This window comes from Staurois parvus, unplaced genomic scaffold (genome assembly GCF_062004578.1).
Source record: "Staurois parvus isolate SC_StPar_1 unplaced genomic scaffold, SC_StPar_1.0 ptg000635l, whole genome shotgun sequence".
In the NCBI taxonomy this organism is placed as follows: Eukaryota; Metazoa; Chordata; class Amphibia; order Anura; family Ranidae; genus Staurois; species Staurois parvus.
Genome location: NW_028318431.1, coordinates 1,148,140 through 1,260,964, shown reverse-complemented (window position 1 = coordinate 1,260,964; position 112,825 = coordinate 1,148,140). Strand labels below are relative to the sequence as shown.

Genomic DNA, 112,825 nt, shown 5'->3' with positions numbered 1-112,825 from the left:
ATGGAAACAAATCAGAATGTACCTGGTACTTAACCATAAACTCTTCTATGAGAAGGGCAACACACTCTGTTGTTAGCTCGATCCTTGAAAGCCAAATAGTCACTTATGACAGTAGAATCTATGCATATGAATGTAAGGTGATGCACTTGGGGCTTAACAATATGCATGCATCATACATACTAGGGGGGGTACAACTGGGGGAATCAATGGTGGAGAAGGATCTGGAAGTTCTGGTAGATCACAAGCTTAATAATAGTAGCAATGCCAAGCTGCGGTTTCTAAAGCGAGCAAAATCCTCTCTTGTATTAAAAGAGGTATAGACTCCAGAGAAAGAGATATCATTCTACCCCTGTACAAATCATTAGTAACACCTCATCTGAAATATGCAGTTCAGTTTTGGGCACCAATTCCCAAAAAGAACATTTGGGAACTTGAGAAAGTACAGAGAAGGGCAATCAAACTGATAAGAGGCATGGAGGAGCTCAGCTATGAGGAAAGATTAGAGGAACTGAATTTATTCTCTTTTGAGAAGAGATTAAGGGGGATATGATCAACATGTATAAATACATCAGTGGTTTATATAGTGAACTCGGTGTAGAGCTATTCACCCTGAGGTCATCACAGAGGACAAGGGGGCACTCTTTACATCTGGAGGAAAATAAATGTAATCTCCAAACACCGAAAGGTTTCTTCACAGTGAGAGCTGTGAAAATGTAGAATAGACTCCCTCAAGAGTTGGTTCTGGCCAGCTCAGTGGATTGCTTCAATAAAGGCCTGGATTCTTTCTTAGTTACACAGAATCAGGGGTGGACTGACAACTCATGGGGCCCCCGGGCAATAGGGGATCATGGGGCCCCTGTGTCCTTGCCCAAACTCAAAAAGCATATGAAAAAGGTACCAGGGGCATCTCATGGGGCCCCCTACTGACCCCGGGCCATCGGGCAGTGCCCGAGTTTCCAAATGGTCAGTCCGCCCCTGCACAGAATATAACTGGATACTAACATATATAGGTAAAGTTTATCCAGGGAATATCCGATTGCCTCTCAGGGGATCAGGAACAAATTTTTTTCCCTATAGGAGCAAATTGGATCGTGCGTTGGTGGGGTTTTTTTTGCCTTCCTCTGGATCAACTGTGGGTGTAGGATTATAACTTTTTTTTTCTATGGTTGAACTGGATGGTCTTTTTTCAGCCAGACTAACTATGTGGCAGATGGCACAATATACAGCATAAATTATGAGATAGCCCTGAAATTCTGGGCATATTATCAGAAATGTTACAACTTTCACATGTATCCTCTGCTTGAACAAGCCCTATACAACAGAACACCATAGACAATTTCCTAAAACACAGCCTCCAGCACTAAATGACCCCTTTAAACACACACACACCCTCTCTCTCCAGCCCCTTGACCAGAAAGGGATGTTCAAGTGTAATAAATAAGTCAACAGGATTAAGGCTGTGGGGGGTTCTGTCTTCTGGAGCTCTTGTGATGGCAGAGGGAGGCATTAACATCTGGAGCTCTAGAAGCCAGCCTGAAAAACTCCCATAGCTGGCATTTCCACATCTGGTTACTAGGACGTTGCTTTCGCACTCCAGCTATTGATGCTTGCCTTCACCATCACAAGAACATGCTAGGATTCATGCCACACATGCACTATCTACCCAGTTGCCACTGCACTGAGCTCAGCACCATGAAAACAGGGGAGAGAATGTACAGTGTTTGATTCAGAGAGAGCGCTCTCTTGCGATGGCAGAGGAGGGCATCAACGGCTGGAGCGCCATAGCAACATCCTAGCAACAGGATGGGGGAATGCCGGCTGTGGGAGATTTTCAGGCAGGTCCCTTGAACTGCAACTACCTGGCAGGTCAGGGAAGTCAGCTATGGAAGTTTTTGGGACAGGCTTCTGGAGGGGTACATAATTCAATATTATTCATAGTAACACAGTTAGTTTTTATCTACAGGTCAGATTTGTGGTAAAATGGACCGACCCTTGAAGTAAAGAACACACTCTGCACCCCACCAGTCCTGGGGTCTGCAGGGTAAGATGTGGCCTGAAAGAACGCTGACAATCAGTGTACCATGTATACACATAAGGAATACAAATCATTTCAGTGTATTTAGCTGTTTGCCTGGAGCTTGACTTTAAGGACTTAACCAAAATGAAATACCACAGCATAGTAAATGTTCCTTCCCCTCCCCCTGACCCATCCGACTCCCCACCGACAGGTGCAGCGCTCTCCTGCTCGCTACTTCCACATACCAGGGACCAGTGACAGGCCATCCAAGATGTCACCTCGTAGTGTTGTGCAGTATCTTTGGAGAAAGAAAGAGCTTCCTGAGTAGGAGAAAGTGTCCTCGATGGGAACAGCCAGTGTTAACAGTAATGATGCAGTGTGGGCGTTGTTAGAAGGGCAGAGGGAGTAAAGCAGCATACTGTTGTGCCCACCCTCTCCTCTGCAGTCTATTCCCTGTGGGATCTGGGCTTGTGCTGCACGTGGCTGGGCACCCTCTTAATGTGGCACCCGGGGCACATGCCCCTGTCCTGGATTTGGCCCTTTATCAAACGACTGAAATCATGAAAAAGCTAAGGTCCTGATGGCCTCTCTTTCAGCATTATAAATGTTTCAGTTAGATACTTGCACCCAACTATTTTATAGCCTTTTTCTCTTTGCAAAACAGAGATTTACCTCTGCCACATTCACCACAATTTTACATAGGGGTGATACTAAAAGGGAAGGACATCACAAAATGCAATTACGGGCCCATCTTATTGCTTAATCTGTATGTCAAATTATAAGTGAAGATATCGATAAACTGTCTTTTCCTCCACTGCTACCTCTCTGGATCAGTCTAGCCCAAGCTGGATTTTCCCATGGCCAAGAGCATTAAAGCATTAAACTGGAGCTACTGGGCAGTAAAATCTAATGTTGATAAATGGTAAGGTATTCAATAGGTACCTGGGATAATATGGATGTGATTTTTTTATGCCTCTGTCTTATGCCCATGGCGTGCAACAGAATATTAGCCCTTTATACTAAGCCACAGGCCAGAATTAAGGTCAATGACCACCTACTGGAAGCCATCCATATTCAAAACAATCAGTCAGGGATGTCTTTTCTTGTCCATCATCTTTGTATTGAAGCTGGAACTATTTTTATGAAAATTAATGGATGACTCCGATAGTCCAGGCTTCCGACTCCGTGCATTCGCTGAAGAGTTACTATTCTTCCCGATGTCCCCAAATACCATACTGCCCAAATTAAAGTCTGCAGACTTTTGTATGCATTATCTAAAACTTGCATAACTCAATTTTGCAAGTGTATGGACCTTCTGTAGTGCATAGGGAACTGTTAACCAAAATTTGTTTAAAAACAAATAAACAAAATCTGTATTGATAGAAAACACAATAAAATCAGATTGCTGAATAAAAAGCCATCCTATATAACTTTACCATGACATAGTTGTCCAATTTCCTCAAATAAACAAATTCACCTTAGACTTGAAGCTACAAAAACATAAATCATCAAATGACACCTTTAGTACCTCTAGTACAGCTTTTCTCATCCGGGGTGCCTTTAGGTTTCTTCAGGGGTGCCTTGGCAAAATGTCTAAAAATTGGCCAAAACTTGTATACAAGCCAGCGGGTGGAACAAGCCTGCCTTTTAGTTACACAAAGCTACAGGTTTTCATTGTGCACCTTTACGACTTTCTAGCCACAGGTATCCTGACAACCCGTGGCATCATCAATTAATAAGGAGGAAGTCAGCTGCCTGCATGAGGGCATGTTCAAGGGGTAAAACCAGATAGACACTTGAAGGCAGCAAAAAAAATAACAAACGCAAACATGGTAAAAACAAAAAAGTCTAGGCCCAATCTGGGACTCAGCCGGGTAGGCTCAAGAGGGGGGTAAAAACAAGGGCTATCAACAGTGCCAGACAGTTGGCCATGTAAGCATCCATAATGATGGGTAGAAGCTATCAACTTTCTCTTCCCAATCCCCACTGTAGGCAAAATGAGAGATCATGTTCGAGCAAATATATTCATACCAAAGGAAGGACTATTCAAGTCGATGCTGGATGGAGACTCTGCTCATTGCAGTTCAGCCAGTTAGTTGCCGCATTAGGCGAGTCAAAAAATTGGACTGATCCATCCGCCACATGTAATTTTGCATGGAGTATGACACTTGGATGGAGCGCAGGCATCGCTTGACTTCTGTGAACTTAGCACACTTTCTTTGAACCTCAGCTGAGAAATCAGGAAATATTGACACTTTATAGCCCTGAATCTCCATATTGGTTTTCTGTCTAGCCAGGCGTAGGATAATATCTCTGTCTTTGTAATAAAGAAGCTTCAACAGAAAGGGTCTATCATGGCCCCCTGGTGGTGGAGCTGGGGGAGGAACCCTGTGAGGTCTTTCCACAGAGAATAACGGTGTTATCTTTTCCAAAGGTGTTAGAGAGCCAAGATTCAATAAAATCAACAGGATTCGTACCCTCAGCTTTTTCAGGCATACCCATGATCCGTAGATTACTACGTCTGAGCCTATTTTCCATATCCTCAACTCTGGTTGCATTTTCAGATGTTTTAGCTGAAATGGTGCAAACGTCCTGTTCTAAGGGAAGCAACTCATCCTCTATGGTGTTCATCCTACCCTCCAGCACAGAAGCTCTTTTTCTGATCTTCTGCATATCATGCCTGATGTGAAGTATATCCTCTTTCATGCCCTTAAATTCCAGTTTTAGTTGTGTGAGTGAAGAGCCATAGTAATGATTTCTTTCAGTGTGGATTATGGAGGGTCCATCTGTGTGTTCTCAGTGAGCGCGGGTTATGATGGCGGTAGTATACTCACTGCAGCCCAGGAAGAAGGCATTGAGGTTGTCAGAGATGGCTGATCTGCACTGGAGGGACGTGATGGAGAGGATGAGGGCTCCAGTGGTAAGTGTCCCTTATTCGGTGTGAGCGTATTTCCCCAACTTAGCAACAGCATCCGCTTGGCAGTCTTTCGCAGTATGCTGTTGGAGCAGGGTTCCGCCATGTTGGGTAGGCTGCACAGAAGGTGAAGTTGACAGGATGGTATACTGTGCAACTGTAACAGCGTCTCTTAGCAGTACGGTCAGTCTCGGACTCTCAGTGCAGAAGCACAGGATTCTGTCGGAGCTATGGAGTAGTGTGTCCACTCACATGAACAGCAAAACCCATGCCTTTTTCAATAAGGAATCTACCCCCTTTTATCCATGGCATCTTTCAAGATGCCCATGTCCTCAAATGCCAGATCTGTATGCCTTGAAACCTGAGAAAAAGCCACATCTAAACTAGGCTTTTTTGCTCCAAACCTGAGCTTCATCCTCCTCAAAAGAGAATCTTCTTTTAAGTGGTTTAGAGAAAAAAAAAAAAAGGAACCCTCTAGGTCTTTCCATTCTTTCATTACATCCTCAAAACGTACCTTGCGTACCAGAAAAACCCACTGTTTTACTTGACCAAGGCCCTGGTACATCCTATCCTGTGAAGAGAACTGGACTTTATCCTTCTGAATGTCCAAGGTATCAAATTGATTTTAATAAACCATCCACATCTTAAAAGGGACAACTTGTATCTAGAAGACCTTCTATCCTCATCCTCTTTCCTCCTGATCTGAGCCTTTCAGTGAGTTAGATATATCATCTCTCTCTCCCTCCTAGTCGCTAACCTCCCTGGAAGCTGAGGTGGATGGTAGATGACTGGATGGCCTAGTATGATGATTAGCAGATTGCGGTACAGGATACTTGTCCATAAAAGAATGGAAGGGCTGACTTGTTCTCTTCATCTCTTTTAATGAAAAGAGAAGCTCACTGCACTGCGAAGAGGATTCTTGCTTAACCAAGTTAGCCACACAAGCTTTGCACAATGGCTTGGACCAGGAGTCCTGCAGGGTGGTTTTATAGGCGGGACATTTCCACTTGGGTGGAGGAGGAGAGCATCTGCTTATTTCTATGGCTTTAGTCTGGCAAGATATAAATGACAGACAAAAAAAAAGCCATAAATAGCACCCCACAAAAAAACCACCCTCCAAGCAGCCAAGCCTATATACCAGCCACCCTATTAAACCCCCCAAAGAGGTAACCTTGGGAATGTAGTGCAGGCTCCTCATCCCCAAGCAAACATCATAGGGAAAGGAAGGAGGGAAAATAAAGTCTAAAGGTTTTATTTATATATATATATATATATATATATAAATAAAACAGAAGCCCTTTCCCCTACCTGGTGCTTGTCGGCACAGCGGTAATCCACAGGCTGTCTTTTAAATTTTTCCAGTCTGCGAGGACCGGAAATACATACCAGCCGGGGCCTGCCCCCTCCTCCTGCACTCCAGCAGCCAGAACCTGCTTTGAATCTCACCCCTTCTGGACATAATGTCACCTGCCACTGGGACCCACCCTGAATGAAATTTCCTGGACAGTGCTACGCCTGTAGCGGTTCCTCTGCACATTACCGAGTCTTAGAGGCTGGAATCCAGTCAGCCAAAGGCCACACCTGGCTGGGAAGAAAAGGACTACAGACTACCCCCCTTCCCAGTGGTGGAAGTGCCCTGCTATTAAAGGTAGAGACTGCAGCATTTCCTAGGAAAATGTGTGGAGCTATGCTCTCTCTCCAGGTGCTGTCCTGAAAGATGATTTGGGAAAGAGGACTTCTAAAGTCTACAAACATCTCTTATCAACAGAAACAGTAGATTGATTATTCAGTGCAACAATAGCTGGGTCCACAGCAGAAACAGACCACCTCCCGTTAAACTTTCCTTCAACAAATTACAAAATGGGCAGGGGGGGGGGGGGGGGGGAACCTCTGCGTTGACCAATTCTGCCTGATTTATAAATCAGGAAATGCTTACTAGTATTTTTTTTTTCCCAGAAGAGCGTGCAGGGGATGAGTAGCACTAGATGTTGCTATTCAGAGACTAGAGTTCACATGTTGGCTGCTGTCGACTCAACAAAAGAGTACACAGCAGCCAGCATATTATTAGAAGTTAACAGAGTCACATCATGAAATTTTAGCAGCAAAAAATTATTTGCAGCCGCAACATTCAAAACGGAAAGGCAGTATGGTGTGAAGCATGAAAGGTCTAATTACTAGGGTAAAGAAAAGCAGAAAACCATTGTTACACGCATTAGCATGCAGTGATTTCAGGAGCAGTAATTGTCTTTAGAAAAGATCATATATAGTTCAGAGAATTCTGTTTTAGACAGACAGGTTATATGTTGCATGTCTAAAAGAGCCAGAATTAGGAGGTTGAAGCAGTGTCAGTGTGAGATCTTGCGTCACAACAAAGCGCTGTCAATCTTGGAAGTTTCCTCAGGGCCTGCACTGGAATTCCCACTATTTGTTCCATATGCTCCCGTGAGCCTGCGATCCACCAGTGCGTGGGAGAATCATGCCCTTTGGGTACTTACAGACTGGATGTAGACTGGGGGGGGGGGGGTTAGTGTGACCAGTATGAAGGTATTGAAATAACCTTGGCACCATCCGATTTCCCATGGCTTTGTGTCTGATATATATCAGGCAACAGGTGAGACAGAAAATGAACCACTTGTATGGTCAGCAGAAAATGTTGACTGGAAGTGAGCAGTAAAGAGTTTTGAGCACCATGTCACTAGCCAGAGAGTATCTTCTGGTAGTGAGGTGGGAGAAAAGGCTGATTTTAAACAGATAAACACTATAGAAACCATTATAAGACAGAATAAAGCAAGATGATAAAAACCAGTGTATAAAAATAAATAAATAAACACTAAGTGTAGGATATCCATAACCTGCACCTTCAACACTGCTTGTGTGCACAAAACTGAGTGTGTCTTTTAGAGAGGGAAAAAAAAAAAGGGATACAATGTAGCATTACCCAACAAAACATTTATAGCCACAAATGTATGCAAGGGTACAGCGAAACCTGTCTTACCTTGTTTATGTTACTGGTCCCACTTAGGGTCCAGGCTTCACCTCTCATTGTGGGCATACTCTTGAAGGGGTCTTCAGGGTCCAGGTGCCATGGGAATGGACCATGGCACCTGGACCTGTATAGAACCCGGCAGCTAACTCACTCACTCGTTCCACGGAGAGCACCAAAATGCAGAATCCGATGCCCTATGCAAACATTACAGGCAAGCACTGCTAGTGTGAGGCCCAAGTACAGTTCCCAAGATGTACATACAGGGTGATCAATCCATTAATGGCTAATGAGCTGTAGGGAAATAAGCAGCAAATTCTTGATAGAAGAGTCAGTCGATGTAAGTAGGTGATAAATTGTCTCCAAACCAGAGAAGTGGTCCAGAACTTAACAACACTAGCAAAAAAAAACCCAGATCCTCACAGAGTGGGTGGAGTTAAATGGGTACACTGGGAGATGGTTCCCAGCAAAGCCTTGGTCATTGTTCAATCACCTGAAGGTAGTATTATTTAACCCAATGGTCTAAGAATGAATTTCTGTGTCCTACATTGTATGATTAAGATGTTGTATTTTACATCTTATTCGTTAACACTACCTCCCCCCAACCTCACCATGAAAAGCTGAATAATTATCCTAATCTTCTACATAAGAACTCTATTTGCCTCCCTTCTCTTTCTGCTCACTAGGCAAGTGCTGATGTAGGCTGTGCACTGCAAGTGTAGTTACTTTAGATCAGAGTGGAAGCTATGAATGAGGTGAAGCTCTGCTGATTTCTTTCATCAAATCTTGTGCAAGAAAAAATGCTATTTTTCTTGCATGTTCCCCTCAGATCTACAGCAACTGCAGCTTCACTTGGAGTGCACTTGCAATGCACAGCCTATCTGCCTTTAGTAAATGGACTCCAGTGTCTTTCAGGAAGGCTGCAACACCAGAACCTGAAAGCAGATACATGGAAATTTGCCTTCGGTTACACATCTAATAATGCACATAATGATGTGTGCACCACAGACACAGAACAAACTTAATAACAATAACGTGAAGAGGAGACTACAAGTGGCTTGGACTACATGAGTGCTGAGCTGGGGGACACGGATAAAAACAAAGGCTGGTAAATTTATTTATTTATTTTTTAGTATAGATATAGACTTCATGCACACAGGTATAATAATTTACTCCTATCTATGCTGGACCTTTCTGACAGCAGCTGGCAGAAAAATCACAGTAAAAAAACTGCTTGTTTTTGCATGTAATTAGCCCACCCCTCCCCCCTTCACCGTGAAGAGGACATGCCTCAGACCCACAGGACTTGGGGACAATTTTTACAGAATGGGATGTTGCCTTTTCTTTAAGAGTCCAAGGCTTGCTGCTTATGAAAGTAACTCTTCTTTGATACAGACGGCGTCTCCGATTTCTGATCTGTCACCTTCTTTACGGGTAGGAGCATGCTTTTACTCGTAATCACTTTCTAGATGAAGACTTTCAAGTATGGTCCAAATAAGTGTTGGCCCTGGAGACTGGCAAAACAGCATCCACTTGATGATGTCATCGCACAAGAACACTACGCTGGCCCTCCCCTTTTGAGCACTGCTACAGATTTGTAGCTCTCCACACAGAAATATCGGCCTACAAAGCACAAGTTACCACTGTAGGCAGGGACTACCACCTGCTCCACTACTACAGACAATAACCAGTCCAGATGCAGGGCCCAATATTAACTTCTCATGATAGGCATGTCCTGCAGGGCATTCTGGGACTTGACTACCCCTCTATGAGTATCACTGTCCTGGACCTGTAAACATCCCTTCCAGGTTACACAGTGCCCTGGAGATCGCTGCTTGCTGCATCCATCTAGCTCCAACCAGTAACATTACAGGCCATCTCTGTTCTTAAGATCTTTAGAGAGACATCTGTAGGAACATCCATCACCTAAGGATACTAGCTAAAACTTGGGGCTTTACCAAACTGGGAGGGGGTTTACCTGGGCAAGCAATTCTTGGCTTTTTTCTGGCCGAAGTTCATTGACCTGACAGTGGCAGCATAATCAAAGTAGCCATGAATATGAAGTGCCTTGTGATGTACAATTACAAAATCCGAGTCAGATTAGCCACTAGACGTGTAAAACTACAAATCTCTAACAAGAAGATTTAAGCCAGCGCAGGAAAAAAAAAAAAAGAAACATTTTTTCAATCAGGCATCTAACAAACAAAACTATAAATCATTTTGCCCAGACTATTTTATTTGCCTGCTGCCAAAACAAAACAAATAAAAATTATTAAAATAAAGATAATTTTAGGTGCCATCGGAAATCTAAGACACCTGTACACGGCAATGATAATGTTTTAAAAAACAAAAAGAAACTCATGTCGCACATATGCACCAAGCCTGTGTAGGGACACTGTTGCAAACTTACACTTAGCTGCACGTTGCAGTGAAGCATGAAAATAGAGCAAGGATGAAAAATAAATACCCAAATGCATAAAACATTGTAGCATGTTCCTCTATTTTTCTTTTTAGAGGATATTAGGAACAGAAACTATATTGTCTGCCCTCAGTTGCTTAATGCTCCCCATCAGCCTTTAGTTCCATGTATCTTTATAAAATGGCTCCAGCCAGTCAACATTATCATATTTATTACAGAAATGAGATCTTCGCTTCAGACCTCTCTTGTTTTATTTTGCATTCTTTGGCAGAATATGCAATTAAAAAAGAACAGTGAACCCCATTCTATGTTTAAAACATAGCCCATAAAAACTTAACTGTTTTTTTTTACTGAGGTCATCTTAGCACTTTTACCTCTCTTCTTGGAAGTAAACCAATACTTTAATATGAACACAATCTGACATTGATGCTTGGTGCTAAAGTATCATTTCAAGCACTTAAGTAAATTGAGCGTTGCACTGGAAGGGTCCAATCTTCCTAAGGTGATCAGTGGATATATCAGACCACTGAAACAACCATCCTCCACTAAGAGTTTGGGAATCTTTTTGTACAACTGTCAAAAATGGGGAGAGTAATGTTCTCATGTGTCCTTCGAGTTGGTTTCCCATCTCTTGCACTCATCGGTCCATTTCATCCAGCAGTGGTGTGGCATCCCCTGCGACAGACATAGGTGTACTCTCAATCATAGGACTTGGAGATGGACGAGGGGTTAACCGCTGTTTCTGTTTTCGCCTCTCTGCCTCTTTTTCATGCAGCCACTGTTCAGCCATTTTGCCCCAGTCAATAGGGGTCTGACTACTGGTTCTGGTAACAGACAAACGATCAGGATGTTAATGTAGAAGGATATATCACAATAATTATTTAGAAATAAAAAAAATAAAAAACACGGCTTGCAGCTATACTGAGCATGTTATGGGCGTTTAAGAGCCAGCAGGTGGATGGAGCTGCCCATGCTGGTTTATCAGCATCAAACAAGTACATTTTTACATAAAGGTAAATTAAGAAAATAGTTGTACCCAGGTGAAGAACTGAAAATTAGCATGCACTTGTCCTCTACTGTACATATCCCAGCCATTAATGGTGGAACCGGCAAAGACACAGTATGCTGCTTACTGCAAATCTTTGGTCAAGCAACCAACCCTGGTATCTGTACAATATCAGTTTATATATAAATAGCTTGGCTCATCTTAACCTCTTCTCATGCAGCGCTGGAGTCCCTTTAATAGGGCTTGTATGCCCAGTTGACAGGAATGAACAGCAATCATGTGCCCACTGTGATTGTTATAGGGGTCACACAATCAGGAGCCGGTTCCGCCAACAACCAATTGAGTGAACCAGCTTTAGTAAATCTACCCCTATGATTCATTAGACTGTAAACAGAATAAAAAAATGGGACTTAAAGTATGAAAAACCTGAGGCATTAAGTATATTTGTTTTTCAGCATGCAGAAAAGTTGCTCTCATTGATGAACCACAGGAATGACACTTTCACCGCACAAGAGTTTAAACAAAGGAAAAAAACAACTGAAATGTGTTTGCCTCATATTTAATGAAACATTGCACCCTCTCCACTGATGCTGTCTGTGGGTTTAGAAAGCAGCAAAATACTGGAACTTTTGTCATACTGGATTAAAGGATTTTCCTTCCTTAATTCAATGTAGTTTTTGAGAATAAAAGGCATTGGTATAAAAGAAACAATAAAAATCTAAATTTGATTAAGAATAAATAGATGCTATACTTACTTGGATTGCTGTCTGTGTCGGGAACTTGATGTTGAAGAACTTTGTGAATGAGAGGACTGTGGTGTGGGTGCGGGGGTTGGTGTAGCACTTGGCGGTAGCTGATGGTACTGTGGTGTTGTGATAGGTTGGCTGGGAGTAGCATACGAGTAGCTGGGGGTCATCAGAGGCGTAGCCATAGGCTGCTGTGCTGGAGTTGCAAAAACCTTCATAAGGAAAAAAAAAAAAAAAGATTGTTAATGTAGCATATGCAGAAAATAAATGATTACACAAAAGTAAATGTTTCCAACAGCATACTATGCTAGAACTGGAAAACAGTCAAAATGATATTAAAGTGGAACTAAAGGCAGAGATACTTACCTCTCCAATGATCCCCCTCTTGTACTGGCATCTTCTCCAGTGTGCTGGTTTTCTGACCTCTTCATTGGCTGGCGTTGGATGATGTCACTCCTGTGCATGCAGGAGCTTGCCATCCAGGCACACAGGATTGGGCCGGGCGCTGTAAGCTGAGCTGCGTATGCGCAGCTCAGCTTACATTCCGGGGATCGCGGTGATCAGTCTGATGCACACGACACCCTCATCTGTATCCTCTAACAAGCTTCTTCTGGGCACATTTTCGGCCACCTTGACCATCGATCCCGCACATGTGCAAGAGTCATTCATCTTGGCACACTTGATTGGCCGATGTGAGATGACGTTACTCCTGTGCATGTTGCATTTACATTCTAGAGGACTATGAACAGCCAGGTCATTCTTTAATCGCAAAAGAGATATTGCATGTCTCTTACAGTATGCAATAAAGAGCCTGCCTATTGACGAAAAAAAAATAGTGTTTAGTTCTGCCTTAGCAGCCCAAGCTGTTCAGCAAAAGGTGGCAGTTAGAGGGTTGGGACACACCATTTACCACTAACAGGGGTGCTTACAATGGTCAGCTAATATTTATGTATATCCTTTACACCCCCCCAAAAAAATAAAAACCTATTTCTGTTACTGTTTAAAAAGTGTTAGCTGGAATTCATGATTACATTTTAAGTCACTTGTAAAGTCCATCTAAAACTACCATCTCCACTGTTTGACAAGGCTGCTGTCCAAGAGTAGCTACGTTGCTCCTCTATAGATGCAGTGGAGATATGAACATAGCTACTCTAAGACAGAAAATGTGTTGTTGGTCAAATAGCAGGTGAAAAAGGAATACAAGCCTGAAAAAAATGAAAAACTAACACAGCCACCACATTCAATGATTGCTAAGCTACAATATATAGTTTTTAACACACACACACACAATACTTTTGTAAAAATCACTAATTTTAGAGCAATAACTGTTCAATAAATCAATAACACAATAAAAACTGGCATGAAATCATCCATTACTGCCAATGTCTTTATAAAAAAAAAAAAAAAGAAAGAAGATACTTACATGATAAGCACTGCTCCCACCTCCACTGCCTCCACCATAACCATACTGACTGGATGCCCATTGAGCTGGCGTTGCATTGGGATTTTGCCCATGCCCAGTAACTGCAGCAATAGCGTTAAACATTTGGGAAGTCATGTTTTGCGGGAGAGCATTCACAGCACGGGTCAGATCTGCAAGCATAAAATAATTTAAAAAAATTAGTTCAAACAGCTAAGAAAATATGTTTAAATTAAGAAACTGAAGAAGGCCACTTACCGGCAAGATTAATATTGGCAGGGGTGGCACTCATGGAGGCCGGAGTCCTAGTTCTACTGCTGCTACTAGGGGTAATACCTGTAAGACACAGAATTTATAAGTCTATAATAAGTATACTGAAGGTATGCAATCATGGCTCAAAGTTGTGGGCAGCACATAAAAAAAACAGCCATTTTAAGTAACTGTTCACATATTTTCCATCCTTGCTATGTACACTTCACAAAATTAACAACCCACTCACCTGGTACAGGGTCTTGGTAGTGGTCTTTGAACCATCGGAAAAGGCCATTGACTGTAGGGAATATCTGTCCCCTATATCTGAAACCTTCAGGTGTCACTGTTATGTACTCAATTCTAGAACAAAATATATTAAATAAAACGATTACGTTTATGAACTGTCAAATAAGGGCCTTTACAGACTGGCAAAAGCAGTCACAGCACTCACCTTGGCTTAGCTCGGGGCTGATATCCTAGCAAAAATTTGCCTGGGAGCTCCTTATTAGCTGAGATAAAGTATGGAATGAATGTAGGCTTTTCCTTCTTTGTTTTTATCAATAATTCTTCCAATTTCTGAATATGGACAATGAAAACAAGAACAGTTGTATGAGAAATTATAGACCGGACTGAAGACAAGACAGCCAATTGTAGCGAGCAATGTAAAAACTATGCTTGAAGAAAAACTACAATTTTGACTTACCTGTAAATACCTTTTCTTGGAGTACAGTACACGACATAGTACGTGTAGACACAGACCATGGGTTATATACAGCTACCTTCAGGTGAGTGAACGCTGGTAAAATGTTTGCTGGGAATTCCCCCCAGTGCACCCACATAACCCCACCCAGTCAACCCCAAAAGTAGGACTTCAATTTTGTAGTAAGCAATAAAGAGAAACAGAAAACAGAGGGGTGGTACCTTTGTCCTGTACTGTGCTCCAAGATATGGCATCTAAGAGCAAGTCAAAATTCCCATTATCTTAATTGTACAGTACAAGACACAGGATGTGTAGTCAATCTGTGGGACGTCCCCAAGCAAAAAGCAGAAGGGTGGACAACAATGGCAAAAGGTCCACAAGAAAACAAGGGTCAACAGACATAAAAACACTGAGATGACAGCTTAAAGAATCTTGTGCCTGAAGCTCGCATCAGCAAATGCCTGGAGATCCACCGAGTAAAATTTTGTGGAGGTATGAAAAAAATGACCAGGGCCCTGATAGGGAAGAGGGGAACCCTTTCCTTGTAGGCACAAGCCCTGGAAAGTAGCTGCCTAAGCCACCAAGTTATGGTGGAAGAGGAAGCAGGATGACCCTTCTTGGGACCCACAGGGAGGACAAAAAAGGAATCAGTTTTCCAGAATGAAGTGGTTGCTGTTCAGTAAATCCTAACACTACAAAGTGATGGAGAGTGCAAATAACTACTGTATAACAAAGAAACTACAGTATATGTGCAATGCAAAATACGCCATCATGAAATAAATCATGAAACACATAAAATGGTGCCAAACACAAGCATCACAAAAGTAATAAAAAAAAGTGTCCATTATAGGTTCATTGATGTGAATTCATCCACCGATGAAGCAATTTATGTGAATGATGCGCTGATGAATCTCTCATTCCATACACAGCTTACTCCACACCAGTCTGCTTCCAAAGGAGACACAGTATCACAAATATAAAGCAGGGCTGTACAACCAACAGGACAGGAAAAGAAGCTCTAAGTCTGCTTTCACACTGATCTATTTTTATTCCATTGTTGCATCAAAAAAAGCGGAAGAAAATCGCATGACCATTAAATCCTATGGAACGCTTTACACTGGTCAATTGCGAGTCCATTGCGTTTTTCAAAGTTCTGCTTGCTGCATTTTTAATGCTGTTATAAAAAAACGCATCAAAAACTCACCTCCCCATTGAAATGAATGGAAAACGCATCATAAACTTAGCAAAAATGCATCAAAATTGCACCCATGGTTGTAGTTTTGGTGTTATGTTTTTTTCCCAGAGGTGAAGACCAAGAACTGAGCAATCAAAGACTGTGAGCAGTCTTCAGTGAGCAAAGAGCCAGCGACCAGTCACAGTCTCTCTGCTCCTCCAGCGCTCATTGGAGCGACGGGCCGTGGAGGGGACGGGAGCAGCTGGCTTAGGCTCTCAAGGCCTCTCTGAGAGGCTGAGTCAGCTGCTGGTCCAGGCATCTGGGGGGATCCCAACTTTAAAGTCTCCGATCTCCAGACCCTGGAACGGGTCAGTTACATCAGCCAACAGTGGGCTTTAGCCCCCTGTCAGCTGAAAACGGGTTACACGAGTGCCGTGACGGTGCTGACCAATCAGAAGCCGTCTAGACCATACTGTCATCCTTGCTAGGAGAGGAGAGAAAGCCGTGCGGATTTCAAATCCCCAGATCTGTCAAGCGGCTATCTCTCCACTCCTTGCAGGGATGACCGTACCGGCTAAATGGCTTCTGATTGGTCAGCACCGTGATCAAAAGCCGTACTGTCATCCCTGCACTAAGAGGAGGGAAAGCCGCAGGAATTTAAAATCCCCGGCTTTTCCTTCTGTGACAAGCATGGGATCCACACAGGGAGGTTTCCCGCATCCCTCCTGTGTGAACTCAGGCTGTGATAAGCCTGGGTTCAAACATGAGCAATGGGGAAACCACATGTGATTTGGACAGGAATTGCATTCCTGTTGAAATCACATGCTAGTCTGTGCGGTGCAATTTGCATATATACATTTTGTATTGACACAAATTGCACCGCAAAAGTGACGGTACTCAGTATCGGCGAGTACTTGACCGAAGGTATCGATACTCGTACTCACAGATCAAAAATGAGCATCGGTGATTACCCAACCGAAAGCCTGAAGTATCTCAACAGTCTTGCGGACATTGGCAAATAGCTGAAAGGGAGAAGAGTCTTTAAGAAGAAGAACGTCTAGGTAACCCGTGACCTGAATACCCCAAATTCTTAAGAGGGCAAGTACCTTTGTAAATACTGCGAGTGCAGAGGATAAGCCAAATGGCAGTGCGATAAATTGGAATTGTTTGTTTCTTATTTCGAAGCACTGATGAGGTGGGTAAATGGCAATATGTGGATAGATATCTTGAATGTCTATGGATGCTAGGTTCTCTTCATCTCAAAGAAGCAATAACCAACCTTGCAGATATCATAGAAAACTTTGGAACTGGAAGGTACTTAAGGGATTTTACATGAAGGATAGGATGAATACTCCCGCATTGGGTTTTGGTACTGTGAACAGGTTTGAATATCCTTTCAATCGGTCCTCCAAAGGAATCAGGATGACCACTCCCTAAAACAAGAGATGGTTTAAGGCGGTTTGCAAATCTGAGTACCAGAGTCAGGTTGCACAACCTCTCTTACTGTTGTGCACCCTGTAAATTCCGTATTGTGTTACATAACCACAAATACTCATATTGTTTCTCTCTATTCTTTTTACCACTGTATAACTTTTTCTGATAAACCTGAATAAAGATTCAGGTAAAAAAAAGCATATCTGAAGCCCACACTTTTTATTTTTGGATGGAACCTGCAATATTTAAAACCATTCAAACACAACAGAAAGTGAGAGGAAATCTCTCCAAGGCAAGGTAAATCCACTCTTATCACCGCAACTAATGCTCTCTAATTCCTTCCATTCCTGTTCTGAAAACAACTCAAATTTTTTAAGTGCTTATTATTATACCACTTATAGCCCTGATGACAGTGGCCATCAGCAAAACAAAAGAGTGAAAGTCTAGAAAAGAGACACAGACAGCATAAAAACATGATAGAGGTTCTTGTCCCCTCACTAGTATCGAAATTGAAAAAATTAGGGCTTTAGATAAATTGAAAAAAAAAAAACCAAAAAAACAAAACAAAACACGCACACACTAAAGAACAGAGACCCTGTATACAGTGGCATGAGATAATTAATAAAAATGAATTTTCTAGTCATTTGTAAGACCTAGTAAGATAGATATAATTTGTGTTAGCTATACAATTACCCTTGCAATGCTGAGTCAGGAAATCAAAGATCAAATTACAAATCTACAGCCACACTAACCTTTTTATCGCCAGAATTGCAGTCCTGGTAATATTTGTGGTTTATAAGATCTCTTGCAAAAGATGCCATTGGCTGCACAAATCGAGCAATGATTTCATCTAAGTCCTCAAACTCCTAAAAACAGAAAAAAGATATCCAGCAAGGATAGAGAGTGAGAGAATAAATGAAATGGTTGAATTCTTCACTATGTATGCTTTGCCAAGATATTTATTCAAAAGCACAAAGAAACGATTCTGACAGCAGTAGATTTAACAGAGTCAACTGTTTTAGTACAAAACAAAGCTCTCCGTATGTGCTCCCGTGTCAGCAAAAATAAATAAATATCTCTATATATATATATATATATATATATATCTATATCTATATATCTATATATATACACATACATATACACACACACATATATATATATATATATATATATATATATATACACACACATATATATACAGTTGTGTTCAAAATAATAGCAGTGTGTTGAAAAAAGTGAATAAAGCTCAAAATTCTTCCAATAGCTTTTATTTCCATACACACAAATGCATTGGGAACACTACACATTCTATTCCAAATCAAAACATGAAGAATAATAGATCAAATTTGTGTTGTTCCTCTAAAAAAATTGAAGAAAAGTGAATATTAGACTGTTCAAAAAAATAGTGTTTGTATTCTTCTTTACAAACTCAAACATTCACTATATAAACTGAAAAATGTTTGAAGATTTTGCTTTCCTTTGAATCACTTAATGAATATTTCGTTGTATAAGCACTGTTTCTGAGAACTGCTGTACATCTGTGTTGCATGGAGTCAACCAACTTCTGGCACCTGTGAACAGGTATTCCAGCCCAGGATGATTGGACTACATTCCACAGTTCTTCTCTATTTCTTGGTTTTGCCTCAGAAACTGCATTTTTGATGTCACCCCACAAGTTTTCTATTGGATTAAGATCCGGGGATTGGGCTGGCCACTCCATAACGTCAATCTTGTTGGTCTGGAACCAAAATGTTGCACGTTTACTAGTGTGTTTGGGGTCGTTGTCTTGTTGGAACACCCATTTCAAGGGCATTTCCTCTTCAGCATAAGGCAGCATGACCTCTTCAAGTATTCTGATGTATTCAAACTGATCCATGATCCCTGGTATGCGATAAATAGGCCCAACATCGTAGTATGAGAAACATCCCTATATCATGATGCTTGCGCAACCATGCTTCACTGTCTTCACAGTGTACTGTGGCTTGAATTCAGTGTTTGGGGGGTCATCTGACAAACTGTCTCCGCCCACTAGACCCAAAAAGAACAATCTAACTTTCATCAGTCCACAAAATGTTGCACCATTTCTCTTTAGGCCAGTCAATGTGCTCTTTGGCAAATTGTAACCTCTTCAGCAAGTCTTTTTTTCAACAGTGGGACTTTGCGGGGGCTTCTTGCAGAGAGCTTGGCTTCACATAGGCGTCTTCTAATTGTAACAGTACTCACAGGTAACTTTAGACCTTCTTAGATCATCCTGGAGCTGATTGTTGGCTGAGTCCTTGCCATTTTGGCTATTCTTCTATCCATTCGAATGGTAGTTTTTCGCTTTCTTCCACATCTTTCAGGTTTTTGGTTGTCATTTTAAAGAATTTGCGATCATTTTAGCTGAGCAGCCTATCATTTTGTGCACTTCTTTCTATGTTTTCCCCTCTCCAATTAACTTTTTAATCAAGGTACGCTGTTCTTCTGAACAATGTCTGGAACGACCCATTTTCCTCAGAATTTCAGAGAGAAATACACTGTAACCAGCATGTACAACATTTGCTGCCTTCCTTTCTGTAGCCGTCCTCAGATCTATGCCTTGTAATAATCCTGTCTCTGAGCTCTGCAGGCAGTTCCTTTGACCTCACTATTTTTGCGCTAATATAGTATGCATTACCAGCTATGAGGCCTTTTATAGAGAAGTGTTTGCCTTTCCAAATCATGTCCAATCAATTTATTTTACCACAGGTGGACTCCAATTAAGGTGTAAAAGCATCTCAGCAGGCATAAAAAAAATAGGAGGCACCTGAGCTAAATTTTAAATGTTGTTGCAAAGAGTCTGAATACTTATGCCATAGTGATATTTCAGTTTTTCCTTTTGCATACATTTCTAAAATTCTGTTTTGACTTTGTCATTACGGAATCCTGAGTGTAGATTGAGGGAAAAAAATGACTTTAAAACTGTAGCATGAAGGTGATTGAAAAAAGTGAAGGGAGGCTGAATGCTTTATGAATGCACCATAAAAAAACACAAAATTAAAAAAAAAAAAAAACACAAAAATATTTATATATGTAAACTCACACGCAAAGTAAAGTCATATTAAATGTACATTTCTGGTTGCACACTGCTCACTTCTTCATACCTCATTGTTAATCCATAGCGTTGACCCCAGACTGAAGGCATTCTCCTTCCCTTCCTCTCGTATATCCACATGTTGGTAAATACCTTCGCTAACCTTCCATGTGACTGTCAGATGATTTTCCCCTTTACTGCTTGGTCGAATAACAACATCTCCTTGGTCCATTGTCTCCATCATCTTCTCAGCTTGCTTGAAGTTAATATTGTGGAAAGAGGGATGTGCAATGACACGTTTTATGTAAGCTGAAAATGCACAAATACACTGGATTAATCGGCATTCTAGGGTTGCCAATGACACTACTATCCTAGAAAAAAAAAAGCTGTACTAAACATAATAGTCATTAAAGCTACTGACCTAAAAAGGATGCTGTGCAGACAGTTAAGCCATCAAACACTACCAGAGATGAAAGTCAGCAAATATTGCAGCAAGTTGTACATTCATGTGAATGTGTCTGGAGATTATTATGAAAAAAAGAACCATTGCGATGGCTTAATATCTGCCTGTATATGACTGCTGTATATTCAAATACCCATAAAGGAACATCATTAGGTCTGCTCAAAATTGTTGACTGGATTTGTTTGGGTATCTGTTGATGAGCATAAAAAAACTAGCTCATCAACAGAGGACCAACCCATGTGCATCCCTTTTAAGATATAGAACACGGTTTTCTGGACTCTACGCAGTTTGGAATTCTCCATTAACAGTCAGCTGTTGATATTAAAATTGTCATCTATTCATCTGAAACATCTGTTATGACCATGTAATGAATAAGAAACTACAACCAATTTATACATGTAGTTTAATTATTCGTCATCTGTATCATCTTACATTGTTGCTTTTGGCAGTCCACCACATTAAACCTGAAACAAAAGAGGGCAACGAGGGGCAAAAAAGAATCACACAGTGCATATCTGCCCAATTTGACCCCTTTTGCTTCAGATTCTCCCTGGATGCCCAGAACAGCTTTAGGGATGGCAGAGTAGAATCCCGCAGTGGCAGTTTGCTTTACTCAGTACACAGCAACACCACCAGGAGGTTTATTGCTCAATGTTTATGTCTGCTGTATCTTTTTAAATTTACTTTTCTCTATATGGAGTCATTATGTTGTCTGTGCATAAAAAAGACCTTTCAAATTGTTTTTTGGCATAAGGGCAGATTTGACCCTTGCTAACTCTCTTTGGTACAGTAGGGCTGTTTACACTATAATATACTATATTAGCTATAATAATCATCATTGCTGTTGATAATATTACAAGGTCACTATAGCGCTTTTAAACCTGTTGATATTTTAACTGAAGTGGGCTTATAAACCTGGGTGATATGATCACTAGGCAGCATCCAACATTACCCCCCAGTCACATCAAGCCCGACTTTGAAATCGTGTGACTTACAGTGAAGTCGCACAATTTCAAAGTCAGGTGAGATGCCAATTCCAGGTGCGATTTGCAAGACATCTGACACAGAGGTCTATGCAAATCGCACCAAAAGTAGCACATGTACTACTTTAGAAATCGGTGCGGCTCCAACCAAGTCGTAACCGCACCGATTTGCTAATAGGGTGCAACTTGGCATACGATTTGCAAGTCGCATGGCATGCAAATTGCATGCCAAGTTGCACCCAATGTGACCGGGGTGTTATTCTAATTGGAAGTTATTACACTGTAACAATTTATGAATCCCTTTTCTATTATGTAGAAGCCAAGAGCTTACTCACTGGTACGCTGCTGTTTCTTTTTCAGCTCTTCATCCTGTTTTAGATGTGAAGTCTCTGTGTCAAAGTCATAGTAAGTGTCCTTGGGTAACTTCCACTCATTGTTTTTGTCCATTAAGTCTGAGGATCTGCATGTCATGTCCACACTAAACTTTTCAATGTTGATTTTCATTATTCGACAATGTACAGTCATGCCCACCTAAATTGGAAAGAAATAGTCATATCACGGTTACCGTTTATCTCAATCCATCATAGCTATAACAAAACAAGCCTCCCTACAATACTGTCACATACCTTTACTCTTTCTTCAGGCCGTTTAACTACTTTATCACTAATAAATTTTGTTGGGATGAAGCCAGTCACACCATTGTCTAGCCGTGTTTTAACACCAATAGCTTGACCAGGGCAAGAACCGCTGTCAAAATGATTCCATACCTACAACAAAAAATGATCACCTGATTATCACATAAAGGGAAAATAATACCTGCATACGTTACCTTTATTTTAAGACAGCATACCTCACTAAGCTCTGGGAAATTATCTTGTTGGCAAAATGGACACTGCCAAAGCCCCGTCTCATCATTCCTGATAGCTTGGTCGTAACTTTCTCCTTGAGGTCTTCTATGCGCTATACCAGTAACACTACAGGTTATCAATTTACCTGAAAAAAAAAATAAAAAGATCAATACAGCTCTCAAGCATGTCAAGTGGTCAGTGATTTTAAAAAAACAAGAAAATACATTTACTGAATGAAATCTTTCCAAATATGCCATGTAGGATGAAATATAAAGGGGGGGGGGAAGAGAAAATCACCTATATAGAATGTCTCTGGCGTTTCTCTGGTCAGCATGTTAAAGACCTCCTCAGGGTTAGCTGACCTGTAAGGTGTTCGAAGGTCTTTGTACCTGCAGCTAAGCTCAGCTCGAATATCATACAATGTGATATGTTTATCACCATAACCCTGCAAAGGAGAGGAGAAGTTTATTGTGCCAGTTTAAGTATGCTTTAAATAAAGAAAAGAAAAAAGTGATTGTTTTTTTTTTGTTTTAAAAAGGTACCTGTCTCTCAAGTTCTTCAGCAAAAGCATCCAAATCAAGATCCTTCAGTCTCTCAGGATTTTCTAGAATCTCCTCTAAAGCTCCTGCAGGGTTAGCATCTTCAGCAGACTCATCATACTCTAACGCATCAACTGCCATTTTGCGTGCCCACTCGTAGGTTTCAGGGTGCACTCTCGAGCCATCCAATACTTCAATATAGGAGTCCGTACTAGATTGAGAAAATGATACAATGTTATGATGCTGCAGGAAATGTATCAATCCTTAACTACATTATCTCAGACCGAGTTCACAATGATGCGGTGTGGGAAACGCTGCGAATACTGTGCGTTTTCCACACTGCATTGCAATCGGATGGCAACAGGTTGCAGATTAAAAATAATTAGACCAGTAAATAGAGTGTTTAGCTCTTACTTGCCAATTCAGTGGTAAAACCACATGATAAAATCTCTGTCACCGCAGGGACACACACGAAACAGTTGTTTCCTATGTGTCCCATTCACACTGCAATGCAGCCTAGCACTGCGTTGCAGCCTGCTGCGACACAATGCAATCATGATGCATTTTATCGCAACACACCAGCCCGAATCGCACTGCAATGTCTGGTAGCAGTGAATGAAATCTGTTTTGTACACTTCGTATAAAATCATACAAAAAAGAAAAAAAAAAGGGAGCAGTGCGATGCGTTGAATTGCTCGAGCTACTCTGTGATTTAGCGGGGTGAACAGTGTGAATTCGCTTCAAATGTAACAACTGATCCTCCTTTTGTCAACATTATTATATTGCAGCTTTCCCATGAGTGCTTACAATTGCAACAGTATTCTAAAATTAAATGTTAACTTTTCTACTAAATGGGAATTCAAGATAATTCCCTCTCTACAATTATAAATTAGGTTTACTGTTCTAAAAGAGGGGTGTGCAACCTTTTGATCTTCCTGACCCACATTGGAAAAAGAAAAATTGTCTTGGGCCACATATAAAATACACAGATAACAATAAGGATAGCTGATGGGTAGTTCCTCCTGTGGCTCTTAGTGGGAGGGTATCACTATGACGACAGGTCGCCGGCGGCTTCACCTTTTTGTGACCGTCTATGGAGCCAGAGATTACCTATAGGGATTGCTGCTGGAAACAGACAAATGCGTCCAGCAGTGATCACCACAAGTAATCGCTGGCTTTGGAGGGGAGTGAACAGGTGTGGCCGCCAGAGCACTGTCAATATAATGAATGGAGTCGACAGCTGCACCTACCTGCTGAGAGCCGCAGGTGGAACTTTTGCTGACAGCCCAACCCATCACACCCCTAGATCCGGCCAAGCAGCATTTACTTTTCAGGTGCTCCTGATGCCAATGCTACTGTAAAAATGGCAGCCACAGTAACCCTTCCAGCATGCATATGCCTGGCTTGTCAAGGTAGGCTGCTGGGCTGCTATGTTTGCACGGCATCCCCCTTTTCCCTACAGCCGAGCATGGGCCAGGGTTGTCTGTTGGCTGCCGTGGCTGCTGTGCTTGCAAAGCATCCCCGGCCACATGCTAAATTCTCTGAGCCTGCATATGGCCCGTGGGTTGGACAACCTTGTTCTAAAAGGAAACTTGATTTGTAGGTATGACAATAACCTGCTATAGCCAACTCTTCCGTAACCAGGCAATCAAAACTGAAAGTCAATTCTGGATTATCTGTGCAGCTTTGTATACACTGACCAAGAATGTCAGCCCCAGGCACTGTGACAGGTAATAGCCATTCTGACAAATTCCTTGACATTGTTTTACAGTGATTTAACAAAGGTGTCCTTTTATGAAACAGAGATCAGCAGCGATCCTATTAGGATCATTGCTGATCTCAGATCATTAGTGGTTTAGGGAACAGAGATGATTAGCGGAGAACATGTTCTACGCTGATCATCTCAGCACACAGACTGCCAGTGTATGAAGGAGCGATGTCAGCCCTTCACTGGCGATCTGTGTTCTCCCTCCAGATTCTTCAGCCCAGAGCTGGGGAATCGGAGGAACCGCAAATGAAGAAGCGATAATTTACCGCTGCTTAGTAAACTGTGTTTGACCGATCTTACTGTATTCTCGCAAGATTACAGTAACAGCAGCCATTTTCTAGCGTTCAAAGCGTTTGTAGATCGCTTCTCTCTTCTACAATCTACATTGATTCATAAAAAGGCATTCAGAGAACTGTCTCCTCTGAGAATGCCAGAGAACTGAGCAGCGGTCATTTACCGCTGCATGATAAAAGGACACCAAAATATAATTAAGTTACAATAAAAGGTAGAAATTCAGCAAGCGCTAGAAACTGAAACAATAAAAGCAGCTAATGCACTAAAAGGAAACAAAAAAACCCTCTAAATGATATAACAATAAAAGTGCAGCGTTAAATATATGAAAAAATATCACCACTTAAAATTTAAAATTATTATTTTAAAGGTGCACCTGATGAAATGTCCAAAATATATAAGTTCAATATAGGTGAAAAGATGTAATCAAAAAGGTGACTCTAGGTGATGGCTCTAGTAATCCCGATAGGCATATGATTCGGTGATGTGCAAAGAATAATAAAATTGCGCACTCACCAGATGCGCAATTTATGTGCACAATAATCTCATCAAATGTACCAGAGGTTCCCTCTTTATCCTGGGAAGGATGCCGCATGGAATGTGTAGATTCTTCCCTAGCGGTTGGATAATGGGATGGCGTCTTAGGAGTCTCCTCTTGTTGCACTTTTTATGACTGTGGCCTGACACATTTGATGAGATTATTGCACATGTAAATTGCACATCTGGTGAGTGCGCAATTTTATTATTATTCTTTGCACATCACTGAATCATATGCCTATCAGGATTACTAGAGCCATCACCTAGAGTCACCTTTTTGATTAAATCTTTTCACCTATATTGAACCTATATTATATATTTTGGACATTTCATCAGGTGCACCTATAAAATAATTTTATCTTTTAAGTGGTGATATTTATTCATATATTTAGCGCTGCATTTTTATTGTTATAGAAGTTACAGCTTATAATCTATTTTAACCGTTTAAACAACTCAAAAATTTAAATACAAACCTATCACCAAGGGAGTTTGTGTCAATCTTGATGAAACCAGCGCAGTTAATAAAAACTTTGGGACCCATATGACACATTGTAACCAGCTGAGTACGATTTTCTAGGCGTGTATTGTTTTGTTTGAGGATCTGAAAACAAAAAACAAAGATCTAGACAGTGTATATAAACAATGCATTTCTGCTACTTGCACCCTTTTTGTCTGTTAAACATGCAATTGAAAGCATTTTATTATATCTATTCAACAATTACAAAAAAAAATAATTGTTCATTCAAATAACTATTCTGTCAGAAATATTGTGAGCTGATGATTTCTTGTATTCTTTGCCTCTGAACTGTTATCAGTTGGAACTGCTCCCTTCTATCTCTGTGGACTACAAAACACTTCCTCCTGTTATGCAGAAGGAAGGGAAGTGCTCTGGAGACCTAACACACACTCTCACACATGCTGCTCAATAAGGTTGTCATCCTAGGACAAGAAGAGAGTTGAAGGCAGGATTACCAAGGTAAAATAAAAGAAAAAAGGACCGGTAAGCTACAATACTATCATTTTTTTCTCGGTTTTAGATATGCTTGAAAAAAACAAAAACAAAATGAATATAGGATTCTCAATGTAAAACTCATTACCTGGAAGTTCATTGAGGAACAAAGGATTTAAAACCAATTGGGAGATGCTGCCGCCTACAGAAGGATTTGGAAAAAAAAAAATCCCAACAGCGACCAGCACAATATAACCCTTCTCACTCCCAAAATGCCTCAGTATATTGCTAGTGGCCTAGGAGGATTGAGGTCTTCTCTACTGAGAAAAGTTCAACAGTTTGGAGTTTAACAGTTTACTTGGAGTACAGTACAAGAAACAGACAAAATATTCACAGACCCTGGGATTTTGGCTGGTACTTTCAAGTGATTGGAAGCTACTAGTGGTGCACCGAAATGAAAATTCTGGTGCAGACACTGAAAATTCAGGATGCACTTGGCCGAAAACCGAAATGGGCAGTTGTTTAAAAATAATATATTTTTCAAATGCAAATTGTTCTGGAAAAAAATACACTAATGATTAAAATTAAAAAAACACAATAGAAACCCAACTTTTTTTTGTAAAATGTGAAAGATGATGTTATGCTGAGTAAATATATACCCAACATGTCATGCTTTAACCACTCCAGAAGATTTACCCCATATTTCAACTGGTAATTGTGCGATCGTGCAATGCTGTACCCAAACAAAATGTATGTCCTTTTTTTCACACAAATAGAGATTTCTTTTGGAGGTATTTGCTCACCTCTGCAGTTTTTACTTTTTGCGCTATAAAAAAAAAAAAAAGACCAAAAATTTGGAAAAAAAAAACCCCAATATTTATAAATTTAGGCTAAAATGTATTCTGCTACATGTCTTTTGTAAAAAAAAATCTCAATACATGTATATTAATTGGTTTGTGTAAAAGTTACAGCGTCTACAAACTATGGTATATATATTGGAATTTACGTAGCTTTTACTTTCTGACTGCCTATCACATTTCTTGAGGTGCTAAAATGCCAGGGCAGTACAACACCCCCCCCCCCCCCCAATGACCCTTTCTAAAAAGCAGACACCCCAAGGATTTTGCAGAGGCCTGTTGAGTCCATGGAACATTTTATTTTTTGCCCCAATTTTTTTTGTTTTACACAAAGTTGTCACTGTGATGATATAATGCTCATGCATGCCATGGTATATGTGGAATAACACCCCAAAACACATTCTTCTACTTCTCCTGAGCATGGGTATACCACATGTGAGATGGGCAGCCTAGCTACACACAGGCCCTCAAAATCCAATGACTACCTCCAGGCTTTCAAAGGGCATATTTCCTCATATCACTTCCCCACTACCCATCACAGTTTCGGAGGCTCTAAACTGCCAGGATAGCACCAAACCCCAACAAATGACCCCCTTTTTGGAAAGTAGTCACCCAAGGAATTTGATAAGAGGCATGGTGAGTATTTTACAGATAATGTTTGTCACAGGGCTTTGAAAAAGAAAAAGAGAAAAGAAAAAATACATTTTTGTTTTCTTCCTACGTTTTCCAAAAACATGTGGTAACAAATGAGATCTGTAAAATACTCACCATGCCTCTTAGCAAATACCTTGGAGTGTCTACTTTCCAAAAAGAGGTCATTTAGAGGGGTTGCTTCTACTATCCTGGCATTTCAGGGCCAACATTAGAAGCTTATGCCACACATCACCCACTCTTGAAGACCAAGTCTTTTCTGACACTTATTGTTCACATGAAAAAAAAGTTTTTTTGCTAGAAAATTACTTTGAACTCCCAAACATATTTTTTTAAAGCAGAGGCCCACCAATTCATATTCACCAATTTATATTTACACAGGTCTAGTGCTAGAATTACTGCCCTCGATCTGACGTTCACGGTGATAACTCACATGCATGGTGCAACCGCTGTTTACATACTGTCACAGGGTCAACAGGGGGGCATGGGTGCTTTTTTTTGTTATTTTGATTTTTGTAATTATTTTAACACTGCCCCCTTTTTTTTAATCACTTTTATTGCTATCACAGAGAATGTAAATATCCCCTCTGGCTGCAATAGGCAGTGACAGGTATTCTTTTTTAAGAAATCTGGGGTCTATTAGACTCTAGATATCTCCTCTGCCTTTACATCATCTGATCTCACCAAGATCGGTGTGATCAGATGCTCTCCCAATTTACAAACGGCACTGTTTATATCCTGTGCAACTAAAGTGATGAAATGCTCGTAGCTTCCGAATTCTTAGACTATAGAGATGATTGGCACCATGCTGGTCTCTGACCAGCTCTACAGTCAGCCAGCGGATCTTCCGGCTGCATTCTCGGATTCCCCTATGGGACAGGAGAGCCCAAGAAAACTGTGAAAGGCAGCGAGGGGGAGGAACGTCGCTTCCCGCTGCTCATAAAACAATTCAGCAGCTAATTGGCCAATAGGATTGCTTTTATATGAAAGCCAACCACCAGCTGAAAAGAAAAATGATACTAGGATGATGCCTGTAGTTGCAGGCATCATCCTGGTATAACCCCTCAAAGTCCAGCGACGTACCAGTACATTGCTGATCCATGTTGGGCATATACGCAACAACAGATAACATGGCATATGATGAATCGGGTCTGTGGACCAATATGACCGCAGTTCATTCTTTTTTGTAATGCCCATGTTGAGGGTTAGACCCAAAAAAGTTTTATGTATATAGAAAATGCAGCACTATCTGTTATTATTATGCTATAGGCAATTATGATATCGGTACATAAGTGAAGAAAATATTAAATACAAATGAATATATGGAATAAAATAAATCACAGTCCAAAGAAAGTGCTCGCTGATTCCCAGTGCAGATGGTAGAAATGCACACTAACCAGAAGCGTATTGGTAATACGCATGTGTATAAAACATCCTGAAGATTCCCTTCTCTTTTCTGGTCTGGTCATGGGCAGGAAAATGTGAAGATGAAGCTCCCTCGTGTGGAGAAGATGAGGTCCAGCAGGTCAGAGAAATCTTTACAGAGATGTAGTTCCCCCTCTCAGGAGCTGGTACAGAGATCACTCTGGGGCTGCAAAAGTTGAAAAGGCTCCTCTCCTGCCAGTTCCAGCAATGTCTCCTCTATTTCCTCTCAACAATCCCCTCACCCACAATTTCCTGTCTCTTGGTTCATTTCCTGTCTGTAATGTGAAGATGCGCTTCATCTTCACATTTTCCAGCTCCTGCCCATGACCAGACCAGAAAAGAGAAGGGAATCTTCAGGATATTTTATACACATGCGTATTACCAATACTCTTCTGGTTAGTGTGCATTTCTACCATCTGCACTGGGAATCAGCAAGCACTTTCTTTGGACTGTGATTTATTTTATTCCATATATTCATTTGCATTTAATATTTTCTTGACTTATGTACCGATATCATCATAATTGCCTATAGCATAATAATACCAGATAGCGCTGCATTTTCTATATACATATTCCTTGGGACTTTTTATATGTTTTTCCTTGAATGTTCAGCTGCTAACTATTGAGAGCGCTCACTGCATTTGTATATTTACTCCTATCAAAAAAGTTTTACATTCAGAAACTGTGATAGCTTTCCATGCGAATTATCTGGCAAGAGCTGAATTTTGGTGGGCGGCAATGTATTGTTGTGCATATAAATTGCTCTGGTCCACAATCAATTGGTACAAATGGTTTAGGGAAATTTAAAAATATGACTGTGCTTGAACAATCTTTGGATGATTTGAGAGAAGAAAGCGGCAAAGGAGGAAGAGTTTTAAACTCTATGCTGTACCTCCTTTAAACCCCCAGGTCTGAGACACCTATGACCCAAAGAGACACAAACTGTAACAGATATCCCCACACTCTTAGCATTGAGAGCAGTCTTTCACTGGGAGGAGGGCTTTGGGAAAGGTTTGCTGGGCTTTGTGGCCCACGTAGAGGTTGAACTTCAGTTTGGTAGATGATGACCAGGTAGAGGAATTAGGTGCTCTGCGTCTTGCAGAAGGGGCTTCTGAGGTGCAGGTTTTGAGATCTTCTATAGTAAAAATAAATCCTTCCCTCCTGTGACATATTTCATGAATTGGTCAATTGCCTCTTCAAATGTATTCTCAGAAAAGGCATTAGGTGTGAGGCATTGTTTACAGCTGCTTAAGCTGTTCAGGCTTTTGGCCAAAAGATTCCATACACGTGAATAGAAATTAAGAGTAATTCTGGAAATTTGTGGCATAACTTGTTCTAGGACATCCGCACAAAAAGCATAGCAGAAGGTAAATGCTGTAATTGCTCTGTTAAAGTATGATCCTGAAAACAAGGTCCTGTTGGTTGATCATTGCCCTAGTCCAGTTAGCTGCAGTTTGACATACTGAAATTACAGGGCTGGGCCTGCAAAAGCAAAGCGAGCCTTTAGAAAAGTCTTAAACTTTTATTTGCAATCTTTGAAGGAAGTTACAACCTCAAAAGCCGCAATAGAGAAACGACATTCATTCTCCTAAAACAGTTGCAATTCACAGACATACTGGGAGTGGGAGGAGTTTTACAGTACTGGTCATTTTTTTTTGCTAGTGTCCAAATCCTCCTGCAGGCATCTGTATAATTCAAATATCTCTGAATTCAGTGTCCTTCAATGAAATGAATATTGAATGCGATGTCTCCACATGAACATATGGGAAGCATTACTAAATTCACCTTTCTAAATTGCCATGAATTATACTTGCCTTTAGTAAATGAGTGCCTTTACGTGGTCCAAGGCCACACACATACTGGATCAGGGACTGTGTGTACGGATGAGCAATAGCTCTGTTAACATCAACTCCAACCTCATTGACTCTGTTGATGAATTCACAATAAAGGGCATTCAATAGTTCCTCTTTCACTACGTGGTCCTGAGGAGGAAAAAAAAGTTAAGTTTTGACATTAAATTAAATGAAAAACAGCTAGACTGGAAGCAGTGGTATAAGTTACCTGCAATGGGTGAAGTTTCAGACAAAGAATGTCTTCATCAGTGCTGCAGACCTGGGAAAATTCAATCAGGGGATCCTGAACACGGCGAGCAATAGAAACTGCTTGGCGTAAAACTGGGGGATAGTCCCGGAAATCACTCTGTTGGATAAAGTGGATAACATCAAACCTGAGTGTTGAGTCTAACCTCTTTCCACTGGCTCCCGCTGCCCCTTCAAGTGGATCCCCACGCTGGAGTAGTTTCCTGGGCTTACTGATCATGTGATTGCTGCGATTGGCTATCACAGTAATCACGTAATCAGGAGCTCAACATCTGGCTTCCAATTGTCAACAGTAACCAGAAGCTGTCAGCAACACCATGGTCTCAGCGCTAGGGCCACAAGACTGATCGGGCTCCTAGCACAAAACATCAACACTGGTCATATGCATATATATAGCAGCACAAAATAATGACCTCTTCCATGCTGCCAGTGGGAAGCAGTTAAAACCCAATTGTATTTCTGTAATGAATACAGTGAGAATAGACAAGAGAAGCAATGGCGACTTTAGTTTCTCACAGTAAGGTTTCCCTTTATGAAACCTAAAAGCAACCAAAAGGTTTTTTTGCTGGTGTCCCAGGTTTCATACTTACCTCTGATTTTTTACTGTTCATATACAAAACAGCTAGCTCATTATCAACCATTTCCACCCCAATAGAAGACATCTGTTGTGCTTGCTCCAGCTCATTAACAATGCGTTTAACATCCTCAATCATCATCTGTGCATCTCTGGAGAAATAATTAACTCCAATTACAAGAGAATTCTTAATCACAGCTATAAATGTTCAAGCAATACCAAAAACAAGACATCAAATCGTTGTTCAACCATATCCATTTTCGTTATTCTGATACACATTAAGACAAAGTAGAGAAGCATCATTCAAAATGTTAAACAAATCTGCTCATGGCAGACCCTCGATATAACTAGCCCCACAAAAAGGCTCTCACAGAGTGAATCTCTGAACTAGGGTTTTCTGATTAACATTTTCAGATGTCCTGTCCCCTAAGACACCAAGCTACAACAAAGCTTTCACTTTCTATGCAGTGATATAGTCCAGTAGAAAAAGAATACCCTTTTGCTCTTCCTGCTACCAATCTCTTAGGGCCAGTGCACACCACAAAATTGCACTCCGGATGCATTCCGGATATGATTTTCTTACAGTTCACACCACATGCAATTCAGGTGCAGTTTTGATGCAGTTTGCTGTGTCCCAGTATGGTTCTGTGCAGAAAAATTGCAGCATGTTCTACTTTTTTTTCTACACCGGAAACTGACTGGAACTGACTGCACTGGTGTGAACTAGGGTCATTGGAATACATGGAAAACACTGTGCATGCATTTTTGATGCAGAAAAAAACCCACACTGGACTGTATCTAGTGTGAACTAGCCCTTAAGGCATGGCTAATACTCCAGTGGTCTGCTGCCCCACCTTTAAACAACTATTCTGAGAAATATGCAAACATTAAATTTAAAGAAGAGGCGATCTTACCGATTCTCACTAGCAATGGCAACAACATGAGGCTTCTTGCTAATCAAAAATTTTTTCAGGCTCTCCATATCATGAGCCTGCAAGATGTAAGAGATGCCAATATTAGTCCACTATTTCTGAAGGTTTCTAAATAAATAATTCCGAATAAGGTCCACACTACCTTACGCTCTCTCTCCTCCTCTCTCCAAGCATTCTTCCGCTTTGTAAAGTATGGCAAGCGCAGGAAGTCCGTGACTTCACCTTCCCCATTAATTAGAGAGCAAAAAACAGGGTGGTCTCTGAAAAACATACATAAAAAGAGTAAAGCAGTTGAGAATGAAAACAGAAAAACCCAAAAGGGAAAAAAGGGCACAAAAAGCTAGGGATGCACCGAAATTTTGGCCACCGAAACATATTGGCTGAAAATAGCCCTATCGGCATTCTGCCGATAGGAAAGATGTAACCGATACAGGGGACTCTGTGTACTGCAGATGAGAGATGGGTTGGGGGGGGGTTGGAGGTGGAGAAAAGAAGGACAGTAGGAGTGTATGCAGTGACTGGCTGTCACTAAGACAGTGCCGGTTTTTAAATGTGATTACCAGCTTTTTTTTCTCTTCACTATAGCTCAGAAAATCAGCTGTCACTTTTCCTCCAAGCTAAATAAAACAGTTTCCTTTAAGTTTATTTCCCTGAGTTCAAAGAAACAATGTTTCCTTTTAGTTTCTTTCCCAAGATAAAAGAAACAAAGTTTCCTTTAGCTGGGGGAAAGTGACAGCTAATTCTGTGAGCTATAGTAAAGAAAAAAAAAAAGCTGGAAATTGCATTTAAAATTCTCCACCGACATATAGTGACAACCAGTGAGGGAGCCTCTCTGTATACACTGCTACCTCACTGTATACACTGCGCCTCTCCTGCCCCCTCCACCCTACAAAGAGGACCTGTCAATCATATGCTATTACATAGGGGACTATTGGTTCTCTATGTGATGGCAATAAAATCATAAGTTAAAAAAAAAATATACATGAAAGTAGAAAAAAACAAAACAAAACAAAAAAAAAAAAAAAAAAAAAAAACAAATTGGAGCCTCCCCACCCCCATATATGCAGACATTTCAGTTACGGTTCTTGGCCACATGCATTCTGAATTTTCGGTATCGGCACCAGAATTTTCATTTCGGTGCACCACTACAAAAAACAGCTCCATATATAAAACATACAGTACCTTGCTGAGGCATAAGCTAAACCCAAAACACGGATTCCTTTCCCTTGGCTCTCCTCCATGAAATCATCATCTTCCTCTACTTGCTGATCTGGCCGATATGGGGCTACCTTCAACCAGTTGTACATTTTACGGCTACATGACTGACAAATCAAATATAAAATATATTATACACAGTGGACAATCATATGCCTGGGTTTGATTATATTTAGAAACAAACCATGACAAGGCCTTATTTCTAAAGTGACGTAAAACTAGAAAATATAACATATTTGGTCTCTCACCTTAACAACATATTCTTTGGACTCCAGGATAAGTTTACTTTTCAACTCTTTGCCCATTTGAGGGTACAGGAACTGCTTTAGGGCCCTTTCAATGGCCAGTGTGCGTTGCCTGTTCCACTCCTGAACCTGGTGACTGAACTCATCTCTGTAATAGAATTGCTTGATCTCCTCAAAATAGGTCTGCTCATTTCCATAGCTGAAGAATTAGGAAAAAATAACTATAATTTACTTGAAACAAATACAAATTAAGAATTATATACGATTAGCACACAATTTGTTCAGTTCACATGCTTTGATGATATTTTTCTTATTTTTTTACAGACAGATAAAGCTGTCCCGCAAAAGTTAAAAGTGTTGGGACAAACTACAACACTACCAGGGTTGCAAAAAAATTAAAAAATTTCAGAATCACAAAATGGTGCTGTAACTGCTCAAGCAAGTTCTTCTGTTACATTATTCATAACAGTGGTCCTGAAATCTTCATATGCTACATCACCATGGTCTATTAGGTCAACTATATACTATACTTTTCTTTGCAACTACATGCTTTCATATTAAAAATGAAACACTGGCAAACTGGTTTTGGAGGAGCCACTGACCACCAAAGTCACCAAACTATAAGAAATAAAGTAGAAACAAATTCTTAGGGTTAGGTCACACTGATGATCCTGTCGCTGAAAAGAACTCAGAATCCCATACATGCTAAAAACTGGTTAGCTACTGAATAATTAGATGAACAGTAAGTGATATGAAGAGTTATGTGTCAAAGAAACAGGAAAAACATTTGGCTTTAATAAAGCAATTTGGCCATTATGGCAACAAATATTTCACACTTACCCCTCAACATCCTTCAAATCAATACTGATCTCAATGGTAATTAAACCCTCATCTTCTGCAATGCACATCTTAAGAAACTGTTCATCCCGAAGCTCCTTCACAGGTTTATTTTTCAGATATTTGAAAGGATACGCAAAATGGGCTTCATCCACTTCCTGCACATGTGAAAACAGAATGAATACCAACTAAAGCCAGTTTTGTGTCCCCTAATAAAGAAAGCGAAAATATTCCTTGAATGAAATACAAACACTTGCCTTTCTGCCCTTTTTGGTTGGCACAATATTGATTTTGCCCCGTTCCTGGAAGGTCTGTCTCAGGACTTGTCTAACCAAAGGTTCTCTAGCAATCTGCAGTGCAACCATATACCGGGCCCCCTCCAGCACTGCCTCAGGCGTTGTGAATTGACTAGAACAAACAAAATGATATTATAAGACTAAGCTTTATGTAGGCATACTTTACTAATATTAGAGTTCTGTCAACTGTTTATGCTCAAATGGTTTTAAATGTGGCTTTACTTCCAAGCATCGTTTTTATATATGGTATTAATACAACAATGGTAGAAAAACCAAACTAGCAACTGTGAAGTTCTGCACTCTATTAACACTTTTTTTTTTGCGCGTAAAACAAAAGTTTGGACTAACCTGCACACATAATCTTTGGCAAGCTCTAGAGGTTCAGCTGGGAACTGCTCAGTCTCATGCCTCTGGTAACTGTCTCGCAGATTTTCTCCAAACTGCTCTGGTGTAAGACCAAACTTCTTTGCCAAGCCATCTGTGGGATTTCATAAAAGATACTGGACTCAGTAAATTATCACAATGTGGACTTGTGGTGAATGTCATCCTAAAACTAGGAATACGAGCAAGTGATATAATATCTCAAAAAGCAAGACTTAAAACAATAGTAGCATTTACACTGGGGGGAAAAAAAAAAAAAAAAAAAAAAAAAGGATTTCTTGGTAAATACCTGACAGCATGGTCACCTATTAATTAGTCCAGGTTTTAATTCTCACAAAGAAATGTGTGTGGAGTCTGCATGTTATTTGTGCATACATTTTGTCTGGGTGTTCAAGGTTTCTCTCACAACTTAAAAATACAGTGGCAGCTTAAATGGGTAATACCTATGGGCTTCATATACTAAAGGTTTTGAGAATCATTACAGAATAGGGAGAAATCACTTCAATGATCCTACAATGTGCAAAAGAAATAAGTAAACAGAAATTTGCTTTTCCAATGATTAGATGGACTACAAGTGCATTCAAGTTCAGAGCATTACTTATTGCGAACTGAGGCTTCTCTCCACCACTGCCACATTTAACATCAGTGGGGCTCCGCCCACACAGCCACATTATTAATTAACAGTGATACAATGGACTACAAGTTTCGTCTGCCACCATGGCAGACAGCTTGTAGTACTCAAAGGACTACGGGCACATTAATCAGAGCGCTCGTTGTCCATTCACATTTCCTTCAGTTTTCTAACTGTAAATTATGTAAGGGGGTACGAGCAGAAAGCTGGAGGGGGAGTATGCATGAGCCTTTGCAGGCTCCTGTGGGGAAAAAAAATGCACATTTGCCTGCAAAACTTTGTGCATTTATTTTTTTTCTTTAGCCTTTAACTCCTAAGTTTAGTTCATTTTTTTTTTTTTTAAATCAGCACTCTAAGGGACGGTACTTACATTCAATGCAAAGTATCCCTTGTGCAGTTTGCTGCTCTTTTGAAATCAGAAGTCCAGTTGATCGTATTACTCTCAAAGCAACAGAAAACTAGGGTTGCAGGGGTATGGGTGGGGTAAGGGGTATGACAGATGTATTCGAAGAACTTTGGATTTTAAATAAGAAAGCAGTCATCAGCACAAGGGACACTTCAGATTGAATGTAAGTAGTGCCCCTTGTTTTGATTAAAAAAAAACAAAAACCTAAAACCCCGCCATACATGGATCGAAATTCATCCGATTCAGTAGGGACTGACTGGATTTCAATCCTTCTATGGGCAGGTTTGGTTGTACAGACCAACTTCTGTACAACCACCCTGTTGGACTTTCTCTGTTCAATCACCGCCATTAGCTATAGCGGGCAACACTAATCAGTGTTTTCTGATGGTGGGGAAGTGTACCTGCTGTCAGAATACAATAGCTCAGCAGGAAGGATTCTTCCATTTTGAGTGTGATTAAGGGGGAATTGGGTCTTTTTTCTCCTTCAACCCACTAGTTGAAGGAGAACAAAAAAAAGACTCATCTATGGGCTGCTTTAGACTTTAAGAGAGAGAAGTGCCGTGATATGCTTGCATATCAAAGAGAGGACACTTACCAAGACCTGCTCCTTGGCAGATAGAATACATATCTCTACGGGAAGCCTGCTTTAACTCTGGTCCCTTCTGCTCCTCCTCTTGTTCTACAGGCTCAGCTCCTGAAAATTATTCACAGCAATTATAAATATTTGCAATGTTATAATGCAGTTATAAGGGCATTGACAATAAAAATGTCAGGAAGCATCCATTTTCAACAATGACATACATTTTCTTCTGATCCCAGATTTGAAACTTCATATGTTAGAGATTAAAGACTGTTAAACCACTTTTTTGATGCCTAAATGTGTATACCAGTCCCAAAGTCTTCATTTTTCTGTATTGTGTTAGATGTTATATAAAATAATGTAAATATTAATATGCTTCAGATTGTGGTAATGACATGAAATTTAGAAATCAGTTCTTAATACTTTTAAAGTACAGTGGCCCTTGGGATATTTATCATATACAAACCTTCCTCCTCTCCTTCTTCAGGGATGCGTTTCATCTTCTTCTGGTTGGACTTGGCTGCATTTTGCATCTTTGGAATGTCTCTCCCATAGTACAGTAAGAAATGGTTATACACGTCCTTTAATTCATCCATTGACCGGACATCTTTCAGCCTACACAAAGTTAAATTTATAACTAAACTTAAACACAACACATTTAAAAAAAATAAAAAATGAATACGATAAAGAGGAATTTGACTTGGCTGTAAATTCCATATCTTAAGTACAGTACAGGACACAGATTATTCACACACCATGGGTTATTGGTATGTACCTTAAGGTGATTGGACACTGGCAAAGCTTTAGAGGACATGCCTCCTGGGAACCTCCTCTACAACCCCTACCCACCTCTGTGAGCTTTGTAGCACTCATGGGAGAGTGAATCAAGGAATGGAAGGAAGGGTGGCCTGCATCTGTAATGAACTTCAAGCAATGGAACTTGCAGGTTAAGTCAAAATTCCCATTCTCTTAATTGTACAGGTCCCAAGGACAGGACAAACAAAGAATCTGACAGTCTGATTGCAGCAGTTGTCTTGAGGTATTCTCTAAATGGTACAGAAAAGTGGAAACAACCCCGAACCTATAACTAGCCTTTGCAGTAATGTGTAAGTGGAAGGTCAATGCACTTACCCTTGTGTGCTCTAATGGCTATGACTATGTCTAGGCAATGTAGAGAAATTTCCTTTGGATGCTTAAGAGTAGGGCATAAGGATGGTAGGACAATATTCTCACCGAGGTGGAATACTGAAACCACCTTTGAGAGAAAAGCATGGTCATGGCCGAAAGGCAATCTTGTCTTTGTCAAGTATGGTGTAAGGCTCACACAGGAAAGGGCCGTCAGTTCAGAAACATCTGTGACCTAGAGAGTGGCAAACCGTAGCAGACATTCCCCGACTGTAAGGAGTGAGGGTGCTGCTTTACTGTGAAGGGGGCTTTGGGGAAAGCTTGGGGGCCTATGTGGGCCAAGCCTTGTGTCAAAGGAAGAGCTAAACCTAGGTTTTGACCTTGAAGCCTGGTTACAGCGAAGAGGTTCTCTGCTTTAAAGGAGCCAGGAGGATCCTTGGAAAGGGAATTTTGGGATGTTTTATTTTGGAAGTAAAACCTTTCCACCTGCAACCTCTGATTAACTGGTAAAGTTCCTCATTGAACAGTTGTCTTCTTTGGAAAGGCATACGTGCGAGGTACCTCTTGTAGGCAGCTTCAGCTGTCAAAGCTTTTAGCTATAAAGTTCTGAGCATGTGAATAGAGATTAAAGCCATTCTAGAAATGTGTCTAATGACATGTTCTGAAGGCAACATATATGCAGAAAAGTTTGTCCCTAGAGCATAGGGTTTGGGTATGGCTCCCAAATTTAACAAGTGTTGTGCTAATCTGCATACTCTGCTTCTGTACTGGCATTAGAAGATAAAGAGGGATTGAGGAATCCGACAATAAAATAATAAAGAAAAAAATATTAAACTAGCAAATCTAAGGGTAGTTTTCTCTGTGAAGGAGAAAAGGTCCATCACCTTCAGGCACAAACACAAAACTGAAGACACATGGAGGGGGGGTTAAGGATATAGGAGAGGTGCCCAGAAGGGTGTCTACTAAAGCTTTGTCAGTGTCCACCTGAAGGTACACAACTGTAACTCATGCTGTGCTCAGTAATATACAATTAGGATATCTTTTTAGTAGGAGCTGAATACAGTGGTTCCAAACTAAACACGCTACATGCCATTCTCTGAACCCCTGCCTTTTTGCCAAGAAGCAGCAGCAGAAGTTCACAATCATTCATTTACCTTGCCGTAAATGCATAGGATAAGAGGAGAAGTTAAAACATATTCACAAGTCCAATATATGGGCAACTCAGAAATTGTAATAAAAAAGTAAGTCATTTAAATGTCAGCTCCAAGCTGCTCATACAGAGAAAACCTCTGTCTAAAATTGCCGATTATGTATCATGTTAAATATTACTCTCTGCAAGCAGGTTTCTAAATGTTATATGCCAAATCCTTTTAGGCTCCGTGTACACTGAAACGTTTTTCTGCTGGCAGAAGAAAAACACTATATGTAGCAAAAACAAGTGGATATGCAGTACCGCGTTTAGCACTTGGATGTTTATTCATTTCGTTGGTCAGAGCACAGACCATTGAAATGAAAGAAAAAAAAAAAAAAAAAAAACTTCCAGGTGCGGTATTGCCAGATTCGGCCTTTTTTATTTGGCCAAAACGTTCCTCTCTTTAACGTGATTCTTCTGTGTTCAGGAGAGGGACATGTAGCTGGACCTAAACTCTGTTGTTAAACTCTGATAAAAGTCTTTGTGTGCATGGACACATAGGCTTTCATTGAGTCTAGTTCAGGGGCTTTGGTTATTAAAAAAAAAAAAAAAAAGCCAAAAGCTCCTGAACTCAAATTTATGAGCAGCAGTGAAGCCTTAATATAAAAGTAAATGATCATTTTCTTTGTTCCGCAATTACAATAAACATCTATCAGTTACCTCTCCATGTCTGCAGTATCCAGAGGTCTTATCTCATCAGCAAGTGGCTTATCTGGATCCGCAGCGATCTGCTCATACTGATAAGCCTGCATTTTCTGGAACAGACGCATCAGATTCTGCTTTCTCAATCTAAGTTGGGTCCACTGAAGAAACAAAAATTATAGTTGCATAAGTGAACATTCCTAAAATTGTGCCGAAGTCATGGTGGTTAGAACGTAACAGATTTAAAGGGGTCCTGAAACTTACATCAGAAATAGTTTTGCTTTAGTGATATTGTATGTCACTATTGTATGTACAACACAGGTTACCCTTAGATAGAGAACAAAAACAGAAATGCCAAATTACATTAAGCAACAAAGTGGTGATCTTCTCACTGACGTAGGTTTCTCTAATTACCTGAGCTGTTAAAGATGAGGACCAACGAAGGTTTTAATTGCTTGTCTATGAATTACAGAAGAAATATTGGACTTGGACACCACACGGAATGTCCCCAACCAAAATGTAAATATAAGTACCTTATTGACAAGCCCCTCCATCACCAATAAATACAGACAATGTTGTCCATAACTGCGCACTATACCCTCCTGTACTATTCAGATACGAAGAAATGCTAACATGAAAACTGCATTGTAAATCATATAGCTGAGAGTGATTGTAAATGCTTTTTTTTTTGTTTTTTTAAAAAAGCAACAACAAAAAGATACCAACTAGGTTTATATTTACCTGCTCTGTGCAATGGAATTGCGCAAAGTGGCCCTAAAACTCCTCTTCTCGTTTTCCCCACCATCACCTGACACAGACAGCAGGACTTGGCCCAGTTCCTTTGTCGCTGGCTTTGATTGTCAGCAGCAGGGGCCAACGGCTCCCGCTGCTTCAGCAAAGCCAGTGAGATGAGGAAGGGAGGGAAGAAAAGAGCTGCAGACATGCATAGCGCTGGAGGGAATGTGGGCTCAGCAAGGTATAAGATGTTTAGGCATTATAACTACTTGAAATATATATATATATATATATATATACCAAAAATAGCAATAACGCAGTTCATTGTCCTGTGATCGTGCCTTACATGCTGTATATTGATGAACATGAATAACACTGACAAGTAATACACACCTAGTTTTCAGGTACCCACATGTACTACTGAATCCTTCTGTCCATCGCCCCTGCAACTTTCAGTGACACGCCACAGGAGGCTGCAGGAATGCACACGAATGTGCAGTGGGAAGATGACTGTAAAGCAGAGAGGAGTCACAGCCAGCTTCCCACACTAACCATGCTGGCCCAAGTGAGGACAGTGCTGGATCCTTGGGCAGATAAGTGTCCTTTTATTAAAAGTAAGCAGCTACACTATTTAAGCTTCTGACTTTCAATTTTTTTTAACCTGACTGAAGAACTACTTTAGACATCTGATTTAAAAGTACCAGCATCAGAGAGTGGTGCAAAAATTAAAAAAAGCCTCATACACTTTGACAGTCACAAGCTGCAAGGAAAGTCATCATATGGTATAGATACACCCCACGCTGTAACATCTGTCAGCCATAAGAAACACTGAAGCCAGCAAAACCTAGAGAGGCTGTAGGGGCTTCTTTTTTCTTAAAATAATAAACCTTGTATACTTACCTGTTCTGTGCAATTGTATTGCCTCTTTTTGGGTCCTCTGCCAGCGTTCTAGGCGCCTCCTCTACTGCGTGCGCCACTCACCATAGCAAGTCGCTTGCTGTGGGTCGCCTGGCTTGGCACCAAACCCCTATCTGCCCCTCCTAGGATTTGAATGCCTCTGTGTACTGTGAGGAGAGAAAGCAGCAATGCTGCTCTCGGCACAGTGCTGGAACAAAAGAGGAGCCAGGTAAGTATTGGGGTGGGGGGGGGGGGGGGGCTGATTACTGAATATTTTTTCCCTTTAATGCAGAGAATACATTAAGGTAAAAAACCTTATGCCTTTGCAACCACTATAAGCAGCAGCAATTAAGCTGCATTTGGCCCACTGTGTAGTTACAATCTTATCTTCAGCTAAGAAAAGCCATTTTAGTTGCAGGGATCCACAGAACCTTCGCTTACATTTGCCTAGACAGCTTTTTGGGTGGAGCTCCGCTTTAAGCCATACTGGTGCTTGCAGACAGGTGCTCTCTGTACTGTGAGCTGTCGGGGGTTCCCAGGTAAGGAGTATCCAGTGCATGTCTGATGCTTGCGCACTCATCTTTCAGCCGACATAAACCATATGGTGGCTGAAAGCAGAGCAATACAAAGCAATGTGCTTACACTATAAAACACACACACAGTTAACTCTTTGATTGCCCCAGATGTTATCCCCTTCCTGCCCAGTGTCATTAGTACAGTGTCAGTGCTTTTTATTAGCACTGATCACTGTACTAGTGTCACTGGGGAGGTCAGTGACAGTCAGTTCCCTCCTATTGTCAGAATGCCTGCCGCAGTCGCTGATCACCACCATTACTAGTATTAAAAAAAAAAAAAATTCCAGTATATATACCGCCATTTGTAAACGCTATCACTTTTATGTAAACCAATTAATTTACAGGTATTGGGATTTTTTTTTTTTTTTTTTTTTTTTTTTTAGAAAAGACATGTAGCAGAATACATTTTGGCCTAAATTTATGACGAAATTAGATTTTTTAAAATTTTTGTAATGGACATGTTTAACCACTTGCCCTCCTGAGGATTTACCCCCCTTCATGACCAGGCCATTTGTTGCGTTACTTTAACGGACAATTGTGCGGTCATGCAACACTGCACCCGAATGAAATTTAGGTCCTTTTTTCCCACTAATTGAGCTTTCTTTTGGCGGTATTTGATCGCCTGTGCGTTTATTTGCGCTATAAGCAAAAAAAGACCGACAATTTTGAGAAAAAAACTATATTTTGGACTTTTTGATATTAAACATGTCCAGTAAAAAATGTAAAAAAAAAAAAATCAAATTTCGTCATAAAATTTAGGCCAAAATGTATTCTGTGACATGTCTTTGCTAAAAAAGAAAAAAAACCCTCAATACATGTAAATTAATTGGTTTACGTGAAAGTTATAGCATTTACAAATGGCAGTATAGATAATGGGATTTAATTTTTTTTGTACTACTAGTAATATCGGCGATCAGCGACTTTTAGCAGGACTGCGGCGGACATTCTGACACTGGGGGGAGGTTTGGGAAACTAACCCCAGTGACACCAATACAGTGATCAGTGCTAAAAAAAACTAATGGCACTGGTCAGGAAGGGGTTAATGTGAGGGGCGATCAAAGGGTTAAACGGTGTGCTGGGAGTGTTTTACTAGGGGGTGGGGGTGTGTGCTTCACTGTAAGCACACTGATTACGATGGCTATACTGTACATCTGCTATAGGGCGGTCCTTAAGCGGTTAATAGTAAAAGGTCAAAAATATATTTTTTTTTTTCTCAAAATTGTCGGTCTTTTTTGGTTTATAGCGCAAAAAATAAAAGACCGCAGAGGCGATCAAATACCACTGAAAGAAAGCTCAATTTGTGGGGAAAAAAAAAGGACATACAGTATCTCACAGAAGTGAGTACACCCCTCACATTTTTGTAGTGCGTGTACAGCTTTTATAGCAGTGTAAATTTGCTGTCCCCTCAAAATAACTCAACACACAGCCATTAATGTCAAAAGTGAATACAGCCCTAAGTGAAAATATCCAAAGTGTCAATATTTTGTGTGGCCGCCATTATTTCCCAGCACTTCCTTAACCCTCTTGGGCATGGAGTTCACCAGAGCTTCACAGGTTGCCACTGGAGTCATCTTCCACTCCTCCATGACAACATCATGGAGCTGGTGGATGTTAGAGATCTTGCGCTCCTCCACCTTCCGTTTGAGGATGCCCCGCAGATGCTCAATAGGGTTTAGGTCTTGAGACATGCTTGGCCAGTCCATCACCTTTACCATCAGCTTCTTTAGCAAGGCAGTGGTAGTCCTGGAGGTGTGTTTGGGGTTCTTATGTTGGAACACTGCCCTGAGGCGCAGTCTCCGAAGGGAGGGGATCATGCTCTGCTTCAGTATGTCACAGTACATGTTGGCATTCATGGTTCCCTCATGGAACTGTAGCTCCCCAATGCCAGCAGCACTCATGCAGCCCCAGACCATGACAATCCCACCACCATGCTTGACTGTAGGCAAGACACACTTGTTTTTGTACTCACCTGATTGCTGCCACACAAGCTTGACACCATCAGAACCAAATAATTTTATCTTGGTCTCATCAGACCACAGGACATGGTTCCAGTAATCCATGTCCTTAGTCTGCTTATCTTCAGCAAACTGTTTGCAGGCTTTCTTGTGCATCGAAGAGGCTTCCTTCTGGGACGACAGCCATGCAGACCAATTTGATGCATTGTGCGGCGTATGGTCTGAGCACTGACAGGATGACCCCCACCCCTTCAACCTCTGCAGCAATGCTGGCAGCACTCATACATCTATTTCCCAAAGACAACCTCTGGATAGGACGCTGAGCATGTGCTCTCAACTTCTTTGGTTGACCATGGGGAGTCTTGTTCTGAGTAGAACCTGTCCTGTTAACCAGCTGTATGGTCTTGGCTACCGTGCTGCAGCTCAGTTTCAGGGTCTTGGCCGGGTGTCGGCAACCCGCGGCTCCGGAGCCGCATGCGGCTCTTTTTCGCCTTTCCTGCGGCTCCGGAGCACACTGCCCACCAGGTGACAGGCAATAGGGTCGGCAAGCCGCGGCTCTTTTAATGCAGCTCTTCTGTGTGCCGGGCGCCCGCTGGCAAACATTGGCTGTCAGGATGTAGGCGGGGCAGCGTGACGAACTCCTCTCCTCTCACCGTCCGCCCTGAAGACCAGAATGGCGCGGGAACACAGCAAGAGGAACGCGCGGAGCAAAGGTAAGTGAATTGACACAATATGGGGAATGAATTACTATACGGGGGATGAATTACTATATGGGGGATGAATTACTATAGGGGGGATGAATTACTATAGGGGGGATGAATTACTATATGGGGGATTAATTACTATGGGGGATGAATTACTATGGGGGATGAATTACTATATGGGGGATGAATTACTATATGGGGGATGAATTACTATAGGGGGGATGAATTACTATATGGGGGATGAATTACTATAGGGGGGATGAATTACTATGGGGGATGAATTACTATAGGGGGGATGAATTACTATAGGGGGGATGAATTACTATGGGGGATGAATTACTATGGGGGATTAATTACTATATGGGGGATGAATTACTATAGGGGGGATGAATTACTATATGGGGGATGAATTACTATGGGGGATGAATTACTATATGGGGGATGAATTACTATATGGGGGATGAATTACTATGGGGGATGAATTACTATATGGGGGATGTATTTTCAGTTTAAAAATGTGGCTCGCAAAATAAATTTCAATCGTGGTTTTGGCGAGATTTGGCTCAGTTGAAAAAAAAGGTTGCCCACCACTGACCTAAGGCTATGATTGTGATTATGACGATACACTGTGGCCCTGATTAACCCTTTGCTTACTGGGCCCTTAAACCCCCTTTATGACCAGAGCGCTTTTTGCAATATATGCAGTGTCGGATTTGTTTTAAATGTTGCAATGGTTTTGCGGCTCCCAGTCTTTTTTTCCCTCTCGGAAACGGGTCCAAGTGGCTCTTTATGTCTTAAAGGTTGCAGACCCCTGGCCTAGGCCATCTTTATGTAGAGCAACAATTCTTTTTTTCACATCCTCAGAGAGTTCTTTGCCATGAGGTGCCATGTTGAACTTTCAGTGACTAGTATGAGAGAGTGAAAGCGATAACACCAAATTTAACACACCAGCTCCCCATTCACACCTGAGACCTTGTAACACTAACGAGTCACATGACACCAAGGAGGGAAAATGGCTAATTGGGCCCAATTTGAACATTTTCACTTAGGGGTGTACTCACTTTTGTTGCCAGCGGTTTAGACATTAATGGCTGTGTGTTAAGTTATTTTGAGGGGAGAGCAAATTTACACGGTTTTACAAGCTACTTTACATTGTAGCAAAGTGTCATTTCTTCAGTGTTGTCACATGAAGAGATAAAATATTTACAAAAATGTGAGGGGTGTACTCACTTCACTTCTGTGAGATACTTCAAATTTCATTTAGGTGCAGTGTTGCATGACCACGCAATTGTCAGTTAAAGTAACACAGTGCTGTATCACAAAAAATGGCCTGGTCAGGAAAGGGGGTAAATCCTCTGGAGGGCAAGTGGTTAAGGCAGCTTGTAGGAGGAGTTTTCTTTCTGCTTTAGGAGGATGCAAAACCCCTGACCTCTGTCTGGACAGTGCTAATTGGCCCTGTGCTGATCATGTGTTTTATTCCAAGGAAAAAAAAAAAAAACCCTCTCTAGCAATATACACCAAACTGAGCTTGTGCAGTGTGTCGGAGGGCAGGATCAGAGAAGCCAGGATCAAACTGCCTTTTTACACAATGCAGAGGATTAACCCCTTAGGTTCCACAGTGAGTATAACAAGAATGCTTTACTGCATATACAGACTGATTTCATTGTTGCAAGTTTAGTAACACTTTAACTACATCTCTGATTATGATCAGCAAACCATAAGTGAAACATCCAATGATTAAGGCATACAATTTTACCTTTTCATCCCATTGCCAGACACGCCACAAATCATTAATATTGAGCTCTGGTTCCACATATTCTTTTCTGTAAAATGCAATAAAGGGTACCTGGAAAAAGGGCACATAATGTCACTTTTAAGATCAGAGAGTGCCTATCAACTCAACAAAACAACAAGGGCATCATTAAAATAATTAGACTTGTCACAAGTCTTGTGACCTGCAATATATGGCTAAGTTGTGCATAAAGAACCAGAGCAAAAGGCAATATATTCTAAATTAAACAAAATAGGATGTCAGTAACACCATATTTTAAACAAAGTATTAAGTGATGAAAGTAAAATGCTACATAAAGTGTTCCATGGAGATCCATGCAATGGCTATTATAAAAGATAGAAAGCCTACATAAGCATTCTGCACAATGTAAACATGTAAAATCTGTAGATCAGACGCACCAAGCTAGTTTAGCTATCTGCAGGTCACATACCTCAAAGTGCTGATTCCTCATGAAATTAAGCGCTTCTCTAATTTTCTGTACAGTACTAGGTCCTTTGCGGCTAAAACTAGCAGTAACTTGTCCACGTTCCAGGTAATCCCAGCTCTCCTGTTATAGGAAAGAAATTTCAACTTGATATTTTACAAAAACAAACACACAATAGATCTGGAGTTCTATGATGTTTTCTCTGTTTAAAAAAAAAGTCCCTGGTAATTTTCTTCCAAAACCTTCCGACCTCGAAAAGTAAGGGTACATTTGTTTGAAGTGCATCAGTGCACATGATGTAGTATGTTAATGTGCACTGCATTAATGTAACCCAATCAAAATGTAGGCAATGCCAATGCACCCTAACGTTCATTGCAGCACACACTTAGCACTTTAGGATGGCACTAAAAATGAATTACACCACAACAAAGCAATGCATGTTACATGTGTTACTATGTGTTAAGGCAATGTTGAAGTGTGAATTTGGTTTCAAAAAAAGTTTAGTCATACAATAAAAGTATGGGAAAAAAAAAATATATATTCTCACACTTTTACTGTATGAGCATTAACTATTTTCGCTGCCTAGTGCCCAGTATATGTCTGTTGATCTACCTTTTATCTAATGATTAATGATTGAAAGGTAGATCAATAGGCATACATAGTCGGCACTAGGCAGGCAACAAATCTGCCAAGCCAAATGCAATGTTAGGTGTGTGTCATTCAGTGTAGATGTCCTCCACTCACCCAAGATGCCACTGTCTCCCCTGGTCTCTGTGCCCCTGTCTCTAATTTATGCCATCACTCTGCTTACATAGGTGGGGAGGGAACACTGGTGCCTCCTGGCAGCCCAAAACTCAACTTTGGAGACACCTCAAGCACACACCCCCAGCACTGGGGTTCACAGGACAGAGGAGATAGGGATTTTGGCTCAGAGAGCATGTGCTGGACTGTGCAGTGTCAGGAAAGGTCCACTGTCACACAAAGAGAAGATGGCAAAGGGTACCCCTCTCACCCAGAAAAAAAAAAAAATAGATCTTTCACATATGCACATAGAGTGGTGGGGCTAGCGCAGGCTATAGAAATGACAAAGGACAACAGAAGACATGAAAAAGTTGTTGCAACATGATTAACCCTTTTACTGCCAATGAGAAGGGTGGTTTACGTACACTATTGGTACACAACATCATAAATGCAAGCAGGCCTACGGACGAAAACGTAATTTTGTGCTACACGTTTCATATCGTCACAAATGTCAGCGTGAGACCAAGAAATTCACGGTCAACTCTGGAGTGATGAACCAAAGGAGCTTTTAAAATGGAAAAATCAGTGTTCAGTGTACCAACCACTGCCCGGGATTGTGGGGAAGGCGACCATGTCCCCATCGACGTGGGGGGGACCATACCAGGCCCCCCTGCCACAAAGCACCCCCCCCCCCATGTTGAGGGCATGTGGCCTGGTATGGTTCAGAAAGGAGGGAGGGGGGTGAGACACTTTCCTGGGTAAAGGGTCTAGCACGGGTATTGGGGTTGACCCCACCCTTTTTTGTGTGGGGTTCCCCTTAAGGTGGTTGTAAACGTACCTGTAGGTAAAATGAATATCTCCTGAACGTGCACAGTTTAGGAGATATCGCATTTAATCTGGCACATGCACTCTGAAGGAACGGCATACCAGTTTCCTTTCATGCATTTTGTTTACACTCATCTTTCAGCCAGGAATCCCCACGGAAAGTAACACGGCGCCTGCCGGCTCCCTAAAAACCCGCTACTTAGCAGCAGTTAGGAGCCTGTAGGAGTGTTTAGCATTTTTTTCTGCTGGAAAATTACTCCCAAAAACATAGACCAGAGGTTTTTTCTGCTCCTAAACTCTGAGTACAAAGTGTGCATGGACACATAGAATAACATTATCTGCTTACAGAGGCAGAAAAAAAAAACCAAAAAAGCCTGACAACTCCATCCTGCTCACTGTAACAGTGTGGAGGCAGAGCAACTACCTATACCTTAGCCCTATGTGCAATGCTCAGTGATATTCTCAGTTGTAGACTAAATCACACAGGAAGCAGTGGCATGACATGAAGGAAGCTGCAGTGGGGTAGCTGAGAACTACTAGCACAGAAAGTTACAAGAGAAGCAGAGAAAGCAAACAAATGTGGTTACCTGTTGAGAGATTGTCGGTGTAGCAAATGCATTTCTGTAAATCCATTCAGCCTCTTCTTCCAACTCATCCTCTTCAGCAGATTTAACAGGAATGGCACGCAGCTAAAGAACACAAAGTATATTATACAGATATCCTAAGCTGGTGATTTAAAAAAAAAAAAAAAAAAAATCAGTCTGTCCAGAGATTAGATCGTTGCATGGAGAAGGTCTGGACTGAACTTGCCAAATGGGACTGCATCAAGAGAGGCTACCAGGCTTGTGACTCTCCTGCAAATGGGGAAAGTGTGGATAGCTCCTGGGCTGAAGAACTGAATCTGAAACTTTTAAAGTTCCTTCCAGAGCAAAAACATCCCCCCCCCCCCCGACTGGCTCTGCACTGAGAACTAGGTGATCAAACACACAGCTGATCGCTCAGTTCTCTCCCTCTGCTCTGAGCAGAGAGCCGTGACAGTCAGTCTCCAGCCATTTGCTCTGCCCCTCCTGCGTTCATTGGAGCGCTGGGCTGTGAAGGAGGAGGGAGCAGCTGGATCAGGCTTTCAGTGTGTAGCTGAGAAGCTGAGCCAGGTGCCGGTCCAGGCTTCGGGGTGCATTCTGACCATATGATCAGGATCTTTTCAGAGCCTGGACCAGCTCTGTGACGTCAGCCGACAGTGAGCTTAGCCCAATGTTGGCTGAAAACGGGTCACAGAAATGCAGAACGAACTGCACTCCTGTGATCCAAGGGAGGAGCATAGCTTTGGCTATACTTCTCCTTTCAGGACCCATCCTAAGCTTTGTAATATCAGGATGGTCAACTTAACATAGGTCAAAAAAGCCTTTTGCCGACCGTCCCTTCAACAGCAGGTCCTTCATGTATCAATCAATAACAATGGTATAAGTAAGCAGCAGGACTAGTACAGGGGCTAGAACCTTATTGAATAACTGAGGTGCAGGCATGAGGTTGACAGGAAGGGCTGCAAGTGAGTAGTATAGGGGCCCCATGACACAGTAGAAGCTACACTGGAAAAATGGGAGCCATGAAACATCGTCGCTGCCTAAAGTGAGAAAATCTCCTTGGTGAAGGGAGATGACAGATCACATGCAGAATTTCTGGACTCAAATTAAGACATTCAAAGATCTAGAATGGGACAAATTGCCCCTTAGGCCTTGGGAACAGGTTTGAAGTAAATCCAGCGAAACCAATATGCCACAGGAACTAAGACAATTTTTAAACAGATTAGGAGGAGGAAGACTTTGCAGTCTGTTTCTTAGGTTTTTCTCTACTGAGGATAATGGGTGCCCTTGCCACCAGTAGTACCCATAATTATGTGGTCAAGAGCTGGTCCAAACATACACCATTCCTCAAAAGCCATGCAGATCAAATGCTTTCTATAGAGGGTTTTTTTTTTTTTGTTTAAATCTGCAGTGGAAAACAAAAAAAAGAGTTCAAGCCTAAAACCATGTTTTTGTGAACTTTAAATATAGTTCATTTGGACCAAGCTGGTCCAATTGAACTATTTCCTTCACCAACACATGCAGCAGCTTTCAGCGCTGTATGAACTGCTTGGAGCCTCAGTTACATACAGTATTTAGCGCTGTGTTCCAGAAGTGGAAAGAAGACTTCCTGTCCTGCTCCAGGAACAAAACAAAGTTGTGCTGAAGACTGCTCAGCTATTCACAGGAAGCTTTGTATTTTCTGAATGAAGACCAAGCTTCCTCTAATTGAATGAGGGGGAGATCATAACATCATCTGCATACATCTCACACAAGCAAAAAGAGAAAGATAACAGGCTACTGAAAATATTTCATAAGCAAGCTCAAGTGCATTGATCATTTTGTGAACAGGATAACACACTACCCAAGCTTGTGGTTGTGAGCATGATGTCCTCTGAAAGACCCACTAACATTCTTGGAGATTTTAACATCCCCATTAATGTGAACAATAGAGATGAGCGAATCGAACTAGGCGAACCGGAATTCGAGTCGAATTTCAGGAAATATTCGATTCGTGTCGAAACCGAAATTTTGCCTACTTCGGGTGCGCGAATCGAACATTTCCCGATCAGCCGGCAAAAGTGTCCCTGCAGTGAGCTCCGCTATTTCTGACAGTTCTCTGACAGAAGGAACACATGTTTAGCGGTTGAAACATTGTATCTATTAGTTTACATTTAGGATACAGATGTTTCAACCACTGTACATGTGAAGAAGTTGTGAGAGAACTGTCAGAAATAGAGGAACTCTGCACATACACTTTTTGCCGGCTTGGAATTATTCTTCTTTTCATCCTACTTCTTCTTCTTCTTCATCCTCAGAAGAAGAGGATGAGGATGAGGATGAGGATGAAGAAGAAGAAGAAGAAGAAGAAGAAGAAGAAGAAGAAGAAGAAGAAGAAGAAGTAGGATGAAAAGAAGAATAATTCCAAGCCGGCAAAAAGTGTATGTGCAGAGTTCCTCTATTTCTGACAGTTCTCTCACAGCTTCTTCACATGTACAGCGGTTGAAACATCTGTATCCTAAATGGAAACTAATAGATACAATTTGTATCTATTAGTTTCCATTTAGGATACAGATATTTCAACCGCTGTACATGTGAAGAAGCTGTGAGAGAACTGTCAGAAATAGAGGAACTCTGCACATACACTTTTTGCCGGCTTGGAATTATTCTTCTTTTCATTCTTCTTCTTCTTCCTCATCCTCATCCTCTTCTTCTGAGGATGAGGATGAAGAAGAAGAAGAAGAAGAAGTAGGATGAAAAGAAGAATAATTCCAAGCCGGCAAAAAGTGTATGTGCAGAGTTCCTCTATTCTGCAGATACACTTAGAGGAGCTCTGCAGATACACTTAGAGGAGCTCTGCACATACACTTTTTGCCGGCTTGGAATTAATCTTATTTTCATCCTACTTCTTCTTCTTCTTCTTCTTCATCCTCAGAAGAAGAAGAGGATGAGGATGAGGATGAAGAAGTAGGATGAAAATAAGAATAATTCCAAACCGGAAAAAAGTGTATGTGCAGAGCTCCTCTAAGTGTATCTGCAGAGCTCCTCTAAGTGTATCTGCAGAATAGAGGAACTCTGCACATACACTTTTTGCCGGAAACCGCTGTATGGAGTGAATGTCCCAGAACTGTCAGAAATAGACTATTTATGACAGTTCTGGGACATTCACTGCATACAGCTGTTTTAACCGCTGTATGGAGGGAATGTCATGGAACTGTCAGAAATAGACTATTAATGACAGTTGTGGGACTGTCCTTCCATGCAGCGGTTGAAACATTGTATGTATTTGTTTCCATAAATGGATCCATTTATGGAAACAAATACATACAATGTTTCAACCGCTGTATGGAAGGACAGTCCCACAACTGTCATTAATAGTCTATTTCTGACAGTTCCATGACATTCCCTTCATACAGCGGTTAAAACAGCTGTATGGAGTGAATGTCCCAGATCTATCAGAAATAGACTATTTATGACAGTTCTGGGACATTCACTGCATACAGCTGTTTTAACCGCTGTATGGAGGGAATGTCATGGAACTGTCAGAAATAGACTATTAATGACAGTTCTGGGACTGTCCTTCAATGCAGCGGTTGAAACATTGTATGTATTTGTTTCCATAAATGGATCCATTTATGGAAACAAATACATACAATGTTTCAACCGCTGCATGGAAGGACAGTCCCAGAACTGTCATTAATAGTCTATTTCTGACAGTTCCATGACATTCCCTCCATACAGCGGTTAAAACAGCTGTATGGAGTGAATGTCCCAGATCTATCAGAAATAGACTATTTATGACAGTTCTGGGACATTCACTGCATACAGCTGTTTTAACCGCTGTATGGAGGGAATGTCATGGAACTGTCAGAAATAGACTATTAATGACAGTTCTGGGACTGTCCTTCCATACAGCGGTTGAAACATTGTATGTATTTGTTTCCATAAATGGATCCATTTATGGAAACAAATACATACAATGTTTCAACCGCTGCATGGAAGGACAGTCCCAGAACTGTCATTAATAGTCTATTTCTGACAGTTCTATGACATTCCCTCCATACAGCGGTTAAAACAGCTGTATGCAGTGAATGTCCCAGAACTGTCAGAAATAGACAGAAACTGTCACAGAACTGTCCTTCTTCTCATCCTTCTCCTTCTTCTCATCCTTCTTCTCATCCTTCTTCTCATCCTTCTCCTTCTTCTCATCCTTCTCCTTCTGCTCATCCTTCTCCTTCTGCTCATCCTTCTTCTCATCCTTCTCCTTCTTCTCATCCTTCTCCTTCTCCTTCTTCTCATCCTTCTCCTTCTCCTTCTTCTCATCCTTCTCCTTCTTCTCATCCTTCTCCTTCTCCTTCTTCTCATCCTTCTCCTTCTCCTTCTTCTCATCCTTCTCCTTCTCATCCTTCTCCTTCTCATCCTTCTCCTTCTTCTCATCCTTCTCCTTCTCCTTCTTCTCATCCTTCTCCTTCTCCTTCTTCTCATCCTTCTCCTTCTCCTTCTCATCCTTCTCCTTCTTCTCATCCTTTTTCTTCTCATCCTTCTCCTTCTCCTTCTTCTCATCCTTCTCCTTCTTCTCATCCTTCTCCTTCTTCTCATCCTTCTCCTTCTTCTCATCCTTCTCCTTCTTCTCATCCTTCTCCTTCTTCTCATCCTTCTCCTTCTTCTCATCCTTCTCCTTCTCCTTCTTCTCATCCTTCTCCTTCTTCTCATCCTTCTCCTTCTCATCCTTCTCCTTCTCATCCTTCTCCTTCTCATCCTTCTCCTTCTTCTCATCCTTCTCCTTCTTCTCATCCTTCTCCTTCTTCTCATCCTTCTTCTTCTCATCCTTCTCCTCCTTCTCATCCTTCTTCTCATCCTTCTTCTTCTCATCCTTCTCCTTCTTCTCATCCTTCTCCTTCTTCTCATCCTTCTCCTTCTTCTCATCCTTCTCCTTCTTCTCATCCTTCTTCTTCTCATCCTTCTCCTTCTTCTCATCCTTCTCCTTCTTCTCATCCTTCTTCTTCTCATCCTTTTCCTTCTTCTCATCCTTCTCCTTCTTCTCATCCTTCTCCTTCTTCTCATCCTCCTTCTTCTCATCCTTTTCCTTCTTCTCATCCTTTTCCTTCTTCTCATCCTTTTCCTTCTTCTCATCCTTTTCCTTCTTCTCATCCTTTTCCTTCTTCTCATCCTTCTTCTTCTCATCCTTCTTCTTCTCATCCTTCTTCTTCTCATCCTTCTCCTTCTCATCCTTCTCTTTCTCATCCTTCTCCTTCTTCTCATCCTTCTCCTTCTTCTCATCCTTCTCCTTCTTCTCATCCTTCTCCTTCTTCTCATCCTTCTCCTTCTTCTCATCCTTCTCCTTCTCATCCTTCTCCTTCTCATCCTTCTCCTTCTCATCCTTCTCCTTATTCTCAGCCTTCTCCTTCTCATCCTTCTCCTTCTCATCCTTCTCCTTCTCATCCTTCTCCTTCTTCTCATCCTTCTCCTTCTTCTCATCCTTCTCCTTCTTCTCATCCTTCTCCTTCTTCTCATCCTTCTCCTTCTTCTCATCCTTCTCCTTCTTCTCATCCTTCTCCTTCTTCTCATCCTTCTCCTTCTTCTCATCCTTCTCCTTCTTCTCATCCTTCTCCTTCTCCTTCTTCTCATCCTTCTCCTTCTTCTCATCCTTCTCCTTCTCCTTCTTCTCATCCTTCTCCTTCTTCTCATCCTTCTCCTTCTCATCCTTCTCCTTCTCCTTCTTCTCATCCTTCTCCTTCTCCTTCTCCTCATCCTTCTCCTTCTCCTTCTCCTTCCTCATCTCCAAGGGCATTTAAATTAAAGGTACAGTGTTCTGCACTAATTTAAAGGCTCTCTGAAGCCTAGAAACCCTTTAAATAAGTCATCTTCGTAGCGGAGAAATTCGCATCGAATCGAATTTCACACTGGAATTCGCCGAATCAGCCGAATCGAATTTTTCATTTCTTCGCTCATCTCTAGTGAACAACCCAGCTACATCCCAACTCTTCAACATAACCTCATCTTTTGCATTAACTCAATGAATACAGTCCTCCACTCACTCTGATGGGAATACTTTAAAGCTTGTTTTCTCCCATCTTTGCACTCCCTACAACCTCACAAACACCCCCTTTCCTCTCTCTGATCACAATCTCATCACCTTCACAGTCTCCTCGTCTTCAAACACTTCTCCCTCCAAGCAGCAAACAATTACCCGCAGAAACCTTCACAACTTTAACATCTTTTCCAATCTGCAACTGACAGCCTCTATAACAGAATCTCTCCCCTGACCTGGCCACTGCTGTCTACAACAGTTTGCTTTCATATACACTAGACTCACTTGCTCCTCTAACTACACAAAGTATCAGGCCCCGACCATTACAACCGTGGCAGACTGATGACACCAGAAATCTTAAGTGACAGTCGTGCACTGGAGTGATTATGGTGTAAAACCAAATCTCAGCAAGCATTCACCTGATATAAATCTGCTTTCTTAACATACAATTCCTCCCTCCATGCTGCCAAACCAACCTACTTTGTCACTCTTATTAATACCTTATCAACCAGTCCTTGTCGTCTCTTCTCTACTTTCTCAACCTCCACCCAGTAAATCACTCACTGCTTACAAGATTGCAAATTTCAAAAACAAGATTGATGCAATTCATAGGGGCATCTCTGCTACACAGACATCTATCCCACTTAGCATACCGTGTACTAAATCTCAACACTTTCCTCTTTTGACCTTGCTACTACTGAAGAGGTCACTAAAGTTTTCTCAGAAGCCCGCTCACCACCTGCCCCCTGGATCCTGTCCCCTCTCAACTACTACGGTCACCCTCTTCTTCCATCCTATGCTCCCTCACTTACATCCTCAATCTCTCCCTCTCTAATGGTGCCTTCCCCTCCCCTCTAAAACATGCACACATGACTTCCATACTTAAAAAGCCCTCACTGGACCCCACCAACCTGAACAACTTAAGACCCATCTCCCTGCTCCCGTTTACCTCTAAACTCTTAGAACGCTTAGTCTACAATCGCCTGAGCTCCTACCTCACTGAAAACAACCTTCTTGACCCTTTACAGTCTGGCTTTCGCACACTCCACTCCACAGAAAATTCCCTACTAAAACTCACTAATGATTTACTAACTGCTAACACGAATGGTCACTACTCCATACACTTACTGCTTGACCTCTCTGCGGCTTTTGATACTGTTGACCATCCCCTCCTCCTAAAAAAAACTCCACTCTCTTGGCCGCTGAGACTCTGCTCTCTCCTGGTTCCCCTCTTGGTTCTCCTCCTACCTATCACAGCGCTCCTTCAGCAGTACCTATAACTCTGTCTCCTCCTCTCCACTTCCTCTTTCTCTAGGGATCCCTCAAGGTTCTGTTTTTGGACCCCTTCTCTTCTCAATCTACACCTCCTCCCTTGGTCACTTGATAAACTCCCATGGCTTTAAGTACCATCTGTATGCTGATGACACACAAATCTATCTTTCTACTCCTCACCTCACCCCTTCAGTCTCCTCTCGCATTACTAACCTACTAAGTGACATATCAGCATGGGTGTCACTCCCGTTCCTCAAACTCAATCTTTCCAAAACTGAGCTCTTAGTATTCCTCCCAGCCCGTGCCCCCTCCCCTGACTGCTCTATCAAGATCAATAATACAATCATCAGTCCCTCCCCTCATGGCAGGGTACTAGGTGTAATCCTAGACTCCCATCTGTCCTTTCAGCCCCAAATCCAATCACCTCCGCAACATCTCCAAGATATGCCCGTTCTTAACCTCAAACTACTAAGCAACTTATTCACTCCCTTGTTATATCTCGCCTTGACTATTGTAACTCCCTCCTTACTGGCCTACCTAATCGCAGGCTATCCCCTCTTCAGTCTATCATGAATGCTGCTGCCAGACTCATCCACCTTACTAACCATTCAGTATCTGCCACCCCTCTCTGCCAATCCCTCCACTGGATTCCCATTGTCCAACGAATAAAATGCAAAACATTAACAACATATAAAGCCATTTGTAATTCTGCCAAAAATTATATTACCAATCTTGTGTCTAAATATCACCCAAACCTTCTCTCCTGCTCTCTACCTCCCTTGTCTCCTCCCATGCTCGTCTCCAGGACTTCTCCAGAGCCTCCCCCATTCTCTGGAATGCTCTACCCCAATCTATCTGACTATTGCCTACTCTGCCCACTTTTAGGCGATCTCTGAAAACCTCTCTCTTCAGGGAAGCCTATCCTGCCTTCAGCTAATAAAGGAATCTTCTGTTCAAATCAGTTCATCCCCCACAGTTATTATCTTTTGTACCACCAGCCCCTCCCTCTTAGATTGTAAGCTCCAAGGAGCAGGGCCCCCCTAACCCTCTTATAGTGAACTGTATCGTTGCTGTATTGTCTCCCTTTATATTGTAAAGCGCTGAGGAAACTGTTGGCGCTATAGAAATCCTGTATAATAATAATAATAATTATTATTATTAAGTTTATTATATTGACAACTTGAATTCAAGATGCACATCAAGCCAAGAAGAAAGCATTCAGAATGTACCTGGAATCTTTCTGGCAGATCTGTTGTTCGGATCTCATTGTCTTGATCGGTCAGGTGGCTACTCTCCAGTTCACTGGGTTCATAGATTTCAAAAATGCTTCGCCTGCTCACACGCTTCTTAGCAGTTTTCTTGGGACGAACACGCATTTCTCCATCTGCTTCCTCATCTTCATATTCATACTCCTCCATTTCTTCATCTTCCTCATTGTACTTTTCAATATCTTCAAAATCAAAGTCCACACCGAAAATCTCCTGGGCTTCCTGCAAAGCACTAGGTAAAAGCAATAAACACAAATGTCAAAGTGAAGTTATAAGTCCTAATTAAAGAAAATAATATTTTCTGCTACAAATTGAGCTGAAATCATAGGTTTACAATATCTGACTGGAAAGCAAAAATGTCTAGGAAAGTCTCATATAAATTAATAGACTTCTGTGACCTTCTTATAATAAAAAAAAAAAAAAGCACATAAAAAGGAGAAGAAAATGGAAGTTACCACCCCTACATGTTTCATTACATCCCAGACATCATCTGGAGGCACCTCTTATGATGACGTGGATGTGAGGAAATGCACAGGGGTTGGAACTTCCATTATTGAGTAACTTCTACTCTTTAGAACGTGCTCTAGCTCCAGTGTGGATCGGGGCAGCAGCATTCCTGAACACAATATTGCCAGATCATTCTGGGTGCTGTGGGCACCACAACTTGTAAGTGAATTTGTTTTATGTCATATGGGTATTTTAATAAAACAATGTTGTGCTATAAAGGTTTTTGGCTTCCTTTTTCCATGTATGCTGCCGATATGGAGAGCATCGGTTTCTGGATGGTGGCTGATTTAACAGCTGATCAGAGGCACTAAGCGCATATTCTCCTTCCTTAGCATACACTCAGGAGGTCAACTGCTATAGGTGAGTCTGGTCCCTGGTGGGGATGGTGAGATGAGCTAGAGGAATCCTTTAGAGTTACAGGAACAGAGCACAAGTCACCTTATTGTGAAGTTTTGTAGCACCTTTCCTGCACAACTGCACTCTGGAACCAGGGGGATGTAACATTTTTTTTCACTTTATTAAGACATGGTTATATATGTAATTTGATTTTGCACTTTTTAGCATGGACTTTTTTGTATACACATACAGTATACATGTTCCATATTGTGTGGGATATATGAACTTTGCAGCACAGACTTCTTTTGCACAGTGTAGAAGTATGAGACATATGATTTTATATTTATGAGTTTACAGCTTATGATATGAGCACATAGTGTAAGCGCAGATATCCATTTATGTACCTTGTGTATGGTGTGTAAGATTGAGGACCATTAACAGCAGCAGCTACCCAAATCATTATACACAAAGATTTTACACATTTATTCACAGGTAACCTTGCGCAGGTTATTTACATATAATTCACGGTGTCTACAATGAGACCTTAGTATTGTAAATGAAAGGAAGGTTGGACGGCAGACTTGCAAACCTTTGAAGGCCGATTACCCAAAAGAAAGTCTAAAATGTCTGAATGGAGAGTCCTTCAGGAGGTCATCTAGGTAACCTGTGACCAGAATGCCTCGAGTTCATAAGAGTGTAGGTGTCCAAGTACCTTTGTGAATATTGTGGGTGCAGAGAACAAGCCAAATGGCAGTGAGACAAATTGAAAAAAGGGTTTCTCTCCTACTGCACTGTAACATGTACACTCATTGGGCATGCTGTACATACTATACGCAGCCTCAGCTACATAGAGTATACAGCACTGTGTTTCAGGTGTGAAACGAGACCTTCCTGTGTCACACCTGGAACAAAATAGCTTCAGACTGAGTGAAGCTCAGCCATTTACAGAAAACTTTGTATTCTAAGAATGAATAACAAAGCTGCCTCTGATTGCCTGAATCCAGAGAGGTGGGCTGATGACAGCACAATCTCCAACTCAGCCAGTCAGAGGAAGATTTGTATTCATTGATAGATTACAAAGTTGCCTATGAATGCCTGATCATTGCTCAGCCCCAAGCTATTTTGTTCTGGGTGTGAGAGAGAAAGTCTTGTCTAATGCCTGGAACACAGTGGAAAGGGGTGTGGCAGGTTTAGCTTAGATTGATCTTGGACTTCTACTTTATATACATTGATGCTTACCTTTTTAAATGCTCTTTTTGATGACTCAAGCACAAAAAAAAATCCTACTTAGTTTTCTTTGTTTAAAAGGAAGCTAGGGAGCTGTCTTACTATAATTGACTCAGTCTACACTACAATGGCAGATCTAATCACCAGTTGTAATCTAGATTTGAGCACTGACTGGCCTCTATGATTAAGCCTTAAACAGGTGAAACATGTTAAACGTGAACAGCTAGTTGAAGTCATTTTGTGCTCATTTGTTTTAAAATTCACTTTACTAGTATTAGAACAGACCGACTCAAATATGGTTTTGAAATGCTTGCAGTCAAATATGAGTCGATCACCATTTTTCTCAGTAACTATATTTCTAAAAGGTGCTAATTTTAGCTGCTCTAAAGGTGCTAATTTTCACGTCGGTAACAACCCATGCAATCCAATAGAAAGGAACCAAAACAAATAAGTACAGAAATGAAAAAATAAGTTCACCTTTCGTAACATGTTACACCCATATTCAGGATGTAACATGTCACAATCAGACCGACCCCTGTCCCTGCTTTCACAGCTAGCGGGGATCTCTCCCCCCACCCACTGTAAATTTTTTTTTAAAAAAAGCCCGGCCATGTCGCTCATTCACAGTCCTCGGTGAATGAGAGACTACAAGTCCTGATAGCCTTAACGGCTGTCAGTTTATAGTCCTCAATGAACTACCACGGAGCTATGGAGCTATATGTCAGTATATCTGCCTGATTGTACATCCCGTACAGGCAAGCACATATACCGACAGATCTGCACGAGACCTGCATGGCACCAACGATCTGCTGATCGCTGGTGCAATACATTACAGGCTCCTGAAGGTAAAAAAAAGTGCATATATTTTTTTTGTACTAAAAGGTGAACTTAAGCTATGTGTAATAAAATGGAATGACACAGGGAAAAAGTTTTGAACATGCTAAATGAAATACTTCATACAAAATCCTTTGTTGGTATTGACAGCTTCAGGATGCCTCTTGCATGGAGAAACTAGTCGCATGCATTGCTCAGGTGTGGTTTTGGCCCATTCTTCCCCAGAGTCTTCAAATCTTGAAGGTTCCATAGGCCTCTTCTATGAACTCTGATCTTTAGTACTTTCCATAGATTTTCTATTGGATTCAAGTCAGGTGTTTGGCTGGGCCATTGTAGCAGCTTTATTTTCTTTCTTTGAACCAATTGAGAGTTTCCTTGGCTTTGTGATTGGGGTCACTGTCCTGCTGCAATGTCCACCCTCATTTCTTCTTCATCATCCTGGTAGATAGCAGATTTTTAATCAAGAATGTCTTGGTACATTTTTCCATTTATCTGACCATCAATGATATGAAGTTTGCAAGTACCGTATGCTGAAAAATAGCTCCTCACCATGATGTTCCCACCTCCACTCTTCACTGTTGGTATGGTGTTTTGGGTTGATGTGCAATGCCATTTGACCTTTAAACATGGTGTGTATTATGGCATCTAGAGAGTTCAATTTTGGTCTCATCTGACCAGACTATATTGTCCAAGTATTTCACAGGCGTGTCTAAATGTTCTGCAGCAAATTTTAAATGAGCTTCAGCATGCTTTTTCTTCAGCAATGGAGTCTTGAGTGGTGGATGTCCATACAGGCATGGCGGTTGAGTGCATTGCTTACGGTTTTCTTTGAAAAAAATTGTATCTGCCAATTCCAGGTCTTTCTGAAGCTCTCCACAAGTGCATGGTTCTTGGACAACTCTTCTGATAATACTTTTCACTCCTCTGTCAGAAATATTGCAAGGAGCATCTAGTCATGGCTGGTTTATGGTGAAATGAAGTTCTTTCCTCTTCCGGATTAAGGTCCCAACAGTATTCACTGGAGAATTCAGAAGTTTAAAAATCCTTCTGTGACCAATGCCATCAGTATCTTTTGCAACGATAAGGTTGCAAAGGTCTTGAGAGAGCCCTTTGCTTTTACCAATCATGAGAGGTTTCTTGTGAGACACCTTTTTATAGGCCATCAGTTGAGACTGAACAAGCTGACAAGGGGCAGGATTGCTTTCTAATTACGGATAGTAGTTTTCAGTTGGGGTCTTGACTTTCCATGCCTTTTTCTACCTCCCTTTCTAAATACTTTTTCCCTATGTCATTCCATGTTATTACACATAACATTAATCTGAACTCATTTGTTTTGGTTTCTTTTTGGTGAAAATTTCATGTCAATAGCACCTTTAAAAATATACTGACTGAGAAAAATGGTGACGTGTTCAATACTTATTTTACCCGCTATACACACACCATTATATTGGAGCTTACCAATTCTTAAATGTGATGGCTGCATTAGTTTTCATTTTTAGGCTCTCCATTAATTTTTACTTTGTGATCCTACCAGTAAGTCTGTTCTTCAAAATAACAAACTCTCTTGCAGATGTAGTAGTTACAGGGATGAGGAAAAACATTTACCAGACCTATTCACAGGGGTGTTTCAAGTGATAAGCTCTTATTTATTCATTTAACCCCCTTATCCAAAAAAAAAAACCCCAAAAAAAAAACTGTTGCTGTAACTGCAGTTTTAGCTGCAGTTTATCTTCAATTTGTTAGTGTATCTAAATCTGCTAGTACATCTAACACTACCATCCCCCCAAACCAATAATGCTGCTATCCAAAGGTGCCCTTGTGCTCTTTCATCCACAGTAATAGAGAAAGTGTGTTACTGGCCAGATCACTAGGTGAAAACAGAGGATAAAAGACTAAAAAAAAGTAAGAATACTAAAGCAGCCACCACATCTAAGGATTGATAAGCTGCAATATATTGCATGTTTGGTTGTGTGTTTAATAATGCTTTAATAACATCAGCTGAACCTTTCTAATTTGAGCTTTCTTCTGGGAAACAGCTAAACCAGTGGGTTAAGCTATGCTTTAACTGAGTACTATGGATAAGCAATCTTAAGTTATCTTTTCATAACATTATAGATTATAGTGTCATAACTTACGCATCCGTATATCCTGGAAGCTTCTTTCTCCATTTAGGTTTTTTTATTGGTTGCCCATCATCATCAACAATAAAGTCGTCAATGTCTGCAAAGCAGCAAAGGACATATTAAGTTTGCTCTTTGTTACACTTTTGCTTTAGGGCTCATTCGGATAGGCACTAAGACCAGTCCTCCGTACTGAGCTGCTTTTGCTGAATCTGCATAAACCTCAGGGTTGTAAGCAGACAGCCCTATAGAGGTGAAGGCAGACACAGCAGCTGCTCACACAGTCAAATATTAAAATTTGACATGCAGGCAAGAAGAGGTGCACAGATCTGAACACACACTGTGCTCAGATTTGTGTACTCGCTCCTGCCCGCATATCATATTTTGACATGCAACTGTGTCTGTGCAGCTGCTGTGTCTGCATCCACCTCTATGGGCTTCCTTTGCACAGCTTCGAGGTGGATGCAGGCGCTGCAAAATCAGCTCAGCAATGTGGACGGGTCTCAGTGCTCGTCTGAATGAGCCCTTAAATTCCTGCCCATCAATAATCTATGTTTTACCCTCCTACTACCTATGCTGCCTACCCTGTATGAAAAAAAATCTGTATACTTCACTACGTTTAGCCCATTCCAGTCAATATGATCCTCTGTGCCAGTGAGCGTTGGCTACAGTGGAGAGGAGGGAGTGCATGACAACAGCTGGGAATTTCGGGAGCCATGATTTCAAGTACAGGCTCCCATGTACCAGCTGTCGTTGGTGCTCCTTCCTCTCCCCGGCAATAGCTGCTGACGGACACAGGGAGCCGAAGCTGCAGATCATATCAGTGCACTAAAAATAGGTAAGTATACACAGCTTTTTCACACAGGTTAGGCCTATGTATAGCATAAGAAACATTTTTAAACATAGTATTAAGCACAAATTTTACTTTTTAACTCATTACCATTAGACAATTGATTTTTTTTAAAGCCCTACCAGACTCTTCATCGTCGTCCTCTTCCTCTCCTTCACCATCTACAATTGGCTGGTCAGCAGATTCATGCCTATCCTCGTCATCTCCATCTTGAAATATTTCCTCAGCAATGGCTTCTTTCTCATGCTCCTCCTTTCCTGCATCTTCCTCCTCATCCTCATCATCAGACATCTTTCGCACACGTCTGAACTTTTGCTGTGTTAGTAAAGAGCCATGTAAGTACAGTTCTTATATACAAACTGACTGCTTATATCTGATTAAAAAAAAAAAAAGAAAAAAAGATATCCAAGTATATAACATGCTTTATGTGTTACCTACCCGTTTGACTTTAACACCCAAGTTTTCTTCAATAAGATCAAAATCATCATCTTCCAGTCTGTCATCGAATGCTGCAAGTTCACAGGTAGAATGTGATATTAGCTACAATTTAACTATAAATGATGCCTTCAATGTTTCAGATTAACAACTTACAGCGTTTTTTTGCCTTGTGACCAACTTCATCCTCTGATCCTTCAGAACCACTTCTGTCCTCCTCCTCCTCTTCTTCCTCCTCTTCGTCATCATCATCATTAATAAAACCTTTCAAATTTCCTTGTTCATCTTGGTCCTCTGGGTTTTCCTCCTCCTCTTCTTCATCTAATAAAAGAAAATTTGTAGGGAAACAAATGTAACTGCAATAAAAATTACTATTTAGTTGACCTAAAGGCAATTGCTTATTTTGTACTTATGAGTATACCACACAGCAATAATTCATCTGCAAGTTTGTAACGTCTCTTCCAGTGACTCTGTGGCTGTATATCAATCAATCCAATGACAATCCTAAACAAATGCTGCATGAGAATCCATGAGAGTATAAACCACTTCAGGTTTTTAAAACATTTTGGACCTGCATTGATAGGCTACTGTTTGTTTAAAACAGGTTTTGCGTTCCTATACCAGTCAACAGAAATGCTAAACCTACTTGAAGCAGGTCAATTGCAGTTCATAAGCAGGTCAAATGCACTAAACAATTTCTAAATGATCTCAGAGGCATCTCAAACTGACCCCATGTTGATGCCATCGACAATAGCCTAAACATCATAATACATACTGATTTGCTTGCTTACATCAAGCTAACCATATTCATCCTATTAGGGTACAGTATAAAGTCAGATTGCACTTCTTGTTTGTAGTCCTGGAGAATTAAACCCTCCTGGATTGTAAACTCGAAAGAGCAGGGCCCTCGAAGCTCTCGTGTATTGTTTTGTTACTGTACTGTCTCGTGTACTGTCCCCCACTATAATGTACAGCGCTGAGCAAACCTTTTGGCGCTATATAAATACTGTATAATAATAATAATAATAGTACACAATTAAATCATTCCTCACCTCTTTGCTGTGTCCACACCCACTCTAATTGAGCTTTGACACAGTCTGGAGGTTCAGCACTCAACCCCTAACTACGCCTCAAAAAAAAAAAAAAGGGAAATATATTGCAGGCATCTTTTGCAAGAACTGGAAAGCAGCATTCATTTTTTTTTTCCAAGCTTTCTCCCATTATTTTCACCTGATGATAATCTGCATAACATACAAAGGGGTGTAGAAAAATTCCAGAGCCCTGTTTTCACCCTGTGAAACTGCATGTATATTCTGTATGAAAAGCGGTAAAAACACATTTTTAGGCTATTTTTTCTCCAGGCTGAACATTATTCTTCATAGAGTGAATCAGGAAAATACTGCATTATGGAGCTGACAATCATAGCAAATTAGTATTCACTCTGTTTGAATGAAGAACATTTGACCTGGAGAGAAAATAGCCAACATTTGTTTTTGCCCCATTTACACAGAACAAATGTATATATGGATTCATAACACAAAGAGCTAAGCAAACATTTTAAAAATACACCCTTAAGGATAGGCATAACAGGAAAAAAAAAATCTTAGATTTTTTTCATCCACATGAAACAGGATGAAGGGATCGCCCTTGTCAGCTATTGTATTCTGACATTCGAAAATTGAAACATAGGTGCATGTTTATTAGGAAGGGGAAGAGGAAACAAGGAAAGGTGTTCTATGCATACATTACACTGCAGGTTTATATAACCCAATTTCAAAGGTGCTCTTTCCTTTGTCGTTCGATTTCTAATGATATTCCATGTCACTGCTCAGAGATTCTGTGGTCCCCATCTCCTGGGACACAACATTTATCCCATAACACATCTACACAAAACTGAAAATTATCTAACAAGAAGCAATTGACCTGTCCAATATTAGAAATTTCAACAACCTGCATCCACTACCAACAGTACCTGGTTCATGAGTAAATTTTTGTCTTCGTACTTAAACTTACCATCATCATCTTCTACAAACTTCTTGGTAGTCCTCTGTACCACTTCACCATCCTCATTGTACTCTTCCTCAGACTCCTCTGCTTCACTCTCCACAAAATCAGACATGTTTGTTTATTTCAGTAGCTTTGATTTCTGAAACAAAAGTATGACTTACAGTATAATGGCCACCCTTCAGAAATGAGAGGTTACATGTTTATTTGTTGACACTATGTAAGGTAGTTGAACACAAACTATTAACAGATGATAGTACAATTGTATCTACAGAGAAGAGAAAGATGGGCTAATAGTGGTCACAATAGACTCGTGTCTTGTCTGTGTCTCTGCTCCATCTTGTGCATCCTCTTTCTGTCAAAGTGAGAGGATCATAGAAAAGAAGATCAAGGAAGGGGGACAGGATAAGGTAAAGAGATTGAAACTGCAGCAACAGGTCATTTCTGTTTCCTTCTGTAGATACGCCAATTACTACAGCTACCGTAATTTTAACCACTACAGCTGTGGAAAGTTTTAGCCCTTTCATGACAATTTTTTTTCTATACCACACTGTGCTACTTTAACTGGTAATGCAATGTTGTACCCAAACGGGTGCCCTGATTTGATCCCCGAGGAATCAATCATCCGATTTAGGCCAGTAATATCCGGCCTAAGTAGGATGATCGATTCCTGTTCTGTGTTGACAGTTACACAGGTATGCCCACATTCTAATGGTGGGCATACCAAACTTTTTCCGGCAGAGATTTCCCTGTAATAGCATCAAAAGTGATCAAAAAATAAAAAAATGAAAAAGGGACAGTGTAAAAATAATTTTAAAAAAATCAAAATTACTTATAAAAAAAAAAGTACCCTCACCCCCTGCGCACCTGCGTGTGCGAGCGTTGACCTCGTGCCAGTATGTAAACAGCAGTTGCACCTGCGTGTGCGAGCGTTGACCCCGTGCCAGTATGTAAACAGCAGTTGCAGGTATCACCACGAACGTCAGATCAAGAGCAGTAATTCTAACACTAGACCTCCTCTGTAAACCTAAAATGATAGCTTGTAAAGGCTTTTAAAGCATTGCCTATAGATATTAAAAATGTATGCAGTTTGTCACCATTGCATGGGGCATGCGCAGTTTTAAAGCATGTCATGTTTGGTATCTATTTACTCGGCATACCATTATCTTTTATAAGTTACCAAATAATTGGCCAATGTGTTGTGTTTTTCTGCATTAAAAGTAAAAAAAGTGTATTTTTTTAAAAAATTTGCGTTTGAAAAATCGCTGCTTGAGTGCTATGTGACAAATTGCAGCACCCACCATTTTATTCACTAGGGTGTCTGCTTTAAAAAATATATAATGTTTGGGGGTTCAAAGTAATTTCCTAGCAAAAATACAGATTTTGTTCATGTGAACAAAAAGTGTCCTCAGATGGTTAGAGGAGTGAGTGATGTGTGGCATAAACTAATGCTTTGCATAAAATGCCCCCACCCCCCAAAATTACCCCTTTTTGGAAAGTAGATACCCCAAACTATTTGCTGAGAGGCATGTTGAATAGAAGAATTTATTTTTTTACCACAAGTTTTTGAAAAATGAAATTTTTTTTTTAAATTTTACACAAAATTGTCACTTAAATAATTTATTGCTCACACATGTCATGGGTATATGTGGAATTACTCCCCAAAATACATTCTGCTACTTCTCCTGAGTATGGGGGTACCACATGTGAGAGATGTTTTGGCAGTCTAGCCAAGTACAGGACCCCAAAATCCAATAAGCACCTTCAGGCTTTTAAAGGCCTTTATTTCCTCATTACACTTCCAAACTACCTATCACAGTTTCGGAGGCCCTGAAATGCCACATAGCATAGAAAGTAGACACCCTAAGGAATTTGATAAGAAGCATTGTGAGTATTTTGCAGATCTTGTTTGTTGCCACAAGTTTTTGGAAAAAGAAAGAAAACAAAAACATATTTTTTCTTTTTTTGTATTTCAAAACCTTGTGAGAAAAAAATGATATCTGCAAAACACTCACCATGCCTCTTTTTAAATTCCGTGGGGTGTTACGCACCTTTAGGGCTTTTAAAGTTGTCACTGGATTTCAGGCTCCTGTATGTGGCTAGGCTCCCAAAAAGTCTCACACATGTGGTATCCCCATACTCGACAGAAGTAGCAGAATGTATTTTGGTGTGTAATTCCACATATTCTCATGGCTTTTGTGAGCAATATATAATTTAAGTGACAACTTTGTGTAAAAAAAAAAAAGTTTTTGTAATTTCCAAAAACGTGTTGGAAAAAATACATCTTCCATGGACTCAATATGCCTCTCAGCAGATAGCCTAGTGTGACTACTTTCCGAAAAGGGATCATTTGGGGGTGTTTGTACTGTCCTGGTATTTTAGCACTTCAAGAAATTTGATAGGCAGAAAGTAAAAGCTGTGTAAATTCCATTATCTATACCATAGTTTGTAGACGCTATAACTTTCACACAAAGCAATCAATATACACTTATTGGGACTTCTTTTTACCAAAAACATGTAGCAGAATACATTTTGGCCTAAATTTATGACTAACTTTGAGTTTACTATATATTTTTTATAGCAGAAAGTAAAAAGTTTTTTTTTTCCCAATTTTTTTTGGTCTTTGTTTATAGCGCAAAAAATTAAAAGCGCACAGGTGATCAAATACCACCAAAAGAAAGCTCTATTTGTGTGAAAAAAAGGACGTAAATTTTGGGTACAGCATTCCATGACCGTGCAATTACCAGTTGAAACAGTGCAGTGTCGAATAGCGAAAAAAGTCTTGGTCATTGAGGGGGGTAAACGGCAAGTGGTTAAAGCTCAGCAGCTACAGTAATCGTGTGAATCACTAAAAATCTTCTTTTACCTTTTGCAGATTTACCAACTGTGCAGTAGGAGAACCAGACACTAAATATCAACATCCCCTGCACCTTGTGGTTTAGTGCCTGCAAATAAAGCTTTGCCCAGAAGGCTCAGATCAATGAAAATCCACAGCATGATGGGTTTGCAGCACAAAGTGTAGATTTAGGGATCATTCAGAAAAGCAACGAGACCCATCCTGCACGTTGATCTGCTTTTTTTTTTTTTTTTGCTGTGGTTACATCCACCTCTGAGCTGCCCACAGACAGCCTATAGAATGTCATGGAAATTTTGTATTGTTGGTCGAACTTTAAATGTGTCATATATTCTTGTTATTCATATGTCTCTCGTGTGGCTTAATTAAAGCTCTGAAGGCTGCAATTGGGCCATGCGCATGTACAATGTATGTATTACAGTACTCAGCTCGGTAATGGATGAGATGGCGGATCTGCGCTTATAGACCGGCGTGTATACCACCGCGGCATTCGATGCGAATGCCGCTGGCAGTAGACCGCGGGCCTGTATCCACATATCAGCAGCATAGTACCACATGGACTTCATAACGCAAGGGGCCAAGCGGTACGAACTCCGCGTGTAGGCTTATGCATATCTTACAACCCATTACCGACCTGAACTGTATCTTGGATGGATGTGTTTTAATAAAGATCGTATCGGGCCCATCCAGGTACAGACTGATGTTCCTAGGGGATGCTTGTACAGAGAATGAACATACTGCTAGGAGCTGGGAAATATGCTCTCCATAGAGGGCTCATGGGGGGAAGGGGAGGAAGTCTGCTGACCTCAGAGGGCTCATGGGGGAGGACCAGTGATAGATAATAGGAAAGGCTATGCTCCAATCGGAATGTACATCCTGTGTATAGGCACTCCCCATTGCATTGTTCGGTGGGAGGGGATTGACTTTATTCATGTGGGGGGCGTGTCTGCTTGTAATAAAACCGGGGGCTGAGTCTGAAGCCAGCCCTTATGTGAATTCCAACAGCAGCCTTAGAGTGTCGTGTGATCATTCTAGGGTAACGGAGCTCCACCCCCCACATTTCAACAGAGCTAACCCATTTGGATGGGCAGGAATCGTGTAGTTTAGCTGCAGTCGTGGTAAGCGAGATTCGCACAGCTTTATGGGGGATTTCTGCGCATCCAACTGCGAGTACTCACGGTAAGGAGAAATTCGTTAAAGCGAATTTCCAAGACAAGAAGTAGATGAAGAAACAGGGGCTGCATGAACACAGTCACATGTGAAAATTTGATACGCAGGCAGGAGCAGGTGTACGGATCCAAATGTCTCAAGGAAGTGAGAAAATCATTGCTACTTCCAGGTTCATTGATCTCGATCGTCTCTGTAACCAACTACTCTGGCCACATACAGGGTCCAAGGATGTCCTGCAGGTGGGCCCTTCTCACTACCGTAAAAGTGATTGGATGGCTGTAGGTGGGCAAGATGGGCAAAGGAAATGGTCTCTGCAAACTGTGCAGCAGCTGCCTTGATTTTGAATTCTGTTTACGTTCTCTACAAGTATTCTGCTTGAGGCGATTGTAGCCGTATTAGTGCACTTGCAACAGAAACAATTCAGTACTGTCCATGATACTTTTTTATTTGCACTAACATACAATTTTGAGGACAAGCTTTCGGGGAGTGTCCCCTTCTTCAAGGTCCAAGCAGTACTGTTATAAAGTTTTAGCAGAATGTTAGAAGATATGTGGGGATAGAGAAACAAGTATTCCATAACCCTTTTTGCTTCAGAATTCCTCAAAGGTAACATATACCCACACTGGGAAAATGGAGGTTAGAGGATTTCTATTGTGGATGTGATGTTGCATTTACCTCCTAAGGGGGCAATGATGTTTTAGGGTGGCTATTGTTTCCAGTGCACAGGATTATTGGGTATTTTACTGTGTGAGTGTATTTCTATCAGGGTGGATTTGATTTAAATCAAACTGATTTAAATCACTAGTCAGTAAGGCTTGATTTAAATCCTAGTTTTCTACATAAAGACTCATTCTTGCTGGTATAACTTTAATATGCAAGTAGATGAAGATTTTTAGAATAACAACTTTTCATATTAGTTTTTTTATCCCCAGTTTAATAGGTTAATCATTCATATTTGGACAACTTTTCTGTTGTACTTAGGAAGGAGAAAAATAATCATTACCTTAATAATAACAATTTAAATAGATTTATTCAACTGAAACAATAACATTCCAGCATATGTTATTTGCTTAAACAAACATCCATGTTTGGTAACTAATTTGGCTAAACAAAATATATATATTTTAAGAAACTTAGACTGTCAGCCCCTTCCTCCTCACACTTAGTTTCACTTTCTTCTTGTGCAGATCTATTCCACTCCAAACAATCAGAAAAATATTGTTTCTATTCTATTCACTGAACTTCTTGAAACTTAGCACTGAAGGGGTTGATTCTGTATTCATAGGTTTGTAGAAGTTAGGATGAAGGTCTTTTTCTTAACTCTCTTCATGTTATAACATTTTTGCTGTGAAGAAGAGGCATGTGATCTCCGCTGAGTCAAATTCAGTTTTAAGAACTGCAAAAGTAAACCAAGCATCTGTGATAATATCTTGTAGTCAGAGAAACTGCCCAATAATCTTACAAAAACCTCTGGAAGAGCATGACATTGTGAATGGATTCATGGAATTTATTTACCAAAACAATTAAACATATACAGCCTTATTCTACATAATTAAAAAACTAATCTTTATTTCATGATGGAATAACCTTTGGATGGTAATATATTTTCCTCAAAAAGCATTTTATTTAAAAAAATCCGATTTAAATAAAAAAAATCCTATTTAAATAAAAAAAATCCGATTTTTTTGATTTTTTTTAAAAAAATCATTGATTTTTATCCACCCTGATTTCTATGGCTTATAAGATTTCTGGGGCCAATAAAGTTTTGGAAGGTTAAAAACACTGCACTATTAGGGCTCGTTCACATTTGGCTGTTTTGCCAACGCTTGCCAAACGCCCCTATAGCGTTTGGCAAGCGTTGGTCCGGCGTTTTTTGACGCTCCGCAAACGCCGCATGCGCGGTTTAGCGGCGGTTGCTAGCTGTTTGCCGAGCGTTAATAACGCCCCCCAAACACCTATAATGCAGTTTGAGTGGTGTTACCGCTCCGCAAATGCCCCGCAACCACGTCGCCCGGCCGGCGTTTGCGGAGCGGCACCATAGACTAGAATAGGAGGCTTCAACTCCTCCTGACTCGTCCAGAGGCGTCTGTTTTGCCGCGACGTGACGCAAACGCTCCCGTTAGAACAGCACCATGTGCTGTAATGTGCAGAATTGGCAGAGGCGTTTGGGAAGCGGTAAAAACGCTTCCCAAACGCCTCTCTGCCGCCTGCACACAGCGCTAGTGTGAACGTAGCTTTATGGTCTTTAAAATTCTGAGGGATATTGTCAAAGGATGAGTGGATAGGTGTGAGTGAAGTCCCATGGTTTGTCCAGGGATGAGGAAACAGCCTATACATCTGGGAGGAAGCTGAGAAGAGATATAGCCCAAATTAAAGGGCAAAGCGCTGTATGGCTAATTTCTACGACAGATCAATTTGTGGAGGTGAGTAGGTGGAGTGATTGGTGTGGGCATACACGGAGGTAATATTGCATAAAAACAAATATGCATACGCAGGATTGTACACACGTGAGCAGTTTATTTGGGATTATTTTGCATACTATAGAATTATGATTATACTCTGAGACTATATAAATATAAATGGACATATTTAAATAGCAAGCATACACATGTGATATATTAGAGGACATTAACATTTATGGGGGTTTTATTTTTAGCATGTGAAGTAGGAACACATGACAGTGCACAGCAGCAAATAAGCAGAATTGTTTTTCATTTAATTTGAGGGAAGTGTAGGAAATAATTTTGTTTTCTAAAAATACCAGGATAACATTTGTATCCCGGGACCACTCTTGTTCTAATAAAATTGCTTTCCATGTCTCTTCCCTGTTCACTGCTCTAATATGAGCAAGGGGGAACTTTTAAATATAAAAGTATATAAATAAGGAAAAATGTTGTACTTGTCAAAAGATTTGTACTTCTTGCCTGATCTTTCTCAGTTTATTAACACTAAGGCTCCAAGCACACTAGCGTTTTTTTAAGCTCCTAGAAGCTATTAGCATTTAGTTTTTGTTCCTAGAAGCTAATTAGTGTTATCCTATGAGTCCATGTACACTGTTTTAGGATAGTAGCTTTTTTAAGCTCTGGTGTTTAGGAGCAAAAAAAATGGTTTTGGAGAGTTTTTCCGGCAGAAAAAAAAACCCCACTGAATTCTCCTAAAACGCTACTAATAGCTTTTTTTTTTTTCGTTTTTCTGACATGTTCTATAAAAATGCTAATAAAACACCAACGCTCCTAAACGCTATTAAAAAATGCTATTACCAGCAGTTTTTATCCATCATTTTTTTAACTTAAAAAAACGCTAGAGGGCATGGAGCCTAACACATTTACATCAATGAACAGACAGTTAAAGTGGAACTAAAGTTGGTTTGTTGAAAAGTGCAGACAGACAGTTTTGTTTTTTGTTTTTTTTATTGACAGACGGGACTGTGTTTGTCGCTTCTACCTACTGTCAGTTTTGCAGTGCCTCATGGGAAATGTAGTTGCACAACAGCTGGAGAGCCGCAGATTGCCGACCCCTGTCCTAGGTGGATCCCTTTGAGAACATGCGTGCGCACAAAACGCATCAGGGAGGATCCTAAGTAGTGACGTCACGCCGCCGTGTCCACGTGATGGTCCGGAGGCCATCTTTGTAAGTGATTTTTATCCATTGATGATTTTATGCTCCACGTGGTTGCTATCTTTTTTTTATAAAACATACTACACTATATGATATTGTCTCCTGGCTCGGTCTATGAGCTTGCCCTCTAGGAGGAATCCCTTTCCTTGGTTCACCGTGGGCTGGAGATGGAGACTTGGCTACTCTACTTTGATTGTTCATTTGGTGTATCAATGGCTTCTGGAGAGATCCCACCAAGAACTGATTCACCGGCAGGAGGAACAAGCAAGAACACCCCTTAGTGTCATTCCGCTCTGGGCTTGCTTGCTTGCTACTTACTTCTGGTGAGTGCATTATGGTGGAGGTGCAAGTCACAGAAGTCACTACATTTTGTTGATTTGATCACATAACTATTTTTGGGACTATTATGATATTTAGAGGACTTAATTATCTTCGTTTGTTATACCGTCCATTGTTTCTTCATTGGAGTATTCACTATTCTCCATTTCTTATTTATGATGTTTCCTTTCTCTTTTACAATCACACTGGTCATCATTGATTATAACACACATTTTTATTAGTGCTGCACATTGATATTATAGTGTTTTGTTGGAGACAGAGGGTTTGCCACGTTGTGCTAGCTGCTTTACTTTTTCCTTTTTTGTCTTGCGCTCACCAATTATTCTTTGATGATACAGAAAGCATGCTACTGCCGCTCAATGTCTTAGGGATAGCAGGCGCAGGTAAATTGTATCAAGCTACCTGCCTAGGACAATATGACAAAGGAGTTTGCCCTGCATAATATTTATATTACAGTCCTGCCTTAAAATCTGCAAAACAGCATTTTCAATTTGCTTTCACTACAAATTTTGATACAAGTCTGATGATATGTTACAGATTCAACCTCTAATAGTATATACATATCTTCTGTCTAATTCTCAGAGTGGATTAGATATTTTGTTCCCTAACCATATATATGGTTATTTATATTTACAACTACATACAGATATTCAAGAATAATTCGATTTTTTGTTACTCACTGTAAAATCCTTTTCTCTGAGTTCATTGACGGACACAGCCTCTCTTCATTATTCTTGACCAAATAGGGTTTTATAGCCCCACCTACAGGAGTAGGACACTAGGCAGAAAAAAAAAGAAGACTTGACACCTCCTATGTTCAGTCCCATCTGGGCATAAAGCCCCTTTTCTGCTATAGGCCTGCAGTCAGTCACAAGCAGTGTTAAAGGAGAAAACACTAAGGGGTGGGTGCTGTGCCCGTGAATGAAATCAGAGAAAGGGATATTAGGGCGAGTAACAAAAAATCCTGTTTCCTTTTACGTTCATTGACGGATACAGCCTCTCCATTATTCATGGCCAATAGGGATGTCCCCAAGCAGTGCCACAACGAGGGGTGGGCAAACCAACTAAAGGAGAGAACCCAGGTCAACATGACTACACAGCAAACCCCCTCCTGAAGGGGTGCCCGAGAGTCCTAAATAGTAGACTGCAAAACAGTGCAGCCAAAATGAGCATCTGAGGATGCCAACACACCAATAAATTTAAAGTCAGTAAACAAGTGCACAGACAACCAGTTTGCTGCCTTGCAAAATTGAGAACCAGATGTCAGAACACCCAGGGAGCACCAGCCACTATGAGAAAGGGATGTTCCCTCCATAAAAAGGTGTACAGCTACACAACCGCCTGCTGATCAACAAGGGCAATAGTGGTAACAGAGGCCGCCATGCCTTCCTCTGGACCATCCATGAGCACAATGAGAGAAGCGAACCTCTGGAAGGCGGACAGCACAGAGAGGTACACTCGAAGCAAGCTAACCACCTCCAGGGACTGCAGGCCACCTTCTCAGAATGTGCCAGACAAGAACACAAGGAAGGACAAAGTCCTCAGACAATCGATTATCCAACACTACCTTTGACAGAAAAGAAGGGGACAGCCGAGGCACCACTTGATCCTTATGCAAAATCCAATAAAAAGACGCTAGAAGGACAAAGCTACCAATACTGACACCTGCCGAGCAAAAGTAATAGCGACTAAGAAGGCAACTTTCTGAGAAACTGGAGACCTATAGTAGAGAGGAGGTTTTATGCCCAGATGGGACTTCCCATAGGAGGTGCACAGTCTTTTTTTTCTGCCCAGTGTCCTACTCCTGTAGGTGGGGCTATAAAACCCCATTTGTTATTTTAAAAAAAAAAAATTAACCTTTAGTATTGCTTCAACTAAATTATACACCACACTTGCATTTTTATCCGATTAATCAAAACAATAATTTGCCAAATAATTTATTTTGAAAATAGTATTTCGTTGCAGCCTGAGAGTCAACGTTCAACTAATCTCAATGATTAATCCCAGACCTTTAACAAACTATTTGTTTTGGTATTTGTAAAGTAATTCTCACATGATTTAACACAGTGTTTTTCAACCTTTTTTGTGCAAAGGCACACTTTTTTCATGAAAAAAATCACGAGGCACACCACCATTAGAAAATGTTAAAAAAATTTACCTCTGTGCCTATATTGACTATATATAAAGTAATTCTCTTGAATAGGAATCAAACACAAAGAAATTATTTTATAATTACTTTATTATGAAATAATAAAGTATTTTATAATTGGACCCGGGGGCCGGACCAAGAGTAGATGAATGATGTGTATGTGTCATCCATAGTAAGTATAGTAATATTCCCCCATAGTAAGCATAGTAATTAATCCCCCATATAGTAATTCATCCTCCATATAGTAATTCATCCCCCATAGTAATTCATCCCTCATATAGTATTTCATCCCCCCATATAGTATTTCATCCCCCCATATAGTATTTCATCCCCCCATATAGTATTTCATCCCTCATATAGTAATTCATCCCTCATATAGTATTTCATCCCTCATATAGTATTTCATCCCTCATATAGTATTTCATCCCCCATATAGTATTTCATCCCCCCATATAGTATTTCATCCCCTCATATAGTATTTCATCCCTCATATAGTATTTCATCCCCCCATATAGTATTTCATCCCTCATACAGTAATTCATCCCTCATATAGTAATTCATCCCCCATATAGTATTTCATCCCTCATATAGTATTTCATCCCCCCATATAGTATTTCATCCCTCATATAGTAATTCATCCCTCCATATAGTATTTCATCCCCCCATATAGTATTTCATCCCCCCATATAGTATTTCATCCCTCATATAGTAATTCATCCCTGATATAGTAATTCATCCCCCATATAGTATTTCATCCCCCCATATAGTATTTCATCCCTCATAAAGTAATTCATCCCTCATATAGTATTTCATCCCCCACAGTACTATTCCCCCCCCCCCCTTCTAGTAAGCCAAGTCCCCCGTGTCAATTCACTTACCTTTTGCGTTCCTCTCGCTGTCTTCCCGCGCCGTTCGGGTCTTCAGGGCGGACTGTGAGAGGAGCCTAGCTCCCCTCCCCTCACGTTCGGCACGCTGCCCCGCCTACACACATCCTGACAGCCACATCCGCAAGCCGGATTAAAAGGTCCGCGCGGACTTTTGGGGCTGCCAACCGAGAGGAGGCAGGGGAGCGGCCGACCGAGAGGAGGGAGGGGAGCAGGCGCCCGGCACACAGAAGAGCCGCATTAGACTGGGTAAAGAGCCGCATGTGGCTCGCGAGCCGCGGCTTGCCGACCACTGAATCATTAGATTCTAATGATTGGTCTATTTGTGAGCCGAAGCCACATGTTACAGATGAAATTGGAATTTTTCCCACGGCACACCAGACAATATCTCACGGCACACTAGTGTGCCGCGGCACAGTGGTTGAAAAACGCTGATTTAACATGCCAGATTTCTATGTTTAACTACTAACATAATACTTAATGTTTCTGTTCCTCTTTCTAAACCAGATATAGTTTCTGTATCCTGTTTCCCTCTCACTGTTTGTTTACAATGAGGCTAGGTTCACCACAGTGCGACACGATTCAATGGCCTGCCCTACCCACAGAAATGCGGGTAAAGAAGTCCTAAATCCTTTTGCGGCACCAGCATTCATTGTAATACGGAGCTGTGGAGGGAGTGTGAGCGGCTGGCTCAGGCTCTCAGCGGCTCACTGAGAGGCTGAGCCAGGTGCCGGTCCAGGCTCCTGGGTGGATCCTGTCCATATCATCACGATCCTTCCCCAGCCAGGACCAGCTCTGTGATGTTAGCCTGCTGACAGCTGAAAACGGTTCACAGGAGTGCAGAACGAACAGCTTTGGCTATACTTCCCCTTTAATGCACAAAAACACAATACCCAATCATTTGTTAAAGTATAAAAGATAATGTTATGCCGAGACAATATATACCAAACATGTCACACTTTAAAATTGTGTCTTTCTGTAGAGCAGCACAACACTATGATGCATAAAAATCTCCATAGGCGAAGCTTTAAAAGCCTATATAAGTTACAAGTTTAAAGTCACAGAGGAGGTCTGGAGCTAAAACTATTTCCCTCTCTGACATTCATGGTGATACCCAACACGTGTAGTACGATAGCCGGTTACATATGTATACGGGACCCAAGTCTGCATTTACATTTCAGCATCAGCACAGGGCGCTTTCATTTTTTTTTTTATTGTTCTTTAGTTAAAAATTGTGTACACTGTATCTTTACATTTTTTCCTCTTTTATTGCTAAATCGGAAGGAAGTAACAATATCCCTTGCAACAGCATGGGCCATGACAGGTCCTCTTCATGGAGAGATCTGGGGTCTATTACACCCCATATCTCTCCTCTGACCTCCAAAGCATCTGATTAAACTAAAATCCGCTTGATCAGATGCCAGATCAAGTCGGTAACAGCTTGTATACATGAGACTAAAGCTGGAAATGACGAAAACCTCATTGCGTCCCAGGAACCAGATGCTGTCAAATGCATCCTTACTGGGCTCCCCAATTGCAAGGGAGAGGAGGCAGGAGCGTGAGGGAGGTGGGACCCTTTCCGCTGCCTGCAAAAGTAATCCAGCAGCTCCTTGGCCACTAGGATTACTTTAAAGTGGAGTACCAGACGTTTTTATGTTTATAACAAGTCAGCAACTACAAAAACTGTAGCTGCTGACTTTTAATAAACACACACTCACCTGTCCCAGGGTCCAGTGACGTGCTCACCCGCGCTATCCATTCTCTCCTTATACTCTCCCCGGTACCTCAACTGTGGGCACCAGGCTGTGACAGTTTGCAGCTTCACAGCCGGGTGCCCACTGTGCATGAGAGAGTCGCGCTGTGCATCCTGATTGGTCTGGCTGTCTGGGACCTGTGAAGGTTCCCAGGAGGCAGCGGGAGTAAAGGTGGGGTGGTGTCGAACTTCCGGCTCACTTCGCCAGAAGAGGGAGCGGGTACCCCCAAAAGGTTCCAAATATGGCAGTGGAAGGGGAGAGGAGGCAAACAAGTGGAGCTTGAACTTTTGGGTGGAACTCCGCTTTAACATTGAAAGGAATTGCAGGCCCCTAAAAATGATCTCAATCACTGTTGTATCTGCAGCTATGATCGAGATATCACCCTTCCAATCCAACAACGTACCAGTACGTCACCAGACGGGAAGCGGTTAAAGTACACCAATAACCTAATTTGTTTCTAGTTTTGGATGAAGTGGGTAAGGCTTAGAAGCCTTTTCCACTTCCTGATGAGCAGAGAACTAAAGGAGGCTAGAACAAAGACGCACTTCTCAAAACAAATACAAGTATTGTAAAGAATACATAAGTGGAACAAATTAGGGTCTTTTATATCTGTCTTCATATTCAAATGGCCAAGCACACCATTTTCTATACTGCAGGTCAAATAAGGGCAGCAAAGAAACTATGCAAACTAAAACTACCAGCAAAGTGCATTACTACTGAACATCTAGAATGACAAGTCCACTCATTTCATGGGTAAATGAAGATTTTCCTGCAAAACGTAAGGGGAATAAGCCTTTCTATTCTACTGTCCAATGCAGTCCTGACGCACAGACAAGGCAAATTACCTTATACCTTATTGTTTCAGTTCACAGCAATGAACTATGTTGGTGTACACTTGTTGCAGATTTCTAGGTAAATGCTATGGCTTGCTATGAAGGTTGAGAGGGTAGGCATTGGGCTTTTGAAGTAAAATGTACCACAGTAAATGAGAATGACCACACTACCAAAAAAAAAAGGGCACACATCCAGGGAAAAAGGCACAATCTACAGGGGTTGGACTAAAACATGGAAACACTACCTGATTTGCAGGTGTGAAAGTGACGACATGTTTGAAAGTGGAAGTGATGTGACATTCTTTTGCTTCCGCTGTGCAATGAGACACCTAGCTAAGAGGTGGGCAGCCTCAATTTCGTCATTCACCGCATATACGCTGCTGGTAAAGGAGTTATGTCAGAGCTTACTGAGCTTTAAAGAGGGCAAGTTGTTGGAGCACACTTAGCTGGTGCTTCTGTGACCAAAATGGCCTATTTGCGGTGTCGCGGGGTACAGTATCAAAGGTTATGACGACATACAGTTTCTGGGAAACCGTCGCCTGATAAGCACAAGCGTAGCTGATATACTCAGCTGACCGAAAGAGACAAAAAGGACATTGTGTAGAATTGTGACCCGGAATAAAAAAACAACTGCTGCAAAAGTGACTGCAGAGCTCAATCTCAGTCTTCCAAAGCCGTGTCCACAAAAAACTGTGTGGAGGGAACTCCATAAGCAAAACATTCACGGGCGAGCTGCAATTGCCAAAGCACTAGTGACCGATATTAATGCTCAGAAGAGTGGTGCAACACCCTTAAATCGTGGACTATTGATCAATGGAAGACTGTAATATGGTTCGATGAATCGAGCTTCACACTGTTCCCAACCACTGGACGTGCTTACATGTGGTGAACATCATCCTAAGCTTATGAACAGGACTGTTTTGTGCCAATGGTAATGCATGGTGGCGGCACAATCATGGTTTGGGCAGCCATATCTTGGTATTCTGTAGGCCCCATCATCACCTTGAAAGGTAGAGTCACTGCCAATGGCTACCTACCCATTTTAGCTGATCATGTGCACCCCATGGTGCAGACATGGTTTCCCAAAGACAGACATTTTCCAAGACTATAATGCTCCGATTCACACAGCTGATGTTGTCAAATCATGGTTTGACGAGCCTGCAGACAAAGTCTTGCACCTTCCCTAGGCACCACAGTCCCCAAATCTCAATATCATAGTGCCACTATGGTCAAAATTTGGAGAACAAGTTTCTTGCTCGTTTTCCGCCTCTGGAAACATTATTTGTATGAAGAGTGGTGTCAGATTCCATTATCCACCATCCAAGACTTCGATTTGTCAATTTCCAGAAGAATTTAGACTGTCTTGGATGCCAAATGCTGTGCAACACCATATTAGGTAATGATTTTTGTTCTGTAACCTGGTGTTTCCATAATTTTGTCCAGCTCCTGTAGACGATATGCTCCTTCTAGCCAGTAAAGATAATCAACAACAGAGTTTTGAAGTACACTAGCTACAAATTAAATTGCAGAGGTGCTTTTTATTTGTTTTTAACAACAAGGGTATCACTTGTACAAAGTACAGCCCACTAAGCTTCACAGATGTGTGGTCCACTTCGGTCCAGCTGCTTACTCACTCATAGACTTGCCAATATCATCTCATTTAATAACCAGCCTGCCTGCTGAGTCGCAAAACAATAACAAAGAAACAAAATGTTGGCAAGGTTAGAATTGTTGCTGGTAAGTCCTGAACATTACTTGCCAAGTATATTCCTTAGCTCCTGGATGTGTCCGAACAGCATTTTAATTTTACTTTAACTGAACATAAAAAAAAAAAAAAATAATAATATATATATACACATACACACACAACAATCATAAAATTAGGACCACTGACGGGTAACGTGAATATTATTATTTTGGTACAACTCCACCTGAAAGTAGGTGGTGCAGACTCTGGACGTAGACACGCCCATAAAAATGTCATCACAGGGTGCTTGTAACAAGTGCAGTCCTTCTGCTCTGCTGCCTGGATCTCCCCTGTCACGGCACTGGGCAATGCAGTTCTGATTAATCAAAGCAACATTGCCCAGTACACAGAGAAAGTTCTGATAGTTGGAGCTGTCACAGAAAAGCAGTCTGGCAAATTTTATCAACATCATTGCTCAAAGGAAACAATGTTTCATTTTGTATCTGTTTATTCATCTATAGATCAAAAGGATGAAATTCAATCTGTAGATGAAGTCAGTTAAAGCAGAGCTCCATCCAAAAGGGGAAGTTCCGTTTTAATGCTTTGTCCACCGCTCCCCATTAAGAATTGGCAACTTTGGGAAACGGGTAACCAAATTTGACAGGTACCTGCTCCCACTTCCGATGTGATCGCTTATGCAATCGAAAGCGGAAGTTGTCCCTCCCTCCCGGTAGTCTTCTGGGACACGTGACAGGTCCCAGAAGACTACGTGGCCATTCACAAAGTGCATCAATTGTCGCGCATGTGCAGTGGGCACCCAGCCGTGAAACCGCAAGCTGGCACAGCCGGGTGCCCACTCTAAAGATGCCGGCGCCAGGGAGAGAAGACGGCCGGTGAAACCAGCCATGGTGAGGACACCGCTGAACTGGGGGACAAGTAAGTGGCTGTATTTTAACCGCCTCCCACCCGCCATATAGGACAATGACGGGCGCAAGGTAGTTGTCTCATTCTGGGAGGACGTCATATGGCGTCCTCCCATTCTAACCGTGCATGCGCAGCTCCAGGAGCGCACAGCGCGGCGATCGGCGGTGCGCTGTGTCCCTCTGACACAACGGATTACCGATCAACAGAAAGAGCCGAAGATGTCGGCTCAGTCATGTGATCAGCTGTGTCCAATCACAGCTGATCGCATGTAAATAGGGAAATGCCGGTTATCGGCATTTCTCTCCCCACGAGCTGTCACGCAGACAGGTCGTGAGGAGAGGAGAGCCGGTAATCAGCATTCCTCGGAGGGGACATGTACACAGATCATCAGGGCACTGATGATCAGTGTGCCCTGATGATCTGTGTAGCCCCAGCAGTGCCACCTGTCAGTGTCCATCAGTGCTAGCTGTCAGTGCTCATCCATGCCACCTGTCAGTGCCCATCAGTGTCACATCAATGCCACATTTCAGTGCCTACCAGTGCACATCAATGCCATATATCAGTGCCCATCTGAGCTGCCTTTCAGTGTCACCCATCAATGCCAGTCAGTGCCGCCTATCAGTGCTGCCAATCAGTGCCGCCTATCAGCGCCACCTAACAGTGCCAGTCAGTGCCATATATGAGTGCTGCCTTTCAATGCCCATCAGTGATGTCTGTCAATGCCCATCAGTACCACCTACCAGTGCCTCCTTATCAGTGCCACCTATCAGTGCCCATCACTGCAGCCTCATTAGCGCACATCAGTGAAGGAGAAAAATCACCAATTTACAAAATTTTAGAACAAAAACTAAGAAAAACATTTTTTTTCAAAATTTTCAGTGGTTTTTGGTTTGTTTAAGAGAAAAAAAACCCAGAGGTGATTAAATACCACCAAAATAAAGCTCTGTCTGTCACAAAAAAAAAAGATAAAAATTTCATATGGGTACAGTGTTGCATGACCATGCAATTGTCAAAGTGCAACAGCACTGAAAGCTGGAAACTGGCCTGGGCAGGAAGGGGGTATAAGTGCACTGTAGGCTAGTGGTTAAAAGTCAGCAGCTACAGTTTTTGTAGCTGCTTTTTTTTCAGCTGGAACTCCACTTTAAAGCAAACTCACAAGTTAAAAAAAACAGCTTTTGTTTTTTTAACTCATTCTTCTCCATTCAATATTAGTTTTATGATGATTTTATTTATTTCTATTTTTATTAACTAATCATATTAAAACTTTTTTGTATTTGTTTATTTTGTTCATTAATATTTTTAAACCTTTAACCACTTGCCCTCCTGAGGATTTACCCCCCTTCCTGACCAGGCCATTTTTTGCATTACAGTGCTGTGTTACTTTAACTGACAATTGCATGGTCATGAAACACTGCACCCAAATGAAATGTACATACTTTTTTTCCAAAGAATTGAGCTTCCCTTCAGTGGTATTCTTTATTTTGCGTGCAAGAAAAAAAGGCCGACAATTTTAAGAAAAAAAAAAAAGATATTTTTGCCAAAATGTATTCTGCTACATGTCTTTGCTAAAAAAAATATCCCAAAATGTATAAATTAATTGGTTTACGTGAAAGCTATAGCATTTACAAATGGTAGTATATATACTGAGGTTTTTATTTTTACTAGTAATGGTGGCGATCAGTGAGTTATAGCAGGACTGCATCGGACATTCTGACACTGCGGGGAACTGACTTGGTGTCGCGGACATCCCCAGTGACACCAATACAGTGATCAGTGCTAAAAAAAAAAAGCACTGACACTACTAATGGCACTGGGCAGGAAGGGGTTAACATGAGGGGCAATCAAAGGGTTAACTGTGTGCTGGGTGTTTTATACTATGGGGTGGTGTCTGTGTTCTTCACTGTAAGCACATTGCTTTGGATAGCTGTGCTGTGCCTGAGTTGACAGAGAGGAGAACTGTTAATAAACAAAACAGTTCTCCCTGACGGAGATCCTCGGTAATCACCGGCCGAGACCAAATGGTGGGTAGGCGCGCGCCCCCCCTACCCGGAAATGCAAAATCATATATATATGTGATTTTGCGCACCCATGCCGCCCTGTAGCAGTATTTCTGCTCTAGAGCAGTTGGGAAATGGTTAACATATATTTAGAAATTTCATATTAAAAAAAAACCAAAAACCGCAATATAGAAAAAAAAGCCCACTTTATAACACACAAAATAACTCTGCAATGCTTTGTACCAGAATTATAATTTTAGTGTCATTTTAAACAGGACAAATTACTAAATAAAATGTGCACTCTTTAAAATAACACTGCTATTTACACTTTTTATAGTAACATTCCCTCTTCTCATTGACTAAGACAGAAGTGGGAGCCATTGGCTCCCACTGCTATCAATCATAACCAGTGAGCCAATGAGAAAAGGGGGGGGGGTGGCGAGCCGGGGCTCTGTGTGTGAATGGACACATGGAGCAGCAGGTGCCCCCACTGCAAGCTTCTTGCTGTGGGGGCACTCGACAGGAGGGAGTGGCCAGGAGCGCCAGCGGGGGACCCGAGAAGAGGAGGATCCAGGCTGTTCTGTGCAAAACCATTGTAGAGCAGGTAAGTATGACATGTTTGTTATTTTTTCTTAACAAAAAACAAGCCTTTATAATCACTTTAAAGCGGTATTAAACCCCAAACCAAAAATGTAATATATTGCAGCTTAACAATCATAAGATGTGGTGGCTGCATTAGTTATATTTTAGGCCTTTTCCCTCCTATTTCACCTGGTGATCTGGCCACTAACACACTTGTTGTATTAGAGTGCCTCCACTCTGGATGAAGGAACACAGAGGACAGCAGCACTATTAAACTGGGAGAGGGGAGTGTTAAATGTACTAGAAGATTTCGGTACACTGACAAACTGAAAACTAAACAAAAGGAAGGTGCTGGCCTTGTGGAATATGAAGTGATTCACAATAAATAACTCCATAAACATATCATAAATAAAAATGCACATGTAGCCATAAAGTCCAGAAATCAATGTGAGTTCCCAATCACTGTCCATTAAAAAAAGAGTGCCAATTGCTCCTTTAGAATCCATTGAGCTCTGCCACGTGTGGATAAATGATGCACTCACCAGACCAATATAGTTAATTCAGAATACAAAGCTCAAACTTGGATCCAAACTCTCAAAGACCTTCAGACAATCTTCTCTTAGGAATCCCTAATGTTTCTCATTCACCGAATATAAACAATTAAGAAAGCCCAGAAGATAGAAGATGCATAGTGTAGTATGTTTATTAAACTTCAATGCATAAAAACTATAAGATGCACTTAAATGACCAAGTGACCAAAAAGACCCCAACATAAACAGCTCAGCCTTTACGCATTTCACGCATCCGCTGGAAGCCCTTAATGTGGAACTGCATCTGAAAACCACAAACTAAAAAGGCGATTTAATATATTTTTATTATTCAAAGCGAACTCTGCTATCCATCCATGGCTCCATGCTTTACTTTGCTGAGAAAATATTTAGAAAAACACCCCATGGCATTTCTGGCAATGGCCATCTTGCTTGAGGGCAGATTCATGTACTTCCTAGAATCCATCTGCCCTCAGCTCAGGGATAGGCTGAGTTAAGAACCCTCCCTCCTTTCCTGAAGACTCCTGGAATGTATGACAATTTGCCTAGGCATGGAACCAGGAAGTAACTGAAGAAATGAAAAAAAAAAAAAGTTTAATATACCTTCCTATTTACTATTGCTAGCTGGATAAGGATTAAACATAGTTAGTGTTGATTGAGAGGGTGATGTTCCGCTTTACAGGGGCAGCCAACGGCTCCTGCTGCTGCCTCTGTGTCCTTTGAGAAGAAGAACAAAGACCAGTGCCACTGAGGATGAGCACAGTGCTGGCTCAAGAGAGGACTCAAGGTAGGTATATGGGGGCGGTACTACCGCTGGGACATTTTCTGAAGTTAATGAGAATCTTCCCCCCCCCCCGGGAAACAAGTCAGCAGCTACAAATGCTGACTTTCAATATAAATACAATTGCCAGTCCGGGAATCCAGAACTGTCCTCAGCTGGGCTGGTTCTTTGATGGTCTATGGGCCCCTGGTGCCACCATGTTTAATGTAAGAAGCCAGCTGTGACTCCTTGCACTTCCATGGCTGGCTTTCCACTACACATGTGTGAGCCATACGCTGGGCTCTGTGAATGGACCCGTCGCCTCTTGGGACCTGTGATGCATCTAGGGGCGGACTGACCATTTGGAAACTCGGGCACTGCCCGAGGGCCCGGGGTCAGTAGGGGGCCCCATGAGATGCCCCTGGTACCTTTTTCATAGGCTTTTTTGAGTGTGGGCAAGGAGACAGGGGCCCCATGAGCTGTCAGTCCACCCCAGGAGGTTGTGAACAGGGACAATGGGGAAGGTGATTCCAGCGGACGTTAGAATGGGTACCTGCCAGATCTGGTACCAGCTCCCTAAAAAAAAAAAAGGGGGGCCCTAATGTACAAAAGGAGGGGAAGGATCAGCGGAGGTTTCCTCTTAAGGTGAGGTTCCGGTCTACCAAATGACGGTAAAATCCGTCCCAGCTTTAGTCGTGCTCTCAGAAACACATGAACTGAATGCCAGCCTCACTGAGACGTGTGTGCCGATCCGCAGAGAGACGTTCCCTCCTTCACCCTTACCAGAGAAGGAGATGACCGAATGAGCTTCCCATAAGAGCAGGGGAGCCCCATGGGCGTCTATTCGCCAGTCAGAGCCTGAGCCGTACTGCTGTGTCCGGGCCTCACCAGCAGAACATAACACCGTTCTCTGGCCCCGAGTCTCACATCTCAGGAAGAGGAAGCGGGGCAGTACAGGAGAAGAGGGACTCACCTCAGCTGCTCAGGCGTCTGCTCCTTCGCTCGGATCTTGTGTACAGCCGAATAAAAACGGAGGGCCCCACTTCCAAATACTAGCGGAAGGGAGAAGACTGAGGTACCCAGTAGACGTCACTTCCCCCGTACTGCGCAAGCGCCCCCCACCTGACCACTGGCCGGAGTTTCCACAACGTATGCGCAAAGGCGTGGCTACCCTAGAAGCACTATCGTCTACGCTCCTTTGGAGCATGCGCCCTGCATGTAGTTGTAAGTTGCGTAACTGATGGCATGTCGTGGTAAACAAACCCTACTCGGTAAAGAAAAACGCAGATATAGATAGCCTGTTGCTTTCCATAGGTTGTGCAACTACAGCGGACCAAGACTGGTCGATTATTTGGTTAAAATGCCTAATTATCAACGTTCTATTTACAGTGACAGACACTTTCTTGTTATAATGAAGTCGCCGTTTAATTAAAAACATAACGAATAACTCGGTGGCTACTCCAGCTTGTTTTGCCAGTAACCAAGATGGCGGCATCGGACATCAGGGTTTCCAATGGGTGAGAGATCGGGAGTTGCACTTCCGGGGTAGCCTGCCTACGTTTGCGTGCTCCCTGCCGGCGAGAGCGATGATGAAGGCACAGGAAGGAGCAGGCTCTCTCCTGCTCTTCATCACCCCCTTGTTGCTTCCACAGAGCTTCGCTTCTGAGCTCTCTGTGGTGACATGTGGCTCGGCGGTGAAGCTGCTCAATACCAAGCACAATGTCCGTCTTCACTCCCATGATGTCCGGTACGGCTCAGGTAAGAGGGTGGCGCGTCAGCAGTGCCTCGTCATGTCTGCATGGAGTATGTAGTGTCCATTCAGTAGTCTTCCTCATGGTCATTTGCATTGAGGCCATTCATTTATGAGTGCAGCTGACATCTACCTGAATGTGAATCCTGACCACAGATCTGATTTATTGCTTGTGTTCACTGAGCTACAGGACTGCACAGTTTACAATGAATTGCCATTACTGTACACCTAAAGCAAACTTGTTTTTCATTTTGGGTGGAATAAGCAGTATGACCCCTGTAAGATTTCTTTTTTGCCATTTGTGTCCCATTGCAGAGATTTCCCATAAACTTCCTGTCTCAGCCAAAACAGGAAGTGAGAGGAAATCCCTCCAAAATGAGGAACTTGCGGAGGTGTCACCAGAACTTTTGTTCTCATTGGAAGATATCCCCACTTTTCCTGTTCTGGGGACAGCCCCATATTTGTGGTGGGTTTTTTTTTCTTTGACTTTAACTTTCAATGGTAACAGGACAAATAGGGGGATCTTCCATTTCCTTTGGGTACTCCCACACTCCAAAAACACATTGGTAGGTTAATTGGCTCCTGTCTAAATTGTCCCTAGTATAGAATCTAAGCTCCATGGGGCAGGGACTGATGTGAATGTACAAGAAATATATATATACATACACACACTATATTGCCAAAAGTATTGGGACACCCCTCCAAATCATTGGATTCAGGTGCTCCATTCACCTCCATGGCCACAGGTGTATAAAATCAAGCATCTAGGCATGCAGACTGCTTCTACAAACATTTGTGAAAGAATGGGTCGCTCTCAGGAGCTCTGTGAATTCAAGCGTGGTACCGTGATAGGTTGCCACCTGTGCAATAAATCCATCCATGAAATTTCCTTGCTAATAAATATTCCACGGTCAACTGTTAGTGGTATTATAACAAAGTGGAAGCAACTGGGAACAACAGCAACTCAGCCACCAAGTGGTAGGCCACGGAAAATGACAGAGCGGGGTCAGTGCATGCTGAAGTGCACAGTGTGCAGATGTCACCAACTATCTGCAGAATCAATAGCTAAAGACCTCCAACATTCGTGTGGTCTTCAGATTCGCACAACAGTGCATAGAGAGCTTCATGGAATGGGTTTCCCTGGCCGAGCAGCTGCATCCAATCCTTACATCACCGAGTGCAATGCAAAGCGTCGGATGCAGTGGGGTAAGGCTTTGTTCACACCAATGCGTTTTTTTTTTGTGCTTTTTGTAGAAATGCACTACAGTCCATTTACCATGGTTTCCTATGGAACATGTTCACATCTATGCTTTATTGAGGTGCTTCGTTTTTGAAAAGGGTCAGGAACTTTTTTAAAGGCAAAAAGCAGCGTTTTTGCTACAATAGAGTTCAATTGAGAATCTTCTGAAATGCATGGTAGTGCATTTTTGCCACGCTTTGCATTTTTATTCTGCCCAGTAGAAAAAAAAATCCACTATTAAAGCAAAAACTAAAACTTGAACGAAACATGGTATAACGCATCAAAAGCGCATGTAGAAAAATGCTAAATGAACTGGAAAAGCACTGCAAAATGGACAAAAAGCAAACTGCATAGGTGTGAACGGAGCCTTAAGCACACCACTGCTGGACTCTAGAGCAGTGGAGACGGTGTTCTCTGGAGTGACGAATTACGCTTCTCTGTCTGGCAATCTGATGGATGTGTCTGGGTTTTGCAGTTGCCAGGAGAACAGTACTTGCCTGACTGCATTGTGCCAAGTGTAAAGTTTGATGGAGGGGGGATTATGGTGTGGGGTTGTTTTTCAGTGGTTGGCCCCTTATGCAGGCCATAGATGGGGAGAAAAACGGCAGATTTTCGGCCGATTAACGAACCATCGGTCGGTCTAAAAAACTTACCTGACCACCAATTATTACGAAAATCGGCCGATTAATGAGTAACCTATAACGGGAAATGATGTCATTTTGTGACCTTTGTGATCCTTTTTCGGAAAACGATCGTTCGTTTTTGACCATCAATGAGGATAAAGTCGGGCGTTTTTCGAAAATTTTCCAACATCACCGATAATCTGAAAGTCCAAAATACACGAAAAACGGCCGACAAAATCGTCCACTAACGATAAGATAATCGGCCGGTTTTATTTTCGGACGAAAAATCGGCCGTTTTTCTCCCCATCTATGGCCTGCATTAGTTCCAGTGAAGGGAACTCTTATGTGAGGCATCAGCATACCAAGACATGTTGGATAATTTCATGCTCCCAGCTTTGTGGGAACAGTTTGGGGATGGCCTCTTCCTGTTCCATCATGACTGCGCACCAATGCATAAAGCAAGGTCCATAAAGACATGGATGAGCGAATTTGGGGTGGAGGAACTTGACTGGCCTGCACAGAGTCCTGACCTCAACCCAATAGAACACCTTTGGGATGAATTAGAGCAGACACGGTGAGTCAGGCCTTCTCATCCGACATCAGTGCCTGACCTCACAAATGTGCTTCTAGAAGAATAGTCAAACATTCCCATAGACACACTCCTAAACCTTGTGGACAGCCTTCCCAGAAGAGTTGAAGGTGTCATAGCTGCCATAGGTGGGCCAACTCGATATTGTGTGTGTATATGTAATGTAATATTATTATATAGGAGCAACAGTTTGCGCAGCGCTTTACATTATGGAGGGAGACAGTACAGTAACAATACAGTTCAATACAAGAGGGATTAGAGGGCCCTGCTCCTTGGAGCTTACAATCTAGGAGGGAGGGGATAGCGGTACAAGAGGTAATTAGCTGTGGGGGATGGAGTGGTAGGAAGAGTAGAGGATTCCAGTATTAGCTGGGGTTGGGGTAGGCTTCCCTGAAGAGATGGGTTTTCAGAGTGCGCCTAAAAGTGAGCAGAGTAGGCAATAGCCTGATAGATTGGGGTAGGGAGTTCCAGAGGATGGGTGAAGCCCTTGAGAAATACTGGAGACGGGCATGGGAGGAGGAGACAAGGGAGCTAGAGAGTAGGAGGTCTTGCGAGGAGTGGAGAGTACGGCAGTGTTATGAACGGCTTTATACATCAGTGTTAGCGTTTTGAATTTTATCCGTTGGGAAATTAGAAGCCAGTGGAGGGATTGGCAGAGAGGGGTGGCAGATACAGAGGTTAGTAAGATGAATGAGTCTGGCAGCAGCATTCATGATTGACTAGAGAGGGGATAGCCTGCGATGAGGTAGGCCAGTGAGGAGGGAGTTACAGTAGTCAAGGCGTGATATAATAAGGGAGTGGATGAGTTGCTTAGTGGTTTCCGAGGTTAGGAACGGTCGTATTTTGGAGATGTTGCGGAGGTGAAGTCTACATGAGTTTCAGCGATTGGACCTGGGGCTGAAAGGACAGATTGGAGTCTAGGATTACACTTAGTACCCTGGCGTGAGGGGTGGTACTGATGAGTATGTTGTTGACCTTGATGGAGAAGTCAGGGGAGGGGGCACGGGCTGGAGGGAATACTAAGAGCTCAGTTTTGGAAAGATTGAGTTTGAGGAAGTGGAGTGACATCCAGTCTGATATGTCAGTAGGCTGGTGATGCGATTGGAGACTGAGGGGTAGAGCGATAGATTTGTGTGTCATCGGCATAGAGATGGTAGTTGAAGCCGTGGGAGTTTATCAATTGGCCAAGGGAGGAGATGTAGATGGAGAAGAGGAGGGGTCCGAGGACAGAACCTTGAGGGACTCCAACAGAGAGAGGGAGTGAAGAGGAGGAGGCAGCGTTATAGGTAACACTGACGGAGCGCTGCGATAGATAGAAGAACCAGGACGGAGCAGAGTCTCTGAGGCCAAGAGAGTGCAGTTTTTTGAGGAGGAGGGGGTGGTCAACCGTGTCAAAAGCCGCAAAGAGGTCAAGTAGTAGGAGTATAGTATAGTGGCCATTGGTTTTGGCGGTTAGTAGGTCATTGGTGAGCTTGAGTAGGGCAGTTTCGGTGGAGTGTAGGGGGCGGAAGCTGGACTGTATATGGTCGAGAAGGTTGTTGTCGGTGAGATGGGAGCTCAGGCGATTGTAGACTAAGCGTTCTAGGAGTTTAGAGGTAAATGGCAGTAGGAAAATGGGTCTTAAGTTGTTCAGGTCGGTGGGGTCCAGGGAGGGTTTCTTAAGTATGGGAGTGATGTGCGTGTGCTAGAGGGGAGGGGAAGGTACCGGTGGAGAGGGAAAGATTTCAGATGTGAGGGAGCATAGGATGGAAGAGGAGGGGGACCGCAGGAGTTGTGGGGGGACAGGGTCCAGGGGGCAGGTGGTGAGGCGGGCATCGGAGAAAATCTTAGTGACCTCTTCGGTGGTAGTGAGGTCAAGGGAGCAAAGTGTTGAGGGGGTTGAGTGAGGAGTGCTAAGTGGGGTGGGTGTCTGAGCAGTGGCGAAGTCCCTACGAATTGTGTCAATCTTGTTTTTGACGTGGTTAGCAATCTCATGGGCGGTGAGGTACTGGGTGGAGGCGGAGAAAGTAGAGAGTTAAAATATACAAACACACACTGTACATGTATGTATATGTGTGTGTATAGATATATATGTGTGTATGTGTATATGTATGTGTGTGTGTGTGTGTGTGTATATATATATATATGTGTGTGTGTGTGTGTGTTTGTGTGTCTGCATTAAATTGGCAGTGCTATATACAGTGGTTATAAAAAGTCTACACAGCCCTGTTAAAATGTCAGGTTTCTGTTATGTAAAAAAATGAGACAAAGATAAACAATTTCAAGACTTTTTCCACCTTTTTAATGTGACCTATAAACTGTACAGCTGAGTTGAACAACAAACTGAAATCTTTTATGTGGAGAGAAGTAAAAATAAAAAACTAAAATATGGTTGCATAAGTGTGCACACCCTTAAACTAATACTTTGTTGAAGCACTTTTTGATTTTTTTACAGCACTCGGCCTTTTTGGGTATGAGTCTATCAGCATGGCACATCTTGACTTGGCAATATTTGCCTACTCTTCCTTGCACAAACACTTCAAATCTGTCAGATTGCAAGGGCATCTCCTGTGCACAGCCCTCTTTAGATCACCCTGCAGATTGTCGATCAGATTAAGGTCTGGCCTCTGGCTGGGCCATTCCAAAACTTTAATCTTCTTCTGGTGAAGCCATTGCTTTGTTGATTTGAATGTATGCTTTGGGTTGTTGTCATGCTGAAAGATGAAGTTCCTCTTCATGTTCAGTTTTCTAGCAGAAGCCTGAAGGTTTAGTGCCAATATTGACTGGTATTTGGAACTGTTCATAATTCCCTCTACCTTGACTATGCCCCAGTTCCAGCTCAATAAAAACAGCCCAAAGCATGATGCTGTCACCACCATGCTTCACTGTGGGTATGGTGTTCTTTTGATGATGTGCAAAGTTGTTTTTGCGCCAAACATATCTTTTGGAATGATGGCCAAAAATTTCAACATTGGTTACATCAGACCATAACACATTTTCCCACATGCTTTTGGGAGATTTCAGATGTGTTTTTGACGGGCTTGGATGTTTTTCTTTGTAAGATACAGCTTCAAACTTGTCACTCTACCCCATAGCCCAGACATATGAAGAATACGGGAGATTGTTGTCACATGTAGCACACAGCCAGTGCTTGCCAGATATTCCTGCTGCTCCTTTAATGTTGCTGTAAGCCTCTTGGCAGCCTCCTAGACCGTTTTTTTTTTTTTTTTCTTCTCGTCTTTTCATCAATTTTGGAGGGACGTCCAGTTCTTGGTAAGGTCGCTGTTGCGCCATGTTTTCTCCACTTGATGACTGTTTGCACTTCCATGGTATATCTAATGCCTTGTAGATTCTTTTGTACCCTTCTCCTGACTGATACTTTTTAACAGTGAGATCCCTCTGATGCTTTGGAAGCTCTCTGCAGACCATGGCTTTTGCTGTAGGATGCGACTAAGAAAATGTCAGGAAAGACCTACTAGAACAGCTGAATAAGTGCACACTTATGCAACCACATTATTTTAGTTTGTTTACTCCTCCCCACAAAAGATTTCTGTTTTTTTTTTTTGTAATTGAGTTGTACAGTTTATAGGTCACATTAAAGGTGGAAAAAGTTCTGAAATGATTTCTTTGTCTCATTCTTTTACATCACAGAAACCTGACATTTTAACAAGGGTGTGTAGACTTTTTATATCCAGTGTGTGTGTGTGTGTGTGTGTGTGTGTGTGTGTGTGTATATTTAATTTTTTTTTTTTTTACCATTACTGTATTATGTTTGACTTTTTAATTTTAAGATCCTAAATTTAGATGAATATAAATTTTTAAAAATACAATCCAGTAATGTAAAATAACATTTATTGAAAGCAACACTCACAATTTAGACAGAAAATAAAATGAAAAACATACAGTGCCTTGAAAGTATTCGTACCCCTTGAAATTTTCCACATTTTGTCATATTACAACCAAAAACGTAAATGTATTTTATTGGGATTTTGTGATAGACCAGCACAAAGTGGCACATAATTGTCAAGTGGAAGAAAATGATTACCGTATTTGCCGGCATATAAGACGACTGGGCGTATAAGACGACCCCCAACATTTCCACTCAAAATATAGAGTTTGTTATATACTCGCCGTATAAGACTACCCCCTCTTCCGCACACCTTCCACACACCAAATAAAACGTAAAAGAACATCAGATTTGATTTCAACATCTTAATTTATATTCGCAGTATACCCCTGTGTGCATTTATTGTTACCGGTTTCACATGAGTGCCATTAGTATTAGTGCCACTACAGTACCTGTCATTGTCACCATTGTACGCGACCGCAGCGCCTCCGGCCAGTCCCTGCATCTCCCTGTAATTGGCACTAGTGCGCATGTGCGAGCTCTGCATAGACAAGGGGCGGGCCGGAGCGCCGCTGCTTCCCGCCGAGCAGAAAAGGCTGGCACCCCTGTATCGCTGCTGATGCTCGCCGCAGCCACGCTGATGACCCGCTGCGGCCGCACTGGATGATATGTAGAATGAGGTGGGCGGGCGGGCATCGGGAGGCCACTATGGCAGCTATATCTATCCCAACTGAAGTGCACCCGGCGTATAAGAGACCCCCCCACTTGGAGGCATGTTTTTCAGGGCAAAAAAGTCGTCTTATACGCCGGCAAATACGGTACTTGTTTTAAAAATTGTTTACAAATATCTGAAAAGTGTGGCATGCATTTGTATTCAGCCCCCTTTTATGCAGATACCCCGAACTAAAATCTAGTGGAACCAATTGCCTTCAGAGGTCACCTATTTAGTAGGTCCACCTGTGTGTAATTCTCAATTTAATCTCCATATAAATACTGCTGTTCTGTGAAGCCCTTGGAGGTTTGTTAGAGAACGTTAGTGAACAAACAGCATCGTGAAGGCCAAGGAACACACCAGACAGGTCAGAGATAAAGTTGTGGAGATGTTTAAAGCCGGGTTAGGTATAAAAAATATCCCAAGCTTTGAACATCTCACAGAGCACTGTTCAATCCATCATCTGAAAATGGAAAGAGTATGGCACAACTGCAAACCTATTAAGACATGGCCGTCCACCTAAACTGACAGAGAAACTATTCTACATTCCTTACTTTCCAGCTTCTCTGCTCCTCCCCTGAAAGAAGCCCAATTTGTGGGCTGTGCTGACTTTGAGCTTAAGTAGAGATCACTTGTCACTGCCCTGTCAGGAGTACTATCAGGTCCACTCTTCTACCCCCTCTGTCTTTTCAAGCAGGCGGCCGTGCCACACAGCATCATTGGTTGTCGGGATGCAGGTGGGCGAAACAGGCAGCTTCATAGGTTATTAGGGTTCAAACAGCTGAGCCACTTGTACCATGGAACCACATGACACCGTGCAGCCTGGCCATCTGCATGCTAGAAAGCATTGATGCTGTAAGGCCTGGTCGCCTGCGTACTAGCAACCAATAATACTGTAAGGCCAGCCACCAGTCATGCTGTGCAGCCCAGCCTTCTGCATCCTAGCAACCAATGATGCTAGATGCGTGGTCACAGTGATGAATGAAGAGGGGTGTGCTGTTAACCAGATATCTTAGGAACAACACCATGTAGAAAGGGCTATATGCACCCTGTCACTGGTTGGACAGGAACAAGCTTTTAAATGCTTGGTCACTTTTTTTAATGTGAAGACCCTCAAATGAGTCTTTTTGTATTAATATATTTAGTGAAATTAAAGAACCTGGTTGTAAAGCAGAAGTGTGATCTTTACACAGCCATATTTAATGTTTTAAGCACTTGAGCTGCGGAAGATTTAATCCCCTTCATGACCAGGCCACTCATTACCCGTATCAATGGCACCTGTTTGAACTTGTTATCAGTATAAAAGTTACCTGTCCACAACCTCAAACAGTCACTCCAAACTCCACTATGGTGAGGACCGAAGAGCTGCCAAAGGACACCAGAAACAAAATTGTAGACCTGTACCAGGCTGGGAAGACTGAATCTGCAATAGGCAAGCAGCTTGGTGTGAACAAATCAACTGTGGGAGCAATAATTAGAAAATGGAAGACATACAAGACCACTGATCATCTGTATTTCTGCACCTGTATTTCCACCCATAGTTTCTATTTAATAGTTTTGCTAATTGATGTTGGTTTATCATGATTTCCCATCATTGTTGACCATTGGTGAGGATTTATATTTTCATGAAACTTGAGGACAAGAGGGGCTTTTAACTTTTTTGGTTTGGACTTCCTGTTGCGTGGAGCCAGTCATCTCTCGGGTAGCTGTCCTGGAAATACAATTACTGTGATTTTGATGCTCCCCAAGTCACTTTTTTTCCTGCAGTTAGATTTTGCTTTAGTCACATTTACATGTCTTTTACATGCATTTAGCTGTGTATAGTGTCTAATCAGGTCCTGGACAAACCAAATTCTATTTTCTCTAAACAAAGGCAGGTAAACACACACTTTGACACCATTGAAAAATCTTTCCATGCAATAATAGGTGTTAAGAAATGTCCTCGGCATATAAATGCAAGTTTGACAGTTTAGTAGGAACGGAATAGGATAGTAGGAAATATAAACCACCGGTGAAGTGGGTGTATAAGTTGCAGGGACCTTTTTTTGGCTAAATCTTTTATCTTAATTGTACAGGACACAGACCTTGTACTCATAATTCGTGTGATATATGCTGGCTATCTTCAGGTGATTGCACACTTCCTAGGGCCACCCCTAGAGCATATTCTATACCCCACCTTTTCAGTGAGACCAAACATTTTGCTAGTGTCCTTTGTTGATGGACCTCTTCTGGATATATATTTTACTTTTTAAACAATTTTAAACAACCTTGAGGAAGTCACATGACTGGAGATGAAATGCGTCACCAGCAGAGTCTGTGACTTCATCACACTGGACAGGAAGTGATGTGCTACAGCCTCGTATAGTGCGATTCTGATATCTTGATATTTTTTAAGGGGGCAATGTGATTAAACCCTAGCAAGCTGTGTATCTATGTGAACAGAATTTAGTGCACTACAAAATGTGAGTATTCTTTAGTATTTTAAATAAAATTTGAGGTTTTTAAATGGTAAAGCACTCTGATGGCCTTTTTATAATCTTCTGTGAGTTAAATCTGAAAGCTGAAGAGTGGTGATCCCTTAACTGATTTTCCATGTGTGGTGGAGTGTTGGAGAATCTGGAGATAATTAAAGGATAAGTTCACCTTTCATAACATGTTACATGTTACACCCATGCTCAGGTTGCAGCATGTTATGAAAGGACCTAGCCCCTGATCCCCTCGTTGTGACAGCTAGCAGGGGATCTCTTCCCCCCGCTAGCTGTCACAATTTTTTAATAAACCATGCCTGTGCGGTGCCCAGCCGCGTCACTCATTTTCATCACTCAAGTTTCGTCAGCCTTTGTGGCGGTCGGCTTGTAGTTCTGAGTGAACTACCACAGTGTTGTTGAGCGCTGTGGTAGTTCATTGATTTTTCCTGTCCGTGTAAAATTGCTTGCTCATACAATGAAGGATGACATTTGTTTGCTATTTTGTTGCCCACCCCTCAGTTTATTGCTAGGTATGACCTATGGTCTATCAACACAAGTCCTGCATTCTGTAATTAAACATAATAGCAATTTTGATTTGCCTGTAAATCGTATTTTGGTGTACAGGACACAGGCCCCTCTTCTCTGTGTTGTGCTTATACTTTACTGCTTGCTGACAAACTGGAGCCTCATGGCCTAGGTGGGGTTATATGAGTACACTGTAGGGGTGCTATGAGTACAAGTCCTGGGTCTTGTACTGTACTCAAAAATGGGGAAATCACAGGTATGTCAAAATTCTTATATTTTTAATTTGATAAGGTCATGTTAAGAGAAACAGTGATTGCTTGCTAGAAAGGAAAATATTTGATTGTGAGACCTCAAATTATGTCTTATTTAGAGTCCTCATCCTTACCTCTACCATACCTTTTCACATTTATATTAGAAAGTTTCACTGTTCTTAAAAATTTGGTTAGCATGCTAGACAACTTAAAATAGTGACGTACCAGTGTTTTAATAATCATTTATAATGTCCCTTTAGGCAGTGGTCAGCAGTCAGTGACTGGAGTTACTGCTGCAGATGATGGCAATAGTTACTGGAGAATCCGTGGAAAAACCTCCACAGTTTGTGAGAGAGGAAGACTAATAAAATGTGGACAGTCTATCCGTCTTACACATGTCAATACTGGGCGCAACCTCCACAGTCATCACTTCACCTCTCCATTGTCAGGAAACCAGGTAAGCTGCATTAATGTCTGATATAGAGGTTGATTGGCTATATTATTTGTTTATCCCTAGCTTAAGTTTATCTATACTACTTAGAATTTCAGATCTCCCTTTAAAGGAAAAGTTCACCTTTTGACTAAAAATAATAAATGCCCATTTTTTTTTTTTTTGCAGGTAACAAAATGTGCATTTATTATTTTTGGTTGCAGGAGTCTGTAAACATTGCACCACCAATCAGCATTTCACTGGTGCCATACGGGTCTCCTGCAGACCTGTCAGTATATCTGCCTGCTTTTACAATGACTCAATGCACTACCGTGGCTCTTCACAGCGCCGCGGTAGTTCATTCAGAACTAAAAGCCAACAAGTGCTATGGCTGTCGGGACTTGTAGTTAATTCATTTACAGTACGCTGCGAATGAATGATGCTGCTGTTTTTAAAAAGCAACAGCTAATACAGGGAACTTCTCCTCATGATTCTGTCACAAGGAAGTGGTGGTGGGGGGATCGGGCTGTGGCTGCAGCTTTGGGAACATGTTCCACCCTAAAAATGGATGTAACATGTTCCCAAAGGTGAACTTCTCCTTTAAATGATACTTCCAAAATTGTATAAACTATTTCATTAAGTATATAGCAGGCTGAAAATCGATGTAATTGAACCATTTTTGCCTATAAGAAGGGGTGGGCTCCCTCCAGGCATACATGCCCTTGATCGATCTATCTATTATATATGTGCTCCTACTATGGAGGCTCTCAAAATTTAAAGAGGTAGGACTGCAGTACACTGGGATGCCATGAATGGCCTCTGCAACGTATGCATATATTTGCAAATGTGTGCAAACTAAACCCCTGGTTTTAATGTGGTTTGTTAGACAGGACAGCTTAGTTGGTTGCAGTCTGGCTGGTAAATGAGCCTGGAATTTTTCTTTGTCATTGTTTAAGTATTATTATGGATATAACTATGTCTTGTTAAGTAAAGTTATTTTAAAAAATGGCTATGATTCATGGTAAATTGAGACTGTTACTTTGTGCGTTAACCCTGGTTATGTATTTACTATTCACATAAAGAATTCTTATGAAATGTGAGTCTTTCAAGGTACCATCCTATTTTATTGTAAAAGTAGAATACAGGAAGAAAAATATAGTTTTATATTCTCCTTAGTTTGAAATAAAGAATATATTTGAATGTGGAAGGTTTTGAAAAGCATTGAAAGGGTTCTATCATAATGGAGGCTATGGGTGACTTAATAAACAACTACTTAGCATTTGGCTTCCCTCTTCCTCTCTCAGCCTGGAAGTGTTTACCTTTCAGTTAAAGAACACACATAATGTGCACAGTACCCCCAGAGGCTGAAGAATGACTGACTGGTCTGTACAGGCTAAACCGGGAAGCAGAGAGCCAATAAACTCCATGCTCCGTTTCTTTTCCTCTCTGCATGTCTCTGTAAAGATGACAATGGGGTACAAGGGTGGGATATGCAGTGGCAGAGTTCCCGGGTGCAAGGAGAGAGCTTGCTGGCAGAGAGGTGCAGATTTTGGATAGTTGTAATACAGTGCAAGGGGTGTTGGGAGGTTTAACGTCGGCGGTGCTGAGTGTCAGGGAGGCTCAGAGTCAGAAATGCAGGGGGTGCTGGGTGGCAGGAAGTTGCGATGTCAGGGTGCAGAATGCCAAGAGTACTGGGTTATTCATAATATCATATTGGTTATGGGAGAATTCCTGTGCTGTGGGCTGACTGCTGGTATTTGTGCTGTCACTAATTGCCACATCTACCCGGGGTGGGGTGTGGGGGGGGGGTGTAGATTTTAAAGGATAACCTGCACCAGAACCTAGCAAATGCACAGTAGTGAAGTTAATATTGTGTTACCACTACACGTGGGCGGTAGCATCAACATTTAAAGTGTTACTAAACTCACAACAGTAAAATCAGTCTGTATATGCAGTACAGCATGCTTGTTATACTAACTGTAGAGCCTAAGGGGTTAATCCTCTGCATTGTGTAAAAAGGCTGTTTGATCCTGACTTTTCTGCCCCTCCCCTTGTTCAAATGTCCACCCTGATAAGACAGACTGCACCTGAAGCCCTTCTGCACATGCTCAGTTTAGTGTGTATGGCTAGAGAGGTTTTTGTTCTCTTGTGAGAGTGCATGTGATCAGCACTGTCCAGACAGAGGTCAGGGGTTTTGCATCCTCCTAGAGCTGAAAGACAACTCCTACAAGTTTTAACCAGTGCTCAGCTGAAGTCACAAGACTGCACTAACTGCTGATGAGAAAAGGTATTTAGCAGTTTATATTTACTATAATAATTGCATTTCCATGTTCTGTGTACAGTGGGAGACAAGATATAGTGAATACAGGGTCCTGGGTTTAGTAACACTTTTTAAACGTAGACGTCACAGGGACCGGAACACAGAAGCCGGATGCCGGCATCGGCCGGAGGAGATGGCTGGGGACGCTGCAGGGGACACATCGCAGGAGCGAAGGAAAAGGTAAGTGCTGCAGGGACCCCCTGAGCAACGCCGCATGGTAAGCCCGAGTGTAGCTCGGGGTTACCGCTCTTGGTATAGAAATTTTACCCCGAGCTACACTCGGGATTACCGCTAAGGAGGTTAATAAAACTGACCACAAGTCAGATTTTAAGAAAGCCCTGCTGTCTAGACTACCTTTTTCCCAGGGAAGGTGATTCCCCCCCCCCCCCCCCACCTGAGCTATCCCCACAGTGTATACGAGCGTTACTAGAGAACATTACTTTCTGCCAGCAAGATGCATATACAGCATCAGTAAATTATTACGGTTGTGTGCAAGAGGCCTTGGAGGGTTCTTCATGTTGATTATTCTGCTAAATGTGTGTTCCTTTCTCTGCAGGAAGTCAGTGCATTTGGAGAGGATGGAGAAGGAGACATCTTAGATGACTGGACTATACTATGCAATGGAGAATACTGGCAGCGGGATGAAGAGGTGCGGTTAAAACACGTGTCAACCAACGTATTGCTGTCTGTCACAGGGGAACAGTATGGTCGTCCTATAAATGGTCAGAGAGAAGTGCATGGCATGATGTATGCAAGTCAGCACAACTACTGGAAAGTAATGGAAGGCATCTTCATGAAACCGAGTGAGCCTCCAAGGACAGACTACATACACTCTGAGTTATGACAGCCCCAACAAAGACTTTCTAAAGTCCTCCAGTCCTCTTTCCTAACCGCACAGTGTTGATCTCTGTAGAGGTTTTTTAGAAAATCTGTAAAGCTCAGAGATTTTAGCAATGAATTCAGGGGCACTGTTTGAATGGTGCAGCCTTATGTCGGTATTGTTATTATATGATATTTTATTGTTAGGGCAGCATGGGGCTGTGCTGTTTCATAGTATGGCCATACATCAGCAGAACAAATTATTCAAATTCTTGGAAGTAAGTGGATTTAAATACAAAGGGTTAAAATTGTGATTCCGTTTGTTATTGCCAGTTAGGCAACTTTTGTTATTGCCTTACTGAGTTCCTGTATTATGTTTTTACTGACAGACAACTTTAAAATATGGCAAGTTCATAGTAATGCCAAAGGCTACCAATTGTTGTTGTGTTTTTTTTTCCCAATTTATTTTCTTCTTTCATAGCTATTAATAATAATAATGTACTGTATGTACCTTCGCCGTATTCCCTGGTGCTGTACAAAGTAAGGGCTTGTGTATGCTTTGGCATTTAAAGTCTCTGCCAAGGCAAAAATTAAAAAAAAAAAAAAATCTTTACTACATTCCTGAAATTCATCCCCCTTATGTTGTGTTGCAGAAAAAAAAACTGTTGATGTGCCAGAAATACTGTGCTTCTACCTTTTTTGTCTTTGAAGTGACAACACAGCTTTGAATTCCTAAGTACATGCTGTCAGCCCTGTCTACTTCATTTCTAATGCATTAAAAAGGACACAGACCTCCTCCCATCTCAGTATAAGAGAGTAAATGATAGAACATATTTGTTAGGGTTTATATATACTTTAGGTGTCCTATCGCACCTGGGCTGAAAGCCTGCTAACAGGTTGATGGCACTCACATTACGTTTTTCTTTTTGTTTTACCTTGTGATCCTACCAGTAACACATTTTCTGTCTTAAGGTATCTCCACACCACTGGATGGAGGAGCAACAGAAATACCTTTTGGACAATAGCATTTTCAATCAGGGGAGAAGGTAGTGTTAGACTAACTAGTAGATTTAGATGGACATGACTAACAAATTAAAGCCAAACTCCAGCTAACACTTTTAAAGCAGTTACAGCAACAATTTTTATAATATTCTGTTTATTACAATACTGATAATAAACCATGGATTACGGTGACTTTGCTAGCGTTTATTTGGAGTGTACCCATATAAATCCTGTATAATAATAATCCCATCCACTTAGTGAGGCTTGTGCTGCCTAGCAGTTTCCAGATTGGTTACCATTGGTGTGTACTTTGGGGACTGTACTTATATCCCACTCTGTAGGACCGGCCTATAATTTTTTGCTTCGGGCACTGGATCCTGCGTTAGGTGGCCATCTTGAAACAAAGTTCGACATGAAGTTAGGTTGCTAGACAAGCCCAGTGCCATGGTCCATTTCTATGGTTCCCAGACTCTGAAGACCCTTTTGGGGGTTTGCCCAACATTACAGGTGAGGACTGATTCCTTATTCTAGGCCAGCAGCATTTATAGGGTAAGACAGGGTTTCCCTGTACATGGACGTAAGTTCCTAGCTGTGCAACAACCCTGTCTGCTGGTCATAACACATTATGTGGTTTAGTGGGCAGAGAACTGAATGTTGTTCATTTTTTTTGGCACCCCGGCCATTTTATCTATAATGCTTCAGCAAACTTTTTTTTTTTTTTGACCGTTTTTCCCCTCCTGCTTGAACTTCAACTAAGAAGGGTGAGGTAGCTGCATCATGCCTACCAAATGACGTGTTTCCATCCTCTTATACCAAAAATGCATACAGTATGTTGCTGAATTCCAGCAGCTGTCTTCTACAGAGACACAGCCATAGGAACTCGGTCAGCTCCTGGGTTATAGCAACTCCTTCTCTGGACACACAAAACACCATCTGTTCTGCACTCCAAAACCATGGGATCCCCACAGAAGCAATTGTTTAGCACAAGTGCAAGGAAGCTGAGACAAAAGGATCTTAATGCACTGCACTCTCTAGACACAGTGCAGCTTGGATTTGAGCCTGCATGAGTTCCCCCCCATAGCACGTTTGCGTTTCAGCAGTGGGGAAACCCAGAAGTGGAGGATCTGGGCTGCTCTGTACAAAAACCTTGCATAGAGCTGATAAGTATAACATGTTTGTTGTTTAAAAGAAAAATTACTTGAACCATTACAATCCCTAGGGGTGGCTAGGAGTATTGTTTAACATAATTAACCTAGTCTGTACTGTGCTGACAGATCTGTTACTAATAGTAAACTAGATTTGTACCCTAGCTTAACAAAAGGTTAAAGATCTCAAGGCTTGGGTGCTGCATTGTATGGTAATGCACTGTATTCCCATTAACACCCCAACCCCAATTATAAGGGAAACATTAAGTGAAAAAGGTAAACTAATGCAAACACAACACCTAAGGACTGGTAAACTGCAGTATGTTTGTTCTTTGGGTTTAGAGATGAATTTATAAATTACCTGCATGTGAACACCATCACCTACCCTTTAACTCTCCTGGCGGTATTCCTGAGTGTAGCTCGGGGTTAACTTTCAGTACCAGAAGCAGTAACCTTGAGCTACACTCGGGATTACTCTGCAGCGTTGCTCAGGGATCCCTCCAGCACTTACTTTGTCCTGCGCTCCCGCAGTGTCCCCCCTGCAGCGTCCCCGGCCATCTCCTCTGGCCGACGCCGGCATCCGGTTTCTGGGTTCTGTTACCTGCGAGTGTCGGGACGTACGTGGGGACAGAACCGGCGGCAAATGAAAAAATGTGGTTCACTCAATACACTAAAATCTGATAGTATTACATTACTGTATCAAACCATTTCACATACATTTTGTCCTGTGCCCTGCCTGCATTTTTACTCCCCTTTAGGTCAAAAGCGGTTTTAGACCATCTAGAAAACAGCGATAGTAAATTAGAACCACTTGTAACATTGAGTGATAATGATTCGTGGGGAAATTCGTCATCAGACACTGAAAACAATTTTGCGACTAAGCTCAGTGATGTGCGAACTTGGCGCTATATTTAAAATTTCAGTGGTTTTTGGTTTGATTACATTATTGAATTCAATTTATTATTTTTTATGATTATTTTATAATTTATGATTTTTGTGTTTAAAATTTTATCATACCCAGGATGTTTACTAGACTCTTGTTCGGACAGATTTCAGTCAGTTTTTCCTAAGAATTACAGGCCTACAATAAAAAAAAACATTTCCATTGAAAACAATGTACCTTTGAGCACAGAACTACTGACATAACCAGACCGCCAGGGAGGTTAATATAGTAGTTACCTTTAAATGAATACATCTGTGTAAATGCAGCCTGCCCAGAGTATGGTAGTGTATGGAGCTGGTGGTACTTCACATGAGTGAGCTGGAAATATGGGCACATTTCACCCTGTTATTGTGGAGTCTTGCATGAGACAATTAACTCTTGTGCTCACACCCTTTATGAAGACATAGTCTACTGTTATCACTATTAGAAAGCCGGTGTAAAGCAATGATATGCAGACACTGGTAGAGCAAGTGGATGTGGACAAGAAATGGCTGGAGGAGATCGTAGTGCTGAGCTTTAAGACAAGAAGAAAAAAAAGAGTGAAAACAGTATTTTATGCTTGAATTGCCAATAATATACTATTGTACTTATTATTTCAGCAAGTGCCACTCCGTTAAGTAAATATGTGCTTTATTGAAGCAAGATGCAGATTATATTAATGCGTTTAATTTTCATTAAGTGTCCCTGAATATGATGCATAGACTTCAGATGTATCTTTCTTTAAATAGAACACCCATAGTCTGCACTGCTTTTGTGTTCACAATAGAGATTGACAACATTTCATAAGGAAGCACTTAAAACATAAATCTATGTTAGTGATATACCTCTGTATACAATAACCACATTAAATAAAATTCTGTGACACTTCTTCAGAATGGGGAAGAAAGGGGATTTTAAGTGACTTTGAATATGGCATGGTTGTTGGTGCCAGACGTGCCTGTTGGAGTATTTTAAAAACTGCTTATCTACTGGGATTTTTACTCACAACCATCTCTAGGGTTTACAGATAATGGTCCGAAAAAAGGAATATCCAGTGAACGGCAGTTGTGTGGAAAATGCTTTGTTGCTGCCCTAGGAGAATGGGCAGACTTGTTACAACCAAGGTATGCAGAATACCATCTCTGAAGGCCCAATATGTCTAGTCTTGAAGTAGATGGGCTACAGCAGCAGAAGAACACACCGTGTAGCAAGGTGTTCCTAATAAAGAGGCTGGTGTGTGTATATTTATGTATATGTGTGTATGTACATGTGCACGCACACACACACACACGAAAAGGTATTCATACCCCTTGAAATTTGGAACATTTTGTCATGTTACAATCAAAAACGTAAATGTATTTTATTGGGATTTTATGTGACAGACCAACACAAAGTGGCACATAATTGTGAAGTGGAAGGAAACCGATATATGATTTTAGAAATTTTTTTAAAAATACAATGAGGAACAGAAGTATTTGAACACCCTGCGATTTTGCAAGTTCTCCCATTTAGAAAGCATGGAGGGGTCTGAAATTCACATTGTAGGTACATTCCCACTCTGAGAGACAGAATTTAAAAAAAAAATTTCAGGAAATCACGTATGATTTTTAAAGAATTTATTTGTCTTGCACTGCTGAACATAAGTATTTGAACACCTAAGAACAGCAAGAATTTTGGCTCTCAAAGACCTGTTACTGTGCCTTTTAAAAAGTCCACATCTACTCCACTCATTATTCTAACTTCGTAGCACCTGTCTGAGCACTTTAAAGACACCTGTCCACCCCACAGTCAGTCAGATGCCAACTACTACCATGGGCAAGACCAAAGAGCTGTCAAAAGACACCAGAGACAAAATTGTGGACCTCCACAAGGCTGGAAAGGGCTATGGGGCAATTGCCAAGCAGCTTGAACTACAAGGGAAGAGCTGGTCAATGACATGAAGAGAGCTGGGACCACAGTTTCAAAGGTCACTGTCGGTAGAACACTACGCTGTCATGGTTTCAAATCATGCATTGCACGGAAGGTTCCCCTGCTCAAGTCATCACATGTCCAGGCACGTCTGAAGTTTGCCAATGACCATCTGGATGATCCAGAGGAGGCATGGGAGAAAGTCATGTGGGCAGATGAGACCAAAGTAGAACTTTTTGGTTTAAACTTCGCTTGCGTGTTTGGAGGAAAAAGGAGAAGTTGCACCTCAAGAACATCATCCCTACTGTGAAGCATGGGGGTGGTAACATCATGCTTTGGGGGTGCTTTTCTGCGAAGGGGACAGGACGATTGCACTGTATTAAGGAGAGAATGAATGGGGCCATTTACTGTGAGATTTTGAGCAACAACCTCCTTCCTTCAGTAAGAGCATTGAAGATGGGTTGTGGCTGGGTCTTCCAACATGACAACGACCCAAAGCACACAGCCAAGATAACCAAGGAGTGGCTCCGTAAGAAGTATATCAAGGTTGTGGAGTGGCCTAGCCAGTCTCCAGACCTAAATCCAATAGAACATCTTTGGAGGGAGCTGAATCTCTGTGTTGCTCAGCGACAGCCCCGAAACCTGACAGATCTAGAGGAGATCTGTGTGGAGGAGTGGGCCAAAATCCCTGTTGCAGTGTGTGCAAACCTGGTCAAGAACTACAGGAAATGTTTGACCTCTGTAATTGCAAACAAAGGCTTCTGTACCAAATATGAACACTGATTTTCTCAGGTGTTCAAATACTTATGTTCAGCAGTGCAAGACAAATAAATTCTTTAAAAATCATACAATGTGATTTCCTGAATTTGTTTTTTAAATTCTGGCTCTCAGAGTGGGAATGCACCTACAATGTGAATTTCAGATCCCTCCATGATTTCTAAGTGGGAGAACTTGCAAAAGTGCAGAGTGTTCAAATACCTCTGTTCCTCGCTGTAAATATGTGAAAAGTGTAGCATGCATTTGTATTTAGCCTTCTTTATTCTGATACCCCTAACTAAAATTTAGCGGAACCAATTCCCTTCAGACGTCACCTAATTAATCCTCCTGTGTGTAATGTAATCTCTATAAATACAGCTGCTCTGTGAAGCCCTCAGAGGTTTGTTAGAGAACATTAGTGAACAAACACTATCATGAAGGTCAAGGAACACACCAGCCAGGCAACAAATAAAGTTGTGGAGAAGTTTAAAGCAGGGTTCGGTTGTATAAAAAAAAAAAAATCCAGAGCTTTGAACATCTCGCGGAGCACTGTTCAATCCATCATCCGAAAATGGAAAGAGTATAGCACAACTGCAAACTTACGAACACATGGCCGTCCACCTAAACTGACAGGCCAGGCAAGGAGAGCATTAATCAGAGAAGCAGCCAAGAGGCCCATGGTAACTCTGGAGGAGCTGCAGAGATCCACAGCTCAGGTGGGAGAATCTGTCCACAAGACAACTATTAGTAGTCCACTCCACAAATCTGGCCTTTATGGGATAGTGGCAAGAAGAAAGCCATTGATGAAAGAGCTGCAAGTAGCCCTGTTTGCAGTTTGCAAGAAGCCATGTGGGGGGGACAGCAAACGTGAAAGAAGTTGCTCTGGCCAGATGAGACCAAAATTAAACGTTTTGGCCTAAAAGCAAAATGCTATGTGTGGTGGAAAACTAACACTGTACATCACCCTGAACACACCATCCCCACTGTGAAACGTGGTGGTATCATCATGTGTGAATGCTTTTCTTCAGCAGGGACAGGGAAGCTGGTCAGACGTAATGGGAAGATGGATGGAGCCAAATACAGGGCAGTCTTAGAAGAAAACCTGTTAGTCTGCTAAAGACTTGAGACTGAGGAGGAGGTTCACCTTCCAACAGGACAATGACCCTAAACATACAGCCAGAGCTACAATGGAATGGTTTAGAATGATCAAAGCATATTCATGTGTTAGAATGGCCCAGTCAAAGTCCAGACCTAAATCCAATTGAGAATCTGTGGCAAGACTTGAAAATTGCTGTTCACAGACGCTCTCCATCCAATCTGACAGAGCTTGAGCTATTTTGCAAAGAATAGACAAAAATGTCAATCCCTAGATTTGAAAACTGGTAGAGACATCCCCAAAAAGACTTGCACCTGTAATTGCAGTGAAAGGTGGTTCTACAAAGTATTGGCTCAGGGGGGCTGAATACAAATGCACGCCACACTTTTTACATAGTTATTTGTTAATGTTGAAAATCATTTATCATTTTCCTTCCACTTCACAATTACGTGCCAATTATGTGTTGGTCTATTACATAAACTCTCAATAAAATACATATATGTTTTTGGTTCTAACATGACAAAATGTTCCAAATTTCAAGGTGCCTTTTTCAAGGCACTGTTTGTGGTGTATGTGTATATATGTATATATATGTGTGTGTGTGTGTGTATATGTATATATATATATATACAGTCAGGTCCATAAATATTGGGACATCGACACAATTCTAACATTTTTGGCTCTATACACCACCACAATGGATTTGAAATGAAACAAACAAGATGTGCTTTAACTGCAGACTGTCAGCTTTAATTTGAGGGTATTTACATCCAAATCAGGTGAACGGTGTAGGAATTTCAACAGTTTGCATATGTGCCTCCCACTTGTTAAGGGACCAAAGGTAATGGGACAATTGGATTCTCAGCTGTTCCATGGCCAGGTGTGTGTTATTCCTTCATTATCCCAATTACAATGAGCAGATAAAAGGTCCAGAGTTCATTTCAAGTGTGATATTTGCATTTGGAATCTGTTGCTGTCAACTCTCAAGATGAGATCCAAAGAGCTGTCACTATCAGTGAAGCAAGCCATCATTAGGCTGAAAAAACAAAACAAACCCATCAGAGAGATAGCAAAAACATTAGGCGTGGCCAAAACAACTGTTTGGAAGATTCTTAAAAAGAAGGAATGCATCGGGGAGCTCAGCAACACCAAAAGACCCGGAAGACCACGGAAAACAACTGTGGTGGATGACCGAAGAATTCTTTCCCTGGTGAAGAAAACACCCTTCACAACAGCTGGCCAGATCAAGAACACTCTCCAGGAGGTAGGTGTATGTGTGTCAAAGTCAACAATCAAGAGAAGACTTCACCAGAGTGAATACAGAGGGTTCACCACAAGATGTAAACCATCGGTGAGCCTCAAAAACAGGAAGGCCAAATTAGAGTTTGCCAAATGACATCTAAAAAAGCCTTCCCAGTTCTGGAACAACATCCTATGGACAGATGAGACCAAGATCAACTTGTACCAGAGTGATGGGAAGAGAAGAGTATGGAGAAGGAAAGGAACTGCTCATGATCCTAAGCATACCACTTCATCAGTGAAGCATGGTGGTGGTAGTGTCATGGCATGGGCATGTATGGCTGCCAATGGAACTGGTTCTCTTGTATTTATTGATGATGTGACTGCTGACAAAAGCAGCAGGATGAATTCTGAAGTGTTTCGGGCAATATTATCTGCTCATATTCAGCCAAATGCTTCAGAACTCATTGGATGCCGCTTCACAGTGCAGATGGACCATGACCCAAAGCATACTGCAAAAGCAACCAAAGAGTTTTTTAAGGGAAAGAAGTGGAATATTATGCAATGGCCAAGTCAATCACCTGATCTGAATCCGATTGAGCATGCATTTCACTTGCTGAAGACAAAACTGAAGGGAAAATGCCCCAAGAACAAGCAGGAACTGAAGACAGTTGCAGTAGAGGCCTGGCAGAGCATCACCAGGGATGAAACCCAGCGTCTGGTGATGTCTACGCGTTCCAGACTTCAGGCTGTAATTGACTGCAAAGGATTTGCAACCAAGTATTAAAAAGTGAAAGTTTGATGTATGATTATTATTCTGTCCCATTACTTTTGGTCCCTTAACAAGCGAGAGGCACATATGCAAACTGTTGTCATTCCTACACCGTTCACCTGATTTGCATGTAAATACCCACAAATTAAAGCTGACAGTCTGCAGTTAAAGCACATCTTGTTCGTTTCATTTCAAATCCATTGTGGTGGTGTATAGAGCCAAAATTGTTAGAATTTTGTTGATGTCCCAATATTTATGGACCTGACTATATATATATATATATATATATATATATATAATAAAGACTTCTTTTCAGGTGGAACTCAGTTTCACCACCTCTGGCCCAGGCCCTGTTCTCCCTTTGAAGCACTTTCACTTGTGAAAAACAGAACTTCAGCTTCTGTGTAAACACAGAACTTCAGCTTCTGTGTTTACAAGTAATAGCTTGTCACCCAGTCGCTCCAGCACATCAGATCCCACTGAGTGCAGGACAGGGACAAGGGACATTTTCTCAAGGGACACACTAGACGATGGCAAACTGACTGCCATTAGGTATCCGGATGAAATCCTTGGACCCATTGTCAGACCCTACACTGGTGCAGTGGGTCCTGGGTTCCTCCTGGTGCACGACAATGCCTGGCCTCATATGGTGAGAGTATGCAGGCAGTTTCTGGAGGATGAAGCAATTGATGCCATTGAATAGCCCCCACATCCGCCTCACCTAGATCCAATTGAACACCTCTGGGATATCATGTTTCGGTTCATCCGACACCGCCAGGTTGCACCTCAGACTGTCCAGGAGCTCAGTGATGCCCTGGTCTAGATCTGGGAAGAAATACCCCAGGACACCATCCGTTGTCTCATTAGGAGCATCCCCCGATGTCAGGTATGCATACAAGCACTTGGGGGGCCATACAAAATACTGAGGACCATTTTGAGTTGCTGCAATGAAATTTCAGCAAAATGGACTAGCCTGATACATCATTTTTTCACTTTGATGTTTGGGGTGTCTTTGAATTCAGTCCTCTGTAGATTGATAATTTTCATTTCCATCATACAATGGGGCATCCTTACGTTCCTAACATTACTCAGTCCATATCAGTATAGATATCCAGCATGATATGTTTCCCCATTGAGATCTGATGTGTTTTCAAAGTGTTCCTTTAATTTTTTTGAGCAGAGTGCATGTGTGTGTGTGTGTATATATATATAATCTTGTTGCAGCTGAAAAATATCAAGATGGCATAAGCCATTGAGATGAATCTTGTCCCAATACGTTTGGCTATATAGTGTATATCATTTGGATATAGATTGTTTTCAGCACTTCCTGATGACATTTGATTTGTCATTTGTTTGTAAAAATAAAGGTAGCCGCTTTTTAGCATATACGATACATAGAATTATGAGCGCAGTCTATTGTTAATAATTTTTTGTTTTGGCATAACAGAGATTGTCACTAAACTGATAGTGGCCAAACACAATTGAAGCAGTAGGCTATGTATGTGTGTAGTGAAAAAAAGAGGGAGAGAACAATGTTCTTGGACAACTTGCCAGCCAGCTTGCTAACAACCGAATTAACCTGTCTAACAGTATGCGTTTATAACAGGGGTTTAGTTAGCACACATTTGCAAATACATACGTAAGCCACAGAGCCA

At 41.6% G+C, this 112,825-nt stretch overlaps 2 protein-coding genes across 2 annotated transcripts; one reads left to right on the top strand and one right to left on the bottom strand.

The window, feature by feature from the left end:
- Window positions 1-9,023: 9,023 nt before the first annotated feature.
- Window positions 9,024-87,894, bottom strand: SUPT6H (SPT6 homolog, histone chaperone and transcription elongation factor). The gene is made up of 37 exons (XM_089693624.1): window positions 87,751-87,894; window positions 66,688-66,820; window positions 64,831-64,995; window positions 64,678-64,748; window positions 64,362-64,554; window positions 63,405-63,489; window positions 58,327-58,597; window positions 49,822-49,923; window positions 47,675-47,791; window positions 47,209-47,298; window positions 40,605-40,747; window positions 38,094-38,242; window positions 37,643-37,741; window positions 35,978-36,107; window positions 35,587-35,741; window positions 35,337-35,487; window positions 34,500-34,695; window positions 34,219-34,358; window positions 33,179-33,296; window positions 33,019-33,095; window positions 32,121-32,256; window positions 31,493-31,630; window positions 31,246-31,413; window positions 26,023-26,150; window positions 22,957-23,164; window positions 22,712-22,859; window positions 22,417-22,559; window positions 22,193-22,333; window positions 21,902-22,097; window positions 20,191-20,429; window positions 17,818-17,931; window positions 14,209-14,333; window positions 14,005-14,117; window positions 13,764-13,841; window positions 13,509-13,678; window positions 12,095-12,297; window positions 9,024-11,157 (listed from the first exon to the last, which is right to left on the bottom strand). Exons 2-37 carry the CDS (start codon window positions 66,791-66,793, stop codon window positions 10,971-10,973), a joined length of 5,193 nt encoding a protein of 1,730 aa, XP_089549750.1. The 5' UTR covers window positions 66,794-66,820; window positions 87,751-87,894; the 3' UTR covers window positions 9,024-10,970.
- A 429-nt stretch (window positions 87,895-88,323) lies between these two features.
- On the top strand, window positions 88,324-103,524 carry SDF2 (stromal cell derived factor 2). Its single transcript, XM_089693625.1, has 3 exons — window positions 88,324-88,535; window positions 99,022-99,218; window positions 102,068-103,524. The coding sequence occupies exons 1-3, from the start codon at window positions 88,364-88,366 to the stop codon at window positions 102,353-102,355; spliced, it is 657 nt and encodes a 218-aa protein (XP_089549751.1). The 5' UTR covers window positions 88,324-88,363; the 3' UTR covers window positions 102,356-103,524.
- The last annotated feature ends 9,301 nt before the right edge of the window (window positions 103,525-112,825 follow it).

Coding starts and splice junctions, on each gene's coding strand:
- SUPT6H (XM_089693624.1), bottom strand. CDS start 66,793: ATGTCTGATTTTGTGGAGAGTGAAGCAGAGGAGTCTGAGGAAGAGTAC. Junction 47,792..49,821: donor CACCGACAATCTCTCAACAG/GTAACCACATTT, acceptor TTCCTATAACAG/GAGAGCTGGGATTACCTGGA. Junction 31,414..31,492: donor TGAAACTTCACCCATTGCAG/GTAACTTATACC, acceptor TTTCCTCCTCAG/GACCACGTAGTGAAAGAGGA.
- SDF2 (XM_089693625.1), top strand. CDS start 88,364: ATGATGAAGGCACAGGAAGGAGCAGGCTCTCTCCTGCTCTTCATCACC. Junction 88,536..99,021: donor TGATGTCCGGTACGGCTCAG/GTAAGAGGGTGG, acceptor ATGTCCCTTTAG/GCAGTGGTCAGCAGTCAGTG. Junction 99,219..102,067: donor CTCCATTGTCAGGAAACCAG/GTAAGCTGCATT, acceptor CTTTCTCTGCAG/GAAGTCAGTGCATTTGGAGA.